The sequence below is a fragment of the Crassostrea angulata genome, chromosome 3 (assembly GCF_025612915.1).
Source record: "Crassostrea angulata isolate pt1a10 chromosome 3, ASM2561291v2, whole genome shotgun sequence".
Taxonomy (NCBI): domain Eukaryota; kingdom Metazoa; phylum Mollusca; class Bivalvia; order Ostreida; family Ostreidae; genus Magallana; species Magallana angulata.
In genome coordinates this window covers 49,538,857-49,683,035 of record NC_069113.1, presented here as the reverse complement: position 1 = coordinate 49,683,035, position 144,179 = coordinate 49,538,857, and the positions used below count along the sequence as shown (strand labels likewise).

General features: G+C 33.7%; 8 protein-coding genes across 18 annotated transcripts; 5 read left to right on the top strand and 3 right to left on the bottom strand.

The window, feature by feature from the left end:
* Positions 1-15,574: 15,574 nt before the first annotated feature.
* LOC128178222 (neural cell adhesion molecule 2-like) lies at positions 15,575-28,990 on the top strand. 3 transcript variants are annotated; one of them, XM_052845281.1, is made up of 8 exons: positions 15,575-16,031; positions 16,115-16,752; positions 22,831-22,970; positions 24,609-24,822; positions 25,083-25,094; positions 26,249-26,539; positions 26,939-26,959; positions 27,902-28,990. In XM_052845281.1, exons 2-8 carry the CDS (start codon positions 16,626-16,628, stop codon positions 28,024-28,026), a joined length of 930 nt encoding a protein of 309 aa, XP_052701241.1. In that variant the 5' UTR covers positions 15,575-16,031; positions 16,115-16,625; the 3' UTR covers positions 28,027-28,990. The 3 variants fall into 3 exon arrangements, with proteins under 3 accessions (XP_052701241.1, XP_052701243.1, XP_052701240.1); XM_052845283.1 differs by having other exon boundaries at positions 15,580-16,031; positions 26,264-26,539; positions 26,936-26,959; XM_052845280.1 differs by having other exon boundaries at positions 15,580-16,031; positions 26,936-26,959.
* A 12,965-nt stretch (positions 28,991-41,955) lies between these two features.
* On the bottom strand, positions 41,956-49,999 carry LOC128178511 (neurotrimin-like). The gene is made up of 7 exons (XM_052845717.1): positions 48,648-49,999; positions 44,997-45,124; positions 43,804-44,017; positions 43,680-43,691; positions 43,174-43,464; positions 42,667-42,690; positions 41,956-42,401 (listed from the first exon to the last, which is right to left on the bottom strand). Exons 1-7 carry the CDS (start codon positions 48,769-48,771, stop codon positions 42,289-42,291), a joined length of 906 nt encoding a protein of 301 aa, XP_052701677.1. The 5' UTR covers positions 48,772-49,999; the 3' UTR covers positions 41,956-42,288.
* Positions 50,000-54,253: 4,254 nt separating this feature from the next.
* On the bottom strand, positions 54,254-80,054 carry LOC128177094 (spatacsin-like). The gene is made up of 44 exons (XM_052843644.1): positions 79,838-80,054; positions 79,234-79,400; positions 77,675-77,872; positions 75,174-75,789; positions 74,098-74,224; positions 73,539-73,689; positions 72,827-73,098; positions 72,365-72,538; positions 72,052-72,246; positions 71,673-71,872; positions 71,321-71,478; positions 70,874-71,060; positions 70,365-70,532; positions 69,849-69,955; positions 69,601-69,752; positions 69,085-69,228; positions 68,899-68,968; positions 68,638-68,809; positions 68,036-68,262; positions 67,831-67,939; positions 67,469-67,628; positions 65,293-65,482; positions 65,121-65,192; positions 64,765-64,913; positions 64,048-64,242; positions 63,844-63,951; positions 63,321-63,498; positions 62,858-63,075; positions 62,587-62,724; positions 62,194-62,358; positions 61,761-61,913; positions 61,209-61,325; positions 60,885-61,023; positions 60,467-60,618; positions 60,090-60,227; positions 59,915-59,978; positions 59,156-59,317; positions 58,854-58,996; positions 57,655-57,762; positions 57,198-57,366; positions 56,922-56,998; positions 56,524-56,673; positions 55,211-55,362; positions 54,254-54,978 (listed from the first exon to the last, which is right to left on the bottom strand). The coding sequence occupies exons 1-44, from the start codon at positions 80,035-80,037 to the stop codon at positions 54,798-54,800; spliced, it is 7,272 nt and encodes a 2,423-aa protein (XP_052699604.1). The 5' UTR covers positions 80,038-80,054; the 3' UTR covers positions 54,254-54,797.
* A 3,129-nt stretch (positions 80,055-83,183) lies between these two features.
* On the top strand, positions 83,184-104,486 carry LOC128177707 (DNA-directed RNA polymerase II subunit GRINL1A-like). 5 transcript variants are annotated; one of them, XM_052844529.1, is made up of 7 exons: positions 97,034-97,122; positions 97,847-97,981; positions 98,456-98,563; positions 98,995-99,657; positions 100,098-100,317; positions 100,659-100,747; positions 104,023-104,486. In XM_052844529.1, exons 3-7 carry the CDS (start codon positions 98,463-98,465, stop codon positions 104,102-104,104), a joined length of 1,155 nt encoding a protein of 384 aa, XP_052700489.1. In that variant the 5' UTR covers positions 97,034-97,122; positions 97,847-97,981; positions 98,456-98,462; the 3' UTR covers positions 104,105-104,486. The 5 variants fall into 5 exon arrangements, with proteins under 5 accessions (XP_052700492.1, XP_052700491.1, XP_052700489.1 ...); XM_052844530.1 differs by lacking the exon at positions 97,034-97,122 and adding an exon at positions 97,171-97,730; XM_052844532.1 differs by lacking the exons at positions 97,034-97,122; positions 97,847-97,981 and adding an exon at positions 83,184-83,201.
* On the top strand, positions 83,506-88,326 carry LOC128177708 (uncharacterized). Its single transcript, XM_052844533.1, has 2 exons — positions 83,506-83,787; positions 84,969-88,326. Exons 1-2 carry the CDS (start codon positions 83,703-83,705, stop codon positions 85,232-85,234), a joined length of 351 nt encoding a protein of 116 aa, XP_052700493.1. The 5' UTR covers positions 83,506-83,702; the 3' UTR covers positions 85,235-88,326.
* A 545-nt stretch (positions 104,487-105,031) lies between the features above and the next one.
* LOC128176296 (major facilitator superfamily domain-containing protein 12-like) lies at positions 105,032-117,214 on the bottom strand. 2 transcript variants are annotated; one of them, XM_052842540.1, is made up of 12 exons: positions 117,106-117,212; positions 114,887-115,309; positions 114,388-114,595; positions 111,974-112,100; positions 110,394-110,597; positions 109,575-109,667; positions 109,154-109,246; positions 108,618-108,791; positions 108,135-108,229; positions 107,670-107,800; positions 106,464-106,612; positions 106,196-106,334 (listed from the first exon to the last, which is right to left on the bottom strand). In XM_052842540.1, exons 2-11 carry the CDS (start codon positions 115,137-115,139, stop codon positions 106,509-106,511), a joined length of 1,482 nt encoding a protein of 493 aa, XP_052698500.1. In that variant the 5' UTR covers positions 115,140-115,309; positions 117,106-117,212; the 3' UTR covers positions 106,196-106,334; positions 106,464-106,508. The 2 variants fall into 2 exon arrangements, with proteins under 2 accessions (XP_052698499.1, XP_052698500.1); XM_052842539.1 differs by lacking the exon at positions 106,464-106,612 and having other exon boundaries at positions 105,032-106,334; positions 117,106-117,214.
* A 148-nt stretch (positions 117,215-117,362) lies between these two features.
* On the top strand, positions 117,363-126,810 carry LOC128176297 (putative oxidoreductase YteT). 2 transcript variants are annotated; one of them, XM_052842542.1, is made up of 13 exons: positions 117,363-117,547; positions 118,902-119,006; positions 119,473-119,557; positions 119,960-120,033; positions 120,165-120,224; positions 120,898-121,062; positions 121,723-121,908; positions 122,474-122,575; positions 122,800-122,931; positions 124,090-124,191; positions 124,280-124,346; positions 124,761-124,855; positions 125,894-126,810. In XM_052842542.1, the coding sequence occupies exons 1-13, from the start codon at positions 117,542-117,544 to the stop codon at positions 126,023-126,025; spliced, it is 1,311 nt and encodes a 436-aa protein (XP_052698502.1). In that variant the 5' UTR covers positions 117,363-117,541; the 3' UTR covers positions 126,026-126,810. The 2 variants fall into 2 exon arrangements, with proteins under 2 accessions (XP_052698502.1, XP_052698501.1); XM_052842541.1 differs by lacking the exon at positions 121,723-121,908 and adding an exon at positions 121,948-122,133 and having other exon boundaries at positions 117,366-117,547.
* Positions 126,811-132,360: 5,550 nt separating this feature from the next.
* On the top strand, positions 132,361-141,040 carry LOC128176294 (putative oxidoreductase YteT). 3 transcript variants are annotated; one of them, XM_052842538.1, is made up of 14 exons: positions 132,414-132,648; positions 132,754-132,870; positions 133,484-133,607; positions 134,136-134,220; positions 134,989-135,062; positions 135,452-135,511; positions 136,411-136,575; positions 137,529-137,714; positions 137,883-137,984; positions 138,140-138,271; positions 138,483-138,584; positions 138,671-138,737; positions 139,402-139,493; positions 140,657-141,040. In XM_052842538.1, the coding sequence occupies exons 2-14, from the start codon at positions 132,860-132,862 to the stop codon at positions 140,786-140,788; spliced, it is 1,332 nt and encodes a 443-aa protein (XP_052698498.1). In that variant the 5' UTR covers positions 132,414-132,648; positions 132,754-132,859; the 3' UTR covers positions 140,789-141,040. The 3 variants fall into 3 exon arrangements, with proteins under 3 accessions (XP_052698497.1, XP_052698496.1, XP_052698498.1); XM_052842537.1 differs by having other exon boundaries at positions 132,361-132,648; positions 137,529-137,984; positions 138,671-138,760; positions 140,657-140,793; XM_052842536.1 differs by having other exon boundaries at positions 132,380-132,648; positions 137,529-137,984.
* Positions 141,041-144,179: the final 3,139 nt, after the last annotated feature.

The window sequence follows — 144,179 nt, the reverse complement described above, 5'->3', positions numbered from 1 at the left end:
CAAATACGTTTTGACAAAGTTTTTATTTTGAAAATTAAGACATGTCAGGACACGAGCATCGGGACTGTTGACATCAAAACGAGAGCGGAATATTCTTGAAGTGCATGGCAATAAACACCACTGCACACTATATTTATGATCTCTGTCTAAACATTTAGTTGCCCCCCCCCCCCCCATTTTTTTGGTAAGGAAGAATTTTTTAGGTACACCCCCCCCCCCACCCACGGATTAGGATTTTCATGATTTTGGGAATCAGGTTTCTGTTTTTTTTAATTTTGAGGATTATTCTAGCCCCCCCCCCCCCCACTTTCAATTCGCTTCCGACGCCAGTGATGTATATAATGTACATGTACTCTTGTAATTTGGAATAAAATCATGACAATATGTTTGACCTTTTATGGTGTGCAAGCAATTTTTCCTCACTGCTGATAGTCACTGATAGCCAAGTGTTATACATATTAGACCTCCACTTCCGGTTTTTATAAAACAAACCATCTAATAAGACATCAACGACTTGCTAACGTCACATGTACGTGCTACATGAATATTGCTTACAACAGTTAACAATTTATGTTTACTTTTCTTTATATCAATTGATAAGTTTTTTTAATTTCCCTCTTCTTCAGCGACTTCCATAATAACATCTATCACCAGACAGAAGTTCCCCCCTTTTATTTTTATTTCATAATTTATGGCAATAAAATCATTGGTTTACACGCCTGTATCAGCATACAGAAGTCTCAGTATACATCCTAGTGGTATATGCATACCCCAGTCACAACAAAGACTATAGTGTGTGACACAGTGAAGACCTTGGGGTCGGCTCATGATTTCTCCATATTGACTTTGTAAAAATTGATGTGAAAGTTTTAACGAATTCTTTTATAAATCATCCAAAGTCAATGATCATTTTTCTTCTAAAAAGGTTCAATACTGGTACATATTAGTATTTTTGAAGAATTTATAATAGTCTAACATTTTTCATGTTAAAATTGTCATTTCAAAATCGTTTCTTTATTTTTCTTGTGGTTTGTTCGTTGTTTAACATCATCTCTAGAACTTGTTAATCGAATAGTTACTTCAATGCTAGATCATTTGTTTGTCCAAGACTTGATCTAATTACTTCGGACCATCGAACGTTGAAATTATCGAACATGAAAATGTCCAAACTCTAACTTTCCTAACTGACTCTACTAAAAATACACAAAAGGACTTGAACACAAAAACATATCATCTCGTCCCTGTTTCCAAAAGAAAGGGTATCTCTGCTTTGAACTTATACCAAAAAAACCCGATGATTCTCATTTAATTTTTGTATTTGGCGATGAGTACTTTTAAAATATTGCATTAATTTTTTTTGTAAAGAATTTTATAGGATAATGTAGAATCTTTATCAACTTGAGGTATTGTACCATACATGATACATATGCTTAAATACGTCATTTCCGGGTTTCCAACACATGTTCTACTCCATGTTGACTTTTACTCGAGTAAAGATAAAACGACCCGACATGCTTTTTATCTACAACTGAATCCATAAAATAGATAGGGTAAATGTCTGGAAACAATCGTATAGAAGTCAAACGAGAAAATGGGAGAACTAAAACAAGACAAGAATGATGATGAAATGTACTGCAACAAACTTATCGACCTTTGAGAACGTTTTTTGATGAGAACTCTTTATTGAATAATATACTTTACTTAATTCGGAAAAAAAATATTGGTCGCATGAAATGCTAATAACTTTTATATTAGTGAGGTTCTCCAAATGACTGGAATATGAGATGAGTTGCTGATTCGATTCCTAATCAGATCGCTGTTCTTTGTAAACTTGTCAGACATACAGCAGGCCAGCGGTAATGGAGATAATAGCAGCGTGGTCCATCATTAGAAGGGCCTCTCACGGTCGTCCTAGCATGAAGAGTGAGAGTCAACTCAATGGTTGCTTCATCCATCGGTAACATGTAGGAAAGCAGCCACTGTCTGCAACCAAGGTGTAAAATCAATCAAGATCAATCAATCGATTGTTCCGTTGGTAGGTGGGTGAATATATGAATGATTCAATCGATTTGATAAGTATAACCGCTTTTTTTTTAAATCTGCCAGAATGAGGGGACCTCTTCACCGAGTTTTTAAACGATTTGATGGCCATTACAATTAGTTAAAAAGCATAATATAATGACTTTTGTAAAGCAGTTAGGATTTTGAACGGAATTAAAGCTTTTCAACAAGTGCCTGCATTAAATTAAAAGCCTGTCGAGCACCAGAAAATGTTACACCCAAGCTCTATTTGCATTCGATTTAAGTAGGTGCTATTTGCTGTTTTTATGACTACCTTTTATTTGCGTTTAAACAAATACATGTATACTTATGACAAATGGATTATCAGGCAGAGTTCTGTTTGATATAGACTTTTTTTCGCAAAATGTTTTCAAAGTAATTGCCACATACCTAATTTTAGAAAACTTTCGATATCTTTTGATTTCAACTTCTAATGTTTTAAAGGTATGCTGTACTTTTATTTCTTAATTATCTAGATACAAATACATGTAACTGGTTTTCAAAATGTAGTTGTGTACACTATCTAAAATTTTGAGAAAACGCCTGTGTTTTACAAGAGAGAGAGAGAGAGAGAGAGAGAGAGAGTGAGAGAGAGAGAGAGAGAGAGAGATTGATTTTATGGGTGAATACTTTATGGTGACTGCTATGTTGCTTTTGCCGATCCTGCATGAGCGCGTATCCGTTCGTGTGGCGGTATCATGGTTAAACAACTCTCTTAAAGACTAACCACCCCGCCTAATATCAGGCCATATTGAAGTTTTAACGATTGTAAGGTTAATATGGAGTAAAAACGGTACATGTGAATTGGAAACAGTGTCTGTATACATGAACTATTTAAACAATAAAATGCTTTCTTTGGTGATTCATTTGGGTTATGAAGGTAGAGACATTGGCGAAAAAATGGCGGGTTATGTAAATTTTTTTTATAAAATGATCGCTACCTTCATCGCCCGCTTGAATCATCAAAGAAAGCTTTTTATTTTTTATGTTATTAACGTCTTTCTTTAAACTGATAGATAAATTGATTATGAAAAGTTAGTAAAATTCACTAAATTACTGTAAATGTACATAAGACTAAGTACGTTAGCTAAAAGAAACAGCCAAATCGTCTCCTGTGAGACTTTGAGTCTGACATCATCATGATTGTTTCGTGCAGTCCGTGATTTCTCTTAGATCGCTGTAGGCTTCGACCAATCGATAAACAGGGCGTGTCCTGTTAGTTTCTTGTCAATTTCAGCCGCTGTAAATTTCGACCAATCGATAAACGGGGCATGTAGATTTCAGTCTGGCTGTTTCTATAAAGCTATGAACTAACTATAAGTTTCCGTAAGAAATAGAGGAACTAATACTTGGTAGATGTAAATATATAGTTTACATCAAAAGAGTTCACCAAGGAAGAAAATATCTGTCCTTTGAGAAAAAACGAACCCTCCACAAAGTATATCAAATGAATAATTATGTGGTTAGCGGCATTCACTATATAGATCCTTGAAAACCAGTGACCTTGAACAGTAAAAGGAATGGAATTCTGAATGTAATAAAACTTTTCCAATGAGGTCATGCTTTGGATATAATTAGTGAGTACTATGAAATAAGATAGGTTCAGACTCCATGGGTCTTATCGTGTCTTTGAAACCCAGTCTTTGCTGTAGGTTGGACGATTATTCGCGTCATTTCCAATGAACGCCATATTGTTCACGCTTTCAAGGTTTCGTATTTTGTTAAGATAACATCACTGAGTGCTTCGATTTTGATACGGATACACGATTCTTTTTTTTCTATCCATTTGAATAATTACGATGTAAAGATTGTGTTAATTTCATAATGATGATGTTTTTCGAATAGCAGATAGGACAGCTAGATAAAGTTTTTATATTAATAATTTAGTGAACTTAAAACATCAATGATGTACCTAAGACGATTTGAATAACTGAAGAAAATTTTTGTGTTTTACATCAAATCAATATAGAATGACTTATATTGTATATCTTTTTATAGGCTCGAGATTTCTAATAACGGAAATAAACCTACGCTGGGTGGACATTTTTAAAATATAAGGTTCCACTTACATGTACATCTACTCTTTAATTTCAAATATATAGTTATAAAATCAATGCACCAAAATTTACACATTCTGACTTGCTTTATCTCTCTCACTCTTTCGTGTAAGATGTTTCAATGCTAATAACCAGACCTCGAACAAGACATATCAATTCTTCAATCGCAACTTCTCGTGTCAGTCTGTTAAAGTCCGAGGAGTTGCGAATGATCGTTTATAATGCAGACTTACTAACAGTAGAATGGAAAAATCTAAAATGTGAAAAATCGTAGATCAGCTGTGTCATAGCTAATGTACCAATATATCCACACATTGTGTCTAGAGCAACATATGGCAATTATTTTGAATTTAACTTCCACCAAATGATACCTGAACTTATAGAAAGGTTTACCGGAGCATCAAATAAAGAATAAACTTATCTCATTTTAATGATGCTATTTGAACATCTGTAATTAATTGCCACACAGAATACAGACACATAAAGTATGTGCATTAGATCAAAGATTTCTTTTTTTCATTTTAAAATACTTCACTGTGACTTATAAGTGAATATCGCACCTGAATTCAACTGTTACCTGAATAAGATATACATCGGATACACATCAAAACTCAGCCGATCGTCACTGTAGATCTTGCTGATTTCCTCCACGATAGACTTGGGGATGTTATTATCGGAAGATACGATGTGATCAAAAAGGGTTGACAAATCCCCGTGTAATTTATGCAAATTTAAAAGTAAAAAGGTTTCAGAGAACGTAAAATTATTTTATATTTTAAAAATTTATTTGTATTTTTACCAGGGTTTGTGAACAACAATTTTTTTCATGGTCTGTGATCTAACAGAATACAGAAAATTCTGTAGATGGCCAATCTTTTTTTGTGTTACTGTAAAAGCCAAACTTTTATTAGAAACATTTACATAACCTACAGAAAGGTTGTACATCAATATTGTGAAATCTGTATGGTAGCCCAATGATTTTTTCTTGGATTTATCATATCACAACAAACATATACGGGTTACAAAATACAGACACAATGTTATGCAATATGTACATAGTTGCTTCAAAAGATATCACCGCGATGTTAATCTAAGAACTCTCTAACCCGCTTAAATTAACCAACTTTCTGATTCTGAAGTTAAGTTAAATTTCAGTATTTATATTGTGATGTAAAATATTGTTCAACTGTTCATAAGTTGCAATTGAACATTTCGATACATGTATTTTGTCTCACAATATTGCATTGATCTATTAAATTGTTACAATGTTTTGTGTTAAAAAAGTAAAGTACTGTCGCTGTCAAATTGGCTTCTCCCATATACTTTGACCTTACTAGAATGCAGATCAAAAATAAACAGATTTATCTGACATTTGTACAACGAAAATTGAGTTCCTTTTGATAAACGGATAAAAGGCAAGTGTTCAGGGGCATTTTTAGGCTGGAAAAGCACTGAATCTGCCAAACAACAATCATTACATTATGTGAGCAATGAACGTGCAATGGATTTTTGTGAATTTAAAAAATCCGATGATTATGTAATGACAGGTAACACATGTTCCTCAGCTGACTCTGAACTTCATTAACCATACTTACTGTTTTTAGAGACATCTCTACTGCCGCCTATACCATTACAAAAAACTCAGGGTCAACTACCTGTTTGCTGTCGATAATTGGCCAAGCTCGCACCTCAAAAGTGTGCTTGCATCGTCATTATCTTTGAAAAACTTATGTTAGAATCCAGAATTATCTGTGTGTTATTAGAGCAGAGTAAAAGACAAACGGACCGTGGAAATGATGAAAAGATGTAACTTCCTTTGGAGAAAAAAGACATTCTTGTGAACACGTGTTCTAGATATAGACTTAAGCTATGCTATAACGGTATTGGTGTTACGACAACTCCCGTCTCAGCTTAAATACAATTTGAATGACCTACCACCCCCCCCCCCCCCCCCGAAAAAGAATTATTATATTAACAAAAAATGGTTAAAACTTTTTTTGAACTGAAAACAGAAACGATAATGGAACAGTTGTATCTTTTCCATTGTATCTTGTTCTATGTATGCCACGCGTCAATTATTTCCACCAAGGTTTGGGTCATTTGTTCATTCTTCTCTTCAAATATTAAGATGTTTTATAAAACACAACACAAAAAATATTTTTTAAATTGTGTCAGAATTTACATATCTCACAACCTATCTTTATTTGAACTGTCCCATTTTATGTTTTCCCCTATTACCCGGAATTGTACTTTCCACAGTAATTTATTCAACAATAATATTGAGGTGTCTAAGGGATGCAGTTAACTTCGCCTGACATTTACAAAATTTTGATACAGTTATTTTGGCAATTATAATAAATCTGAATGCTTTATCACAAATTTGTGAGCCAAACATGTACTATTTGAAAACTTTATTAGAAAAGATTCTAGGTGTGAAATAATTCGTGCATTATTCATTTTGCCAATGATTCGATGAGAGTGGTGTGAGAACAGCTTTCTTGAAAAGCACAATTCAAATAAAGATTTATTTTCTCATCAGAATAAGTATTTCAAAGACATGTGTGGGGCTATATGGCAAGTATTATGTTGAAGAATATTTTTTGTTTATGTTTGATACACAATTATGATAAAAGTGAAAATCATTTTTTTTTTGTAATCATATTCCGCATATTTGATAATTTGCTAAAAAAGGAAAGATTTTGATATCAAACAAAGTTAACAGCAAAAGCAAGTGATTGTCAAAATTGTAATGGAATCAAATAAAGCTAAAAGCTCTTCTTAGTTGTCTTCAATTGGAAATACCTGGTAAGACCAAAAAAGGTGCACTGATGATAGTAAACAAATCAAAAGGTTGTACTTTGAATTTTACGTTAGTGTAGCTTTGACACTGGCAATGATCTAAGGTAATTAGATTGTTTATATCTATAACTGTCACTAATAAACGTGTAAATCAAAACCGAAGTTTATTTTTAAAAGATACTGTCTTTATGCGACGTTACCTGCAAAAGACATGCAATTTTCTGTGCGAACAAATGGCACAACAAACACGTTACCTGCTCTTGTACAGGTCTTCATGACTTCCGGTTCCTGAGGATATTAGACTTCCAGCGAGTCGGCTTTGTTTACTGGATGAAAGCCATTGGAGATCAACGTCTTCATTAGCTAAATGGGCTGTGATCAAGGACTCGGTAATTAAAAAGAAACATTAGATGTTCCGGTGAATTTGACATGCTATGTAGCTACAGAGTTATTGGTAGAAGTTATATATCTCTATACAAAAAAATTGTCCATTTATCAGGCAGTATGATGTTTATGTTAAGGAGAAAGTGTTCGAACTCTTTGCTGTTCACGAAAGTTCTTTTTTTCTGTGTCATTCATAAAAACAATAGCCTAGTACATATGAACTGTAATTTGTTACATTTGCATCGACACTCAATGGTTCGAGTTTACACAATTGAAGATCGGGACCATAATGGTTGTAGTTGATGTTCTTTTCTTTGTGCATTTTTCTTAGGCATATAGCGATATTTTGGACTTTATATTTTAGAGAATTAATGTTTTTATAACTGAAGATTTAAGATTTAATGGCAATGCCATCGATAAATGATAAATAAATTTAACATCGTCGTGGCTGTGCAAAAATATTGAAAAAAAGTTGGAAAATATATTTTAAAGACTTGTAAGTAAAAATAACATTTTAGGAACAATATAATCTCTGTGCAGATATATTGAACTTAATATGACTCATATTATGGTTTTTTATTATTTTGACACTGGTTGATACATTTTCTAATCTTGTGTCGCCTCTTGTCAAGTGATTCATTATTACCTTTTATCATCTTCTAAATACTGGTGAGGAGCCGCCAGGTTAGTCACAAGCGTTCTCCTCGAGTGCCCTCTAGATGATACTATGAATTCAGAGAGGTCCTCGTGGTGACTCAACTTCCGGAACTGATGTAGTTTCTATGGCTCGTTTGATTAAAATTATCTGTTCCATACCCCACTTCCTAATCAATGTAATTGACAAAGGTGCTTGTGAACGATGCTCGACAAAGATACCGGCACTAAAATAGGAATTCTATTTTATGATTTCATTTTATCTCAAAACGAGTCATCGCTGTGTATTCATTTTTTCTGTTTTTATGCGATATGCTTTGTGAGCCCTTCTCATGACAATAAGATGTTCCCGATGGTTTTAAAATAGTCAAACTGGTCTTTTTTTTTTATTCAAAATGCATTTTGTAATCAGGAACAAGAAGGAAAACACAGCAGAACTTAACTTTGAGTGACTCCAATTAATTTGTGACATCAATACAATGTACTTTGTTGTGTCAGATGCTTGTTCGTACCAGAAATGGGTCGACAGGTTTTGTTCTGTCCGTTTTTGAGTCAAACAAAGTTCAACCTCGGCAAATTTCCAAAATGTCTGGCTTTCATTTTCCAATCAACTTTGCAAAGTGGCCTACTGTGTCTTGTAATTATTAGTTTGGTCAATACAGCTCTCTAAAGCTGAATCATCGCCTCGAATTAGATCGTGACTTTTCTCTAATTAAAAGAAAAATGTTCTGTCCGCAGTTCTAGATTCCGTAATACTTTTTGTCCAGTACTTTATCATAAGCAATGTCATTGTATATATCAAAATCATGTACATGTATATAAGATGACATTATACTGTTGTTAAAGTTCAATGTAGGTGGATTAAGTCAAGTTTTATCCCGTTTTAACTCAGAGGCAGTGGTCTCACCAAGGAATTACTATGTCATTTTTATATACGCACTTCATGGAGCTTATAAATTTCGAAGATCGACTCAAAAAATGAAATTATTGAAAAATATGTGTACAACAAATATTGATGAAATCCCAGGATCGTGCTGATAGATGATGAACAAGTGTCATATTAAAAATACTAACGGTCGTTGGGGTCATGAGTATGTCCCAAAACAATACAGACTCAATTTGAAAAAAATCAATCATAAAAATATATTCTTATTGGGGACAAATCTACTTCGGTAGAGAATGGTGAAACTCGTAAATTGCAAACACGGAACGATATGTTGAATCTTGCAATATATCAAGAGAGAAAAATGCACCGTATCCAGTAACATACAATATAGAAGATTTATTACCTCAGCAATAAATCTGTGATGCTGATGAATACTACAGCAATGTAGCTAGTGTTCTAGAATCATGACATTGTGTTTGACAGTTTGACCTCGCCTTTTTGATTTGTAGACAACCGGTCAATGTCGGCGCTATATTAGCTATATTGGCCCTCGTAGTCCAGCACATTAATCAGGCGTGAATTACCGATAGGATGATATACAAATCCCTCCGCCTAGCTCCAATATCGTGCGTAGCCTAATATTAAGATAAACCAGATTTACCAAAGTGGAAAGTTTTCTGTTTTCCTCAGAAGAAGTTTTGAAAAGCTTTAGCGTTTGTAGCGAAATTTCAATGAAAATCAATCAAGATGATGGAATCGCAAGACGGAACAAATTGTGGGAATTAGCGACAAAAACCAGCCTTCGCTAAGAAAAGAACGATGTGGAAGCTTATCTTGAAATCATTGTTGGGGAGGGGATTGAAGGTTGATTGCATGTAAAGAATAAATCAACGTTTCATTATAGGAATAAAAGACTTCCATACTAGCTGCTATAGATGCCTGTTTGGTTTATGTACATATATGCTATTGACTATTTATTTGTGCTTTATTCTACTCTGTCTGCTTAAAATAAGACGGGTTTTATAAACGAACATAAGAAAACAGAATACGTCCTGCAGTTGGTCGTGATCATTTGGTGTTACTTGTCAAGCTTTCGTAGAAAGATCTGGACACTTTAAAGCATTCAGGAACTTGACCCCTTAGATCGATAAGGATTTTATCGCAAAAAATGATGGCAGCAATTATCTCGTACCAAAATGAGTATCTCAAATCAATGCATTGCGCCTCTCTGCATTATACCATATAGAGCCGTTGGGTAGACCATTGGATAGACGAAGAAGGTTCAACAGTAGATTAAGTTTCATTCATTGATCACAAGTAAGCCAATATGTTTGAGAACTCGTAATGAGTGAAGACAAACAACATATCAGTAGTTAATATGAATTCTAGTAGCTGGGGAAAACTTTGTTAATCTTTCATGGAGATGATTTGAATTTCAAATGGCCGAAGGCGGAAGCAACTAGCACGATTTCTTCACCACAGACAACACTTACGGGGTATAGGCGATAACTGCATATAATATTAACAATCTTATATACTAGGAAGCATTCTAACGAAACATTGCATGTAATTAACAATCTTATAAACAAGAAAGTTCTGTTGGCTGCAGAGAAAACAGTTGCTGTCGGCGGACCGTAGGTCTGGGTCTGTGCGTGCAGCAGCCAGAATTGGGGGCAAACAATACGACTCCCTTGTCGCAGCCGGGTCTTGGAACATGCATCATAGTTACTTTAAAGAATTAATTTACAGACCACCAGGGAATAGCTGTTTTCGAGCCTGTTTGATGAAAATCGTACAAACGTCAACATGGTTTGGATCTGAAAACGATACGGGTTACATGTATGTACACTTACAGGAATATGAAATAGGTTGATCCAATTTACGACGAGGATGCTCCTTTTATTAAGAGTACCAATATAGCGCTAGCCATCCCGTGCATGTTTGGCTGTAAAGTGTATACAAACCCACTCTGGCGCTTTAAATAACTTGCATTTTTAGCTTTCATGGCTTTTTGCATGCCAGGAAGTTCTCGTTCCTCGTGTACAATGACAGAGGTCATGGCTTTCTCTGTGACCTTGACAGTAACGCATCATTTGACAATCTGGCAATTCTTCAGGGCAATATCGTCACTATCAGAAAAATCTCATATAAAAAGACTTATTTTTTCTTGTTTTATTGTCAATATATTGCTTTGCAATTAACCAGATTTTTTTTTTTACCTTCGGTTGTGAAATCGTATGCTTTCATATGATTTTGTGAATCCCTTATGATCAGTTGTTTAATTAAATATAATTTGAATTTTCATATTCCCATGTATTATAAAAATGAATGATTTCAAAAGGATCAATACAAACAAAACGAGACTTCCATTATAATCCATGTAGAGTGTCTGTGACCATTGCAGCCATACACAAATGAAAAGACAACCCACACACGTTACGCGTATATGTATAAACAAATACATGATGTGGACGATGAATGACCTTAGAACCAAAGGACACACTACCAGTCGATTACTGTCAAAATATATCAAAGAACATGTAGATATCAGACTTGCTTCACACCGGGGTCGTTCTGGCAGCGTTTTAATGAAGGTAAGCTCGTTCTATCGCCATACGGCCCTCTCTAGGAGAGTTCAGTGTGGAATAATTGATAGAGAATGATGTACAAATACTATCCTCAATTGATGATAATATGTATGTATTATTCAGCCCATTCCTTTCGTTTCTGACAAAACATTGCTGTGAATGAGTTGTGTAGAACCACGGCTTTAACGTTTCTTCTCCGAAGGGAAAACAGTGTAACAGCTAGACACACCAAACTGTAACTTATACGGTCCCATCTCAATACAACATCATGTATAACAAGACTTTGTCTGAAATATTAATGAATATTTCTACTGAGGCTTATCTCTATGTTTTGACAAATCCTACACAAAGTTTCAAGTATAGTACATTGAACGAAGTCAGTATGCAGATGCTTAGTAATATAAATTACAAAACAACCATAATAATCTTGGGATCGGCTAGGATAGATTACCATCATCATACTATATTTATTAATTTGTGCAAATACACCCACATAAACTTTAAATACACTTACAAATCATTTTGTTAGAGCCAAAGCCATAATACTCGACTATTAAAAAAAAGCAGCAAAAATATTATCTGTTTTGATCTGTAAAAAAGTAAGGCGAGGTCCTACTCTATCACTACCAAACCTCTAACTATAAAGACAATCTTGTTAAAATTAATAACGTAATACTTATCTACAAGAATTTTCTATTGCAAACAATGTAGCAAATATTTAATTTCTTCCCTTGAACTATGTTGACATAAAAGATATCGTAAACTAACGATCCCAATTGAGTGGTTGCCATTCAGCAAATGGTCGGCTTACCGGATACTATGTAGCATTTTATGACGTAAATGAATGAGTGCGTGCAGTCTGATACAGAAGAGGGAATCTAAGTCTCATTTCATTCATTAAAATTTGTAGAATTTTGTTCAAACCGTCAATAATCCTGATTTAAGAAAAGATCGAGTTAGTGCGCGCGTTACGTAACAAGGATCCCCAATTATTTGACATAACTGTTTGCAATCTTTTAAAAACAAATTTTCAATCATGCCCCTCACAATATCAGACACTCGTGCAATGTGGTTCGTCCAAGGGAAACCAATGTTGACAAGAGCAGAAAAATGATTTTTAATGTGAAAAGAATAAATAGGAGTTTGTTCTAAAGCTCCTTAAATAGTTATATATTTTTATTTTTTAGTTTAATAACTAAAAATCAAACAATGCAGAAACAGATTTGTAGAAGCTAAATGTTTTTGCATTAAAAAGAGCGCATTGCAACCGATTACTTTCGTTCTTGATTAAAACAAGACATCCTGAAAACCTGGTGATTGCTTCCTGTAACGAAGAGGTTATGCAGTAAATGAAACTGTCGTTCAGTTAAATCAAAGTCTACATCTATCTGATCATACGATTTTAATTAGACTCTTCTCTTCCATTACAAAACACAACCTTCCTGACAACTTGAAAACTGCTTACTACATCTTGAAATATAGGCTATGATCAATTGTACAATACTGGTTTTGTTTGGTTTACAACAGCAAAAATCAACACAGATTTATTTAATAAACCACAAATTAGAACTCTATATGTTATACATCTCAAGATGTTAATTAATCAAGATATAAATAGAACCTAAAGGACCAGAATAACATATAGATAACTAGAACCGAGTATCAGAGAAATACTATCATATCTATACACAGAATCAAGGGATAACATACATAGATGTTATTAAAGTACAAAGCAAACAAAGGTTTATGAAGTCTCTGTTCTAGAGGTCCTCTGTCGAACCTCCGAGTGCAAATGATGTAAAATGCCGGCTAAATATGCTAAATATAATAGGTTGCATAGAGATAGTGATTATTGTATGATGACCAATGATCCATAGCAGGTAATTCAACCTTGTCGGGAGCGCCAGATAGTGGTGCAGTTCTAGGAATGCTTTGATGTAATTACGGGGAATTCCCAGACCCACGTGCCCACCGAGAGAATCAAGGTCCTGTCATTTCATCATTATCGTTTCCAGACCCCCAACAGGTGTGTTGTTCCTTGCCGAATGCATTACTTAAATTTTGCAGAAGCCATACACAACAGTCGTATTCTGCGCTCAGTTATCTAAACGCCCCCGTTAATCAAGACTATTCCTCTTTAATAGCGTTTTATAGAAAGGTTTTGGAAATTCTGTAGAACAATATAACCATTGTAGAGGTAAAAATGAACTTAGTTTGCAATGAACGGTCCTTAAGGTACATAATGAATTTTTGTGGAAAAGGCCAACGTCTCATTTTTCCATTACTCTGTATAAGTAGTTGTAATTTACCACTAGGACAAGATTTGATAGACTCTTCCGTGCCGCCTGCGAGGAATCTATTTGGGTTTTTTCGCACCACTAATCGTCGCTATTTCTTTTTTTTGTTGATTAAAATTTTCTTATTGAGAGCTTAGCAACAATGGGAAAATTGATTTTCCTGTTTTTGAAAAAGTGCAAGGGTATGTAAAGTTAAAACGGGGATGTTTCTAAGACATGTATATCTGCGTTTGCATTTAATTAACATACCGTAATAATCAATGGAAACGTTCTATGCATGGAGTCTTATCATTTGGTACATGGTTAAACATGTTTTTCTGTGGTTTATACATTATTTACCTCCCGGTACTTCAAAAGATTAATTCTTGTACTTTACGGAGCAGCAAGACTATTGTTTACTCTTCAAAACGCCACAGAAAGGTTTTTATTGATTAAAATGGGTAATTATTGCAAATGAAAATAAATATAACTTTTTCAACTGTCTGGACACTATTGAACTCGACCACCTTCAGCAATTTATGATCGTTTGCTTAACTTATTTCTTAGGACTTAAAATGTTTAGAGACTTCGAAACCAACATAACGTTGATAATTTGATTAAGAATTCCGGTCCGATTTACATTTAACATTACTAGTTTTTTCATTGCTGTGTGCAGTGGGAAATCGACAATCTCATCCAATAAAATGCAATATAAACCATGCATATATGTGTTACAATAAAGCTTGCATTTCATCACTTATTCCAGGGAGATGCTAAAATTGCACTCACTGCAGATACTATTTCGTTAAGGAAGAGAAAGAGAGAAAAAAGTTAGCTCCGAGTGCCTGCAATTTTCTGGCTGAGCATGACATTTTAATGGGAACAACTCCTAAAGAACCCAAACATGATAAATATCCGAGTAAATCTTGAGTAATCGACACAAAATCGTTCTAATGTATATTTGATAATTATAAATGTTTCTGGACACAATAGCTCGCGAAGATTAGCTGGAGACGATTTGCATATCTTTTCAGCAAGCATTCTGGTAAGGTCATAGCAACACAGAGGAGAATTAACAATGTCGTTTTTTTTTCAAAGACTGAGATTTCGCTTTATCAAAAGTTTAATTGGTTTTTACATGACAGTTAAAGCAACATATAATCGACCACGCAAATCCTCTTGCTTAACATGTCTTGAAATCTTTTCGTTTTCCCATATAAATTGCATGGTCACTTTGACCGTATAATTTTTAAGTGTGCTAAAATATCTAAGGGATTATTTTCAGGTCAAATATTTATTATTTTCTTCCACTGGCGAAATGTACATTAACAAAAATCTTTTTCCAGATGGCGGAATTTAAAGAGGTAATTACAAGGGTTCTAAGTCAGAACCTGAATGGATATTTTCTCATGCTCTTTACCGGTAGTTCTGTTTGTATAAAGGTGATTAACAATGAAATGTTTGCGGTTTACTTTGAGAAGAAAGTCTATTTTCTTTCCAATAATGTTGTAATCATGTCGTACTATTATAACGGGTGTCAGATGTTGTAATTGAAAGTGTTAATTTCTTACTTTCGAGAACAACCTCATTATATTCTTGATTAGAAAGTGTGTTTCTTGTTACATCATTAACTGACACATGTTTAATTAAAACCTAGTTTGCTGAAGGTAATTTAATATTTAGTTATACAAAACAAATATTTGGAATTAATTCATTAGATTTACCCTGAGAAAAAAGTAATGTATTTGTTTCTACCTTTGTGACACACACACACTAACCTTTTAACAAGACTAAGTGTGATTGTAACACTTGATATCAACAAAATCTTGACACCCCAACGCAGCATTGAAACGCAATCTAAATTTATATTTGGACACAAGTTAAATCATTTTGAACTCGCACGGGTGGCAAAGTGTTGATGGTGTACGGAGATAGCGCTAGGCGGCGGTCCCCTGTGCATGCATAATGTTATCGGGGAAGTAGTAGTTCCCAGTGATGCGGGACTTATATTGAGGCATTGTCCGTCACTTCCCGTCCGCCCCCTGTGATCCGAAGGCTGGCGCTCGACAGAAGGAGTATTCTGAACGCGGTGTTGATAGCCAAGAACACATTCAAAACAGGTCGGCAGGAGCGAGGATTTATTTGCAGTGTCACTAGGATATCTGTAGAACTACTACCTACTGTTCCTCATGTGAATTTGAAAGTTGCGTTAACCCTATATCGAGTTCGGATGACCTAGATCAGTTTTTTGTGATATTAATATTTACCTAAACAGAAATCAGAAACCATTTTGATCAATAGGAGATATATGTTTACCCCAGAACAGGTAGAGTTACTTCATTTTACCCTTTGAAGTCGTTCTGAGAATTGATGAAATTTTTCTTTATTAAATTGTTCGATATTTTTCAGTCTTAAAAGATCGTTTGATTCAGTGGACCTATTGTCGAGCAGTGTTAGTTGCATCAAGGATATACCAACTTATTACAATCCACGGGGCTTAGTGACGGAAACATTAAAGTGATGGAAATTAATTCCCTATAGATAATTCATTAGTGCAAACTGTATTAACCGTATAATTAATTTGTCCTGGTATTTACCGTGCTCACTCGCCAGGACTCGGGACCGCAGCGAGCATCGGGAACCGATATCCTGAAACGAAATGAGCGACGCTCGTATCTTGAGGGACTATACATGATAAGCTTTTTTGGATTAAGACAAATTACGGAATCTTTGATGCTCACTTTGAATGCCCGTTATAAATATGTTACAACGACAACTGCGGGAATGTTAATATTCCAAGTACTGTATTAGCTACTAAAGTATTTTCCAGGGATGTGATTGACGCTGGCAATTAGCAAACTGACATTGAGCGTCTAAGGATGCGATCCACGTGTAGACTCTGTGTTGGAAACTTTGAGTAATGGACAATTACAGATTTTCCCGGACATTCCTCTCGGATTCCGGGTGTGTTTCCTGTCCTCGGAGATGGGGTTTACGACTCTGGGTCACTGTTTTGGCAGTTTCAATGCTGTTTTGCCAAGTAGCAGGTAGGTATTGCTCCCTTGGCACTGTTTGAGTGTTGCTGCCATCTACAATAGGTTGTTTTGTTACTGATGAGCACTTTCACAGTAGATTGTGATAGTATCGGGAAAGCGATACAGGGGCGGATCCTATTTCTCTCAAACAAATGGTGGATAAGATAATTTCAGAGTCAGGTGCTTGTCTTGAACAATCGTTTCGAAAATAAATACGTGTATGTTAAACCATATTTATCTTTTGTATACAGTCGCGTTATAAATTTTGAGCCGCATTTATTAACAGAAGGCAAAATATCGTTGAGAAATTCCGTAAGCCATTTTTTGTACAATTATAAATTTCTGCAATGCCGCTTTCTTTGTGATATGATTTCATCAATTAATAACGTTTTCCCGTGCTGCACTCCTAAATGAATTGCGTAGCCCTACTGGCCGAATAACCAATACTAATGTAGAACCGTCCTACTGATAACAATATGCTCTCGCTGATTAATGAAATTGTAAATTATTCAAACGAGGGAGTAAATAGTTATCTGCGTGGCCCTGTCTCGTAATCGCCATTTCCAGTCGTCAGGTGGCGGGGACAGGAATGCCGAGTCAGCTCGTTAACCCTCATTAATCCCCCACCCCTTTTACTGCAAACTAAGCTCACTGACAAATGCACATCTTTAATTTACTGCGCCTGTTGGTTTCCTTTATCTTTGAAGGAATGTGTATATATGTATAACTGTTCTGCCACATCGAATTAGTTACCCGGTCCTTTTTTTCGCCAAGGACAAGTGTGGAAGGATTTTGTAAGCTATACAATTGCTGTCATTTAGTTTGAAGTAACTCAAATGAAGCAGCAAATAAAACGAAATACCTTTTTATTACCCATTCTTTCTCCCTTCTGTTGATTGAAATATTAAAAATTTATACTTTTTCTTATGAACATGCAAAGAGTTAAAAGCCAGTTTAGGTAATTACATGTATGTCGCATTCATTTAAATGATAATCTCTAGACCAAATTTTCAAAAGATACAGCGATAAAAATGTTTGAAATGATACTAATCAAAAGAAGAAAAATTATAAAAGTCTCTTGGCTTTTTATGTATTTTTATATGTCTGACTTTCAAATTATGCTAACAGGTTCGGTATAAGCAAATAATGGAGAAAAACCTCTTTAATATAAACCAATAACGACAATCATAAGAAAAACACGGCATTATGATCGATAATAAAGAAAGAACATAAAAAGAATGATATACCCTGGTGGATTTACGGCAGCATATTAATATTTTCTATGTAAATGTGTACTGAAAGGACAGTCCGCTCACCAAGGATAACCTATCCAGACCAGTCTCACAGGCCCACAAGTGAGATGTTTCCCTCAAATAAGAGAACGAATCCATAGATTTTAGAGAAGGATTTCCTCGACAAATTGAAAGTTATCGTCCCAAAGGGGATGGTTCCCCCTACGAACAGAATATTAGTGTCGAATAGCAAAGGAAGCCGAGGCAGAAATAGAATTACAACGATCCACCATCATCGTTTGCAATGACTGTGTTTGAGGTCCTATATCAGAAAATGAATAAAGATGTGTGCAAAGATGATGAGCAGATACCCAATGTCCTCGTAAAGTTTCCCATATTACTTGAATTGGAATGCAATCCTTTACTTTTACATAGAGACTCTTTTAACACATCAAGGGGCTTTTATCAACAGTTTATTAAGAGTCAATATTGATTGTGCTAGAGAACTGTTAATTTGTTTATTAAATCTCTCCCAAATTACGACCTATTTGCATACTCGTGGTAATTCCGTTTACGTTTACCGATTTTTTATTTCGAATTGGTGGCAGCTTTCTTGCTAATTGGAAATAAAAAATTCCTTAATCATGACAAAGTTCCAATCGTTCACATTCATTATGAAATATGAATTTTTGAATATATCTTGTAACTATTTTAATCCTCCCGAGATCGGGTTACAAATCAATGAAAATGCCAAAACATTAATGTACTTTAATATGTAAGGAAGCTTTAATAGTGGGGAAATGGCCAACACGAGATCAGGAGGGTATTTTCGGTGCAAGACAGTGTTTTTCAGCATTTAAATTCAACTCATTCGTAAAACAAGATAAAGAGCATATTGGTGTATTAAAAAAAAACCCTAATCTCATCGACGTTTCATAACATCTTGACATTTCAACAAGTGCGATTCATTCATTCAAAAGCATTTAAACGATTTCCAAAGACGATAAATTGACACTTGTACATTTTATCAGCAGTCATCATCGATAAAATGAGCAATTGAAACCCAACCTAGCGAATTGCAATTAAGTCGACTTATTACACCATATTCTTTAATTAGTAGCGGCTCCGAGTGGCCCCTAAGCGTTAGTCGGTACTACTCATTAATAAAGACACGCTATAATTCAGTGGTTGTGTCCTTTAATAATCTATATATTAATAGTCGTTCTATCTTATAGCTGTATCCAAAGTATTGCTGAGGAATAGTTGATATAGTTATATAAGGAGTATGTCTTACAATTCATACTTTAATCATCATCGTCTTCAGCCTTTCCAAAAAGAAATAATAAAAAGATAGTTTTTTTGGGAATTAAAGATAAAAAAAGGAATAAATCATAGTTTACACATTTGTTGATTGAATATTAAAAAGCGTATTTTGCCACTTTCTGTTGCAAATCCGCTAAAAGTGTTCTAGTGTTGAACAATCAATAAAAAGGCTCTTCAGATGCATCTTTTTAATTTCGACTCCATTTCATTAAGCCTGATTGATGAATAGTTCTGATACTGAATTAATGATTCAATGATTCACTTGAAAGGAAATATTTTGGCTCCTTTGGGTGTCATTTTTATTTCTTGTTCGCGTCTTACATTAATTTTCTTTCGTTCAATTTTGTCCGCACATGATGTCGAAAGGAACAGGGCTTTGAAACTGTTATTAAATATTGTATTGATTTTTATCTCTTTTATGACCAATCAATTTTGTCCATTTGGTCTGAAATATAAATGAAATAAAAATTCAGCGAATCGTTAAATAAGCTGTTGTTAAATATTAATTTAGACACGAAGCATCTCTTTAAATGGTTATTCCAGTATGTTGAATGTTCTAAATATTAAGTTCAAAGCCACTGTCGTCAAATTATGTCCGATACATTCCGGATTGACGATAGCATCTTTCAGTTGCCGCAACTCTTGATTGATTGTCTGCTCAAAATGACAACGGACAAACATCAAAGACCACATTGTCCACACACAAAGGAAACTGTTCTATCCTTAATAAGGCATGCGGGTAATAGATGAGACGTGATATTTTAAACTCGTGCCTTATTGACCATTTGATCAAGAGAGGCATTTCTGATGTGGTTTTGCTCTCCGTGAAGAAATATTTTTTATAATGAAACCCGCGAACGTGATTGTTCTCAAGTATCAACGAGGCGGCCTCTATTCCAATTAATTTTTGCAAACCCGGAAAAAGAGGACTGCCATTAAACGAATTGTCTCTTGCTTCTACCATTGCTAAGAAAATAAAGACCAAGTTATTATAGATATATTTTTGCATGGTCAGCAATTAATTGTGTCGTTAATACTTCAACCCAATACGCAAATTAATCTTTAATATTTCATAATGTACAGTCTTCAAGTTACAAGATCATTTAATATTCGGTGGTTATATTTTTATCCGCGATAGAAATTTCATTTTTATCCCTATAGCAATTTTCCACATAACAACTTTCTCTTTAGACCACGATGCAAGAAAAGAAATCTCAAAGAAAGAACTTTTTTAGATATGCAAATGGCGTTATAATTATGTTTTCTTCAGACGATAAAACCTTATATTGAGTAAAGCATTAGTAGTCGAATCGAGAAGTCGAAGGCAAATGAAACCATGGAAAGTGCGAAGACAGTAAACTTTATACACAGTCGCTCTTTGAAACTTCAGCCAATAACACACACGGATATTTTTTCATTAGAAAAATACAATGATGTAAAACATCGATGTCGGTGTTTGTAATAAAAAAGGCCCTAGATCAGCTGTCATAATCGACGGAATATTGCGACCAATGACGCAATTTGTTTGATTTCTTACAGATTGTATTAATACAGTGAAAGTGGAGCGAATGCACTCGCGCGTTAAGGTTTTTCTTTTGCGTACTTAAATTCGTATTTGCGTAGTAAATGTATTGTGAAATATTGTATTTTAACGTTAATATTAATGTTATAGTTTGATGAATTGAAATGTGATTAAAAGTAAAACCACACATCTTGTATAATTCATAAAAAAAGTTTTTTTTAATCAAGGACTAGAAAATAAAAAAGTGAATACGAATTTTTACATCATCTTTAGATTAAGATTTCAGGTTCAAAAAATGGATATAACCATTGCATAAAGGCATTATCAAGATTAAATAACAGAAAACTTCATCAACTAACTAAAATATTTTCTGAAGGATTGTTAATCCTTTGAATGATATGTTCCTTAAACACGCTGTATAGGCTATCAGATGTGAAGTGATTGCATTCCATGTAATGACAGTCGGGTTCGGAGAGTGCTCATCATGATCCAACTGTATCAATCCAAATCTGCTCGCCATGCAGTTCCACCTGTTTATGCTAAAGATACAACTCGCGTAGGAGTATGGCTCAAAAACAACTCTTATCGAGAGGGGGATACCATGGCTTATCTTTTATTTTTTGAAATACCATTCAACTTTGGCCAACTAATGTGCGGGCAATCCAAATTGTAATATTTCATCCTACTCAATTTTTGCTAAATAGGTTTGACATTTTATGAAAGAGAGCAAGAAAGCGTTTTCTCAAGTTACAAAAATGTAATGTCAAAACTTAATAGCTTATAATTCTTATTTTTCAAAAGCTTATTTTTCGAACTATTATCTTTTAAGCTGAAATTCATAAATGATATTAATGCTAACATCGATTTGTAAATCGTGTGCCAAAATAGCTTTTTAAAATCTTTCCAGCTGCACTGCAAGACAGATATCCGCTGTCAAGAGGAAAGGGTTTTTGTGAGTGAATGGATTTCAAATTCAATTGTGTTCATTAAGGGCAATCGATTGACACTACTAAAGGTGCCGTAAAAGTGAAACCTCTTATACGACACTGAATTATCTGAGAGGTCACTCACCCTCTGAAACGTGGACTCTTTGCCAAAAATACGTTGAAACTTATCTACGACTCGATTAAAAATTCATTTAAATTAATTCTACTTTGTTTCATATTTGGACGATCGTGACTATCTTGTTTTGTACATTAACACAGCTTTTTGTACTACAGTGATTTAGATAAACAAATTACAGTTCATGCTACAGCTGGTAAAATTTTATTTACGGTCACCTGGATTTTTTTTTCAAAAATTAATCATAGAACTCTATCAGAGCGGAACAAAACCCCAATCGCTTTGAAAACTTAAAAAGTAGTTTTTTTTTCTGAATCAGAGTTTAATGACATCATTGTGAGCAAAAAACGATCTCAAGAACATATAATACTCGGGCGGAAAATTGAACGTGTTGGGAGGTGTCAAACAGGCCCCATTACAGCCTATGTTAACTTAATAAGTACAAGGGCTTTTCACTAGTCTTCAGCTGTTGATGTCATTTAGTTTCTCCCAAAAGGTCAACACCAACTCTGTTTTGATTGTCCAAGTCCCCAGGTATTTTAAGTGAAGGTGGAATCTTAAGTAGCTGTAATATATAATTGGTATAACTATTGCGTAAGTTTTACACTTTTAAATACTTTGGAATAGTTATTAATCTATAGTGCCGGATTTTGCTTGTTAACGATAGATTGTTTATCCAAAGGCGCCAAATAGAATATAGATTCTATAATATACATGCATACCTGTAAGTTTTAACTTTATTTATTTTACATCCAAACCAAACATATCTGATAAATTGACGTGATTCTAAATATAAGCAGTGTATCAAAAAAGTGGCGATTAGGACACAGTGCATGCCAGTTGCCATGCCTGGCTGTAGTGTCTGGCCTCATTTGTTAGCGCTCTGTTTCTGTCAGAAATGCATAACGGTTGCTAATACCCGGCTCTTAATTATTGATGATGGCTTTGCAGGTTTCCGCCGTCGGATAACAGACAGAACCTACGTGCCCCTGACTCCCATCATACTGAACACAACAGCCTCTAACTATACCTATGTCACTGGAGAAACGGCGATACTGTACTGCGCCGTGGAGAATCTCGGGACCAAAACAGTAAGTCGGAAAGCCAAAGCATCGACACACTATTTTAATTATATAAAATTAACCGATTCCAAGAATACAGTAAATCAGAAGGATTCAAAAACAGTTAGTATGAAGGAGAGGAATGGAACAAAGTAATAATACGTCAGGATCATTAAAGGAAAGAAAAACTGACAAATTGCTAGAAAACATAAAGTACTATAAAAGAAATAACTACAATAGCACCACGTGTTAAAGGAATTGTCTAGAATTAAGACTGGAATGCCTCATTCTATAAAATATTGAAAATACATTCATTTCTCATCCCTGAAAATAGACAACAGAAATGTAATTTTATGCTTAAAAATAAAGTTCCAGCAATTAAAAAAACACTTTTACTATATTATCAACAATGATGTTAATATAAAATAACGTTATTAACCCTAAAAAAATCATATGAAGACAAATTTGCGAAATAGACACTATTATTGTCATAATTAAACATTTAACATAAATGCAAAAGACAGAAATCTTGGGTGAAAATATTGAAAAAGACATACCTAATCTTGTCGTTAATTATACTGTCATAAGATTTTCTGAAAATAAAACATGGCAATACAATACAATACAAGTAATTCTCAGTCATCATATACATAGGTAAAGTACATATCGAAGCAGGATTTGGTATTCTAATGGCCCTGCATAAAATGTTCATTTACAAATATAGTATAGGCTGAGGCAACGTAATGTATTGGAACAAATTAGCATAGGCTAGACAATATGGTCTACATAGCGACAGTTCTATGTCAACTTTGTAAGATATGATGTTGCAAGGCAAGCAGGATGTCAACACTAATTACATGTACTCGTACATAAAAAAAAGAATGAAAAACCAACTCCGTTTTATTAAAAAAAATATGCTAGTAAATAATAATACAGTTGCCTTTCATCAAAAGTAACTTGTCAATAGAATTTGTCAAAATAATTAACAACAAACTAATAAATCTTCAAAGTTTGAAATAAATCTTTAGATATGAATTGATATAATGACAACTGAAAAATAATTTCCACAAAATTAACATTTTGATCAGAATCGATTTGTGTAAGAAAAATATGGAGTCAAATTTTAAGAACGTTTCATTATCGATGAAAACAATTATATTTAGCAATATAATACTAATACATTGTACATGTATTTCGGTTAATGGAAATAAGATAAGGAAAATGTTGGCATCTATTGTGTAACTGGTATTTCTTGTTCGATCATAAGGATTAAAAGAAACGCAAAAACAAAGAAAACACTTGCACATGGCGAACATTTACTTTATCGTACAAAGCATTTGTTTCCCTATATCTATACGTGACTGAATTAGCAATTGGAAGGCACGCAATATCCTCATCATGAAAAGACGTACATGTTGTTGTCTATACACATCTTTCTTCATCAAAATTTAGTATTGAAACTTATTTTTGCTTTTGTAAACACACTAAATAAAAAATTCAGCTGAATTATAATTTTTATTTCAGATGTAAAACTGGTTGGAGCAATAATCAAATTATTGGAAAAATAATGAGATTTTTTTGTAGCGAGATGTCTTTTTTGTCGCGAAATGTCTTTAAGTTGATTATATTTTATTTAAAAGATCTATGTTTTTGTGTGATTTCCTTTAGGTGACCTGGAGACGAGCCAATCCTTCCGTTATTCTGACAGTAGGTCTATACACTTATTTTGGGGATTCCCGCTTCCAAACTCAAAATGTGTTACACAAGGACCAATGGAATTTACACATCCGGAACGTCAGTCTGGATGACCAGGGCCGATACGAGTGCCAAGTCAGCACAAAAGCTCGTGATATTAGGCGGAGCTTTTATTTAAACGTGAAAGGTTTGTGTTGCTGTTGTTGTTGCTATTGTTGTTGTTCTTTTTGTTGTTGTTGTTCTTTTTGTAATGCAAAACGATACTCTATAGTTGTCTATTAACATGCAAATGTTAATGATTTTCAATTTCTTATATATTTTTTTTATAATAAAATTTTATTTGTTGATCATACATATATTCATGAGTCGTTTCTCTTTTCATAATAATGTTTTATTTGTGGAGCTTTTTACATGCATACGATAACGAGTCTTTTCTTACTTTTGTAGAACACACATCAAGTGAGTATAATTATTCAGTTTACCAAAGCTGGAAAAAGAGCATGCCAGAATGGCTTTATTTAATTAAAATAGGCAATAAAGTTATGGTCTATTCTGTGGCATTCCTTTGTACGCATTAAACATTAAAGTGTATGAGCTTTTGATTTTCCAAATCGTTAGCATAGTTAATGATGTGTTATTTTAGATTAGTTCAGAGAATAGAAAAAAAACCCTTTAATTGAGAAAAATACTTGTAAAACACTGCCTAACCCGCAGTTTCTTTCTTTTAAGTTTTGGAGTTTAAAAAAATATCAAGCTTTATAAATATTTATTGACATGAATACCTTCACGAAGTTTTAAAACGTCCGTGTTCTTTGATATTTGTTTTTTTAACGCACAGAAACTCAACGACATCTGAAACATGGCTCCAAAAATTTCCCAAACAAATCGGCGATTACAGATCAAAGCATCAATTCATTAGATAGAAAACAATTTTTGAGTGCAGACTATCATCTCTAAATTATTTTTTTGATAATACGCATGTTTTATCTGTTAAAACATGGATTGTATTTCAAAGGTTAATGCTCAAAAAGTCATCAACGTTTTCAATATCATTTGGTGTTTTAGGAGGGTTTCACTGATACTAGTATGTAATTTTCTGTTCTGTATAAATTGCATTTTAAAAAAGTCGTGATTTCAAGTGGCTTACGACACCTTTAAATAGTATCTCAAATCAGCAGCAAGTTAGTTGATTATGATAGTTAGCATTATTCATCGAAGTATATAAGTCAAATAAGCGCAAAATCAGGCAATTTTGGATTTAAAAAATGATTTTCAAACAATTTATTCAGAAAATATGAACGAAAGCCCCAGGCTGATTCTAACGCGTGATCTGTTTTCTACAAACCGGCTACTTTAACCACTTAGCTATGATAATATTCAACCAAGTGGATTGATACGTCAAATAATATAACAAAACATGTAAATCGCCATCTTTGACGTATAAGTGTCTTATAAATTGTAAGTCTTGATGAAGTGAGCTACCGTCTTGTCAACTCCTTTCTATCTATCACTTTGACATACATCTCTATCACTTTGACATACATCTCTATATTTTACATACATCTATGCGATTAGCATTCCCTTGGTATTACGTATCTCGCTTACTTTTACAGCTATTCACATATCAGGTACTACGTATGTGGAGAAAAATCAAAGACTGGTGCTGAGATGTAACGCCTCCAGCGACTCCTACCCCCAGGACGACCTGGACTGGTTCATGAATGGGCACAAGGTGGAGTCCAGTGACACCGAGGGGATCACCATCACCAAAAGCGTGGCCTACCGGAGTCAGACCATCTGGAGTGAACTCGTTATTGCGCATGCGCGAATGCAGCATGCTGGGACATATATTTGTCGTACGTCCGATAAATTGGTGACGAATATTAAAGTGAACATACTAAATGGTGAGTGGATTTTAGAATTTATGTGAAGAATCTGCTCTCAAAAATTTTTTTTTTCTCCAAAAACACAATTAACATACCATCTTCTTTAGTATTTGATAACAAATATTTCTGATAAAATTTGGCATTTAACGTGTTTATATGGTTTCAATATACTGGTCTGAATTACTGTTTAAACAATACGAGTAACAAATTACAATTAATGAAAATAAATACACGCAAGCATCGTCTGGATTGGCCGACACTTTAAGTCACGATAACGACCAAAATGTCTGTTCATTAGATCAAAAACATTCTCGATGTTTTACATTTTTAAATATGAATCACATTTTGTGATATTTCAAATTTTGATATATCAAATTTCATGAAAATGTTCAAATTATATTTTTATATTTTTAGCAGGAAAAGATAACGTTAAAAGAGGTATGTGTCTTTTTGTTAATATGCTTATCCATTTTTATACAGTATCCAGCTGGGTCTGTAATTTGCATTTCCATTTGTAGCCTGTAACTTGCAAGTTGACCGTACACTATCAATAACAACGAAATTATAATATAATTGCCACAATATAACAATCGACTCTGTCAAAACTCAGTCACAACAGAATATATGGCGAATTTATTATACGTATTATTCCAGCACATGAAACAGAAGAAACCCATATTCGTACTTGATTGACTTCATTGGAAAGCATCGTTAATTGCATATTCATTTCAAGTAAAAGTAGTTGAGTGGAGTAGGTCGTAGATGACGGTTGTTTAATGTGTTACAGAATGCAATCTTTATTTAGCCAAATGGAGTAAAATCACGGATCATTTCAGGAGCTTGAATGGCAAAACCATTCCTTAGCGACTTTAATTGAAGATTTCAATAGATTTCAACCTTTGATGAAAACAGAATTTTGTACAATCAATTACCATACACGGTATATTATCTCAAAAAATCTTAGATGCAGTTTCATATTTAAAACTTTTATAATGTAGCTATAACAACTTTTTCATTACTATAACACCAAGAATACTAGTATTTAGAAAGTATACTAAAATAAGCAGGAAAAAATTCATTGTATTACGTCTATAGTTTTTTTTATATAATTGGAAAGACTCCTTCGCCCTAGGTTTCAGACTCTTGTTGCCTGTTCTATGACTATTAGTAATTTGTCATTTGACGTTTCACAGAGTCGTTGGAATGCAAAACTGTGAACACAGCAATACTTATAATTTCTTTGTACTCTTTACCGACAGAAATACGTATATACTCCCCGTGTTTCTTAACTCTTTATTACAGAATATCTATCCCAATTAAAACTGATGTATATGTGATCATATAAAGATGTATTGAAATACAAAGACTTATCTTTTGTAGGTACTGAAAAATCTGACAAAGGCCTATTATTTGAAGATACGAAGTCTCAAAAGGAGAGTTATTCCAGTCCGTTAACCGGATCATGGACATTAATATTTGGAATAATTTTCTGTGTTCTTTCATGAAATCACTCCAACGATCAGTATTTATTGGAAAGGAATGTCCAATTTCGCAGAGTATTTAAGAACTAGTACATATGGAATGTGATGGACTTGAGAGTAAGTTCATATGTAATGTGAGGGACTTGAGACTTGCAAGTACCTTGCATTTGGTCGTAGGCGTTTGACACTGTCCTAAGGAGCAACATACTGAACTTATCCACGGTAACGAGATTTGGAGTATATAGTGAGTTCCTGTCACAGTGCTTTGTACTGGATGTCGTTGTTTGACACATAGGGCACTTTGTGCAATAACATGTGACTTCTGATGACTTTCAATCAGAATTCTTGTTCCAGCTGTAAACAGTGGTCTTCGTTTATATTAAACACATTTTGTTGGATTTTATTTTTACGGACTTTTAGCTGTATAGAATAGTCATTATGAGTAATTATTATATTCCATTGACCATCGTTCCTCAAAGTCCCTTCACGCAGCGTTCAGAAATCACAAATCTTTGACGATCAAAATACTTCATTATATTCTTAAGATACGCATTTACCACAATTTATTTCTATCTTTTGTTTTTAAGTTCTCAACAATTATAGAGTTTTACAAGGTGTTAGTAATCTTACTATGATTATTCTTGCTATAATTTACATTCAAACTATTTCTGCACAAAGACTTAAACAGATAATTAGTTCATACGTAGCAAATTTATTATGCAGTTATAGAGTTTGACTTGTTTTGCATTAAAGCTTGTCCAGTTGTTAATGTGAACATTTAATTGGAAGTTTTACACTGGTTACATGTTCCTCTTATTACGGGTAATGCTTTGCCTACTTGGATCTTGAATCCATGGTTGAAACATTAGTTCGTATCATCGCTTCTCTTTATCGTTTTCAAAATCTGTTGTTTATCTTATGAATTGTTGGTTATTTCAAAATCAATGCTTAAATAAATTGTTTTGTACAAATTTGTGTTTTGGATGTTTAATAGCAACATTGTTTCAATATGTTAACATTTTAGTTTCATAAAAGACAAAAATAAGCTTTAATTTAAAAGTTAAGGGTCTTTTCCATCGTCGCGAACCACGGTCAGTATGTACGATCCTCTCACTAGGAGAGAACTATGGGGACTCCGGACCGTGACGTAATCCTATGTCTTTTCGTATATTGATAATATGAAGAGAAATATGAATCAAAGTACCGAAGAACTGACGGGAGTTGATTTTGTCGATGTTTATTTATTTAAAAATCAATATGTTATTTTGTATGACAAGTACATGTAGTTTCTAATTTGAATTACACACATTTTTTTAATATGAATTTTTGGACTTTTTCGACAAGAATGTCGAGAAACCCCCAAATGAATCATGTTAAATAATATTTAAAGATAAAATTAATTTAATCAAACTGTGTATCAGTAATAGAAATATTTTTCGAAAATTGTATGGATCCAAGCAATATTGACCCCTAGTCTCGTTCAACCAAATGCTCGGCTGACACCGTAAATCTCCGACAAGGATTTACGGAGACAGCCGAGCGTCGAGTTGAACGAGACTATATTGAACTCTGGCGTAGGAATACATACGTCAAAAAAAATTAAATTGTTCGTATCATTTAAAATCTGACGATTTTCAAGGTATTTATAAATAAGTTCCCTTGAAAAACAATGCTTTAGCATACATTACATCGAATTTATCAATTATTTTCAAGAACTAAGTCTTGTCAGCAGCAATGATTTGTGCTGAGGTCCAAACACTGTTTCACTTTCGGTTTGACTGAGTAACTGCATAGGAGAGTTGATTAAAATCAACTCCCAAAAAGGCATTGTGGCCGCCATGTTGTCGTCTATATCTTTCTCTCCATTTAATTTTCAGCAGTATATAGCAGTGTTCGTAACTGCTTGTAACAAAGACAAAAACTGTGTTGAGAGCTCATATGACACTACAATCCATATCATTTATGATCGTCATAGAGAAAGTTATGAGCTATCTTTTGAAAGAATCACCGCTACTTTATGAAAAAGCGTAGTATAGTTGCCAAAAATAGACAGGATTGCATAAGCCTGCATGTCCTCTCCTAGACCTGTATATGTACAATGACCAAGGCTGAGTAGTCATTTGGGTGAGTAAAACTATCGAGGGAAGAATGGTAATGAAACTTACATAGATCGTCATGTTGGATCTTAATGGCCCAAAAAATTCATTGAATAGAAAATAGAACAATATATTTCACTATCAAAGAAGTTGGTATGATTTACAAGTTCCACAGACTATTCTAAATTTTCGCCAGCCTCTATTTCTTTCTTTTTTACCTTTAAAATCTTCGAACACCCTCCAAGTAACACAGAAATAAGTTTTATTTACCAAAACTGTAAAAGAAAGTCTATTTAAAAAAGATTGCAATCTTCCAATATTTCTTTGAATTCAAAAACAGTATACACATTCTCAAAGTATATAGAGTAATATGGTTATTCATTCAATATCGTTTAAGATGTTGTGAGTTTTAATTTGAAAGAATCACTGTCATTGTTTAACAGAATGATATCTTTCAAACATAAACAGATTTCATGTAGCTTTTAAGATGAGATTAAAGTTTATTATTTATATACGCATCGAAAACTGAATAAAGACTCAATAATCTATATTGTTTAAAATCAGCATAGATAACACCATAGGCGATATTTTTCAACCTTACCTTTCATTTCTTTTGCCGTACATGACCACAGTGATCAGAGCTGAAAAGTCATTTGGTTTAGTAGAACCATCGGGGGAATGATGAGGAAGCTTATATAGACCGCCCTGTTGGATCTTACCGACCCAATATTATTATAAAAAGAGAATAAAAAATATCAAATATTTAACAACCAAGTGATTAATAATTATGCTCATTTATCACTATTTTAGATATTCAGTTCATTATACTTTTTTACCAACAAAATTTGTATGGTTTCATCTTTTCCTCTTCCTTCTCTAGCATCAGAACACACTCAAACGGCATGGTCTCTGTCCCTTTCAAAAGACACAACATGATTCGTGAAAAAGCATTGAACAATAAGATGGATCAGATAAAATTTTATCATATAACCAGAAACCTGAAAGCCAACTTTGTCAAATGAATTTTGGTTACATTTATGCGTACTTATGCTTGCTTCCTTTTCTGTGGCAAAGGCCTCTGACAAATATTTCTCCAGGTACCTCTATCCTGTGCAGTCTTTCCACCTCTTCCATTCTTTTGTTTTCCATCTCTAAATATCTCCGCCTGGTGTTTCTTGGCCTGCCTCTCGTGCGTTTTCCTTGGGGTGTTATCGTGTGGCTTGCGTAGAGTGTGCCCTTCCCACCTCCACCTTCTTTATTTCATCTTCAAAAGGGGCTTGATTTTTTTCTGTTGCAAATCGGTGTTACTAATTTTTTTCAGGCCATCTGGTCTGGAGGATAGGTCTCAGACATGAGTTGGTAAATGTATGGATCCTGTTTGTTCTAGAAATATCCATCCTCCATGTTTCTGAACCATACAGGAGAACTGCCTTCACGTTGTTGTTAAACAGTCTAATTGCAGGAATGCTCCTCTGACCTTTCCTATTCTGGCTTTTATGTCAGCTTTTTTGTCAGCCTCTGTTTATCATTGCTGGTCCACTTTAATACCAATGTAGGTACAAATTTCTACTTCCACAAATTCCTTTCTTTCCATATTTAACATAGCATTAGATGGCGTATTTCCTCTTTGGTAAAAGTATATCTAGTCTTAATTAGTTTCTCATTTCCGGGCTTATTTGTAACTTTGTTCCGTATAATTTTATGTTGGACGTGCAAAATGTACTTGTATATTTTTACAATGCGAGAGAATGAGCTTGATGGATTATATTTAATAGATTTGTGGAAACAATTAATCGTTATAATTAAAATATCAGAAAATACATTTTTAAACGAAATGCAACGGACAGACTACTATTATTTAAATTGAAACGTGCTCGATGTGATAACAGAAATAGAAATAATATAAGAAATATAATTTTACATAAAATGATGCGTAGAAAACTCAATGGAGAGGCTCCCAAAATATTCTTTATTTACGACCAAACGCGACTTGCGTTTTTATGTGTTCTTTTATTTATGTTTACATCAAATTTGACGTGGAACTGGTGTATTTTTAATATACATGTACACATATAAGATAAAGTTTTACAGCAAAAATAACGAGTGACGTCAAAGTCAAAGAACCGTCTAGCCAAATCAAGCTTGTTATAACATATAATTAAAACTGAGCAGACATATCGATTCATGTGCTTATTGTAAAACAAACCTAGCCAGTAATCAAAGACGTCCTTGAGAAAGACGGAAAAATATGTTATGCGATAAACACACAGTTGTAAGACACATAAGTTCCATTAAGGGATTAACAAACAGCACAGATGCAAAGTATGTTAAAATAAAAAATATTTAAAGGTTTGTAAATTTTTAACAGTTTCAAATTGAATTATGTGAAACTTTTAAACTATATTTCACAAGTTTTAAAATATTACTTTGGTAAACAATAGGATTTGATCTTGAATCTTTATAAAAAATATCGGGTATGATAGGTTTCTCTAATAAATTAGCAAGTGAATTGAGTTATTATAGACTATTAGATATCTATACTACTGTATTAAAATAATAGACTCGAATTTTTTAGCTTTATTATTGCCTTTTGTTTTATATATTTTAAACATCATTGGTACTTGAAGAGGAATTATCTATGGGCAGCGGAAAGGACAAAAAATACATTTTTACAAAATCAACGATAAACTAAATTCAGCAATCTAAAATAATATTATCAATGACCATAAGTGCAAAACCAACAGTCTTCTTTGCAATCAAATCAACCAAAGATATCTAAATACAAATCAAACACAAAAAGTAAAACCAACAGACATTAATGTAAAACGAACATACACCAACATGAAACAAACGGACGCACAAATAAACGCCAGGTGGCGTTTTTTGGGAAGCAATATGCGTCATCGATTATTGGAATCCGGGATGGTTCGCGCTTATTCTGTTTCGCCCTGAGATGTTGATATATTTATTATGATTTATTAAAAATTAAAAATAATATCTTAATGACCTGTTTATACTCGTTCATTTCATTGTTATCCATCAGGCACGTAGCATCGTTTTTGAAAGTTGGGGGGGGGGGGGGGCGGCTCATCCAAAAGACAAAAATTCTTGACAAGCAAAAAATAAAGGAGGGGGGGGCAGTGTAAATTAAAATTTTATAAAGTGCATGTATCAGAATACTTCAAGCTTATCGACATGAATACTGTCATGTCTTATATTTTCTTCAAACTACTTGTACAGGCAATGCATAAGAATGTAGAGAAATAAATCAAACTTCGTTATAGAAAACATTGTATGCTTTAATAAATGCATATTTTGATGATAACAATTTATACAAAATGTTTTCTTTAAGAGTTTCCGTTTCCGTCAGGCTAAGGCACATCTGTATAGATGATTATAGCAAACCAAATTTTCACGCCTCTATTCACGTAATGTCAGTCATTTGTTGCATTTCGTATCACTTTAATTTTACTGGGTGGAAGTAATGCAAATTATACAACTTGACATCTTTGTCAAGTTTGTATTTACTGTCATCCGGTAAATTAAAAATTTACAAACAAAAAAAAAAAAAAAAAAATTGGAATAGAAATCAAATTGTTAACGATTAGGTTTGATTTAGTTTGACTTTTGCTTAGAATTTTAATTTTTTGATTAAATCGATTCTTTAATTTTATAAGACTGGTAAAAATCGTAGTTAAATAGTGGATGCAGGGGAGGGGAGGGGGGTGGGGTAATGTATAGTTCAAACAGATAATTTATGAAATTAAATAATGATCCCCAAAATAGAGCTATGCTAACTATATAATATTATACATATGTAATTACATTAACATTCCCCAATTTTTCATAATAAAATACAGGTAATTCTCAAGTGAATGACAGGCTATAATTGTTATCACAACACAATTCACACCTCTTGTTCTAAACGATATAAAACGACATGGCTTCATAAAATTAATAAATAACAAGTGAAAAGCTGTCAATGTGACAGCAAACCGGGTTTTCTTTTATGTAAACTGTATCCATAATCCATGTCAACCCTTATCCAGTGAAATGTAGTACCCTACATGTATATGAAACATTTTGCCAAAAAATGACTAAGTTCAAAAGCTAGTATTTTTTTCATAAATTATCAGAAATCAAAATCCTAGCAATATGCACACCTCTGATATATGTACAATTGATCTGCAAAAGAACAACTTCCTATCTTGAAAACTGTAGGAGGAGTTATCCGTGCAATGAGGGTACCCTTTTGGCAGCCGCCCGCCCGCCATTTTCACCATTTTAATAACCGGATTTTTCCGTTGGAAAACCCGGTTAAAAATCCTAATCAAGCAAGCACGCTGTCTTGGCCGAGCATGCATAAAAGCAAGCACCGTTTCAATGGGTTTTTTAAAAACATATTTCAATTCTTGTATAGGTAATAATTCATTTCATAGGAATAATAATACGAGAAAAGTATCTAAATACAGTAAGATGTTTCGCTCCGAGGCAGGTGCGAAACATCTCAGGGCGAAACAGAATAGGTGCGAACCATCCCGAATTCCAATAATCGATGACGCATATTGCTTCCCAAAAACGCCACCTGGCGTTTATTTATACGTCCGCTTGTTTCATGTTGATGTATGTTCGTTTTTCATTTATGTCTGTTGGTTTTACTTTTTGTGTTTGATTTGTATTTAGATATTTTTGGTTGATTTTATGTACATTTATTTTGCAAAAAAAGACTGTTGGTTTTGCACTTATGGTCATTGATAATATTATTTTAGATTGCTGAATTTAGTTTATCGTTGATTTTGTAAAATTGTATTTTTTGCCCTTTCCGCTGCCCATAATTATCCAACCTTTTAAAAAATTATCTGCCTTGTAATATTAATTTTTTCCTGTTATTTATCAATTCTGATTGATTTTCTATCACAATACAATAAATGCCCAATCACTACTCTCCCTGATTGACACATGCCAAACTCTCCACTGTATACTAAAGGAACACATTGTTTCAGAGTCAAGCCACAGTCGCGAACCCTTCATTTTTCATTCTCTGTAACGGACTACCAGTGTGACACCTAGATGAGTCAATAATACTAATGAATCATTACTCATCGGTTGATGCTCCTGGACGTAGAAACAAAGAGATATAAAACCAAGGCAAACATAAAAATATGATATGAGAATAGCACACCGCGCGCCTATTTCGTCGAATATTTGTGAAAAACTTTGCATAGATCTGGACAGGGATAATATTAGTATAATTTTTGGTTAAATAAATCTGTGCGTGCTTTTATTAACGCAGGCCATTAAATATGCATATGCATAAATTCTCGATTTTCTAATACTGCATAAAACACCCAAATGCAATCATACCATTTCATTGGCACAACAATGAACTAAATGCCAAAGACCAGCAAATATCGAAGTAACAATCAATGTACATGTAATTTAAAATGTCAATAGCATACCGTTATCAGGAAATATATCATAAATGTCTAAAATATTACATTATGAAGAAAAATAGTTGATATAGCCACTTATGTTCTCTAATTAAGTATTGCAGATCCCAGCTTGATTAAAGGGTAACGAACATATTTTCTACATAACTTAGTGCATGCCCCCTCTTTGGAAAACATCAATAAAAATGGGTATGCAGAGATGCACCAGTGCAAGCAAAAACTATTGTTCGGCATTGCAAGTATTGATGCTCATCTGGAAGTTTGCAGGTCATAATTAATTTTGATGTATAGGGATTGGACATGATAGACAGACACATTTTTTGTCGGTTAGAACAGAAGAAATACATCATTTTAATTTGATGATAAGAATACCTCCTATTGAATAATTCATCTTTCTGTGTCCGTTAAGACTCGTCTATATGATTGTTTTAGCCTTGTTATCAGCAGGGGGAAAATTTGCGGTCATGGGCTCGAAATGGAAACCTCTGACCGACTACAGTGCTCGCACCCCCAGACAAGTCGACGTCGGGGTGAGGAAAATTAGTTCTGACCTCATTTCCATTTTCTTTCATCCTACAATTCCCAGTATTGGGATAAATCCAAAGTATGTATTACAACTAACTCCCACTAGTTGGTGCTTTGTATGACAAATTTACCCGCCTCACGTATTCATTACTATAACTGAGAGCCATTTTATGACAAATTAGCTGATAAAGACCTAAACAGCCGAATGTAGAACAATTTCTATGGTAAATTTGACAGTGCATCACAAATATCCAATTACAAAGGTTCCTAAAATGAATAATTTGTTCACTAGGTGCATTTACAAGTTAATAAATACCAATATATTTAGATACATTTGAAATACCCTGTTCTCCGTACAATAAAAATTAAAAAACAACAAAGAACACGTTCCATTTTTGGGAGTTGTTTTCCTACTTGTATTCCTACGCCAGTCAACTCTCTTATGCAGTTACTCTGGCAAACCGAAAGTGAAACAGTGTTTGGACCTAAGCACAAATCATCACCGCTGACAAGACTTAGTTCTTGAAAATAATAGAAAAATTTAAAGTGATGTATGCTGAAGCATTGTTTTTCAAGGAAACTTATCAATAAACACTTTGAAAATAGTCAGATTTTATATAATACGAACAACTAAGATATTTTTATAGTCTCATGTATTCCTACGCCAGAGTTTATAATAGCCTCGTTCAACCAAACGCTCGGGTGTCTTCGTAAATCTCCGACAAGCAGAAAGGCTCTCTTGCTTGTCGGATATTAACGGAGACAGCCGAGCGTCTGGTTGAACGATACTAGAGTTCGATATCAATAGTGCTTGGATCCATAAATTTTTTTAGAATTGCTTCGATTACTTATACATAGTTTGAAATCTATCTTTAAATATTACACAACATGATTCATATGGGGTTTCTCGAAATTCTTGTTGGAAAAGTCGAAAATTCATTTAATAAAAAATTGCGTAATTCAAATACAGACTAGAAACTAATTGCCATGCAAGATAAGTTGATTTTAAAATAAATGATAATCGATAACATCAACTCCCGTCAGTACTTCAGTACTTTGAGTATCTATTTGAGTATCTAAAGAAATGAAGTTCATTTAGAAAAAACGGAACATTTCAATAAAAGAGACTTGTTAACCTACTTTCGGAAAAATTAAGGTTTTAATGCATAAAAAATGAGTAAATAACAAAAAGTTTCAAATTTTTACAAAAAATCAAAACAAAGGTAACCGTTTTAAAACTTCTTCATTGTTATTCCGTTTGCCTTTTATCATATGCTCTTATAATATCTCATTCGCCAAGTTACTTCTATGTTGCGATAAAAGGGTGATTAAGAGTCCTATGATATAAAAAAAATTATTTATACTCATGATAGTAACGAATATTTTTTTTAAAAAAAACATCCATGTCAGATATACAATTATTATAATAACTAAATAATTCGTGAAACTAACTTAGACAGGCCTTCACGGTATCACATAGTTAATTCCTTTTATAATGCCCCCTTCATTCACGATGATGGTATACATGTACAATATATAAATAGTGCCTGTTTGGGAGGGTAACAGTTGAAATTGACACCCCGAGAAAACGATTGTCAACCGAAGCTTCGCGTCGGTTGACAATCGTTTTCTCGGGGTGTCAATTTCGCTTCGGTTGACAATCGTTTTCTCGGGGTGTCAATTTCAACTGTTACCCTCCCAAACAGGCACTATTTATTTTATTATACTGAATGTCAATTTTAAAGAAACTTAACTGTTTTTCTACATGAATGATTTGAATTCCACTGCAAACCGTACGTGCATCATTTACGCGCATGTAACAATTCGTTATGTTACCCGTTGCCAAGTGTGTTGCTAACGCTGAGGGTAATAGAACGGATTATCAACTGCGTCTAAACCAATCAGATTTGAGTATTTAACATGAAAGTATAATAAACGTGTATGTTTGAAGTTATATATGTTAAGAGCAGTCCATTTCGCATTCTGAGAGTTGTACATTATAAGACATGTTGGTAAAATATTGTATTGTGCACCAACGATCAGGCAACTTATTGAGAAATTAATATATTGTGTCACACACTGCTCATTTCTAATTAAATTACTATAAATTAACGGATAATTTCACATCATAAAGAAATCCCAAAACGGAAAGGAAGTTCTGCCAAGAATGCTTAATGTGACAACTTCCGCCTCGGGCGAAACTATTAATCAAAAGCGAGACCGTTCAATGAATTGAAACTAGGAAAATTCCTCTACGGATACAAATCCAGTGAAATATTGTCAGCTACCCTTGACCTTGTAAATCAAGGTCAATGATTATATCCATGGTTAATTATACTGCTGTCGTTTTTTATGGAAGAATGTAATTTGTAACACCCGAAATTGATTATCTGTTGTAATTTTGTCTATGGCTCCCCCTCAGTTATAGTCATTACTTAATTAATGATCGTCATTGAGAAAACGAGAGCGGCAACTGTAGGAAAAAGATTTACTTAAATCTTGAACCGTTTTATCATATACAAATACCTCGATTTGATTAACGGTGATATTTCAGCCTTGAATTGAAACAATAATCTTTCATTTACGAGTTTTACCTGTTGATAATCTAAATGATTTAATGACGTGAATTTATAGTTTTTGTGTATCGATATATATAAATCTTTATGATATGATTAATTTAGCTCACAACACTTTTAACTCAGGGGATGTGTTACGTTTAATCTAAATAAATCATCAGACGAAATAATGCATCCCGGATTAGCAGAGTGTTTACATACGCCTACTACCACACGTGCCGTAATAATAACCAGATATAAACCGATCCAGAATTAAAGTATATGCTATACAGATTGCATTGATGTGAAATGAAAACAAAATCGTATAACGTAAATATTGAAATTAATGACAAACAGATCAAATCGTGATGATAGAAGATGCTAGTCTTGCACGCATTGTTATTAAACCCAAGCCAGGCCTAGAAGCCAGCAACGGAATCCTTTTTTCTAGGAAACTTTTATATAAAAAAATCTTTTGCTCAAACGAATCTTGCAGAAAAAACATTAACTTGGACTCTGCAAATTCATCATTTAGCAGTTATTTTTTGTCATTATTTTATATTAATATATGATACTGTGCAAGGGAGATCAGGTTCCATCATTATCCGACTCTTTGGTAACACAATATTCACATTTGCATCACGATCCCGTCGATAATAAATCAGTTTTAACAGACTGGAAATCGTGATGTGACATTATGGAGACAAATGGTTATAATATTTTTTTAGAGGATAACTAAACAATTTTTCTGTATTCTGAAACGATTATAAATCATTGGAATCGTTCACTTCTACTTTATTTACAATTACATGTAGAAATTAAATGATTGCTTTGATCGATAGCTAATCATTCAGAATTGACTAATGTGAATAATTTGTAGATACATTATTTGTGGGTCTCTGGTGAGACTGTCATCCTTAAAGATAAAACAGAGAAAGCTGGAAAAGCAAGGAAAAAATTTAAGTTACAATAAGTGGCGTGTTGATGAATATCGGTATATAATCTAAAGGTTCGTAATTATTTCGGCTTTAATTTTTATATGAGCCTTTCCTTTCAGTTTGTTTTATGATAAAGAGGAACTATTCTAGAATCATATCTTTTGTTTATGTCTTGTAAAACCAAACGTATTTTTTTCCGACAAAAACACAACATCATTAACAACATATATGTTTGTATCTTGCATTCTTTCCTTAGATTAATGCATGATGGATTTTACTTGCCATTAAATTAGTTGTATATCTTGATAAACTGCATTATGTTTAAAAAAACCGACAACCCTACATTCTGTTTTAAGACTGTGTTTAGTTTTTGACATTCACTGATTGGGGTATCGGAGGAAAATCGACATACTTCAAGATAGAATTGGTGTTGGATCTTACGTATACAACTATTCGTCTTCTTTTACAGCCCTTTTTATGGCTATATACACCAGAAATCCACAGAAAAACAGCATTGCTGAATGAATGAATGGATAATGGTAATAAAACATTCCATTTATTTCTAATCATTCATGATCAAACCACAAATTATGTTTTTCTGACAAAAGCGTTATACACAACGTCTTCTCACCGAGAGTTCTGGTCAGAAGAAGCTCACTGCATAACAATTTCAGCCACTGATTATCAATCAAGTATAAAACTTATTCTTTAGAATTATCACTGTTCTTGGTGGCTCTTACTGTATGGACCCTTTATATTTTTTTTAACTTTGTTTTTCGTATTCTCAGGAGGCACCAGCAACACACAAAATTACGACACCTCTAGCATTAACCGGTAATGTTTTGACTGTCCAAATAAATTCAGATTAGTCTAGTTCCACAGTAAATCTATTTCGATAGATCTCGTCAGCCATGCTTAGAGTACGCAATATATTTCTTGGTTGTCATTGCACAAAGAACTGCATTTGCTATCACTTTGGGAAAACGCGTATTTCCGAAGTTTCTATCAGATGTTTGCCATTTCTGCTGTTAAAAAGACATTTCCTGAAACACATAGCTCCAAGTGCTACAACTTGTTAAATGGGCTAAGACCACAAACAGGCCTAACAAGTCATTAATTTGGCGAAGAAATACAAACTCTTAAAGCACATTCGTTGATCTCAGTTACAGAAATACTTAAAACTCTAGTATAAGAATACCGGTATTAATCTCGAGGTATGTAGATAAATAACAATCGGTTTAACAGTTTGAAGATGTTTCGAGCGGTAAAAAGAAGCAACATATCAATTTTGTATTTGCTAGGCTATGTTAAATCAATATCAATTAATTTTACATTCTAAGGAAATAAACGTTCATTATCCTGTGCAATGACATTTATTTTAACTTTCCTATCAATTCCCTTGCCGTGCGAGAAAATATCAAATTAGGCTAATACTAGTTGCACTTAGTACACTCTGGCATGTTTTAAAGCCTATGTCTGAACAGCATTGCCCGTAATGTGTTTTCCATTGTGTTTTCAGTTCATATAGCCCATCTCGATTCTGGTCTTGTACTATAATCTCGCCTTTTCCCGACTGTCGCTGAGATCTCCCAATTATAAAGAAACGGGATACAATCATTTGGGATAATTCCCAATTTTCTGTCACAGTATCAAATAAGTAACAATTTGCGTGGCCTTATTGCCCGCTAATCTAGATTGATTTTCCCTAAAATTATCCTATTTGGCATTCTAGAATCATTTAGGCGCTTACAAGAAAACATCTATCTGTAAATCTCTAAATCCCTTGTTTCCGGAGGTCGCCGCTAATGAATGAATAGTGGAACTTTATTACACAATTTGATCGTTGGTGCACCAGAATTAATGATAAAAATGTTTTTGGTGGTTATACGCTACTTACGATGTTATAGAAAATAGAATTAAGATATCCCCCATGATACACGCTATTCAGTCAATCGTTTTCTTTTTGCAAACCAATAGTTCCTTGGAGTAAGGAAATTGGAAATATTTTCTAAATGGATTTCATCAAGTATGTCGTTGTTTTTAAACGGACTTTTCAAAGGAAAGGGCACCCCTGTTGAACAGATAACTCCTCCTACAGTTTTCACGATAGGAAGTTGTTGTTTTGCAGATCAACTGGACATATATCAGAGATGAGCATGTTATTTGAATTTTGATTTCTCATAATTTATGAAAAAAAATACCAGCCGTTGAACTTAGTCATTTTCTTGCATAATATTGAATATAGGGTACTCCATTTCTCAGGATAGGGAGTGTTTATCAATTTAGGGTTGACGTGGATTTTGGATACAGTTCACATAAAAGAAAACCCGGTTTGCTGTCACATTGACAGTTTTCACTTGTTTCATATTCATGTAAGAAAATGCAATGACTCTCTGTCATTTTTTATTTATAAAAATAAAACGCTATATTATACAAATGTACATTGTCAAATCTCCATACAGCAAGATCAGTAGTGTACATATTCAGGTCACAATTGGTGTTACATTAAATACACTTTGGTTCACTAACACACGACTGATGATGGAGCGATGTCCCTGGGAGAATCAACATCCAGGACCCACAGTCCTGTATAGGATAAAAGTAGCACCTCGTCCAGTTGCTTTAGGGTTTTAACATCACCAAGAACAATTCGACATCAGTTTTCTTTTGTTGCATAATACTTCAAGTTTTACCCCTTTGTTTATGTTTTACGGGTCGTTTGCTAAACATGCAAAACAAAGGCAACCCACGTGACAAGAACCAAAGACCCAGCAGCACGACTAGACGTACTTCTGCGGCCATCGGGTGAGGATAAAAACTTCCCTGAAAACGTTCCTGAAACCAACCAAGATATTTTTATAGATTTTTAGTTTTTAAACTATATTTTTTGGTTTGTAAAATCTTGACAGTTCCCCTTTAAGTAAATTTTATATGCAAGATAAAATGAAGTTCATATACAGGTGTTTTATATATTAAAAACGACATTTGTTCATTTCTATTAAACTATCATAATTATCATTAAAGTGATGTATCTTAGTGAAACATAAAATCCTGTAGTGTATTGAATCCAATGAATTAAAAAACCCTTGAACGTACTAACCTCTTTTAACATTCATTCTGCCGTCTGAAATAATAAAAAATAAAATAAAATAAATAATTAAGAAAAACGAGGAACATTTCGTAGCTGATGTCATTAGATATTGTATTTTAACATCAACTCAAATGTTGTGTATCACTAGGACTGGATAGTCGTTGCTATTGTCAGACCATATTGATCTCCTTGGGGAAAAGAGCTCTGTATAATGATATTTTAAACCTAAAAATTTTCTTCACTATATAATAGTTTATGATTAACATATTCATATCTGAAATTACAGGCAGATCTGATGGGCACTTTCTGACCATCTAGCCTCATTATATCAATATTTTAACTGAGTGCAGTTTTACTGCCATTTGAGATAACTAAAGTGGTTAAGTTTCACAAAGTTGTAGATGGTTGTATCGGACAAAAACATTTTTGCTTACAACTCAGCCTCGATAATATATTTATTTTCAGTATTATAAAGTAGTTCAATCAAAGCATTTTAGGTGTGACCAGACATCTTACCACTTAGAACGTTGACTTTAATATTGGTCACTAGCTCGTCTGACGTACGACAGATGTATGTTCCGCCGTGGTGCATTTGCGCATGCTCAATCACCAGCTCGCTCCAAATGGTTCTACTTCTAAGAGACACTGAGTTAGTGATCCTGATTCCTTCATCCAGGTCTGTGACGACTTTGAGGCCGTTCATGAACCAGTCCAGCTCATCAGGGGGGTAGGAGTCGCTGGATGCGTTACACAGGAGGACCAGCCTATCGTACTTGTTGACGTAACTGTCGCCCGTAATATGAATAGCTGAAACAAATCGACATCCAGATACATTACTGGAGAGAAAAATAACTTATATTTCAGTCTTCGAAATGCTCTATACGTAATGAAATATAACAAAAATCAATAGGAAATGTTTAATTATTATGTTTTTAATACAATTTAACTATCTGCAAATAGGTTTTCCTATATTTCAACATTGTCAAAAATGATATTTTAAGCGTACAAATATAAATACTTACATGATTTTTGTTCTGAAAAAGAAAAACATGCAATATTTTGTATTATTTCAAAAAATATAATACGAGCAAAGTATAATTGATTATTGATATTTGAACCATATTGTGATAAGTATCAAATGCTGACCTTTGACCGTGAGGAAGAAAGGCCTCCTAATGTCACGTGTCTGTGTGCTGACTTGACATTCATACGCCCCTGAGTCAAGGACACTGACGTTTCTGATATGGAGATTCCATTGCCTCTTGTGTATGACGTGATGGGTCTGAAACCGTGGGTCTCCGTAGTAAGTGTATAGACCCACCGTCAGGGGCACCGAGGGGATGGCTTTTCTCCACGTGACCTAAAGATTAAAGAAAGGGTACCAATATAACTTTTGAAAAGTGTTTAAATTGTTTAAATTTATCATTACTTATATTTATTTAAAATTCATTATTTTATTTATTTTGGCTTCGTTGACATAAGAGTTTGTTTAGTGAGTCAGGGAGACCGAAAGAATGATCTTCCTCTACGTGACCAAGATATTACAGAACGGAGTCCATAAAACATCACTGATTCAAAAAGTATTAATTTGTTTAAAATCAAAACGATGCTTAAAGAATTTGCAATGATATGTCGGTTTTTTAATATTCATACATGATTTTAAGATTTTGTTTTTTTTTAATAGATTAAAATGTTGTGTTCGTTCGATCGTTCATGACTTTATAACTGTCTGTCTAATCACAGTAATTCCGTTTTTCGTCGTTTTCTTTTTGTGTTATGTCTTCTTTGAAAAGCTTTTCTTAACGTTTAAAGCCAATTACATGTATATGTAGATATACCTCGAGATATCCGTGGTATTCGAGATATCGGTGTTCGAGATACCGAAGTTACTATCAAACTTTTTTTTTTAAATAAATTGTAGAGTTATTATCAATTTGATGATAATAGATCTATATCATCAGTGTTTCATTGAAAGATTCATAACACCTGTTACATAAATTTAACCTTATATAGATGAACAACTACAAATTGCACGAGTTTAAAGAACAACAGATTGTTTTATTATAAACAGAAATAAGTTAGTTAATTAAGGTTAAAAATATCAATCAAATATTGCGCACTGTTCTCATTGTTGTTATTTGAAATAAGACACCATCAAAAGTTACTGAGAAGGGGGCTAGATCATGATGTATTACTGTCTCATTTTGTCCATTTTAGTCTTATTTCATTTAAAGAGACAATAATAATTCAACGGTATGTATTTGTTATTATTGAAAATATGACACCATGGATAGTTAATGAGGAAGGAGGGAGGGGGGAGCTTTATAATGTTGCCTTACTGTTTTGGTTCCCAGGTTGTCTACAGCGCAGTACAGCACGGCTGTCTCCCCAGCAATGGCGGTGTAGTTCGTGCTGGTCGTATTCAGAATAATAGGCTCATGTACATTTGGAATTCGTCGACGATATCCTGAAAGTATCAAAGCAACAGCAGAATGAAAGCATTGAACATTAATCTTTAATTCTAAAAGGCTGATATTTTTATTACATTTCATTTTTCAAAAATCCCGATCAATGTTTAAGTTTTATAAAACAATTCCCCCTATGGGATTTTTTTTTACCTTGAGCTCGCTCGTTAATGGATGCTGCGATGTTTCATCATCGTCAGTTTACACGTAGAGCGTTGAGAATTGAATGTGTAACAGAGGTTTAACGTCAGTTTTCAAGTAGTTTTTCAGACATCATTTTCTATATAATCTTATCAATAATTCATATTTCTATTAACGGAAAACTAATATATATGCGCCGTTGAAATGGCATGAGTTTACTTAAAGCTACATGTAGACTGTTCGGAATCAAACATATAATTAATTTGCTTCTGATTATTGTCAAAACTTAATACTAATGATCCAATTTTTTCAAACGTTTTAAGGATTGAACAGGTATTTGGGGGGGGGGGGGTCAAAATAATTCGACGTCTTCGTAAGATTTTAGGCTTTAAAACCTATGTTGACAAGATCTCTCTGTGGTCAATCCTTGGTGCTTCGGGTAATCCTTGGTGGTTTCGAGGGATGCAATGTAAAATGCCATATCTATTATTCTGAAAGCATTTTACCATTTTTGTCACTTAGAACGTGTTTTAAGATTATTAGGAATAAAGTAATTGCAATGTCGCGATGGCTTTAGCATGTGCAGCGATAGGCAGAATATCTAGAAAAAAGTGTTACCCAAATAGACAATATAATTTTCAGCTTAAGTGTTAAGTGGGGGATATTTATACCTTGATTTAACACAAGTAAAAACCTTCCAAAATAAAAGTAAAAATAAGATAATCCGGAGATTCATAACCTGCTTTCTTTTTTTCTCCACTGAATAATTGATACATGTCAAAAGTTGATGGACAAAATTAAACCATCCGAGTTTTAAAAAAAGATAAACTTTTGTCTAAATAAGGAATTTTAAACATAGCTAGCTGATCATTTTCCCCTTGTAGTATGAAATATAAACCTATAGAAAACGTTCGGTGATAAAAAGACGAGACACACCCATCCTTGAAACTTGATGAAGATTATAAACAATTACATTAAAAGAAACCAATTTCAGAATTCTTCTTCCCTATACCACAGACACCCCCGCAAGCAAAAGTAGTCATATTGCTGAGTTCAAGACGTCACATTCACGCCCCAAACAAGAACGAAATCAGAAACTGTATCGATCCGAAACGTTTTCTGGGGACTGTGACTATTGTTTCTGTCATAATTGGTAACAAAAAATACACCAGGTCTTCAGATGATTCGAATAATTGCTTTTAACGCTTCATCAAAAGTGTTGTAAGCCTGTACCAGCTATTGTTAATTGGACTTAATCCACTTTGAATATTTTATTGGAAGGAGGATTCAGTCTACTAAGAAGGTTGTCATAGGCGTGACCGTGACATGGAAATTTCATAAAATCCGATTGATAAACTAATTAGCACAAAATGAAAGAGATACAAAAAGCCGAAACTAAAATCCTTGCATTGAAAGAAAGCCATGTGCAGGTTCTTTATACAGATGGTACCATTCAATAGAATGAACATTAATTCAACATGGTATTCTTATTCATAAAACAAATTTTAGGCTTAAGACCCTTGCCCAAGATCTGAACACAAAAGACGCAGTGTCTCTCCAGTATAAGAGTCCGACTAACAACAGAGAAAGATGTTCCGTGAGATAGAAACAAAACCTTGTCTGGCCTTCTTATCAATCAAGATTAATGATTCACCATTATAATTAAAAATGTACGAGTGTCACTTGCCCTATCGATCGTCCATGTGTCGTCATATCACCATCAACGAAGATGCGATTCGTCATCATCGGTATGACTAATCGGGTACAAGACAATGAAAAACCCAAATATGGATGATCCGCTGTCTGTCGTGCAAATCGTAATATCATGTTATTATTAAAATGCATCTTATTAAATTATTACAAAATTGGGGGTGGGGGTTGTTTATTTGCATTTCGAAAAAGTAATTGCTTAGAATTTATTGATTAATGTCTGTTCTATTCTCCGCAATTATGATCAAGAGCATGTTCAGTTTTTATGCAAATTAAAGCAGCTGATAGGACGGACAAAGACTTGTGTAATTATCTTGGAAGAGAACTGCTATCATTCTCATTTAAATTAAAACATTTGAAGGTTTCAGTGTCTTTATCATGGGCAGGTGCTTTCAAATTCATGTACTTGAAAACGCCGACGAAACTTCAATATATTGGATATGCACTTATTTGTGTATAATTATTCAAAGTGACTGACTGAATAGCTTCGGGGGGAAATTGACCCAAAAGAGTGTAGATTTTAATGCCGTTTAATTTTGAAAGTTTTAATGATAAGCTTTAAACCTTGTTTATCAAGAAAAAAAGATGGGTATATATTGAAAACATAACTTTTATTTTGCATTGATTATATAATTGGTTGATTTGATATGCTAATTAACAAATAAATGTTGTTTGAAAAAAGAGAATGTATGAATACAATTATTTTGATCTTAACGCGAAAGAGTTAAAAAGGTCATTGAGTACTGGCAGCTATTGACACTTATAAAAGATTCGGTAAAATACCGCCACGAAAGAACTTTAACATTCTGTGGACATAAAACATTATCCATCCAAAGTAATTCTAAAATAAGTCAATAAAATAGTTCGAAACAACGTACTTTCTGGCTTTTATTCACGTATTGTCAACATAACAGGCTCATTTTTCTAAAGAAAGAAGGGGCAAGAGTTATATATATAAAGGTTAGACAACTTGAACTTATGACACCTACTAAATACACTGCAAACAAATTTATAAAGCATGCCTTCTGTTAATTTGAAACCAAGATCTGGTTTTCTTTCGACTCCGTGAAGCAGGACCAATAATAATCGCATCAAAGGCCATGCACAAAGCTGTTGTTGGGGGGTAATAAAAGATCTGCGATTAGTGATGGGAGGTTGAACGATGCCTACTAACTGTCATGAAAACCAATAAATAAGAGTAAGCATGTATTTCACTGCAAATTATTTCGGTCCAGACGTTTTATCCTTTCGACATTCATATGGGACTATTAAATATGAAAAACCATATTAAAGGACGCCAGTTATCAGACGATTATCAATAAAATAACTGAAATATTATCATTCTATGTAAAATTGCCTCCATTTGTATTGCAGCTTTCACCGTACATTGACTTCTACTTATTTATACTTAGTGCCAACACCATTGATTTTTCACCAAATGATGCAAGTGCGTCCAATATTTTTTTATACTGCTCTATCAGGATACAGTAGGTGCATGGACCAACGGTTTGATCGTGAACAAAGTCAATAACAGCCGCTAATCATAAATCAAATGATCCCAAAATGCCTCTTCGCCAGCCGAAATCATTTTTTGAGATATGCCTCTTTCTTGTATTAGCCTTATTGGAGATGACAGTACTGTAAACACTTTTCTGTGTTTACACAAACACTTACCTTGTATTTGGCAAAACAACAGCGAAAGGACCACCGTACACACACAGCACCACCGGCCCCACCCAGCAAAGAACCACGATCCTCGCGCCCCACCAAAAACCACAAAGCTGGCGTATTCACACATTCTACTGTTTATCACTTTTTCTTTGAACTATCGTCTTGTACTATAATTTAATTATAATTTAACTATAAGTCACAGGAATCAGTTATGAATATCTTAATTAGCAGAACCTTCACATTAAGTTAGTGGAAAGATGGAAAAACCAAACAACTTGATTCCAGGAATGTCTGCGGAGCGATTGTTTTCACATTGGTACTGTCATAACTGCCGGCTCCTCTTGTTGCAAGTCTGTTTAGTGGTCAAGTACAGCTCCTTAATTACTCTTAATAAGCTATTACTGACATCTCCGCGGCAGACAAGGTAATGAACTCACCAGCAGTCCGCTGTACCATGCGTGTGTCCTTAGCTTCAGCTCCTTGATCAGAACTAGAACTTAATGAAATAGATCGGGTGTCCTTGTCCAACAAATGACAATGGTTTGCAATTCGGTTCTTAATGAAATCTTCAAAGAATCTGCTTTAATGTCCACTGTTTGATCTTTACAAAAAAGGATTAGTCACAATTCGTCATGCGATCTGCCAGAGAACGCATCTCAATTATGACAAGTCAATCTGAGTTATTAGTAACGCACTTTCATTTTTTTTTAAATCACATTCATACCTGTATTTTAATTTAACTTCCTAAAATTCCCTTTGAATATAATTATGCAGTTCCATTATAAAACAGTCTCAGTGTAACGAACTTTTTTAAAAAATCCACTTTCGATTATGAAAACAGATGTTGTGCGCACTGTTCAACTTGAAACGTGAGGGACTTAAAAAAAAGAACAGTCCCCGTTTAGAAATAAAAACGCCGACAGACTGTAGCCGGGACCTTCTGTAACCGTGGTTTTTTCCCATCCAATCACCGCCGGCCAGAGTAGGAACGATCCGTCTAGTAGGCTGTGCTCTCCCTCCCTCCACGTACTCCGTATCCCCAGGCTGCTGAATCCTGCACGAGAGTGGCTCTCCAATCGCGCACTGATAGCAATTAATACAAAACAATACCCAGCCCGCTTATGATCATTTCCGATAGTCGATCTCCTTCCAATAATGTGGAACAGGCAAGGGTATTATTTTTTTATTACGAGAAATATTTATCTAATCCCGTAATATAGACTGTCGGTTTCCTCGCATCAAATGAAAAATGACTGTAAATAAACCCGCATTTGTACAATTAAATAAAATAGAGAGTTTTAACTTTGGATTTGGCGACAGAGCTTTTTATGGCATCGTTTTGTAATGGGCTACTTCAGTATTTTATGGCGGATTTGCAGCTTGTCAAGAAAAATATACGACTCTTCTAAAGGGCGTTAAATTGTGTTGATTCAAAATATTTGTCCGGTAGCGAATGGTTGTTTGTTTTTCAAAGGTGTTTGCTGAAAGGCGAGTAAATAGCTTCGAGTTCATTACTGCTACTCTGGCTGAAAATATGTCAACATACTAACTATTTAGTGGGTAGCTCTGAAATAGAAACCTTCTAATTGCAAAGTATGTACTTCAACGTCGCTATGCACTCTATAAAAAGCGATTATCTTGCCTCCTAAATAAATTGACATGGTATGAAAGGTTTGCAAGAAAAGGAAAGAAAGTGCATTCTCTTAATCAAAAGAAAAAAGTGTGAACAAGTATCTACTTCTTTAGATACACTAAATGGCCACACATAAACGCTTCCTTAGATGTCCTGTCGGTTACAAAGGGTTGGTATATCACAACAAGAGGTCTTAAAAAAGAGCTTAGATACTAAAGTACAGTTGTTCGGGGACAGACATTGTTCAACCCCCGTGCCTTGAGATGCTTAAACTGACAGTGGCCCGGCCTTACCCACAGTACTCCATTGTATCCTGGCTCTTTATCGTCTTACCCATGCATCTGAAAGTTCATCCTAATCCGACTGAAGTCTTTGTAAGGAAAATACCTTTCTTTCAAATTTTAAATGAGAGAAATAAACAGAGTGAAAGAGGGTTGCAGTGCATGTGATCTTTAGTAAATATCAAATAAATATTCAAAGTGGGTCCCTACTCGCTGTTTATTGGTTTACGAAAAATATAAAAATATAACTGATAATTTCAAAATTGGACATTTCTTAACATATTTTCTTAATTCAAAATATTAGATTTATGTTCCACCTAAAAATATTTTTTTTTAAATTCAGAGTAATTTAGGCCTACGTGTATTTTTCTTTCTTTCATTATTTTTTAGTATATAAGAATCAATCACCTTGAAAAAACTGTAATTAAAACATTTCTTTAGAAATTTAGCTGCGGCATTATGTTTCCTAACTGCATAACTCTTTATTTTTGAAAAAAATATAGAACATGTATTTCATAATTTATTTCATAATTTATTTATGAACAGTACATGTGAATACTAATACATATACATGTATAAAACGGACTTTTTTCGGCATTGCCTGCTTTACAAATTAGTCATGTTTTTCATGATAAAATATTTATATTTTAATATACTAAGAAGTACTTAAAAATGCAGAGGTGGAGATCATGACAATGTTTTTTTCTTCAGTGCTTATTACATTATCTCTACAATCCGTATAAACCAGAAATCAATTTGTTTTTTAAATAAGTGGACAAATCTTAGCACATTAACTCTTGATGACAAATTAAAAATCCCAAACTAAACAGATGGTTTCTTCTCCAGAGGAACGAAATACGTTATTTTCATTGTGATCCCTATCTTATAATTCCCCATTCATTCCAAACCATACAATGGATGACATTAATAACTTTTCTTCTGTCGCTCCGACCAAATAATGTCCAGGATACCCCTTTGTCCTCACAATTTTTTCTTGTAGATTGTCTACTTATTGACATATACACACTGAATTTGCTTAACACGATTGACAGATATTATCATAAGGAAAAAATCACAAACTTTGACATTTATATACCAACACAAAGCTGTGTGAACCTCATGGTCATTCTTTTTAAACGAATTTGTGTAAATATTTTGACCTCACCATTTTTAATCCAATTCATTCATGTGGGCTATAGACTGTTTTAATAAACACACAGATTACGTTGTAAATTACATGATCTCTCCTCATTCAAAGAATATGGCAATGCAAAAAAAAATCCTGTTTTAAATTGATTTTTATCTAACTCTTAAAACCATGATTATAGAAAAATATCAACAGTTTTTTTTTCTTTGTTGAGACTCAATACCTTTAAGCCCCCCCCCCCCCCCCCCGCAAAGTTATTGAATTTAGTAGTATATAAACTATTAAGAAATAGACATTGAACCTTCTACATGTGTATATAGATGTAAATAGACGAAAATTCTCTGTTATTCTTTAAGTATTTTTATGTTGGAAAGCTTTTGGACTCCGCAAAAAGAAAATGTTAAGGGCGAGGATGAACCATCACTCGGAAACAATCCCGAACTCGCGTCTGTTGCTATTGATAACGCAATCCAGAGGTCATATGAATAATTCAGAATTGTTTCAACGATAGTTTTGGTTTTTCTTTTGGGGGGGGGGGGGGGTTTATCGGATTTAATAATTGTTTTAACTGTGATTACAATACTACAAAACGTCCATGTGTCTAGATAAATGCTTTATGCCGAGAAAACAGTTACAGGGACTACTGGTATGAAATTGTCTTGCATGCTAGAACCTTTACATAAAATATTCTTTTGTCTGTCATTTGAATTTTTGTTGACTGTATGCCAACGTGGTGATGCCAATTTTGGACACACACTTTGTCAAAAAATAACAAGACAGTTATAAAATTAATATGTGGTAAATTATTTTGAAAGGTTTAGATATTTAAGGCATATTCTCTTGATCTGGACTTTCTCTGTTGATTGATAAGTGCGCCGATCTGTAGACCGTTTTGAATACGCACAATTCTCATTTAATTCTTCGAGACATCTAGTGCCAGTTCATAAGTCCAGCTTTTCGAGATCGGTTATGCCAGCATCAATCTGGGAACTCCTATCAGACAGTCTGAGATCTCCCTGGACAATAGCTGAACGCCAGCAATCCCACCACACGGCGGGACCCTAACCCCCGTCTTGTCTGTACGGTCCACGGCTATCCGAGTCAATGTACGGAATAAAGCTTCTCACGGGGGACCTCATTCTATATAAGTCTGGTATTTTTTTGGAATATTGTGGGGTAGTTGCAAAACTGCTTATTAAGTTTGCAAACGGGATAGAAAGTAGAAAGTTTCAAGAAAATGGCATACAAATGATTCGCCGAGTATGAAATTCAAGCAGCGTCATGTATTTCGTTTGACTATATTTATATTTGTTTTAGGATTTTATTCTACACTTGCAGTACCAGAACTATCTTATCATTAATGGGTTATGAATGCGGAGACTAATTGTCCGATGAAGCCATACAATATCGTCCCATGTGAGAAACTAACTTAAAAAACCATTTGTTATCAGACACGCTACCAGTCTTGTTTATCATTTTCTCGTTCACATCGATTTCGTATTTTTCTGAAATGGTCCTGCTCTGATGATGAGTTTACTCGACTCCTTCGAAAGCATGAGAAATCTATCAAAAACAATACTTCTGCTGATCCCCCTAAATCCGAACCTTCCGAGGGATCCCATTCACAGCAATCACGGGATTTGGTTCACGTACCGGAGTAACTCCAAGCAAATTGAATTACGGTCTAATTCTTCCCCAGCACCAAGACTAAAGTTGGACCGAGTTCAACATGATCTGAAATTTTATTATAAAACGTCAGAAATTGGATGCTCGAGACAGAGATAAATTTAAGCAATATCTTTTATGGACAACTCAGTCGATTTGTGTGACCTTCTGACAACGAATTATCCTTTGACTGAAAAGTGACTGCTTTCTGTATCTTCTGTATCTGTGATCGGAGAAATCAGCTGTAATTTCTATCAAAATTTCAAATTACACGAGCTCTCTCCCCTTTTCATACTTTATTTTTTTTTTGTCCTGATGAGGTACTAGTAAATAAAGTCATAAAGAGTCAGCTTTCCCTATTATACAAGGCCAGGAGTGGGTACGTCTTCGAGTTGTTTATATGTCTTCAAGTTCGCCTCATTCCATAAAATGCTAATATCTTAACTACTGCATGAATGATAACAAAGCGAACGTCGATGACTCTTTCGCCCAAACAGTCTAATCACTCAGTAATTGAACGAAGAAAAAATCTGGGTCATTAATTTGATAAATATTGACTGCAATATTACATAAATAATGCAGTCCTCCCTGGAAGTAATTGGCGTGCCGATTCCTATCTAACTAGGCATAAAATCACAGACAAGCTCCTTTGGCTGAGTCACTGATGTCACGTGACGCCATCAATCACGTGATGTGCGCGCTCGGGTAGAACTCCAGTCCCTGGCGAGGGTAGCTGACCACGTTAATGATTCATGGGTCATCATTTTTCATTGCATTCACGGCATTTCACAGCAATAACCATACTTAGAACTCATTCATCATATCCTTTTTTTCTGACACTCGACCTAAGGCCATCCAGCCGGTAAATGAATGACTAAGAACCTTTCCAATATTAAAAAGTATTTATTGTGAATGAAAAATTAATTCGTCAGTCTATGGCATCCTTAATGAAAATATACATTATTAATCTGTATATTGCACACCTGACAACTGTATCTCAATGCCCATCACTAACAAAGTGTATTGCCAGTCGTTCTGTATCTCTCTAAGAGGTATCTTTTGTACATATATAAAAGATAACTATGTAAATCAAATCTTTAAATCATCAGTCGATGAACACTTCCATAATTGTAGCACTGACTGCATTGTCAACAGTAAAAAACATTACATTTTACTTGCATTTGGCAAGTGTTAAATTTATGTCCTGAGTTGTAACTATATATCAAAGTCATCTTTCTACCTTATTTAAATCTGTTATCTTTATAAGATTGACAGATATATAACAAGAACAAAATAATATGCTTGATATATAATATATCTATCAAGTAACGAAAATCTTCATGAAATATGAAGGGAAGACATCTAAAACAATGTGGTTCAACTTTTGAATCAGGCTATAACAGGAATTAAAGCCTTCAGTGTACACATCAGGAGCTGGCCATGATGTCCTGTACATAGCTGGAACAGTCGCGCCTCTGTAGCTCCGACACAAAGCCGCGCAGATCCAGGTCCGAGGCCAGCTGGATCTTGAGTTTTAGATCTGTGCAGTGTCCGATAAACTTCTCAAGGATCTTTGGATTTACACTGCGATTTGGATCCTCCATAAAGCTATGGAATAAGAAAAATATTTATGGTGAATTCCTTCTGATAATCATGTAACAGGTTTACCTTCTGCATGGTTATAAGAATTTCAATCAATGTTTTACATCTTCTTTCTTTGAAAATTTATTTTTTAATCATAGTGTAAGAGATAAAAAGTTTAGCTTTTACTCATACCAGTCTGTAATATACATGTATATCAATAAAAGGATTAATGAGCACTGTCTAAGAAAAGCCTTACATTTTAACAACTTCTTGTATGAGGGAGTTTGTCAACTTGACGTATCTCTTTAATTCCTGAAGGTAGCGGAAATCTCCATTAACCAGCACGTTGTGACACAGAGCATGCCCCCAGCAGCTCTTCCTGTTGTAGCTCTCACTGACAATCAATGCCTGTAAGAATTGAACCATCCAACGGGAATATCATTTCTTCACTCCTCACACATTAGACTCTAATTATTTTGGAGTAAACCCACAGAGGGATATATCCCTATTTAACTCTATCCATACAACAATGCGCAAATTGGATAAGACTTCAATTATTTATATTTGTGTAAATAATGAATATTCATGATATAGGGAGGCAGATGGCCGTCTGTTGACTTCAGTCAGAAATCTGAGGATGCCATATGACAAAATTAAAACCATCTTTATACAAATTTTTGTGACTAACAAATTTCCGAGGTATCATTATTGGCAAAGTGTTTGTCATGCATAAAAATCTTTCCTGGAAAAATGATTATTTCATAAAGTATTCTAATATGAAGTGAAATAGTATTTCAAATTAAAAACTTTCCCTTTTTTAAAATCAAAGTATTAGTATTAGTTATCGAAACAATTCTAAAAATTGTATGGATCCAAGCGCTATTGATATCGAACTCTAGTCTCGTTTAACTAGACGCTCCGCTGTCTCCGTTAATATCCCACAAGCAAGCTTGTCGCAGATTTACGGAGACAGCCAAGCGTCTGGTTGAACGAGACTATATTAACTCTGGGTAGGAATACATGAGACTACAAAAATATCTAAATTGTTCGTAGTATATAAAATTTGACTATTTTCAAAGTGTTTATAGATAAGTTTCCTTGAAAAACAATGCTTCGGCATAAATAACATCGAATTTTTTTCTATTATTTACAAGAATTTAGTCTTGTCAGCGGTGATGATTTGTGCTAGGGTCCAAACACTGTTTCACTTTTGGTTTGCCAGAGTAACTGCATAGGAGAGTTGATTAAAATCAACTCCCAAAAAATAGGTTCCTAATGAGCAAAATTCAAAATATTTGTACCTCAGTATCCATCCGAAAATATTTCAAACTTCATTTTATGTCCCACATTGATTTTATTATTTCACTCAAAGATTATTTTTCTTTAAATATACAAATACTGACATCATATGGTGTTCTTTTGAAGAATAGCTTTGCAAAATCTTCACTATTGGCACAAGTAAATATACAGTCTGTATCTCATATACTTGTATTTTAACCAATCACGAAAAGTAAAAAACTACATGCTTGATATGATGTAAAGAACATTTATCATGAAATGTGTGCTTACCTCAGAAAAACGGGGATGAGATTTGATGAACTGATCAGCTCCCTCATCTGACATATGAATGACCTTGACCCCCGCACTTATAAAATGCAACTGTAAGGCCACCAGTCTAGCCTGCTTCATGCATGACTGGGCGTTCCTCATACAGCCCTCCTAAAAACAGGTCAATCAAGAAATTTTAAAAAAGACTCAATCTTATTGCAGTTTCATCAATATTCAAAGACATCAATTAATTAAAGAGGAGTTCGAAAAAAATCACACTTTCAAGGGTACATAAATTCATGGACAATGATCCTACTATAATGTTAAAAAATATTTTGCACTTTAATGATAATCTAATACATGTATTGTGGATCATCTTAACTAAGAAATCCCATGGCTGACATATAAATAATAAGCACCTTGCAGTAGCTCTCTGCAGCATCCATGTAGAACTGTACGACTGACTGCAAGTTTGTTTGTGTTTCAGGAGAGGAATCTACAGAAAATCATTGTGAAATAAACATGATACCACGACAATCGCTCAAAATTTTACAGATTTTTTTCATCAGTACAACAGATGTCCAAGTCTACCAATCAAGGGTACTGTCTGTTTGTCCATTCAGTCGTTTGTCCATTCAGTCGTTTGACCATTCAGTCGTTTGATCATTCAGTCGACTGATTTTGATGTTCCCTACCTATGTTCATTTCCCTGAAAGTCTCCAGAATCTGCTGTGCTCTGCTCTGCAGCAAATGAGCGATCTCGCGGTGCATCATGAAGTTATGAGCCACCATGTCAAAGGTCTCATTGTCCTGTGGGTGGTACCGCTTCAAGTAATCTATAATGGCCATCTTCAGACTCTTTTCCTACCATTAAGATATCACTTTGATTAGAGTGGAATATTTAAGAGATTCAGTGCAGCAAATTAATGTATCCGAGTTAATTGAAAAATAACCAACATAATGATTAATGTTTAATTATCATGAAAAGCTATCTTAAATCACACCTAAAGTACATTGCATTGAGAACATATGTTTGTTTTACAATTGATAACCCTTGACCTCTTTAAAAGAAATATCTTACAGCATTTAATTCATAAACATTTTTTTTTATAAAATCCTTTTTTTTCAAACACATTTTAAGATTAATATTACCTTCTCAATTCCTTTCCTCAGTAGGAGTTCGAACTGCTCATTTTGCTTTAGCGAGTCGAATATGTAGATCATCTCGTTGAAGCGCCCGATCCCTGTCAGAAGCCTCACCTATGACAGAACAATTGATGCTGTCCCTTACAGGTGTGAATGTACAGGTATAAATTACAATACGTTTTGTATGTATACCAGATCAAATTAATGTTCAAGAAAATTTTTTATTTATAATGACTTTTTAAAAAATAAATTCTAATAATCAATTGTTAGATAGACATCAATTTTTTTAAGTAACTGTATATAGTTCTAATCAAAAAATTCAAAAATCTTTGCATGTTATGCTTCAATGGTTATATAGGGTAGTCATAAGAAGGAAAACACTTTAATTGCAAATTCCCTATATATATTTCATTAATTTATTCATCTGTTATAATGAGCAAAGTAAATCAGATGTAACTAGATGTTAGTATAACCAAGTTTCACTGTATCTAACTTTTTTGATTCTATCACTATTTTAATTCCCTAGCTCTCAGCATTAATTATTTGTCAAATATCCCCTTGCCTGAACTTCTAACATTGATATTGATTGACTGAATCTATTTTCAGACAAACAGATGTTGTTTTTACACCCACTAGCACTCATAAACAACGAACAATGTAGGCCAAAAGGGATATAACAAGGAATAAAAATAACCCATTATGCTGTATTACATTTTATCTAATATTTGTACTCTACCTAAGAATACTAGTACATTAAAATAGGTCAGGTCTCAGAGGTATGTACAGCGTAGGTACAATGAGTTATAGTCTGAATCTGAACTGACCATGTTGATAAACTCCGTAACAATTACCCTGGTAAGTAAGGTCAAAGTAGTGTGTAGGTATGCTGTTGTCACTATTGGTTGCCTGTGTACTGACCATAAGTAACGCATAATAATTCAGTTAGAATTTAAGTAGTGTGTTGGTATATATCTATCAGTGCAACAAAGGGGTGGATCATGTTGAGTTGCCAGGTGTGGATCATCAGATTAAATGAGACAAGAAACCTTTCAGGCTTTATGGGATTTGATGATGTGACCAACATATTTTCATATCCCCGTATACAAAAACAAATGATACCCTTATGCCTTATTTCCTCAGTGTGTTTTTATACGACTGTGTGGGTTGTGTAGGTACAATGTGGTCATTATTGTGTGTATACTGACCATGTTAGAGAACTCTCCCTCCTTCTCCATCCACACGGTCATCACCCGGGCGGCCCTCAGCACATTGGAGATCCCCTCCATGTTACACACCCCGGAGTAACACAGGTGTGCCAGGATCAGTAACTCTGTCTGGATATCCAGGACTGGAAGCAGGAAATGAACATATCATATTTACAACATCAATCATAATCTTAATTCTGAAGAACATTCTATTAACCCCCTAGTCAGCCTTAATGTCAAGAACATTCTATTAACCCCCTAGTCAGCCTTAATGTCAAGAACATTCTATTAACTCTCCTTACTGTGTTTGGGGATGTCTTGGTCGTCCCCGGATAGTGAGGTCAGGGCCTCCAGTAGCTTGTCCCCCAGGGTGCTGGGCACGGGACACAGCTTGACAAAGCTGACCGCCTCCTCACTCCTCTCTGAGGGGTTAAAGAAGGAGGCCTGGTCCTTTTTGATGCCAGCTGAAAAAATCCAAGTAGGTTTCTCAACCTTTTTTTTGGGTGTACTTTGTTGCAAAGAATCGATTTACATACCGTATATGTAACAGAAACCTATTGGCAGATGCATAGATAGAAAAAGAACTTCTAATATATACTCTTCATGTCCATCATTGAAATACTATCAGAACTATACTCTGTCCCGAGTTCTTGCTTCCATCACCGCTTCATGTTTCAATACACATCCCAAAATAGAAAGTCTACGGGGATTTTGCATTGCATCCGCCATTAATAAGCCAGGACGATAACATTGAAAAATTGCGCGAGGTGTCCGATGGCCCTGAGTACTTCCGAATGGAGAAAAGCTGTAAACATTTCCCATTACAAATCTCCGTAAGAAATTTGTATACCTTCCTGTAGACTTTTATGAGTGAAAAAGGATAATTTATCAATGAAGATATCTTGGATATTTTCCATTTCATCGATTTCAACTGTACTTCTTTCACAGGTATGTGACATATTTTTTTTTTTTATTAAAAATCACCAAAAGTGATGGAAGCAATAACTTTGGACAAACTATAGTATGTATTTACTCTGACATTCTGTATTGAAAAATCTTACCTGAGCTGTTTGCATACATGACTTTATAAATTTCAACAATGGAATCACAGATGAAACTTGCTATCTGAAATATGATGAAATAAACAGTAAATAAGTTTGTTATCAACTAAAGCTTCATATTTCAATGAATAACTTATGTACTGTGTTACCACTGTAAGAGGACCTCGTTGTTTACCTGCAGTGACTGTAGATTGGAGGTACCCAGATAGTCGGCAGCCAGTCGGAACTTCTGCTCGGACTGGGACCTCAGTAACTGCTTCAGTATCTCAAACTCATGACAGGGCACTATATCCTCGTACGTCTTCTCTAGAATCTATTCAAAATCCAACATACATCATACTTATTGCAAACTTCATACACTTTAAAACTTAACTTCTCAAAGCGGTATATAACATATGAAAATTCTACATGTACATGATTATGCACAATGAATCCATAAAAATCAGTGTAAAAACTGATTTAGGTTAAAGTAACATGAAAAAGATCAGTTTTTATCAGGGTCTACTGTTTTCATTTATCTTAGCCATGATTATTTTAATCTATTCAACCTACACAGGCCATTAGGAAACAGGTTACAATCCTTTTACAACACTTCTTCCCATGGTTGATCTCATTCTCCAGAGTTTCCATAGTAACAATTATTTGTTCCTTGTCCGGAGGCAGGAAGTCTGTTCTCATCCCTCCCAAAGATCCAATGTTCACAGCTGAAAATATCAACAGTTATCATAATTTATCTTAAAAAGCAGCCTCTGGACTGTCTCTTACCAAGCCCAAAATCTCTGACCCACATGTATTTCTGACTACATAATGATTTATGCATGAATCCATAGGATTTGATATAATAGGTTAATCTATTTTCTTTTATTATCAACTGAAAGATGTTAGTGCAGATGCAAAAAGTTATCTGCCCTTTATAAGGAATTATAGAAACTTACGTTATTCAATATCTTTTTTAATATTAAAAATTTACCACTGGATATAGAGGGTATAGAGACCGGTGAGGCTATGGACTGCCTGTGTTGTCTGGAGGGAGACCCAGTCAGGATAGATTTGATGTTGGGAGGTAGGCTGTTCACATCGGCCACCCCTCGCGCCAGTCGAATACAGGTCTGAGAAAGAAGAATAAGGGTGAATTGTAATTTTTAAAATCATTTTGCAATAATTATCTGAAAACAACACTTCATTGAAGTATAGTACACTTCTTTGAAGTATAGTACCCAGTCTATCAGTAAAGAATGGTTGTCGTTTAACAACAGGAGACAAGTGAGGTTGATCTTGCTATATAAATACATACCACTACAATGGCAAGATTTTTGTTGTAAACACCGAACTCTGCGGCCAGTCGACAGCAGTGGGAGGTGTAGCCCCTGTCTAATAACTGGTTAATGATCTCTTGAAGAGCCTCTATTTCCTATATTAAAAAAAAACCCAAACAATATCATCTATCTGTTGAATAAATTGTATGGATGATTGCTACATGGCATGATACATGTAATAACAAATAACAGACCCGTGTTTGTAATATGAAAAAAAACATTCATTACACAATGCACATACACGCTCAAATGATGCAATCTCAAGTTAAATACATGAGCAAGTAAATGAAATCATTGAAAATTTATTTTGAAATTCTGGGAACTTTTAAATCTCTCCTAAATCAGTTGATAAATTTGAGCAGTTATCTGCTCATACAAAGAAAACCCCTTCATTTCAATCACATCTAAAAACTGATTTATCATCAACATATCTTGAATGAGTACCGGTAACCCATTTTTCTGCTCGTAATTTCATTTAAATGGTAAAGGTGGCTTATCATTATGTCTTGCACGAATAACCAATCATCTACCTGCTCTGCTAGGTCAATAGGGCAGCTGTCCACGCTGGGGATTTTGCCCAGAGATAAGAGTTCAGTGGGCAATGGGCTGCCCACTACAGTGTCCAGTTCCAGCAGAGTGAACAGGTCCTCAGGGACATCCACTGAGCCCGACAGGTGCCCAGTCTACATAAACACAACAAATTTCTAATTTCAAATGAGGATACTATTTACAGGATACTACATAAATATAAGCTTAGACATTGAAGAGATGCAAAACATTTCAAACTTAGGTTCACAATATTGTGATTACTTTATGAAAGAAAAACTAATAAAAAGAGAATGTGACATATTTACATTAATATTACTCTGACTCTTAAAACAAAGGCATTCTTTTTGAGCAATTTGTTAGGATATTTATAAAAAAATTAATTTGGAAGAGAGTGGTCTCTCTTGATGAAGCCACCTGAATAATGTTGACAGCATTCTCAATACGAGCCCTCCACATCTTGTTGTATAGCTGGTCCCCGAACTCCTGGTTACAACTGGTCTCCGTCCCCTCGATCCACTGATGCCCCAGCTGGTACAGGTACGCCTTCTCACTCAGGTCACTTGTCTGCTCTGCTTCACTCTGATGATAAAGATATCATCAAAACCATAATGTACATGTTATGAATTACACTTAAATAAAGTGCAGCACTTTTTAAATTATAAAAACTGACTTTATTTTAAAACTACCGTACTTATAAATACATATACATATATTATGCTCATTTTGTCACTTATCAAAGACAAGCCATACAGTTGATGAAGTCGTACAGTTGATGAAGTATGCCGTCAATTAAGGCCCTGCATGTACCTGGAAGTATTGAGCCACGGTGAGTGGCGCCACCTTGTGGTGTGTACAGCGGTCCTCACAGGCCGTCCATAACTTCCTGCGGGTCACTGGATCCTCCCACAGAGAGGTCACCGACAACTTCTGCTTCTCCCATTTGTTCTGAAAAAATTGATTATGAAGTATTTACAAGAGAAGTTTTGAATTAAATATAAAATCATTTTCCATCTTTCCTACATCTCTCAAAGTCAAACCACCGAACATTTGGTAAAATGAACATGGAGGAGTTTCTGACCTCAGCAATAGTGACATCATCCATACTGATCCCACTCTCCCGAGCAATCAGCCTGGCCTCTTTAAACATGCACTTGTTTATCAGGTAATCCATGACCTTTCTGCACTCCTGCTGGAATACTTCCTCTTTGCCTGACACCAGATTTTTGAAATTGACATCTAGTATATGGGCATTGACAATGATGTTTAACAGCCTTGACAGTTGACCAAAGTCAACCACTGTGAAAGCAAAAGATACAGTACATTTAAAAAAAACATTACACAGTTACAGTGCTTGTAAATTCAGTTTTATTCCCCGTTCTTAAAAAATTAAATATCAATATTACTGGAGATAAAAAATGATGCTCATTATGAATGAAAATTGCTCATCTCTGGTGCTTTGCTTTTACCATGTTTCACTGTATTTCATTATTTAGATTCTAAGATTAGTTTGCGGTGACTTTTTTATGCTAGGAGTGTCTTACCATCAAACTTGAAAACAAGGATGATGCTCTGGCTGTCTAGGAGCCTGAGGAGGTGGTGCAGGGAGTGGAGGGTGGTGGCATGGTGAAAATGGTGCTGGATGATGTGGTAGGTCTTCTGCTGGAGCCAGTCGGTGGTGGCATACAATGGCTGATCAGTAGCCACTTCTGACCCACTGACCTATTGTAATAGAATAAGAGGAATGATCCAAGTTGGCTTGAACTCAGAACCCTTCAGTATAAAAACCAATGCTCCTCTGACTAAGATAAAGGGATAACCCACAAGCTAGTGCTATTTGGAGCACTGCAGAAACAGAGCCTGTTACATATCATTACCGTACATAACATTTGCCAGAGTTTAAATAAAATCATCAAGTTGAATAATTAAAAAAACAGTTTTACACCAAGACGAGCAAAGGCATGAAGAAACAATATATTAGAAAAATTCAGAGAATGATTTTCTCAATTTTGCATGCTAGAAAATATTTGATTTAAAAAAAAAAAAAAGAGTATTCGAGTTCCTAACCTGTTGCATGGCTTCTTTAAACTGTTCCAAGCAAGCTTTACACTCTTTATAATCATTTCTTTCATTCAGGGCAGCAGAGAATTTACAGAAAGGAAGCAATGGAGACTCCTACAATGACAAAATAAGTGTACAAAACTATATCCATTGATAAAATCATAAAACTGGAATATACACAATGGGCTCAGTAATAAGATAAAAACTTACTGGAAGAAAAATATTTAATCCTGTTGCAAATGTGGATATCCAGTTTTGGTCCAGATAGATATTCAGGATTTTGTCAAAGTGTTTAGATCCCCAGGTCCAGACTGATTTCCCATGATTCTCAATAAATTGATCATGTGACCCAGTGTCCATCATGGCTACCATCCAGCCACAGAGACAGGGGAAGACATCAGATTCCTGTAAATGAAGGTCACAGAGCTGTGCATGTTTGTGTGGAATGGTAAACATGATACATGAACATGTTCATGTATCAAACTACATACAAGAACATGCATAAGATTCTAATGAGCTACTTGTACATTAAAGTACGTTAGTGCAATTCTATCTTAAAAAGAGTTTTAACATTTAATAAGAAAATGTAGTTAACAATGTTCATCACTGCTTTACTTTTATTGACTATGAAGAAACTTAAAACAAGGTTTCCATTTCATTTTCATTCCATTTGCCGTAAATTATGAAACACCACAAATTAACTCTCTCTTCCACAACTTATTTAGGGCAAATTAAAATAGGGACATATTTTACAACAGATTACTGTGCTTGGGCAAGAATAACCCTGCATACAGTATCTACATAGGTAGTCACTTCATTAGATGTGGCAGCTCATGGGTGAAATCTTTATCTACCATAACAAGGCAGAAATAACACCAGGTAAAAATAACCTTTGATAAAGTCGTTAAACTTAGTAGTGGTATTCACCTCATCACAGGCGGCCAGCACAGAGAGGACTGGGTTGTGCAGCAGTATGGAGTAAACCAACAGGGCCTGCCAGGGGGAGGGGGTGGCCCGGGCAATGAAGATCACCTGGAACAGGTCGTCTGGGATAGACTCCGTGTCCACGTTCATCACTGAGAGAAAAACACAGGTGATAAAGACAATAGAACTTGGAGTATCAGGGAGTTATACACTGGGACTTGTTACATTTAGTGCTTACAGTGTGTATTATTTTAATGCTACATCTATAAGTTTAATTTCTGTAATGTTTTATTATAACCTTTTAGATCTAATGTACTTATACATAAATGCAGCAGACTTAAAAATAAAGATTAATTTACAATGCTGAAGCCAGCTGTCCCTGTCGGTCACATTTTCTTTGGCTTCCTCTTCTTCACTGCTGCTTCCTTCATCTGCACACACAAAACAGAAAACAGAGATGTAAACTGTACCATGTATGTGGTTTGATGAAAAAAGTGATTAAAATAATCAGTCACTGCATTAGAACTGTACTGTGGTCTCTGTCCTTAGTGAGCCCAATCCGGGCGTACAGGGAGGATCGGATGTCCTTGGTGGGGTGCTGTTTCCCCTGACTTGAGGGAGAGGGAGTTCCCACCGACATCTTGGACTCGGCGTTCTCTATGACGTAGTGTAGATGTTGCTGTAGGTGGCGACATCTGAACTTGTAAAGCAGGGGCTGCAACTGTGTAAAAACAAGAATAGAATTCCTGGGTCCCCCGCCGGTCAAGCTGTCTAGTATCGAGTCCATCGACCAAGGCTGATTAGGAACTTGACCAAGGTATTAGTGGTATAAACATTTAGTATAAATTTAATGAAAATCCGTCAAAATTTGTAGGCATGAGAGCGCTTACAAGGCCAATTTTCGGATAAACTAGAGTCATTATTGCGGTCAAAGTCCCATAACTCCAACAAAAAGGATCGACCAATGCTGATTTTCGAACTTGACCAAAGTATTATTGATATAAACATTTGGTATAAATCTAATGAAAATCTGTCAAAATTTGTAGGCATGAGAGCGCTTACAAGGCCAATTTTTGGATAAAACGGAGTCATTATTGCGGTCAAAGTCCCATAACTCCAACAAAAAGTATCGACCAATGCTGATTTTCGAACTTGACCAAAGTATTAGTGGTATAAACATTTGGTATAAATTTAATGAAAATCTGTCAAAATTTGTAGGCATGAGAGCGCTTACAAGGTCAATTTTTGGATAAAACAGAGTCATTATTGCGGTCAAAGTCCCATAACTCCAACAAAAAGTATCAATCAATGCTGATTTTCGAACTTGACCAAGGTAATAGTAGTATAAACATTTGGTATAAATTTAATGAAAATCCATCAAAATTTGTAGGCATGAGAGCGCTTACAAGGTCAATTTTTGGATAAAACAGAGTCATTATTGCGGTCAAAGTCCCATAACTCCAACAAAAAGTATTGACCAATGCTGATTTTCGAACTTGACCAAAGTATTAGTGGTATAAACATTTGGTATAAATTTAATGAAAATCTGTCAAAATTTGTAGGCATGAGAGCGCTTACAAGGTCAATTTTTGGATAAAATAGAGTCATTATTGCGGTCAAAGTCCCATAACTCCAACAAAAAGTATCAATCAATGCTGATTTTCGAACTTGACCAAGGTAATAGTAGTATAAACATTTGGTATAAATTCAATGAAAATCCGTCAAAAGTAGGCATGAGAGCGCTTACAAGGTCAATTTTTGGATAAAACAGAGACATTATTGCAGTCAAAGTCTCATAACTCCAACAAAAAGTATCAACTAATGCTGATTTTGGAACTTGACCAAGGTAAATGTGGTATATACATTTGGTATAAATTTAATGAAAATCCGTCAAAATTTGTAGGCATGAGAGCGCTTACAAGGTCAATTTTTGGATAAAACGGAGTCATTATTGCGGCCAAAGTCCCATTACTCCAACAAAACGTATCGACCAATGCTGATTTTCGAACTTGACCAAGGTAATAGTAGTATAAACATTTGGTATAAATTCAATGAAAATCCGTCAAAATTTGTAGGCATGAGAGCGCTTACAAGGTCAATTTTTGGATAAAACAGAGTCATTATTGTGGTCAAAGTCTCATAACTCCAACAAAAAGTATCAACCAATGCTGATTTTCGAACTTGACCAAGGTAATAGTGGTATATACATTTGGTATAAATTTAATGAAAATCCGTCAAAATTTGTAGGCATGAGAGCGCTTACAAAAAAGTGTGACGGACGGACACACGGACGCACGGACGGACGCCCGGCATTTCTATGTCCCCGCACCGCGTTGCGGCGGGGGACAATAAAACTTACGGTAAGAGTAACGCACTGTTTTTTTATGATTAAAAGCACTGCTCCATCTTAAAGCCTTTTCTATCAATTTTTATCAATAGTTTTCTGAGAGAGAGGATAATAAAATCAATTTTTTTCTGATTAATTCAAAGCTATACCCTCATGCTAATTTTTAGAAGAATATTGTACCAGTGCTTTGATTTTTTTTTTTAATATAAAAATATATATAAAGGTTATTAATTATATTAACATGAGCATTTTCATATGATTAAATATGATTAAACCAAATATTCGTAATCTTTTAAATGTGTAATATCTCATCAAGTTCTTTTCTTAAGCTTCCTGACAACACAGATGTAGCCACATTACTTGTTGTTTGGAGTACTGGTGGAGCTGGGAGAACCACAGGAAGGCCAGCCATTTGTCGGACTTGGCACAGGTCTCCAGGAAGGTGGTGCTCCAGGGGATGGACATCAGCTGACAGAACACCACCGCTATTGTCCACTTCTGGCCTGCTTCAAAACTGGTGCTGTAAAGTCAAAAAATGGCCAGTGAATATCACACCATGGTTTTGATCCATTACAATGTTCATCAAAGCTGACAAACTGATATTTCAAGTCTAGATCAAAACATTATGCATTTTTCATGAAGTAAAGATGAAATACATGCAAATGTAAGTGTAGAAGTATGAACAATCAAGTTATTTTTCAGGTACAGTCCAGAGCATTTACCTGGGAATATTGTCCTTTTTTAATGAACCACTAATTGCGTCCTCCAACTGCTGAAGCAAGGTCACAGCATGCTGACCCTTGTAGACCAAGCAGGCACACAGCCAGGACACTGAAAAGTCAAGTACCATGTATTACAAATCAGACATCATTACCCCAAATGTCATTCTTCTTTAACTTCATGAGACTTGATAAAAATCTACAGTACCTATGAGTTCATCGTTTTTCTTGGCCTGCTCCCGCCTTTGATCCCCTGCTGTCGTCAGGTTCCCGTTCAGATGGAAGAGTACTTCCTGTCCGGCCTGTAACAGGGTACGTAGGACCAGGGAATCCTGACCCAGCATCTCAATAAAAGCCACACAGGAACACGCCACCTGGGAGTTGTGGTAGTTACGCAGACCGATCCAAGCGGCGGTGTTACCAGCCTCCGTCAACCTAGCAAGGATGGAAAATACATCAAAGATATCTATACACCTGTGACAGTGTGTCTCACAGTGAATACCAAACATAGTAGTCTAAAATTCTCCTCTGTATCTCTAAATGAAATCTCTTACATACTTCCCTTACAAGATAAATATTAACTTAAAGTAAAACATGGTTATAGCAAACATGCTTACAATGGACTGATGCTTACAGAGAAGTGATTTTCATTCTGTGACTATAAAACATGTTGTAAATTTGATAAATATAATGAATTATGCTTATAAGAAAGCAAAATTGCTTGTCCCTGGCACTTCATTATGTGCGTGTTTCACTGTATTTGTTTAATTTTTAAAAAAGATTGTTTTCTTTCATCTAACAATGACGCACCTTTGAGGACACACCTCCGCGGACACAGAGTCTATCTCCTCTGACAGGAAAGACAAGAAGGCAAAGGCTGGCCTCCCCTGCTTGAGGTAGTAGGTGTATCGAATTCTCTCTGTGTATCCAAATCGAGTCACCCAGTCAGGCTGTGAAAAACTAGGCAGATGTTTCATACTCTCTGAAAGATAGGGCTCCAAATTAGAAACTCACTTTTCTTTTAAAATAGGAAGGACTGATAAAAGTACTAAGAATCAGTATTATTTGTACCTTCACCGCTGTATAGGGTATTGAGCGCTTGCCAACCAAATAATCTACTTGGATCAAATGCAGCGTTATTCTGTGTAATATAAAAGGACTACAATAATTTTCAAAATGCTTTCAATCTAATTATACACATAAAAACTGATTGAATGCCTGACAAGCCTAGGAATTTTACAGAGATTCCTCTTGTACCTTGAGTAGTTGGTAGATTGTGATGTCATTGGTCGGGATTTCTCGGGAAGACACGGAGAAGAATGTCCCGTGAAGTTTGGGATATTCCAACAACTTCTCCTCTATTTCCTTCAGCTCACCCTCTGCCAAGCTTCCTGACACAATCTGAAAGTCAAGATACAATATCAATTTATAATATCAACCAACTTATCAAATCCCAATTAAAGGGGGATTTATTACATGTATTACATACAAGAGTCTCCTGTTCTTGGAATAATTTTTGAATAATTCATGGAGGTCAATTTTTGTGGATTGACAATTGTTTAAAGGTTCTAGGAATGTAATTTTGAGGAATTGCTTGTACATTAATGAATTAAAACTCTGTTTCATAAGTCCTTGGAAAAAAAAATTTTTTCCTCCACAATTTTTTCCTCTGCAAATTCGAACAAATTCACAGTAATATATAATTTCAGGTATATGTGTTTCCTGTATAATTGTTATATTTCACATTTAGCTTCTAATGTTGCTTGGTATTACCTGTTGTAGGGTAACAGGTGAGTACATCAAAGTAGCTACAGCTGTAATTGTCTGCCCTTGATTCAACAGTTTGACTATAGAGGGAGCCTCTATACTATAGCTCCATGCTGCATTTGACAGGCTTAGATTATACACATCCATAGCTTCGCACTCTGCAATACAGAAAAAGATGTGCATGACATGCATTCATTGCCAAGCTGTATATTATTAACTTTGTACATGCAGTAAAGCTTGACTCTTGGTCTTACCAGTGGTTTTTCTTTGAGCGAGATCATAAAAGCTGACAAACATGTCCATCCAGTCTGCCTTACATCCCTGAGTGATCACAGATTCCTGCAGCATATCTACTGCAATACTGAAATAAACAAATTCATACCAAAGGACTTCAATATCAAACAACTGTATGCTTAAAAAAGATTTCATAACTATAATTGTCAAAAGATCAAAAGGTTCAAGTTTTTTTTAACTTTTTGGGTGTTTTTTTGCATGGCAATTTGCAAAAATGAAGCAAATGTGTAACCTTTAACTAGCTTTAGTCATTTCATGCAACTTTAAAAGATTTTTACAGTACCAGTACATCTTTCCTTATTTAATTTCTGTGCTAATTATTTTTTATTGCAAAAAAGCGAGGAAGAGAATTCATGGTAAAAAATACCTTATTTATGGTACTATGATGTTTGTTATGGATAAAGCCATATTCTCATCACACAAACCACTGAATACAGCTCAGCATAATTTTAGGGTTTTCTTTGAAATAGTCTTACTTGTGATCTGTACAGTAATGCCACAGAACGTCTGGTAGATTCTCTCTGATACAGAAGGAGATGAATGAAGCATGGAATCCTGGGATATCCCGAACTAAAGGTCCGCCAACAGACCTCAAGTTCTGTAGAAAGGCTGTGGTGTCGGTTATCTCTCCATAAATCCCAAGTCTTGTAGAAAAAAAAACACAGTGCTGATTAAGCACAAACATCAAATGAAATTCATTCCAATCATGATGAAAATATAAAATGAACTTCATTCTCAGTGCTTCAATATTTCATTAGTTCTGCTGCAGCAGAACTGTCGAAAATAGATATTACATATCTAATTTTACCGAAAAGGAATTGAAACACATTTATACTAAAGCAAACATCCTTATAATCATGCATATATTCCTGTCTTCTATACTTCAAATCACTTCTTGTTCACCTTTATTACTTCCTGACAACAACCTGTCTCTAATACAAGTAACTTGAGGAAGTACTCTGTAAAACTCCTAGCACATACTTACCTAAATAGTTCTGTGATCATCAGTTGCCTTGTGAGCTGTGTACAGAGGCTGTCACTGCCCCCCAGGAGCCTGTGTAGGACCTCCCCGTGCTCTGAGCCCCGGGTCCTGATCCACTGTACCAGTCTCTCTCTACTGTTATTCCTCAGCAAATACTCCAGGTACAGCTCTGCCTCTACATCCTTCTCATCTACAGACATGATCAAGTATCAGAAAGAAGTTCTACTGACTCGATTCATTTTCAACATCTATATGGTTCAATCAGATATTTCAAATTTAGGCAAATTATTTATATGTATATCAATTAAACATCTGGAAGAAAACTAATCTTGAAAATTCTGACATTCAATATTTTTATAGAAGCACCACAAAGCAGAGTGTCCACTTGCAAATGAAGAGTTGCACTCTCTAAAGTATTAAGTTTTTCATACACACTAGATAACATCTGACCTTTGGCTCCAGCCTCCAACAGAATAAGCTCCCTTGAGTCCTGGCCCCAGTGCTGCACCCAGTCCAGAAGAACACTCGGGGAGCTAACTTCTGTCGACAGAGGCCATTTTGCATTCTTCCCTTCTTGTATGATGGACTCCATTTCTTGCTGTTGCACACTGCAAAGATCGTGAGAAATGAACTAGGGTACAAGATCAGTGAACATAATCCTTCCTGTTTATAAGTGCTTAACGTTATTCCACATATTTAAGAAATTTAATTTCAAAGTCATTTATGATCAACACTTGTCTCCCATGAGGTCTCCTTATTGGCCAATAAATTGTAATGAATTAAATATATAGAATTAAGATACCTCAAATTCTTCTCTGGTGTTGATTTCATGCTTTGGTGTTTCTCTATCGTGGCCTTCTCCAGTTGTTTTAGGAAGTTGACATCACTTGCCTGTTGAGATGTTAAGGAATAGCTTAGACATTCCTCAAGGATAAACTGTCTGATATCAGGATCAAGGGTCAAGGATGCTATTTCCCACAATTGTTTGTCCACATCAAGTCCCTGTAAAAAGAAATGCAAAGAGATAAAGATTAAACATCATTTTTTTTTTCAGCAATGAATAAACTTGTGTCTTAGATCCAAAATTTCTTCAACACTTTGATAGTAATTTACAAACTATAGATGTACAATATTTGTGGTTAAAATGTATGAAGTTCATAGAAATTATTACAAATTGTTACCAGATTGGCCAGTATAACAACTGCAGGCTGGGCCTCTCTCTTACAGAGACACCAGTGAGCCTGCCTCATCCCCAGTTGATAGATCCTGTCCATGGCCGCCATGCTGGACATTCCTGCAGCACACAGTTTGGTCTGAAGCTCTGGGACAGTGTTGCTCAACAGTGCACTCAACATATCCTCCTTCTCCGTATGCTCCTTCAGAAAAAACAATACTAATACAATTGCAAGTAGTTTAAAACTACAACAACTTGATGATTTAACTTAGTGTAAGAAAGTATCTTTCAATCTATAAAGTTCCTTATTAATCACCCACCTTTGCTTCTGGTTCCTCCTTTGAAATTTGTCGTGCAGTTCCTTTCCTTTCTATAAGACTCTCTGCTCTCTTGGTACTGAAGTCTTGGCCTCCCGCCTGCCTGACAGACTTCCTTGCCTCTGATATAAAGGACAGCAGAGTGTCTGTCACAGCCTCCAGGTCAGCTAGCTCCCCCTACACAACATATAACTCACAGTCAGCAATGTCAAGTAACTGTTCATACTTAAACAGAACAGACTCAAACTTCTATAAACATGTTAATCTATATTTCCAAATCTTTCAAAGAAACTATCACATCCTATACACATGTACATCAAATGAATGTATTAAAATGAAACCCTCTTCAATCATAATACATGTAATCCAATACCAATGCTAAAACCTTTCCATCAAAATTGAAAGTTAGTTGTTAAAACTACAGAATTTTATGAATGACTTAAATTCTCCTTAATAAATACTTACATCTTTATTTTCCTTGACTTTGGCTGTTTCGGTCAAATGTACGACATCTTTCAGCAGGCAGTACAAGAAGTTGAGAGTCAGGTCGGCCAGTTTCTGTGCGAAGCTGACAGACTGTCTGTCAGTGGCACTGTCTGCCATTGTCTGTATCAGCAGGGTCAAGGCCGGCTCCAGCTGCATCAGGTTGTCATGGTGACTGCCTGTAGTGGTCCAGGAGGGAGGGGTGGTGTTTCGGGGTGGGGAACTTGGGTCATCTGAATCTTCTTGGGAAAACACTTGAAATAAAAGATTTAAATTTTTGAAATACCACATTTTTTTTTAATGTCTCTTTATTTAGCATTTAAAATGTTACTTTTTACATTGTAACTCTAAATTATACATTATTCAAGTAACAATATTAAGTAAAACTGCTGTTCACATGATGTCATTCAAACATTATCACTTATAACCCTGTCTATAACCTAAACAAAAAAAAATACACGTATGATGACTATCCACTAAACCATTTTTATTAGTAAGGAAGCTGGTTTGATTAAAAATGTTTAAATAAAAAAATACAAATTATTCATTGTACAAGGCATAAACATAATATACACATTTTATAATTATATATACATTATATACACATTTTATTATGTGTAAGTTTTAGTTTCTGCTTGTTTTTATAAATTTGCTTTTCATTTATAAGTGTAGGTGTTTGTAAATCCTTCCTTACTGTTTTCTTTGCTCTTCAGGAAGAAAGAGACGGTGTCGAGCTGTCTGTGTTTGAGTCCAATGTCCAGCGTGTTGATGGGGACCGAGCACCTCCCCCAGTGGTTGATGTGACACAGAGAGTCAGCAATACTGGCCCCGGCATACATCATTGTCTGTATAAATACATGTACGGAATAGCATAGAACATAGAATGTCCTGGCCCCATAAAACATAGGGAGTAAGTAAAATCGACCCTCACAGAACATTGTAAATATGAGCAGGTAGTCTGCTACACTGGACACTGCATTCATCATCGTGTGTAGATATAGATGTAGATAGTGATGAAATGTCACATAAATTGCAAGAACATTAGCCCCCCCCCCCAAACTTTGGCCCTACTTATACCATAATCTATCTAACTAGTAAAAACTTGATGCATTTTAAAACATTCATAATTACAAACAAGTTGATTTTAACAATTCCATAAACTCTAAAAATAAAACATCAAATCAAAAAATGAAAAACAGTAGAATCAGCAATGACTTAGAGATTTCCCACATGGTCAGCCAATCAGACCTCACCTTACTGACCACATCCTCCTGCTGTAGGGAACCGTCCACCACCACACAGGTGAGATGGGTGGGGGTCAGGACAAGGTGGGGGTTGTCCGGCTCCATGGACAGGACCAGGTGCTCTGAGGGTGAGAGCCTGTGAATGAACATAAAAAGTGATCTGTAATAAACTTTATCTGTTGGTATTTGATATCAAAATTAATATTTTAGTAAGTTTTCCTGCATCTGGAAGGAAAAGTACTGGTTATCAGTTTACTTTTCCAATGACTTGATATGATAAGCCCTCAATAATCAACACATACTTAAGTGATTCAGGTATGTTACATTGTTTTGTAATTTAGAAGGTGTTTTTTAAATTTTCCATGCAACTGGCAGTAAACGAAGTCTAAATTAAAGGACTATGCGGTATATGTTTGGAATCCAATCAAAGTAACTATCTGTGAGGAGAAAACAAGAATTATTTTTATACTTCTTTGATGTAAATAAATGCCTTTTTTGTAATTTCTATTTTATTGTTTGTATGTGTTTTCAGGAATTTCACAATTTTATAAAAAAAAAAATTAAAAAAAATAATAGTAAAATCGTAATGAAAAGGTTATTTATAAAAAAATGATACAAAGATGTACTTGGAGATTTAAGATTCAATGTGGATGAGAGTTCATCAAATACATAAATAATAGTTTTGAAATTTTCAAATTGTACAATTTTTAACCACGAAATGAATTTTATTAAAATTTCTTAAAGACAAAAAATAATCAACCAATAATGTATAGATCAAATTGTTTAACTTAAACCAAATGCTTTTGGCTTTTAGACAACAAAATTGCCTGTGGAAGATTTACATAAATTTTTCCATATCAAGTGTGTCACAAACTGGTAATATAATTATATACAACCAATTTAAATCAAAATCTTGAATAACTGTGTATTAGTGAAAAGTAAAATTATGAACAGGATGAAGTTCATTTCAAGGAGCCTTTTGATACTTTAGCTTATCATATTTAATGCTTAAGTTCTTTTGTCCTATCAAAATGGAAATTAAAACCAACAGAAGACTTAATTTGAGTTAAGGTAATAATACTGACCTCTCTTGCAGGATGGCTCCAGATTTATAATTACAGATCATCAACAACACTTGATCCCTCATCTTCCACCTAATGGACACTACAGAATGGTAGAACATCAAGTCGGTCACATGACAGGAAGTGGTGTCTAGAGCTGGTAGTACCACCTTACTCTCTATGTAACTATCCTCTGGGTCTGCTCCCTCTTTCTCCTTCTGAAAACCTGAAACTCTGTGTTTTTTGGATTTGTGTTTCGTTGCTGTAGTAATTGAAATTTTGGTTGCCATTTTTTGCGGTGTGTGCCATTGGTTAGAGCATCTTCCTTGGTGGTATTTGTTGAACAGGAACTTGAGTTTTTCCCTCCATGCCTCATCTCCCATCTTACTGGCTGAGTAACTGACAAATTCTCCATCCCCCTGTAACTTGTCCACACTCTCATGTTCTACTTTCACTGTGTTTTCTTTCACAGAAGTGTACTCATTCACATTTAAAACCCAAAGAACTCGATCCGTATCCAAGACGACCAACCTTTCCAGGTCATCCGAGAACTTCCAGAACAGTGGCTGTTTATGTTGGAGAAAAAACTGACTGAGATCAAGTCTCAGAACGAGCACTCCAGACTTCAGATCATGAAATGCTAATTTCTGGTTAAGGATTATACAGCAATAAATCCTGTAGTGTTCAATATTACAATTCATCATTTGTATAATTCACTAGGCCTGCATCATACTTAGAGAGCAGACCTAGCTGTTCTCAACATTGAGCCTTTATCTTTGATAATACTGTGGAATCATTTGAATGTGGGTTTTTTGCTTATTCATCGGGATGTAATTTGTTGGATGCGTTGATTTACAGTAATTTTCCACAAAGATTCAATATACTCTCATTTCTAAATAGCAAGTCAGATACTGGTTGAGTTTATCATTTTAAATGAAGCAACATTAAATTGATTTATTAAACCTCCATGTCTATGAAAAGATTCTGGAAAGCAAACTGCTCCATTCTTTACATCATACTGACATCACCCTAACAAGGACCTGACACATCCAGCTAATGATCCATATAAAACAGCATCTCTAAGGAATTGTCAGAAAAAAATCTATCATGATTAATCAGAAGATTCTTCCCAAGATTTCTATTAATCGCAAAAAGTATGCTACAAGGTGACGGACGTTTCTAATTAAATGTGGATAAATAACAGAGTGCAAACACCTTTATCATAAGTCTACATATTAATATTTATAGCTCAATTACTTGACGAAAATTCAATATCGCAATCAATTTTTGATTATATGATTTGAATACAGAGACGTAACTGCCAAACAATCCAAATAGATTGAATTTTCTATCTTAAAAGCATCCTATTCCAGCTGAATCAGTGTGTTCAACAGATACCAGGTACAAAGAGTTGAACTGCATTGAAGCTTGACTATTTCAGAATCATTAGGACTAGAACTCCATTTCACAGAAATGTCTTGATGCATTTTAAAACTGTTAATCTTGAAACATTTGATTGTAAGGATATTGATTAACCTCATTCAATGACCAAGAAACATGGACAAAAAGAACATGATCAGGGCAAGTGAGGGCAGTGCAACATAGATAATATTCGTGTACCTGCAATATTACTGGTGCTTGCCTTTAAAAAAAATTCAAAAGCACTCAACACAACAGCAATCAAAAATTATATCCAAGCACCTCAGCATGACCACAAAATAAAGTACAAGTAACAAATCTAACCATGATCATATTTGACCTTCAATTTGATGTACAGTCCAAACTTTTTAATTAATAACTAATTGCTCCTGGATTTTGAAAAGGCAGAAAGACATCTGAAACAGACCTCTTAGGATGTAGTACATGTATCACTTAGGTACAAGAAAATTATATGAAAGTCAAAGGTCAAGGCCATTTCATTGTTGTATATTAACTTATTACCCTAGGTATATACCTTATAGCTTTTACTGATTTACATGAACAGAATTAAAAATTTTGTTGTCCCTTTATTTTTGTGTTATAGGTGTCCAAATATATGAAAACAAGAAATCTAGAGCATTAATCTAGGTCAAAGATTAAGGACAAAATTAATTTGAAAAAACTTACTTTTTTAATTCATTGCAAAGTTTTAAAAGTTAAATGTTACTTTGAATACAGCAAAATAAAAGGTTTAAGGTTTACTGTACAAAGGGTATTTTCTGCAGCTTGAAATTTTCGCAGTTTAGACCCTTAAAGGTATCAAAATATATTCTGCATTTCTAGTCTCTACAATTACAATAGACTGCAAAAAATAATTTGAAACATAGTATGTACTTTAGATTGCATCTCATGACATTCCCAAATGAATTTCATACAAGTGCTTGAAATACATCATCGGCACATGCAGAATGATTTGCTGAATTTTGGCACTAAGATATCATCAAATAACAGGAAAAAAAAAAAAAATTCTAGAAACATGAATCTTATAAAAAATTAAACAACCTTTTTAGATTTAGAACCCGTACCTTAAAAGGTAACAAGGATACAAAACTCAAGTTGTTTAGTGTTGAATTTAATCAGAATGTCTGAGCAGATCTGATACAGGGAATCGTAAGGAATCTTGTAGATGACCTTCACCTCACTCAAGGTCAGGGACAGACCTGCTATTAATCCTTCTGTTTCCAAAACAACATGCTGCTGTGACAAGTCTAACAGTTTCAGAGATTGGTTCTCTTTTAATAAACCTAGAACAAAAAAGACACAAGGATTAGTCATTTTAATTCAAAAGTTATCAAATTAAGAAAAGAAATTTAAGCACATATTAAATCTGCCTGTAGTGTTAAATTACCATACTTGAGCTGTCCTTTAGAACCCTGAATCATACTTGTTATCTTCCTATGTTAAAGGGACTTAAGATCAAAATTTTATTTTTTATGTACGAAATAATAAAATTTGAATGTTAGATGTCAAGTAACAAGCAAGATACAGAAGAATTCACTGTTATGTAAACAAAGCTTGAACCTCATATTTGTTTACAAATAATAGGAATTACCATTTTTTTGACAAAATGACTCGTGCCAAACAAGATAAACTAATTCAATGTGTTCATAAATAATGGGTAGGAGAAAATTAAACGAAATTTTATTGTTATTTTGAAAAATAGAATTAGCAGCTAGCTAATTTAACAATACAGCCCAGCTGATTTGAGATCACATAAAAAGACAAATGTAAGGAAAATGATAATTCTACTAATTTAAAGCTACTTGGAATGGTAAAAACTACAATATTGAGTGTCCACTCTTTTACAAATGATCCAAACCCATCGATAGTAAAATAACTATCATATTACAAAATGATTTTTAGATATAGAACAGTTCCCTAATTTAAAGCTGCTTGGACCGATTTTATATCAAATTTTGTGCACGTTTTTAAACAATGGTTATGCTAAGAATATGCATAATAATAGACATTGCAGTAGTTTTTCTTGTCAATTAAGCCAAATTTCAATGAAAAAATTATGTACAAAATTTGTTAACAAAACAAACAATGTAAATAGGGTATCGCGTTATTTCGCCTCATGTCAAAATTCACCCCTGACGTCAAGATGGGTATGGTTGTATTACGACTTTGACATCACTATAAAAAAGGTCGTAATGTTCAGACAAATTACAAATAAACCTGTGTACCGGTACGTTTTGTTCGATAATATTTCTGAATTTTGCTTTGTTTACAATCGATGTATAGCATGTGGGTTGAATGACCCTAATCATTCGGGGGACAAAACCAAACAGTTTCCTTTTCTAAACATCCCATGATGCATTTTGATTTGTTTTTTCATTTGCCCAAAGAGAAATTATTTTTATTTACTTTGAATATTTCTAACTTTGAAAGAAGACTGATTCTGCTGGTGTAAATAGAAGAAAGTTCATAACTTTCTAAGATAAATGGTTTGTATGTATAATTATTTCATACTGTAATAACAAAAAATCGAACCAAGCAGCTTAAGACCCATAAAACTTTACTGAATGACATACATTTTACAATGTTCAAATTGCAAATTCCATTTTGGAAATCTAAATGTGAGTAAGAATCTAAGAAGTAGTACCTGCTCCTATCAATGCCTCTGTCAGGTTGTAGGAATCTCTAGGATCAGCCTTCAGTGGGTCCCCAGTAATCCTATAAGATACCAGAGTGTTGTTCCCTGTGATAACTGCAAACTGGAGTCCATCTCTTACAGTACTGTCAACTGCCTTTAGTTTCCTCCATGTGAAGCTGAAGAGCATATTGCAGAATTCATATTGCATGAATGTAATGACTACGGGTAATCAATCTTTTTTTCTATCTAATCATATATATATATTTGATGAAATTGGAAGTAAAATTGATTGCAACAATAATTTATGATATGGTACTACTACTAAATTTCAAAATCAAAAATTTTAATTTTTTGCACTTTAAATTTATATCCCATTTGGGCTATCATATCCCAAACGGGCTATTATATCCCATTTGGGAGATTGATCCCAACCTGTATACTTTTAGTATAAGTCGACCCTGGCCGGTCGGAGAACATCAAACAAATCAATTTTTAATTTTGGCCGTGTTTCTGTTTGGAATCTAGATATTGTTGATAAAATCAAAACCCGGTACAAGACACCACAAATTAGCTAGTTTAAGTATATTGAATACATAACTGCTCTAACACCAACCTTTTGATATTTTGGAGGGAGGGAACCCCGGTGTTTATTTTTGGGTCCAAATGCACTAACTGTAGAGTGCAGTCATTGTGCACCAATGCCAACAGCCTACATCTTACACATGGATATGTTTCACTCACAGAACTGAGATCGACATGTTGTTTGAATTTGTAAATGAAGCATTTTAAAATTCCACTCTTCTCTTCATCCATCGTCTTGTGACATTTTGGTTTTGTTTTTTGAGGAATGTCGATCCCGATATCATTTTAAATCTGCGAGTTCATTGAATTTTGTAAGACGGGAAAAAATATTTTAAATGTATGACACAATTATATTTTTAATAGAGAGTAATCGTATATCTCCAAAAAATAGTCAGAGATCAACTCTTTTATCCATAGAAAAAATATGAGCACTCAAAACAGTAAATGTACATTACTCGCCATGTACATGTACTAAGTACTAGCATTCTGATTGCATATGGCACGTAATAATATTTAATCATTATTTTCAATTCCTCCAAAAGTAAAGATTTTTTCATATTCCTCTTAATTTTCGGTTAGACCTACTTGTGTGGTGATATTTTTCATCAGTTTGGAAATATTAGCTGGACACCTTGCAGCGCGGATCTAGAGGTGGCATTCACCCCCCCCCCCCCCCCCCCTTCCTTGGAAAATCAAACGAGTTAAATTTATGTAGTAAATTACCAAAAGTAGTCCTCGGAAACGCCACCCCTCCCCCATTCCAATTTTTTTTTTAGATCCACGCATGCCAAGTGTAATTCAAAAGCCACAAAAGTCCATGTCTTAGCTAGTTTGTGTGTCTCCACAATGTGTAACAATACCCCAGAGCCTTTTTTCATTTTTTTTTCAGGCTATTTTCATTTTTTGGCAGTTTTGGATAAACTGTTCAAGTAAAACAAATTTTAAAGATTATTTTTAAATTAAAAATTTATCATAAAATTTGAAATATTTTGGTATTGCTGGTTATTGGCAAATCATTCCCCTATAAAATGTTAAATTTATATATGTTGCACCTAGAAAGCTGGTTAACATGCTTATTTTCTTTCAACAATTTTAAGAATATGTAGACCCCCGTCCATTTCGCGTCAATTTGACCTTGGGAAAACGCCACTCTAAAATAAATTTTCTTTCGAAACTTTCTGTGCAAATTAGTTTGTAAATTTGTTTTTTGAAAAGAAGTTAAAGTTTTTATTTTTTCAGGAGATAGCCCCACCGTAAAAATAGGATTTTCATAAAAATTGTGTGACCCTTTGATACACTACAATGCATGTTTATAATAAATATAATATTTTGAAGCGTATATTAGTTCACGACCAAAACCTTCTAAATACGCAGAGAATTACACATTGGTCAAAGATTGGTGCAATTTTAATGCTACAAGGTTTATACAATAATTCAACAATATTAATTACATATTCTTAATATAGTGTATACAGATATATCAATGATGACGTCACCAATGTATAGGGACCCAACTTTTAAAGGTATCCCAGTCGTCAATCTCGTCACGCTGAAATTTCCTTGTACTTGTAAGTGCAAAAAAGTAAATAACGCAGAGGAATCAACACTGCCCCCTTTCCTTTTTTTTAAAGTATGTTTTGTCTACAGATTTCAATGATATACTTCTCAAGAAATTCTTGACACAAAATATCGAGGAATGAGATACATTACATCTCACTATGATTATCAATTTTAAAAGACAGTTTTATTTTGTAAAAATACAGGTATATTTGTATGCATAAGTGACCGTATGCATTAGTGTATCCATTTCGGTTGTATGGAAATATTTCCTTCGGTTATGGTACCCACCCACGCTACCACACACAAAGACACACGCACTTCGAAATGTAGCATGCCTTAAACAATAAAAATATAGTCATAGTTACTATATACTTTTTAAAGTAGTATGTTATCATATTACAATGTAATCGCTATAATTAAGGTATGAACTAAAAGGTCGTATTAAAACTACTATCTACAGTACATAGTACATGCCTCTGCCGATAATCAGAGTTTAAAATGATCAGAAAGCAAAGTGAAAAAAAAAACGCACGTAGGACGAAGCGATGGTGACATTTTATAAATGTGTTTTACCGTATAGTCTGGAGACCCTGGGGAATGTGCCCTTTACAGCTCATGTTTACCCACTCAGTTTTTGGAATTTTTATCGAATGTTCATTCTTAACAATTTGCATTTAATTCAATAAAATTACTTATTTTCTGTCATTTGAATAAAAACTCACAATTTTAATAAAATAATTTCATCTTGATTAGGCGGCGCGTGGATTCTCGGTGTTACATATGTATACAGTCTTGATTCAGGCTGAATTTCCTATTAAATGGATGAGTATTTAGCAAACTAAAAAAATCCAAGAAAAAATATTTTATTTCTAATAGGCCCTACGTTATAATGCAGAGTTAGTCTTCTAAGAATTAGAATCTACGAACAGCTTGCATGTACTGAAACTTCCAAGGAACCGCGTCTACATCTGTATTTCTAGGATTGGCCTCTCTGTAATGACAGTATACACTCTGGAGACACCGTGTGTGTATTGACTTCGTACTTCAAACAATTTAAGGACCCTTATCTTGTTAAATTAGTACTGAGCGTAAAGATATCATTTAAAAAACACGTCGTTGTAAAAAAAAAACAAAACAAAAAGGATGAGTTGACATAAAAAAATCATAATTCACAAAAAAGGATGCCGCAATCCGATATGACAATCTCGGGAAAAAACAGCTCGGCCATACTGCCAAGCCTGTTCGATCAATCGGCTATTTTGGTTCAGATTTTCAATAAATTAGCTTTATAAGTGTTCTTCAGGATATGGATGGCTTTTAGTTTGCCAGCTAATTTATCATTTTTTTTATATGAGGATCGGAGAAATAGAATAGAGTACCGGAAACGCTGTGAATCACTAATGCGCATGTCTATTAATGACTTGTTTGTCTCAATTTCGAAAATGGTTTTGACATTTTCATGAAAACGATTTAAAGACGCGTTGCAGTAATTTTGAGCTCATCTCATAACCAGAATTTTATCATCACTCCCTTATATTAAAAATTTAGAAAATGAGCAAAGTTTTTGGAAATATTGCGCTTGCAATGACAGGTTTTTATGATCTAAAGTTTCCATTAGGCTTCATTGTTAGAAGCACTCGTGGGGAAAATTCCTAGTACAGTTAGTGATTAAAGATATTAAATTAATAAGTCGCCATCACTATAAAGGATATTGAAGTTGGAGACTTGGATAAAGCTCTATTGATCGGGCCATCTAATATACGCTGGTCTACCTTGACAGTGGTGGAACACCTCATGTACAGTTGATCTATATCAGACTTATGCAACAAGTAAAGGTAATATTTCTCTCGTGCAGTTCCCATGGTGACTTATACAAGCCCTGCAAATGACAACAAATCATTTTTTAACAATCTTATGGACAAAAACAAATTAATGTCATGAAAAATCTTTTTCAAAAAGAAAAAAAAGCTTTTGATGAACGCATCACCATAGGTTTTTTTTTTCATTTATTTTGTTAGCTTAATGAATAATTAGACGTGTTTTATGAGATTTGTAATCGCTGCCTAAAACATAGAACGTTAATTTTCTTTCTCAATCCGTATAACAAACTCGTTATTGATTATATATCATGTTAAGGAGAAGGAACCCTCTCGATCCACACACAGTTCCTCGGCGCCACGGACCAGTGTCGTCGTTCGTTATCATATACCTGCTGATGATGTCTCGTTAATTATAAGGGACCTGCCTAATTAGCCGAGCGTCGCCGACCGTAGATCAAATTAGTACCGACGGATTCGGAGGAGGAAAAAACCACTAAAAGATGCACAAATACAACAATGAGATTTGATCTTGATTTGTTGAAGTTTTTTATCTTCGTGTTGGCGGTTCCGGAGTGCGCAACCAAATCAGGTACAAAATCAGGTAAGTGAGATTATCTATTCAAGTAGTTGAGATTATCTACATGTATATTTAGGCAGGAAAAACTATCGAAATGGTGGTCAGGAAACCTTGCATATTTTGGTCGGTTGGCTATTTTTATGGAACGCACTGCAGAAAAAGAACAACATATTTTTATTCTATTTAGTAGTTAAATTGAAAGGAGGTTGATTTAGATATTTCACATTTAGATCATTCTACACAATCCTTTACAAGCTAACTGAAATATAATATATGATCAATTTACGTTACAAAATACAAAAGTTTGAAATAATTTTTCTTCACTGAATTTGTTTAAATCTGACGAGAATATTCCAAACTTGCAGAAATAGTATATTGTAACCGGTGGTTTTAATTTGTAATGGCATATAGAAATAATTCTTCATGAAATCTAAAAATTATTCAATTATTCCGAATTCATACGTGAATAAACACAAGAATTATTCATTGGAGGCAAACCTCTGATGAAAAGAGAACGGGGCAATGAAGTGTAGAGACATTAAACAGGGTACCATGTTTTGAAGGACTGTTTGAAAACTGAAATACTCTCTCTCTCTCTCTCTCTCTCTCTCTCTCTCTCTCTCGTGATAACATTTACAACCTGTAGAAATGTTATTTATTATCGCCAAACTGTGCTAAGTATTTACATCAATATTTCTGTGTGATCAAATTTATTCGGAATTTTTAAAGACTTATGAAATTAATTACAGTGTAAGTGACACAGTCAGCGAGATATATATTTAATGAATATTTTTAATGCTGCAAGATTTCTTGGTCTGCATTCTCATTTTAGAAAAATCCAATGATAGCACACTGCACATCAAAATAGTTAAAGTTCTCGAGGTTATTTAGCTGCGTAGAATAGTGAAACAAAGAGGTAGCTGAGGAAACAAATGTTAGCGAGAGGACAAGTGGACATTCCAAGAAATCTAAGCAAAATATGGCTTTGTTTTAGATCAATATGACTTAATGACTTAACCTAGAAGAAAACGACAACGCAAATAAAAATGGAATGCAGTGCTACTTAATAATATCCCAGTGTCATAAATCCGAAAAAAGGCAATGTTGAAAAACAAGATATGCGGAAATAGAAAAAATGTGATTCTAGGCAAAAAGAGTAGCAAATTGGTTGTGACACATTAACTTCAACTTTATGTTTGTTGTAGATGACAGAAGCTGCTCAGCATTGGAATCAAAATCGATATATATGAATGAAGACATTCTGGAGTTGATGTACACTACTGATCCCTTATCAGGGGTGAAACATAGTCGGAAAAATGACCAATGTCAAAAAAGTCACGTGACAGGGAAAACGAAAGATTATTCCTCTGACAAAAAGAAGCAGCAAAGAAGACTGAAAGGGTCCAAGAGGATGAGGAAAAACCAAAAGAAGAAGCAGCGATGGAAGAGACACAAGCAGAAGATGCGGTGACCAATCAAGCTGCCCCCTGTCCATTTCATGACACCCGATCTAATCTGGATTTCCAATCACGTGACATGATTGCAGATGGAAATCATCTATTGAGCGCGGAATTAGGTGAAAGGAGAGACCAAAAGCCTTCTTCCCGTTACACGAGCATGCAGATGAAACCTCGAGGCGGCGTGATTGATGCTTTAGAATCGATTTTCCATCTACTATAATTCGATCTATGTAAGGCTTATTACACATCATGAAGCCGGTTTGTTATAACTTGAGCATTAGAGCACAAGAAATTGTTTAATGAGACATGTTAGGCATACAGGAGAAGGTTTTCAAGATGATGAATAAAATTCTTGATTGCAATTCATTTCGAAGCCCCGACACGCGTCTATCGCGATGATTGAGTATGGTAAGCGTGTTTGGATAATTTTCTTGTTAGCTGTTCTTTGCGTTCAACGTCTGCTGTCTAATGCTTTAAATCTTGCATTTGTATTTCATAGATTGTACTGGTAAAACCAGAACTGAGCTGAAATTTTTGTAGAACGATTTCTATGTACATATGTATAAATCACTTCGCAGAAACGGTAACATTGATGCAAGAAACCATTTGAAAAATGGAAAATTATGACATAATGGCTTTTGGCATTCCGGTTGTATCTAAATCTATCTAGTGCTGCATGTTTAGCCAGACAATGCATTTATGAACTGAAGGTCAACAAGTCATGGTAAATTGATGTCTGATCAACTGATAGAAAACTGAATGCGACCCGATGTTTTTATTTTTTGTAGATATACCGATATAGTGCGAGTATTTGAATATATTGTAGACATTCTGCATTATTTGGGGTTAGGACAGTTTTGTTGGAAAATCTCTAGATATTTGTGGCGGGTTTCTTTTGCCCAATTGTTAATACATATTTGATACAGAGCATATATTTATAAATGTATATCTTTGCAATCTTGTTGCATGTGCATTCATTAATTAATAACTCTATACTTAGTATTTAATTTTGCAATGGTAAATGGATCTTAAAACTTTAGATAAAGACAGTTCTGGAACCATTTAATTGTTGGTAAAGGCACTGTGTTAAAGCCATTGCCTAGTGCATGGCAGCTTCTGTTACCAAATCATGAATGCTGTAAAATTATGTGAAAAAGCGCACAAATGACTATCATGTGATATAAATCATCACAAAATTATCAAAGCCAAACACAGAATTTTTATAAGGAATGATAAAAAGAAAAATATCATATCATCAACCTCGTTGACACTTTCTGATCGACGGTCGAATTAAAGAAACCCATCCTTCTCTTTTTCAGGTGGGTGTTTAAAAAATTTCTGAGGCAAGCAAATTGACAAGTTCTGTAATAAAATGTCAGCTATAGCTGAGTTTTTTTTGTATCAAAAAAAACTAATGAGCAATTAGAATGGCTTGAAATTATATACAATGCTCATGCAGTTACATTCTCATAAAGAAGATGGGTGGATAAGGCGTGTAAAATGCCCATACACGGTCGGACAAGCTACTGAAAAAATAAACTATCAATAAATCTGATATTGTTTTAAAAAATCATTTAAAACAATAATGTTTAACATATCATTGATTTTTAACCTATAAATATGTTCAATACTTGGAATATGCTGACTCAAACAGGCATATAGGTATCAAAACCTGCAAATACTGTCATTTTTTAGAACTTCAAGGCATTTTCTTTTACAAAGTGGGTCTGTGCTCCATTTTTTTCTCATAGTCTAAATAAGGTCTAATGAAAAACAAGCCAATGTCAACAACAACAAAGTAGAGAGATGACCCACTATGCATCAAAAATATCATTTTGTATCCCAACAATTGAACGTTTTGATAAAATAATACAAGTCCGTAAATTCGTGGCCAAAGACACACATAACATTTAAACAGCCTACTTTGTTGTGTCTGAAATTGCTCAGTGGTACCTGACATAAGCTAACCTTATATCTAAGGTTTTTATGTTATGGGTTCGATACCACCAAAATTTCTGTCAATATTTGTTTTTTTTAAATCTTTTTTTTTTAAATAATAAAAACTGAATATAATTAGAAATTGTGCTTTTGCAAACTTGTGTTATGATATATTTGAATAGATTTAATTGGGAAAAAATAAATTCAAAATTGTACTTTACGACTAAACTGAATGGGCAGTTGCGCCATCTTATTCCCCCATCTTCTTTTATTCAACGTAATTAACATGTACAATATGCTTTATAAAGCGGGTGTCCGGTTTGTCATTGGACCGATTTATTGTGCATCGCGGGAAACTGATTGGACATTACCTGCAACAAACCCGTCAGTCTTACGCTTGTTCATTATCCTTCATCCATGATTTAAAGTATATAATGGTACAATGTATATGGAAAACTTATGTATGTCGGGTAGCAATAAAATTGATATTGAGTATGTACTTAAAATCAGAGGGAATTTCAATAGAATACTTGTAATTTGATACACATAATATACAGAAAACATTAGTAAAATTTATTCCGGATCCGTAACATCAAACTGAACATGCATATTAAAATTGATCAATACATTATAGATGAGATTCGTATTCCCAGTATATGTATAAATGTTACACGAGGTTTTTTTCGGCCATGTGACAAAAATTTAGATAAGAATCAATATATCTCCGATACCACTTCCCGATCAATTATACTTCCAGTATAAGAATTGCTTATTTCAAGAATCAAAACAAAGATAGGGTTGTATAAAAAAGGCAACATATATATTTTCCAATTTTTCAAACCAAAAGATGGCCAATATCTGATCCGTACTATTTTCATAGTTTATGACAGGTATCCCATCAGGCTATGCGAAAAGACCCCCGGTACTTATTAAATGAATATTTTTTTTCAGTACCGCTTGCTGCTGTGTCATTTGACATTTAGGAAAATCTAAAATATCTTTAAGATTCATAATAAGACCAGATTGCGTTGCCGCTAACCGTTAGCGTCTTTGTAGGCTGTCGTCTGTACGCCTCTGCGTCTGAGTGATGTATGAGTGTAGTGATCAAGTTTATTATTTGCTGTCGTAGGTGTATAATTTACATATTTACAAAAAATGAATAAACATGGAGTCCCCCCCCCCCCCTGAATTTATGGGGCTATGTAAAAAATTGAATCGAATAAATATTTTTTGTTTGAGTCCTCCCTTTCGCGATTCAAAAACGATGCTACGTGCCTTAATGATGACATTCTATCCTTCAACGATAAAATGCTTTATATCGTCGGTGGTTCATGTGGGTATGACGGTAGCATTCTGAAAACCGATATCCCTTCATATCCCATATCAACCACCAAACACTAAAACATTTCTCTATCAATCTATCTCTTTAGTTCATTTGGGTATGACAGTAGCGAGCATTGCCGAAAAAAAAATACCTTCATATTCTGTATGAAGAACAATGCACTACGCATTTGACTCCATGTTCAAAACACTTCTCTATAAGAATCGATCATTACCTTCACATATAAAGTACATATAAAGTGAGTAAAAGTACATAATATTTTAATTGTTGTCATTCTATGGTACGCCATAGCTGCCTTATGTGGATATTTTATATGTAGATGGTGCATTATTATATTATGCTGTGGTTATTTCATGTGTAGATGGTGCTTTATTATATGAAGATGGTGCTTTATTATATGAAGATGGTGCCTTATTATATGAAGGTGGTGCTTTATTATATGAAGGTGGTGCTTTTTTATGTGAAGATGGTGCTTTATAATATGAAGATGGTGCTTTATTATATGAAGGTGGTGCCTTATTATATGAAGATGGTGCTTTTTTATGTGATGATGGTGCTTTATTATATGAAGATGGTGCTTTATTATATGAAGATGGTGCTTTTTTATGTGATGTTGCTTTTTAATGTGAAGATGGTCACTCGGAACTTTATTTTTGAAGACTGAGTTAAACATTTATTATCTCGAAATTTTGAAACTAGAACAAAATTGATACAGTTAAAATCCATTTAATACACAATTGCTAGTTTCTCTTTTTTAGCATATTAAGTATTTATGTTACGAGATGAACTGTACGACTTAATCTCAACTGAATTGACGAATGTGATTAATTGAATAATACAATATTTTGTAAGTATTTCTTGACATTTTACTTTTGCCTTTACCACTTATAAAAGGACCTTCTTTGAGCTATTTTATAGTATAGTAGACCTTTCCCTGTGACTTTCCCTTACTTTATCTTCAAGTCAAATCCTATCACCTAGAGCATCAGTCTGTTTAAAATCAGATCCTCAATCCGTTCCTTTATTTGTTTTTTTTTTTAATAATATTTTGTTTTGAAACACTCAGAATGTGAGCTCTTCCTCCAGCTCACCACTTAGGTTAAAGAGGAACGGTCATCAATGACGAAGACCGACTGGGCGATGACAATAACAAAATCAAAGTACTGAGGAACTGACGAGAGTTTGTCGATGGTTATTTATTCTAAAATCAATGATATGTTATTTTGCATGACAAGTACATGTAGTTTCTAATTTGTATTTGAATTACGCACTTTTTTATAATATGAATTTTTGTACTTTTTCGACAAGAATGTCGAGAAACCCCCCCCATATGAATCATCTTAAATAATATTTAAAAATAATATTAATTCAATCAAACTATGTTTCAGTAATAGAAATATTTATCGAAAATTGTATGGATCCAAGCAATATTGAACTCTATAGTCTCGTTCAACCAAACGCTCGGCTGACACCGTAAATCTCCGACAAGAAAGGGAGACTCTCTGCTTGTAGGAGATTTACGGAGACAGCCGAGCGTTGAGTTGAACGAGACTATATTGAACTCTGGCGTAGGAATACATACGACTACAAAAAATATCTAAATTGTTCGTACCATTTAAAATCTGACTATTTTCAAGCTATTTATAAATAAGTTTCCTTGAAAAACAATGCTTTAGCATACATTACATCGAATTTATCAATTATGTTCAAGAACTATAAGTCTTGTCAGCAGCGATGATTTGTGATGAGGTCCAAACACTGTTTCACTTTCGGTTTGTCTGAGTAACTGCATAGGAGAGTTGATTAAAATCAACTCCCAATTAAGAGCGGATCAAAGATCTTATTTTAATCAGATTGCTAGGGCATAACCTTCGCTTAAACACAAATAATTATTAAATTCAATTTTCTGCTTTTCAGGATAACGTTACTAGGCTTTAATTCTTGTAATATTCCGTCATTATATAAATGTCACTTAATAGATGTATGTTCGGTTGGGGTAAAGTCGTAAACAGCTAGATCTTCTCGATAGCTTATATACTAATTGTGCTAGAAAAAAGAGGAACTAGCAATAGTGTATCAAATGGATTTTGATCGCATCAGTTTTTTGTTTTACTTTCAATATTTCGAGATAATACATAAATGGTTAATCCAGTATTCAAAAATAAGAGGAGTTCCGAGTGACCACCTTCACATTAAAAAGCACCATCATATAAAAAAGCACCATCATATAATAAAGCACCATCTTCACATAAAAAAGCACCTTCACATAAAAAAGCATCATCACATAAAAAAGCACTATCTTCATATAATAAAGCACCATCTTCATATAATAAAGCACCATCTTCATATAATAAAGCACCACCTTCATATAATAAAGCACCATCTTCATATAAAAAAGCACAATCTTCATATAATAAAGCACCATCTTCATATAATAAAGCACCACCTTCATATAATAAAGCACCATCTTCACATGAAATAACCACAGCATAATATAATAAAGCACCATCTTCACATGAAATAGGCACATAAGGCAGCTATGGCGTTCCATATCATTCGGTACGATGTATGGAAGGAACAGCAATTCGTCCAAATCTACATGACGTCAGTCCGCGCAATCCACGCAGGCTGTGCTCTCAGTCTATTATATTATAGCGAGCGCAGCTCGCCGGCGCGCAGCGCTGGCGAACGAAGCGAGCTCTAAGAACCAATGTGCGCGGGAAAAAGAACGAGCTAAACCTACAGTTCATCAAACAAAATTTTTTGTCTACGTCCCATAATGCTCTCTAATGTTTTCACCCGTGGTGCTATGCCAAAAATGGCCGACTTTTAACTCGTAATTTACAGTGACTTAAAGTTTGAAGACACGTTTTGAGTACTGCAAATACTTTGGCGAGACTCAAAAGATTTGTTACATGCTTCCATACCTTCGTATTGAGTCGAGAAACGTAAACAAAGACGAACAAAGTCATGGATGACGTCACAGTGCACTCGCGCTACATTTCCCGCGATAAATTTAGAGGTGGATCAAACATCTGTAATGCGTGTACTAGCTATTTCAGTATAGACTGCGATACCTGCCTCATTGACATATGATTTGTTTTTAATTTTTTTTAATATAGAGATTTTATGTATATATATTAGCAAGAGCCATACTTTACTGTCATATCGATCCATTTTAAGCTACATGTAATTGTGCATGAGTAGGGAGGAAATAAACAATAGGACATTTTGAACTAAATAAAAAGGAATAAAATGAAAAAATAAACAGTTATAAAAATTATGTAGATATTGCATATAGTCAGACCATTAAATATTACACACCTACAAACAGGTACCGGGCTCTCTCTCTCTCTCTCTCTCTCTCTCTCTCTCTCTCTCTCTCTCTCTCTCTCTCTCTCTCTCTCTCTCTCTCTCTCTCTCCAAGAAGGGGGTTGCGCTGTATGTATCATAACCATTAAAATTAGCACCTTTGGCATACTTATTGTAGAGCAACACTCTCTCAAAAATTCTTTGACGTTCGTTGATACCCAAATAAAACTAAGTTGACAATGATGCAAGGTATGTGAAATTCTTGCTGCGCTCGCCAGAACGGTAGCACCGTAAAACATATTATCCTTACTTTGATCAAGAAGTAACAAAATGATTCATGTATAGAAAACCTCCTTACAGAATAAATACTGTTTGACAATGTACATATCATTTATACATGAAGGTATCGGAGAAGCTATATTATTATAATACTTTCATGTTAAATACTGAAATCTGACTGGTGTAGACCCTGCTGATAATCCGTTCTATTACCCTCAGCAACACACTTAGCAAAGGGTAACACAACGAATTGTTACATGCGCATAATTTATGCGCGTACGGTTCTCCGTGGAATTCACGTCATTTTTGTATAAAATCAGTAAAAAAAATCTCTAAAATTAAGACATTCAGTATAATAAAATAAATAGTGTCTGTTTGGGAGGATAACAATTGAAATTGACACCCCTCGAAAACCATTGTCAAACTCCGCTTCGCGTCGGTTGACAATGGTTTCCTCGGGGGTGTCAATTTCAACTGTTACCCTCCCAAACAGGCACTATTTATATAATGTTAACCGAACGTTACCAATTAATTAAAGTCAGATTAAAGTTTATAAAGGACTGAAATTTTCTGTACCCAGAAAAAACATATCTAAATTGGTTATGTAGATAGTGACATAATAACATAACTGAAAAAGTCATAATTAATCATTAAAAATTGATAAAGAGAATATTAAATTTAGATTTTTAAATAAAATAGATGATGATATATTTAAATTTTTGTCAATAACTGTACATGTACATATTATCTAATATATTTTGATAAGGCAAGATTTGTGATTTTATAATTATATGATATAAGTTTGAAAGCTGTGATTATGTCTCAATATCTACATGTATTAACAGCTAAGCATGCCAAGAGACTCCAGAAATATTTGTATGCAATCAGAAGACACACTAGATTATGCATAAGATTAATTAAATTGTCAACAATTGTATATCGGAGAGGATTAATATAGGCAATGCCTGCTAATCCATCCGTTTGTGTGATATATTGCATAATAGATTGTCAACAAGATTAAAAACACTGTGAATATATTTGATATGTGTTTATGTATGTATATATACTTAAAATAAAATAATAAGTTTAAGGACCAAGGCCGGAGAGCCGCCAAAGAGGAATTTCGTTCAAAAAAATGCTACAATAAATTATTACCAATAATGAATTTTGAGGCCGTTTTGCACACATTTGAAAATTAGGTATCGAAAAAATGTGTGCGAAACGGGAATTTGACCAGGTGAGATAATTGCTTAATTGCTATAGTCTATATCACAGTTCCTGTAAGGGCAATTGACAATGAAATAAATAAAACATATCTACTCGCAATTGATATTTACATTTATTTTATGTTACAATATAACTTGCATAGAAGCACATTTACATAATAATTGACATCCATGTTCTGAAATTTAATTTTAAACATCGATTTGGTCATCAACAATTTCATTAATTTCTTTAAACAAAAAAGATTATTGCAAAAATGTTGTGTATGTAGTGCTTTTGTTTAACTTCCTGCCTTTAGGAAGTACATTTACACGCTACACGTTTGAAGAGAAAATATCATAAATTAGTATTTATTTATTGCTTTTGCTTACATAAATGGAGGAAATGTGTCTAGTGAAAACGCTGCTAATTATTTTTCATTTATGCTGTGGCTTGAATAATCGAAGAGTAAACTATTAGACAAATTAATATATGACGATATGATGATAAATAGGCAATTTTATATGCTTCAAAAACTGAAAATATTTTTTTCACAAAACCTATTAAATGTAGACCTAATTCATACATTTTCAACCTTCTTCAGTTTGAGGTATATCGAATCAATATTTAAATTATTATTTTTGTCGGAATTTATTGAGCTGCTGATTTGAAACTCCAGAAAAGTGACCCGCAATATACTAAAGCGGTGATGTCGATCATAAGATCTACTGTCAATTAAGGCTGCTACTCCGAAGATTGAAATATTTTGTGATAAAGGTCTCTTTCTTTTCATAATAATCTTTCTGTTGATACCTAACAACCAATTATAAACATGCGATTTACATATTTTGCATCTACAATATAAGTTGTAAAAAAGAGACACGGACTACCCCATATGACTGTCCGTGTAGTTTTCCCCTTTATCATATAATTATCCACTGAATCAGCTTCCAATTGGCCCGGGACCAGCAATTTTTCCTCAATTCATCGAGTTTTATATTTAAAGTAAATGGGCAAAAATGTAAAAGTCAAATCATCTAATCCTTATTTTTCTTATCAGTGAGCGGAAATTTAAGACTAAAAATATTAATTTGATCTTTATTTTATCAAATGAAAAAAAAATTGTGATAGTTATTAGTTATAAGACTAAAACACAACAAAATATCTATAGTCTTCTTGTTTCATGGCGCTGATGAATGAATGATAAAACACAAGTAAAAATCCAGGTAAAATCTTTGACTGAAAGCAGACTATAATTGCTATCACAACACAATTCACACCTATTGTTCTATACCCAATTATCAAATGTGTGCAAAACGGGAACACACCCATCAGGTGCTACACCTGTACTGGGCCTTACACCATAAATTTTTAAGGAAGTACTATTTTGCGACGTGTGTATGGGCGCTGCCCACCACATCAGTGAATAAAAAAGTTCATTACCATACTGTAAAAACAAAGTTATTTTGAAGGATAGGGATATAAAATATCATACTCTGATTTAAAGATGGGGATCGATCAAGTGCCAAGACATTTTACCGATTAATCTTGTGTCGCACGTGACTATACATCAAAAAGTTCCGCCTGTTTTGTTTAAACTGATTTGCTCGTCGCTATAAACGTGAAACCCCCCCCCCCCCCCTCCCCACCCCGCCTCTTCCTTTGAAATAGAGTAGCTGCTCAGCCACGAAATAGTGGTTTTTATAAAAACAGTCTGGTTCATTTCAACCGTGCAGTGTTGTACAGTATGAATTCAATGTTTGCACATAGAATGACCCCCCCCCCCCACCCCCATTCCATTCTAAATAGGTAAAAATTTAGTATAGATATATACATGTATCTCTGTAAGTTTGATATTTCGATTACTTCGGTCTGTATTTTTAATCAAAGTACTGAAGAACTGACGGGAGTTGATTTTGTCGACGTTTGTTTATTTTAAAATCAATAATATGTTATTTTGCATGACAAAATACATAGTTTCTAATTTGTATTTGAATTACGCACATTTTTATAATATGAATTTTTGGACTTTTTCGACAAGAATGTCGAGAAACCCCATGCATATAAATCATGATAAATAATATTTAAAGATAATATTAATTCAATCAAACTATGTATCAGTAATAGAAATATTTCTCGAAAATTGTCTGGATCCAAGCAATATTGAACTCTAGTCTCGTTCAACCAAACGCTCGGCTGACACCGTAAATCTCCGACAAGCAAGAGAGACTCTCTGCTTTTCGGGAATTTACGGAGACAGCCGAGCGTCGAGTTGAACGAGACTATATTGAACTCTGGCGTAGGAATACATACGAGTACAAAAAATATCTAAATTGTTCGTACCATTTAAAATCTGACTATTTTCAAGGTAATTATAAATAAGTTTCCTTGAAAAACAATTTAATGCTTTAGCATACATTACACCGAATATATCAATTATTTTCAAGAACTAAGTCTTGTCAGCAGCGATGATTTGTGCTGAGGTCCAAACACTGTTTCACTTTCGATTTGTCTGAGTAACTGCATAGGAGAGTTGATTAAAATCAACTCCCAAAAATGGAAAGTACTTTTAGACAAATAGTATAGTCACATGTGTCGCAATATATAATTTTCGAAATGGGTATCAATTTAAAGCAATATGAGCTGCAATTTTCAAGTTGAATTTGTTTTTCACGAAAATGTTATTTTCTACTAAAATGATAAAAAATATCATGTTTTTAAAATTTCTATAGCCATATTTTTGTGGAAAAAGCATTTAAGAAGCCTTAATTGGAGCAAAAATGAATTATTGTCGTCCTGTACAAAAATTGATTTGCTATATATTCCTTAGAAGAGAAATCTTTCTTTTGATAAAAATTAATGATGTTTTCAAATCTTATTTATCATAAAAGTTTAAGTTACATGCAGACTTATTGTACTAGCAGGTTTTTTCAGCAAAATAAAATTCTAAAAATTACAGCTCATATTGCTTTCACAATGTTATCTGTAACAAATTATTTGTCATAAATTTCGGAAACCAGCAATCTTATTAAAATCAGATAGTCATGCTCCCGTATTTGATATGTCGCAGCGACATATACGAGAGCGTAAAGGGTAGAATTTTAATTAGATTGGGAAACCAGCATCGAGAAATGAATATAGATATAAAAACCATGTTTGCATAGTCAATTTAATAGAAATCACTTCCAGAAAACGCAATGCATCTGGGTCACACTGATTGAAATAATACGAAGACCAATTCAAATCAAGGAGATTTCAGTGTAAAAGCGTATCAAATTACGCATAGAACATAAAATTGAGCGGATTTCATTGGACTTTATTTAAATTGGTTTTTAAGTATACTCGAAAAGATATATATTTTTTTAAAAATACACCCTCGATTCATTTACTTATCAAATTTTCATATTCCCCTCACAAAATCTAAATATTTCGGCTCTTTTGGCCAGGTTATCGTACAGAATACTTTCTTCGGAGATATTTGGCCTAAGTAATAAGTTGTATTTAAAAATATTATATATTTCATTTTCTGGTTGTTATATGAAGGATCGAGATATGCGGTACGTCAGACAGTAATATCACCCTTTTCGCATATTTACATATAAAATAAAAATAAATAAATTAAAAAAAAAACATAGATAAATGACACAGTGAATATTTTTCGCTCCAGAACCCTTCTCCGGATATTTCGAATCTTTTCAATGGACTTCATATTTAGCGTCATAAGCAATTATTCCGGTAAAAATAAACACAACAAAAACAAAACATATTATTGCGTTGTTGTAAGTTGTATTATTTCGTTCGCAAAAAGGTTGTAATATCATAAATGTAAGTACATGTAACATTCATATCATTGAATTATTTTTTATCATATTCTATCCAGAAGTGACATGTGATGACTTTTGTTCTTTGAGGTTCTGTCCGTTCGTTTTCTGCACTAGATTAACCAAATTGTAATTTGACTAAATTATATTATTACTCAGCTGTTACTGTCTGTAACCAGTTTGTAATTGGACGACTAATGAAATCATATTTAAGCAGTACTATAGAGCACAACATTTCTAGCAAACAAAAAAATGTTCTGCTGATAAAATTGCTTTCGTTTTGCCAGTCCACTTCTCTGAAGAGAATAGCCACCATTGTTTATACTCTGTCCCGAGTTTTTGCTTCCACCACTTTTTGCTTGATATTTAAATAATAGTTAATACCTTTGTGCTCAAACTACATTCATCCACTAATATGAAAAATGTCCAGATTATCTGTTATCTCTACCGCGTCAGGTTTCAATACACATCCCAAAATTGAATGTCTACGGAGATTTTGCATTGCATCAGCCATTAATAAGCCCGGATGATAACGTTAAAAAATTGTGTGAGGTATCCTGAGTACTTCTCCCAATGGAGAAAAGATGTAAACATTTCCCATTATAAATCTCTGTAAGAAAATTGTTTTCGTTCCTGTGAAATTTTATGAGTGAAAAGGGTTAATTGTTCAATTGAAGATATCTTGGATATATTCCCTTTCATCTATATCAATTTTTTTTCTTTCACAGGTATGTGTACTTTTATTAAAAATCATCAAAAACTGATTGAGGCAGTAACTTGGAACAGACTTTAGTGAATTATTTTCAAATTTTACTAAGTAGACTGAAAGGTCTTCGGTTTAGGTGCTGTTCAAAGACAAATGGGTAAGGAAAATTTACTGGGTACATGAAGCTTATGATATGCCAGTTGTAAAATTGCGGTTGATAGCATCACAGCATACTGATACAACTAATATAAAGGAATCACCCAGACTGTCAATCCATCAAGTCAAGAAGTTTAAAAACCTCCAGTCTTTTGGTCTATGGTATTGACAGGCTCACGCCTTATAACAGATTGTTAAAATGAAATTATGCTCATATTGAAATACATGACTGCTAATGCATTGAATTTCATTAAACTTTGTCTTGTTTCATGGAATAATTTGATTGTATAACATACTGAAATAATAAGGACTTAAATATCAACAAAACAGCATATAAATACTCAGGGAACTTTTGTTTCAGAATATACCTGGCACCACTTGCAGTTTTAAAAAAGAGTTATTGGTATGTCAGAACTATAACAATTACATATTCACAAAACAAATGATATTAAAACTTGGTTACTCTCTACAACAGCAGCAGTATGGCTTCTGAAAAACAAGGCTATTTAGGAAATCTTGAAGAAAAATCTATCCAAGAGCTTAAGGAATTGTTGACCAGGGAAGAGAACATCCTAAGAAAGAAGTAAGTAACTCATTGTTTAAGAACATATATAATCTAAGACAGAGAGATTTAGGCATGACAGATTTTGCATGAACATTATACATGTAATTACAGTCAAACTTCGTTATCTCAAAGTAGATGAGACTGTTTAAAAACTTCGAGATATCAGACTTTTCAAGATATTGAGCGTAATTACTTTAAAAGTAAGGGATGGGACTTAAAAATCACTTTGTCATATCCATTGTATTCGAGATATCAGTGTTCAAGATATCGAGGTTCAACTGTACTCCTTTAACATAATACTGTTCCATGTACATTTTTACTGGCAAGTGGCTAGACATGCATGTTTTTGTAAACATGGAGTTTATAGGTCTTGTATGAGCTTTAAAACTTGACATATATATTTGTTTCACATTGAGATATCTCTTATTGTATACATTTTTTTTTTGTAGAAAATTTGTTTCAAGTCTTCCAGACAAAGGCAAAAAAATAATTGAGTTCAGACAGAAACTGTTAAATTTAATCAGCAAAAAGCAGGATCTGTATCATGAGACAGCTTTACCCCAGACTTTGATCTCCAGCGGTGAAGAGAAAATAAAACAGCATCTAAATCCACTTATAAAACCAAAATCTAGGTTTTCAGAGGAAGAAAAGGTTTTTAAATCAATGGAAAATGACAGTGTAGAAATGACTAAGAAGGATGTGGCCCGTGACATTGTTTCCATGGAGAGTCAGCCCAGAGGGCCAGAGGAAGAAGCCGTGATAATGCATGACAACAAATCACCAATGCAAACAACACAGGACAATGCAAACACTTTACCATCACCATTGCAAACTGCTCAAATCACGACAGATGGTGCAAGTGAATTTGCAAAGTTGAGAGATAAGAGTCACCAAGGTGACCAAAAAACTACTCAAGTTGTTACAAATCTATCTTGTGGTGTAAATAAAACTCCCAAAACGGCACAGAGTCAAGACACTGATGTAAATATGTTAGAAAATGCCATGGAAAGAATGGAGTTTGGTCCCGGTGTTCCTAGCATAGAATCTGAGGAACTGAGGGATAAAATACTAGAGAACTCTGCAAAAGTTTCTTCACAATTTAAAACCAACAGGTATGATAAAAGGCACTGCTACATACTCAAACAAAATGAAGCCATTTAATTTCATTGTCACAGTGATTCCTTTGAATAGAAGGAGTACATTTAGAGTACCGTATGTTGTCCACCCGAGTGAATTTGCTTGTAACAAAAAAGGTTGACCTTGCTACAGGGTAGCATGCTTCCTATACAAACTGTCAAATAGAGAACATGAACATGAATGCGGAATTTATGCTCTGCTGATTGATGTTTAAACTTCACTGTAATCATGAATTTTTTAATATTTTGAAATGTAAGATTAATTGCCTTTCCATTATAAATTGCAGTATTGATTTAAAATTCCAACAGAAGTAGACATTGGCAAGTTACATTTCATTTAAATTATAAAAAAGATGCTTGCTTGAATGAGTTATTTAAGGTGAGTTTTAACTTAATGTTTATTATTTTTTATTAAGTTTCTTGAAAATACATCATGTAGAGGACCTCCCTGACAAATACAAGTGGAAGTCTCGACAGAATCATCCAATCTTAGGGCCTGATTCATCAGCTCCACATCACATGACTGTCAGGGAAGATTCAGCTGCCACACCCCCTGACTATAAATACAAAGAGGCCAGACTCATTCCCTTAGACGAGTCCATGCAATTACAGCAAGCACAACAAAAGCACCAGGAGGCAAGTTTTAAATATACATGTACTAGTATATAACATGTTCATTGCGGAAACAAAATGAAGAAAAATTAACTTAACAACCAGTTACCTCCTTCCCATAAAAAAGAAAGATAACATCAAAAAAGGGTTTGAAATAAGAATAAGTTTAACATGTATATAACATTTTTTGGGCCAGTTCCTTTGATTTAGAGTCATAGATAATACATGTATATGTTTATAAATAATTCACGCTTACAACGAATTTAGCTTCATTTCCTCTATCATAGAATTGTAATATGAACTTACTGAATATAACAAAGTACGTCAGTTCATCTGTTAACACAAACTTTACATGTATTCTGCAGGAGCTACAAGCACAAGCCGCAGCAGAGAGACTAGCCAGGTCGCTAAAAATCAAGATGGAACCTTACAACCCAGAGGGAAGAAATATGTTGTATCCTCATCAGTTTTCTAACAATTTTTATATTGCAACATGCTTCATTCTACCTGTATGTCATTCTCCAAATACAAATTATTTTGTAAACATATGAGTTTGTACACAAGAGACAATATTTGTAAGGACTGACCGTCCATTTTTAGCTCACCGAGACGAAGTCAGGGGGAGCTTATGCTATACCCTCGGCGTCGGCGTCGGCGTCGGCGTCCGTACCTGGTTAAAGTTTTTGTTGCAGGTCCTGTATCTAAGCTATTACTTGTCCTATCTTCACCAAACTTGCATGGATGATGCATCTGGACCTACTTATGGACTTGAAAGACTTGGATGCTGAATCTGAGTCCTAAATTTCAGATGCTGGAGGAGGTTAAGGTTGTTGGACCAGGTTAAAGTTTTTGTTGCAGGTGCCCTTTAATAGCAATATCTAAGTTACTGCAGGTCCGTACTTCACCAAACTTGCATGGATGGTGTGTCTTATGATACTGATGCACCAGACAGGCTTGATTGCTGAATCTGAGCTATAGGTTTCGGATGCTGGAGGAGGTTAAGGTTTTTGGAGCTGGTTAAAGTTTTTGTTGCAGGTGCCCTTTGATAGCAATATCTAAGTTACTGCAGGTCTGTACTTCACCAAACTTGCATGGATGGTGTGTCTTATAATACTGATGCACCAGACAGGCTTGGGTGCTGAATCTGAGCTATATGTTTTGGATGCTGGAGGAGGTTAAGGTTTTAAGAGCTGGTTAAAGTTTTTGTTGCAGGTGCCCTCTGATGATTATATCTTAGTAACTACTTGTCCTATCTTCACCAGACTTCCATGGATGGTGCGTCTTATGATACTGATGCACCAGACAGGCTTGAATGCTGAATCTGAGCCATACATTTCGGATGCTGAAGGAGGTTAAGGTTTTTAGAGCTGGTTAAAGTTTTTGAAACAGGTGCCCTCTGATGATTATATCTTAGTTATTACTTGTCCTAACTTCACCAGACTTCCATGGATGGTGCGTCTTATGATACTGATGCACCTGACAGGCTTGAATGCTGAGTCTGAGCCATAGGTTTCAGATACCCGATATTGTTAAGTTTTTTGGAACAAGTCACATGTTTAATAGATAATAGTACTTTTTCAAACTTGCATAGTTGATTAAACTGTAGTATGAATGAATCACAGAGGAAGCTTCAGTTGCAGAGCTTGATCTCCATTATCAAGGATGCTAATTAAAAAATATATTTTAGTTATTACAGGTCCTAACTTCACCAAACTTGAATGGATGGTGTGTCTTATGATACAGATGCACCTGACAGGCATGGATGTTGAATCTGAGCCATAGGTTGCGGATGCTGGAGCAGTTTTAGGTTTAAATTGCTAGTGCCATCTGATGATGATATCTTCATTATTACTGGTCTGAACTTCACCAACCTTGCATGGAGATGCGTCTTATGTATACTAATGCACCTGACAGGCTTGAATGCTGAATCTGAGCCATAGGTTTCGGATGATGGATAAGGTTTAGTTTTTTTGGAACAGGTCACATGTTTTATAGATGATAGCTTGCATAGTTGATTTAACTGTATTATAAATGAAATGCAGAGGTTGCTTCAGATGCAGAGCCTGATCTCCATTATCAAGGATGCTAAAGAAATCTCCTACCTCATTCAAACCTGCTCGATAGATAGATGTGTTTGTTAATAAATGATATAACATGATTCTGTTTATATAGTATTGTATAGTATGAAACAATATTGTTTAATATGATACAATATAATATCATATGTAATAATATAAAAAGTTATATGATACGATATGATATTGTATAATTTTTAAAAATATTTTAATTATGATATTGTATCATGATATCGTTATGTATAGTATTGTATATTATGATACAATATTGTATAATATTATATTGTATTATTAATTTATTATTTAATCACATGATACTATTACATAAGATATTGCAAAATATTATATTGTATCCTATGATACTATATTGTATATTCTATAATATTGTATCATATGTTTTTGTATAATATGATATTAGTTTCTGTAATATAGAATTATATCATATGAAATTGTATAATATGATACTGTTATATTACATAAATAGTGCCTGTTTGGGAGGGTAACAGTTGAAATTGACACCCCGAGAAAACCATTGTCAACCGACGCGAAGCGGAGGTTGACAATGGTTTTCGAGGGGTGTCAATTTCAACTGTTATCCTCCCAAACAGGCACTATTTATTTTGTTATACTGAATGTCTTTTTTAAAATTTTTAGGAAAATTTTACTGCTTTTATATAGGAATAACGTGAATTATACAGTGAACTGTACGCGCATAATTTTCGCGCATGTAACATTTTTTAATGTTACCCGTTGCCAAGTGCGTTGCTAACGCTGAGGGTAATAGTAAATATTATTAACTGCGTCTTAACCAATCAGATTTCAGTATTTAACATGAAAGTATAACAATGTAAAATATATTATTGTATCATATGATACAATATGTAAAATATTATATTGTATTATATAATATTTTACTTTATCACAGAATATTGTATCATTTGATATGTTACAATGTTGTTTCAAATAATATTGTATCATATGATACAATATCATATTATGTATCAAAAATGATACAGTATCATACAATATCATACTATATTATACAATATAATATCATATATTTCAATGTTATGATGTTTTATGTAATATGATATTGTAATATAATACTATATTGTTTTATATATTATGATATTGTATTTTTTGATCAAATACAATAGCGTATAACACAATACAATGTCATATCATAAGCTACAATATCATATCTCATCATTATTGTTTATTATGGTAACCTTTTGTATTATATGATAGATGTTGTAAATATGATAGGATGCAATATTTAATTTTACATTATTGTATTGATTAACATATGAACATATGATTATCATACAATTTTTTAACAGATGATATACGATATTGTGTCAAAACAGAATCCATGAAAATCCAAGATCATAAAGTATGATTTTCATTTAATATGATAAAGGTGGTCTCAAAAAGGTGAAGTCTCATAATGGTGATGTCTCGTCTCGGTGAGCTTTGTAATCTGTGATTACTTATGTTTCCTTATATTTTTGTATTGTTCACCATTATAAGTGCTATAAGACATATGTCTTTTGAAATAAAGAAATTGAAATTGAATACTTTACTTGAAATGATAGGGATGAGATTTAATGTTGCAATATCAAATATGCTATAATTTCCTTAACGTTACAAATAGATATCGAACTCGGGAAGACCCCATGGATACCGACAGCGATGATGAGCCGGAAGTCGAGTTTTATCCTGATGATGTGGATTGACATATCAGGAGGTAGAGTTTTAATGAATGAATTTAACAAGAGATGGAGTTTATAATGAATGATTATAACAAGTGGCAGAGTTTATAATGAATGATTATAACAAGTGGCAGAGTATATAATGAATTGTTGTAACAAGTGACAGAGTTTATAATGAATGATTATAACAAGTGGCAGAGTTTATAATGAATTGTTATAACAAGTGGCAGAGTTTATAATGAATGATTATAACAAGTGGCAGAGTTTATAATGAATTGTTATATCAGATGGCTGAGTTAATCAGGATTTGTTATGGCTGGAGACAGCTAGAGCTGATAATGTCCAATGATTATGTCAAGAGGTTACAATGTTTATTGATAGAAATATCATTATATCAGGAGATATGATGTTGATGTGATTGACAGCAATTTTATTTGTATGGAAATATAAGTTATTTTAATGGAAAATGATGTCAATTAACATTCATTGGATATTGCAGGAAAAATATCAATAATTAAAGAATGGATTAAAAAATTCGCAATTCAGTGGACTTGTTGTGTTTTATAAATTTTATGTTTATAAAATTTAATGTTTATGAATTATTCAAGATGGTCAAATTCAATTGCCACTGTATTGAAAAATTCATAAAGATTTAATATATAACTTAAACATTGACCTTCAAAGATATGTCTCTAAAGTCATTGTATTTTATCTACAAAACTGTTAATTGCCTCACATTTTGACCTGAATGACCTTTGAATAAAAGTTTATTTGAAGGGTAAAACATCATTTGTTACTTGTGTACATACTGACCATGGGTAGAATTGCAAATTTCTTGGTTTTACGACTTTATAGTCTACTAGTACCAATGATAATTAACTGCAACAGTAAAACCATGGTTTTCAAGATTCTGGCACTAATCACCAATGACAGATTCAGAAACGCAGGAAACATGTAGTTAATGTTTTTATTAAAACATATATATCTCTGCATTCTTGTATCACAGCATATCAAATTATATAAACAGATGAAAGACAATGGACTCGTATAAATTGAGGACTTGTCTAATTCAATTTAAAAATGCATCTTTCGATATAAGAGAAATGAACTAGTAAGGAAATGACAATAATAACTTTACTCTAAACATTTTCAGTTTTTATGTTTCGTTGTACATTTTGATTTTAAGGAGGGATGCTGGTAATCTATTAACAATTCATTAGACTATTAACATTAGAAATTTCCAACATATATCCAAGAAATATCACAGTACAGGTAGAAGCATTGACCTTGGCAATCCACCCCCACCCACTTCCAAATTATTTTCTTGTGTAAAATATATCAGCAGACGGATGCAATATGAGTATATAATGCTACATCAACAGACAGAATGCAATATGAGTATATAACACTAATTCAACAGACAGAATGCTATTTGAGTTTTATATAACACTCAATTTAGACATTACAATGGTAAGACATGAATCAATCGCCAACAATGACTAGACGCTGGAAGAACATCACAATACATATTCATTATGCCATGTATACATCGTAATGCATATTCATCATAATTATGATTGCCTACAATATAATATTATCAACAGTCTTTAATGGAAATAAATAAATATTTAACAATACAACTATAGTAAATGAAAATGTTTGGCATACATAATAAAAGTTTATAAAATTTGTCTACATCTTAAAAATGTTTTTAAAAAGTGCATGCTCATAAAAAGAGTCCTTTTTCACATTTATTTATTACGGGAATTAAATGAATAAAAATATATGTATAACATTACACGTTGTACCAATTAAATGAAAATATGAACATGAAAGAAAAATAAATTGTTCAATAATTGCAAACAGTATGATGAACTATAATAAAATAATTGTATAGTGTCCAAAACCACAATATCAATTTATTATCCTGAAATTGAGATCTGATTGGTTTGAACAGAATCTTTTTTTAATTATAAATCGTGTACATTGTATTCAAATATAGAATATTTACCCATCAAGTTAAAATTTGAATTTCATGCCTATGAATGTACTTGGATATTAAAATAATGTACACTGTATGTTCTTTACATAATACAAATGAGACAATTACTGAAACATTGTTCTTATCAATCTAACACTCAAGTCTGTATTGTAGCACTTTGTGGTCTATGTTCCCCAAGGAGAGGACTGGTTTCGTCAGCAGGGCAAGAGTTGTCTGCCTTTATTCTATCAACTACAGTTTTCAATGCATTGCCTACAAATCCAAAAATAGCATTTGATACTTAAAAATTAATAATTAAAGTAAACACAATATAGACAGGAAATACAGAACACCCAGAAAATAAAATTATAATGATTTCATGCCAATGTGTCACCCAATTACCCTTGCAGAATAGACTGAGCCAGATTATTTGCATGCAGCATGCTACTAAGAGGGTCTGTTATGAAGAAGAGGCTGTCTTTCATCATCATCATCGGTCATTGCTTCTTCCTTTCTAAAGTTATTACTGACCAGGCTTTTCAGTGGCTTAACTACAACCGAAAAGAAAAATATTGCTTGCAAGCTAAAAGTTATATTAGTATTACCGGTAAGTTTTTGTGGCCATTTAGAAATTTAATGCAATTTACAGAAAATTCATGCAAACCATGCAAGCCAAATTTCAAGCTGTATATGTGTTGATGAAAATGCTCCGTTGTCATATACCATATATATATATATTTGCATTTCCATTGTTCTTTCCCACTGTAAGCCCATACGGAGGAGCTGCAATTATTTCTCTATAATCGCAATTGCTCTATCAGTATACTATGACGTCATAAAGGTGTAACGTTATATATACTTTTCCATGACGTTGTAGATTTAAACCACTATACGATACATCATGCGTTTTTCTCCAACTCCATTAAAATTGACGTATTTACATGTAATATTAAAACATGTTTTAGATAACATTTTAAAGGAATTACTGTTATAACATATCATTGATTCTGTTAACAAATCTATGTGAATTAAAAAGATACATTACAGTCTGAATGTTTACTTTTGATGTAATAGCTAAATGTCAAGGTCCAGGCTAATACAGGGTATTTGCGAGTAGTAAAATGCAAATATAAGTAATAAACAACGATTATTTAGTGAACATGGCGTTATGAATAGCAACTGCTCTGCTGGCATATTTTCCATGATGCGCTAGCGCGCATCATGGAATATGCCAACAGAGCAATTGCTATTCATAACGCCATGTTCACTAAATAACGTTGTTTATTTCTTAAATACACATGATTATATATATGATTATATATATGACCTTCTGATTATGAATATATCATGCTTATCAGGCATATTTATTAACCTAAAGTTCACTGAGGAAGAAAAATATTAAAAAGACGTTTCATGCATACTGAAAATAAACCAGTCAAACATGTATAAAGAGATTAATGAGGTTTTATTGAGTCTAGCATTCTGAGAAATCAATGACACCCTATCAATACATCCAATGTATTTATAACTTGTGTATGTATAGGTAATCAGTATACATGCCATGTTAGTTCATACCAAATTACTTTTTCTGCCAACTTGAATTTATACCTGTGTTAGGTCGCAGTCCTATTTTGTATGGAAGTAGAGATAAAAGAGCAATGAACGCTACAACTGCCACGCCCCCTGGGACAAAGGTCAGGACCTGACGGTAATAATCTTTACAGCTTGGACAACATGCTCTAGTAGGAAAAAGTCAAAGATTAAACATCTCTAAAATTTCTTTCAGTTTAATCATACAGAACTTAAAGCTCACATGAATTTATAAAAGCATTTGGTCGCCATATTAATTTTGATTGCTCCTCAACTGCAACAGGGTTTTATATACCGTTTCGAGAGTATTGCTCATTCTTATACATATATATATTGGAATATGAAAGAAAATATAACCTTAACATAGTAAAATAATCAAGAGAGGGTGAATTTTATGTTCTAATCACTTGATAAGCGTTTAATTCTTATTCTAGCATTGATTTTGTTGTTGGAACTCTCTATCTGTGGAATGCAGATACTTACACACAAGGATGCAGGTGTTGTATTAACACAACTGCGACCCCATTAGAGAGTTTGTCAGTAAAACTCATGGCACCATAAACAAATGCTCCTGATTCCTACAAAAACAATAGTATTTATCAACTTTTTTGAGATTTAATATTAGATGTATATATTTATTATCAAACAAATAAGATTGGAAGGTTCATTATTATATATATGCAAATGATAATGGAAGGTTCATTATTATGCAAATGAGATTTGAACGTTCATTATAATACATGTATATATGCAAATGATAATTGAAGGTTCATTATTATGCAAATGAGATTGGATGGTTCATTATTTTGCAAATGATATTTGAAGGTTCATTATTTTGAATAAAGAAAGAATTTACAGACTGCAATGAAAATGGCAATCAAGTAACAATTTTTATTAATTGACAGAACGCAATCTAGTCCAAGGCAAAAGAAGAAAAATCTTGGTACCAAAGTAGATTTAACCTACCACATTGCAGGCAATAAGGTCAGAGGTCATGGCTAAAGAGGTCACCAACATGGTAGATCCCCCCAGACCAAGCAGAATGACCGCCCCATACACTTGCTTGGCATTGTCGTGATTCAAAAAGTAAATCCAGGCACAAGCCCCGATACCAAGCGCCAGCCCCAGGGCATATGTGGCCTGAAATCATAAGAAAAAAACACCATTGTGAGTTTTATTGTCATTTCATCTTAAATATAACTCTTTTTTTGTAATACAGTACTGTTTAATTATGGTATTACACGTATTATGAATTTCATACAAATTCATACAAAAACTTTATAAAAATTTGTACATGTATTCATATAGCGGTGGTAGATTCCTAAACAAAATAATAATTAAGAAACAAAATTGAAAATCTCATATAAATTGATGCTGTGTATATAATAAAGGTACATGAACATACATGTACGTATGTAATACAAATATTCCTTATATCTACAAAATTATTTTAATGTTTCCAAAAATTACCCCCTCCCCCCACCCACACACACCAAACTTGCCTTTCGTCCCAGTCGAGAGTTGACCAGTCTCATTGCAATTGAGGCCACAAAGCCGGAAACATACACAACCAATGGAAAAATGGCAACAGAGTCCTACAGAGAGATAAATCCACAAACTACAAATCACTTCAAAATAATTAACAGGATTCATATTAACTTATTAAGGCCAAAAATAATTCTGTCTAAGAGTCAGGACTGTAGATTCCTAACTAATTATGAATTAATACATGTATCTGCATAAAATTATGAGAAGCACATATCACTTATTTTAATATTTTTTGGACTGATGTAAAATAAGTGAAATTATGATAAACATTTGGCCCTCACAGTTTTATATTCCATGCAAAACAGTTGAATCACGGAATTACGTTCTCGCGCGAATTAAGGAATCTACATTTATTGAATGCAATGCTGTACTTACCTTGGGCAGTTCCAGGGTTTCCGTTACATACAACGGGAGGTAGATCTGAGATACATTTACAAACAACCGAGTAGACATATATACTACTGCAATCTACAAATACATGTACATAAAAAATCAATTAAGTAAAAGGTACGTAATTCAATTTTAACATATGAAAGAAGAATGAACTCAAGTTAATGAAATGACATTTTCTAATGATGAGAGTAATGGAGTTCACAATTCAATATTAAAATAATAAAGAAGTATTCATAGAACATTGGGAAAGTGGGGAAGGAAAATTGTGGTTTTTGTGATTTCTTAATTTGAATGGGTGCTGGTTTTTTAATGGAATGAATGATATATGTGTAATTGTACCTAATTCATACACTCCTCAGTTTAGAACCCCTATACTTCACATTTGTATCAGCTAGTCAGAGTTTATCTTTAATATGTTTTTTCCCCATGTGATGTTATTTGGAAAGATATACCAGTAATCACATATTATGTAATAATAATCTCTGTGTATCATTGTACATAAGTGTTGAGATCAAAATAAAGGAGTACATGTATGGTTACATGTACATAGTAATATATGTACCTGATAAAACTGCATTGTAATTATACCTTCATAGTTACATGTACATAGTCATATATGTACCTGAAAAAACTGCATTGTAATTATACCTTCATAGTTACAAGTACATAGTCATATATGTACTTGATAAGATTGCATTGTAATTATACCTTCATAGTTACAAGTACATAGTCATAATGTACCTGATAAAACTGCATTGTAATTATACCTTCATAGTTACATGTACATAGTCATATATGTACCTGATAAAACTGCTTTGTTTTTAACCAACATTTCCATGTCATTCTGGTTCGAAGAACTGTAGATTTTTCTATCGTTGTGGAGAAACCGTCTGAGATGGCGTTTTCTGCAGTGCTTACATCGTCATGCTGTACTGGTTCGCGAACGATTAAATGGAAGGCTATACTGAAGACAATGCCCATACCAACAATGATGAACACCAGGTTCTGAAAAAAGGAACAAAATCATTAAACCATACATACAAATGACTCCCTGACAATATGATTTTAATTAATACTTTTCTCAGTGTATATAAATGTAGATTATGAAGTTCATACAATAAAGAAATATGGAGTTACCCGTGTACAAAAAACTTACCAGGGAAATTCAATATAGAATTTACCGGTATCACAACTATATATTCAAAAATGAAAATAAACGCTAAGCATACATGAATATCTGACACGTGAAAAGAGCAGAGTTGGTTCAAAACAAGATATGGGAGCTAACTGTAGAAACTAGGGATGGTCAATTGCAGAATTACTAATCGGTTAATTGCATTTCATTGCAACCAATTAACCAGTTACTTGCATCAAAATGAGCCCATTTTTTACATATTATTTTTAATGACTGTTATAAATAACAAAGCAAACACGGCATGGATATTCAGTTTTTATGCAAAATCAAAATATAATATGAAAATTATATCCCAAGATTATAATTCAAATAGAAATTGTAAACAATGAGCAAACAGTCATGAAATAGTTTCACTGATAACATGTTGCAATTTCAAAATCAGTTTGACTTCTCAAAACAAAGTCTGCTTAAAGACAAGCTATCAAATCCATCTCCGTTTGAAATGATTATCATTTTGGAATTTGGATGGTAGTAACATGTATGTGCCCGCTTCAGACAATTGCATTTTCTATGTAATAAAATGATGTCAGGTAAAAAAAAAAAAAAGGAAAATAATCACATTGAATGTAAGTGCAGTAATGATAATTGTAATGGTACTCTACAGTGATATTAGCACCATTTATTAATGATTAATAATGAGCTAATCAGACAAGGCAGCTGTGACATTTTGTTTTAAATGGTCATTATAATTAAACACCAACTGACCAATTTCCTCAGAGCTCAGCCCATGGTCTTAATTTAATTTGATTACAGATAATAGTCTCAAACGACAAAAACTAAAATTTATTTTGAAATTGCATTAAAATACAGAATCATTTTAACAAGGTCTTGGACTTTCAGTAGGACGTAACTATCTATTTCTTGCATCGATCAAAACAAGTTAAAAATGACGCTGGTTTCATGTGGAATATACACGGATTACGTAGTCTTTGCTCAAAAGCCAGACAAATCTTGTTGATTTCAAAGAGCAATGGCCTTCAATAAAATAGACAGGCCTACGTCACATTGCTGTTTGCTGCAACTACCAAAAGTCCAAGTTCTTGTTAAAATGGTTCTACATTATTTTTATTATAAACGACTAACTGATTACTGACTAAATAACTGATTACCATTGTTCTGACAAAATACCTGGTAATCAGTTTACTGGTTAGAGATTGCCATCCAAAATAGAAACACAGGTACACACCCTGAACTTGAGAGCATCCACAGAGGTCAGCTGGCTCTCCATGTTGTCGCTATGGTCACCGTGGAGGAGAAACAACAACCAGAAGATTCCAAACACCACCAGATTGGACAGGACGGTGAAGGCATACCTAAAATATAGCAATATACATTGCAATCATTATAATGTCTTTATATCGTATACTTACAGAAAATATACCCTTTTCTGCCCTGTGCGATATACACTGAAAAGTCACCTATTACCCGTGTAATATAAACCCTAGGGGTGTGATATAAGATTTATATCACATCCCTCTCTGTCAATCTTTGGTTGTTATATCACACCCGGCCCTTTCCGTAATTGGCTATTATGACGTAGAGTATGGTATGCCTTGTTCAACTTTGATCTTCGAGTATGACGTCAAATAGTTATGTCGACGTCAACTTGATATACAAACAGATGGCGCAGAAATTTCAGGGAAGTTTATTAAAGATAAAATATCTAGACACGGAGCGATTTTTTAACAATAATCATTCATCATATGATGTTTTTGTTGATTCTTTAATATTTTCTATAAGAATATGATATAAAAATCATAACATGGCAATTTTTAAAATCGCATCCTATAAAAGCTCTCGGTTACTGTATATCAGCCATAGAACCTGAAGGCTATTGGGCTGATATATACCAATCGCCGGCTAATATAGGATGCAATATAAATATTGCCATATCATGATTTTTATATCTATATATATATTCTGGTACACCTAAAATACAGGTGTCATATGTCATTACAATGCTAAGTATACTACAATATTACAGTTCACTGTAATAGATTAGGCATAATACCTGAAATATAGCAATATGTCATTATATTAATGTCAAGAATACTATAATATTACAGTACTGATAACCGGTACTTTGAAATAACCATGTACATTATGTATTTACCACTGAACATGTATAGTGTTTTCCTTTGTTATAAATTTAACATATTCTTCAGAAAGCAAACTCAAGACATATGTTTTTTTCACGCAAGTTGATGGGTTGTGAACAATTAATACATGTACTATCACATACCGGTACATCAATGATTTAGGAAAAGAGATATGTTCATGATTAAGAAAAATTTATTTATATAATGCTATATACCACTTGATATATTTAATTAATGTAAATGCGCCTAAAATGAAATCATGTCTTTATCTTAAACCACTTTTAGATTCTTCAAATTATGCAAACTGTAGACTCCTTGGCTGGGGAGAACTTAATGAATGTCAAGGCTGGCCCTCATAACAAAGTGAAAAACAGGAAACAGTTAGATGTACTTGGGTTTTCAGGGCTGAGACATCTCAACAAGGTACTTGATTCTACTTGTACAGGTATCCGCCAAGTACCCTGTTCCTTACAACAAGCCGTTAAAGCGCTGTTACCAGTAATCTCTGCATATGAATTAAGAGCCTCACCTGTCCTATCACAGCCAAGCTTATAAAACCATGTTATGAAAGCATTTAAAATCAACATTTTATCTTAATTTTTATCTCTGATAGTGTGTGTTCCCATGAGTCATGCAGATGGATATGTAGAAATTCAAGACTAACAGATTACACATTAATTATCACCCATTACGCATATCAAATTATATTTATATACATCTACCGTATATGATTTCCTTTATTACTAACAGAAATAGAGGAAATCATATACGGAAACTTATAGTTAATTCATAGCTCTATAGAACATCTGTGGAAACTCACAGCAAGGAGGAAATCTACACACCCCGTTTACTGATTGGTCGAAACCTGTAGCGACCAAAAAAAAAAATTGCGGACTGCACGAAATAATCATGAATCAGATGATGTCAGACTCAAATTCCAATAGGAGATGATTTGGATGTTTCTTTTAGCTAACAAAGTGATGTACATTAACAGTAATTTAGTGAAATATACTTACTTTTAACAATCAATTCATTAATTTGTTAAAAGAAAGATAAGATGTAAATATCTTAGATGATTCAGAAGGAATCATTAGGAAGCAGATTAAGAAGGTTGCGATCATAGAGAAAAAATTTACATAACCCGCTTACGCTGATTGTTTCAAATGATGCAAAGGTTTCTCTTTTGTTTGGATACCACAATAAAACTAAGTTGTGTGACTATTGTATTGATTGGTAATAATAGAAATAAAGCATGAAAAAAAAAAAAGTTATGTGACTGCAAGATGTTCAGGAGTGTGGAGAATTTTTTTCCTTCAATATCATAATTCAATATGTTCCTCTTCAGGGTTTGGCTCTCTTTCTTATATACATGTAAGAGCCACATATCAAATTTGGTCAAGTTAAAGGGAACAAAGAAGTTGAATGGACACTGATAGCAATTGGTCACCTGAGTAACCTCAGGTGATCGACCTAATAAAGTTGCTGGTAAACTATTTCCTACCTGATTCCATTGAGCTCTACTCTCTCGTTATCATCAGAGGTGAGATCAGGTATAAGTGACAAGTGAGAAATCTGGGTGGCTGCCCAGCCAAACTGGAAAATGACCACAAATGGAGCAAAGTAGATGAATTTGGACCAATCAGGGGCGTTTGGATAACCTATGCAGTCATTGAAGAGGAAAGGGTAACTGCAAGCCACGGATATTGTGCCTGATTTAAAAACAAATAATCAAACAGAGATTTAATTACTAAAAATTTCAGTTATAAATCAGTAATTTTATTTGCATTTAGTAAAAATTACATTGATTGCACGTATGTTTATGAATGTATTTCAAAACTCATAATTTTTTATTGCGATAAAATAAATCTACATAAATGAACACATTGAATATCAGCTAGACTATATGTAATAAAATATAAGCACAAGAAATAATTGTAAGTACCAGCAATGCTTATAAGAGTATAGATTCTCTATATCTGTTTACAATTGTATGTACCTACCTACAAGATGCCATGCTTTTCTCCTTCCTAGACCACAGAATCCCCTAGTTCTGTCCGACTCATACCCGATAAATGGTGTAAACATCGCATCACTCACTTGCCCTATCAGCATCAAATATCCCGCCAAATTGTTATTAAAGTTCATCACTTGATGGAAATACACAATGAGATAACTGAACCATACTGAGGCTGTCAGGTCATTCAGGACATGGCCTATACTGTACCCAAGTCTCTGGGTCAAAGGTAGTCCCATTCTCCAAATAATTTCTTTTAATTTTTCTGGTTTGAATAACAACACTAATATTCCAAGAAGGAGCAGAACTTCAATTTGGTGTCAGCTAGGCTTCGTATATTTTAAGTTAATTTTGTTACATTTTCTTGATTCAATGAATGAGTATATATACCGGTACCTAATTAAAATACCTGTGGAAAGAAAACCAAAATTTGTTATAAAAAATTATTTTACTGTGAGTTAATCTTCTTCTATATACTATCAAACATGAATATTTATGTTTAATATCATGATTCAAACACCTTTCACCACAGTTTTATTCTTAAATTTCGTAAAAATATGATGTATACTACAGTACTGATCAGACCCAACCCAACACCAGAGCAGCCCCAACTAAACCCCAGTTTACTTTCGTTTTTTTGTGGGGATTTACTCCGGGTCTACTTTTTGAAAATTTGGGTCCACTGGGGGTTTACTTTGGGTTTACTCAGGGTTTGCTTTTGGGGTCCACTGTATATGCACTGAGGTGTATGGTGGCATATCTCTGCCCCTTGTGTGCAAGTTATTTTTCTATCAAATATGTCTGTAATTCCTGCATGCCCCTTGTATAATCCAAATACACATGTAACATCTGCTTTCAGCAGCTAGGGTATACCTCTGATCAGGGTTTACTCTCTGTGCTCACTCTGGGTTTCCATGTACTTGGGGTTTACTCTGGGTCCACTCTAGAATCTAGTAAACCTAGTATACCCAGAGTAAACCCCAAAAGTAAACACAGGGTTTAGTTTGGTTTAACTTTGTTTTAGATTGGGTCTGATTGTCATGGTCCATTATTTGAAAACTCATCATGCCTAATATCAGATTTTTTCACGTTTCAGAGTTTACTTTAAAAAAATCCGTAAATGAAAACTGAGAACGCAATAGGGTAAACATTGATAAACGAAAAAATACAAAAAAGGATAAATCTGAGAAGAGTCACACACGATACGATAGGACTGATACCGTATGATATGTTATGATAGAATTGTAAAAACTAATGTTGCAGGTACTGTTAACTGATTAAAGGGACGTATATAGTATACTAACGGGATAGGCAACTTCTACATTCGCCATGTTTACTTCAGAAATAAAGTACGAGTTTTCGTGAATGTTGCAGAATAACCTCCGAGGTCGAGAAATGTTGTTTTGAAATATAAAAGCCGAGGCGTTAGCCGAGGCTTTTATATTTCAAACAACATTTCGAGACCGAGGAGGTTATCCTGCAACATTCACGATAACAAGAACTTTATTTCTATTCTACTAACAGCCCAGTATTTCTACAGATCGTTTCTCCTATAGAGAGACGATCTAGGTCATTTTGACGGCTGTTCCGTGTAACCCCAATGGTTTTGTTTGTAATGTTTAGGCCTACATGTGTATAGATCAAAGGAATCACATGCAGACGACAGACTTTTTCTTTGAATTTTTACTTAATACTCTTTACTTATTTATAAAATATCTTTAAATCATGTTCCTAAAATTTTAAGGGCAATTTAATACGATTATTTCTACTACACGTTAAATATTTTATGTAAAAACACGCAGTGAAAATGTGCTAGGGAGGTGCTAGAAACAGCCGCATTGATCTCTTAAAAATAAACATTTGAGGCAATACACATCGTTTTGACTGGAACTAACACGTGAAATTGACATAGTTTTAAAACTTTTTACGGTTTGAAGTTGTACTTTCATGGTCAGTGCGAAACAAATAGGTATTTCTGATCTGATAATTTACTGATGACGTTCGTGGTATATTGGAGAATAATGTCCGCGGCATCTCTTTGATCTCGGCAATAACTGTAGTAGAATTCCCACTATACTAGTTATTATATAGTATATACAATATAACAAAATAATCCAAACTCCTTTACTTTATTTATTGTAAAAACGTACTGAATTGAAATAATTTGTTTAATAATGCATCTGAAACACGTCATATTTGCCTTACCTGTTAAGATATTGTGTTCATATCAGTCCTGTCACGTTATTCAAACTTCATCATGAGTTCATGGCATATTGGGTTTGTAACGCCGCCATGTTGTTGTCATGTGATTTTTCACGTGGGTTATGTACGTGTATGTAAACATGTGACAGAATACGTTTTTGATCAAATGCACATGTATATGTACTTCAGGTCTAAAAAAGATTGAATTTGCAAGCTACAGAGAAGATAAGGGTATTAGCATGATTAGACCTTCTTATTTACATGTTTAATCTTTTATTTCAACTTCCTTGCTTCTAAAAATAGAAATTACTTGTCATGCAACGTGTTTGTAAACAAACTATGAACAGTGATAAAACACCGAGTTTTACAACCGTCAAATTATTTCATTGCGAGTTAGAAGCAAGTACTTAAAAACAAGTGCCAGGGATCAGCATATCCAATGATTGTGAGTTGGGTTATTGTGATTTTTCTTAATTTGCACTTAAATTTTTCATTAAATTAAATATCATACAATGAAATATAATGGGATGGGAGAAATAATGACAGATCAGACAGCTGGGATCCGAACCTGGGCCCCCTGAATCTCTAGTCAGGTGATCTACCAACTGAGCTATATGGCACCGCGGTCTGACCATCACATTCCTTCCCCTTTAATTGATCTTTAAATTAAGATCACCCCAGCTAGGTTCTTCCCTAGAAAGAATGTTACCGTGACCAGGTTAAACCGGGTCTGTAGGACATCTGTCATTTTAACGATATAATATTCTATCTAGCTCTTCCCCTGTCATGAGTTAACCTAGCTGTCAGTTCCAGCTAGGGGTTGGTCACAGACCAATGTAATAGGATGGGGGAAATAATGACACACCAGACCAGGATTCAACCTGGCCTCCCTGAATCTGTACCAGAGTCTGGTGCTCAACCGAGCTATCTGGTGCAGGTATTTGAACTGGTCTGACCATCACGATATATTGACAATATTTCTATAATTTAATTTCGATAGCCGAAGACTTGTTCAGCAGACTATAGCTGGGTGCTTGTGAAAGCTTGCGGGATTTATTTAATCTCTTTTGATTTATCAATTTCATGAGATGGTCCAGCTTATCAATATTGTTATTTCAATTTATCCTCTAAGTGCTGCAGATATGTTAGCTGCAGGTCTGTAGCTCCCGGTCTGAAAAATTCACCGGGAGCTACAGACCTGCAGCTACAGATATGTATACATGTAATTATATATAACTCTATGGGAAAATTCAGGATGAGTTGACATAGCCTACATCAATCCAAGTTTTCTCGTAGAGCAACAGGCCTACAGATTTTTACCCTAGCAATGGCACTGGATGAATTAAAACCATATATGGTATTGCCTTTGGATGAGCCTTGATCAGCATGATCCTGTGACATACTAGTTCAGCACTCTACATATTAAGTTAATAGGTGAACCCACTGGTCAGATTTATAAACTGTCAAGAACAACCACATTGTCCACATACTTCATACACTTATAGATAGCTAGTACTTGATCAGTTTAATGCTTGCATGGCCATATGTCATGATCATGGCTCATGTAGTTGAATTTAAGCTACTATGTGTAACTATACTCTGAAACATCCAAGTTTAGTGCTGGGGTCCAGGTTAAATTGTATCTTACTAATAATCTGCAATGGTCCTTCGATCAATACGATTGGAATTCCCAACTGTACGTGTCCAACATGTAATCCTATATATGCACGATCCTTTGTTTTTGAAACATTTCTGTACTTGTATAGTTAATAAACAATTTAAAAATGATTGAACTGTAGATGTCTGACAGTGAGGGGAAATTAACGACGGCTATTGTGATAGGAGCTGGCCAGAGGGGAATTGGTTATGCTCATTACCAGGAGGTAAAACCCGAGGAGTTCCGGGTAAGTGCATGGTGAGGACAGTTTGATTTAGTATAAGGGGTTACAGGCTTTTGATATACCTTCTAAAGAAACAAAACTCCTAAGTTTCATGATATTAAGATGGTGATAAAGTAATATTTTAATAAAGGTTAAAGATGCTGGGTTCTTCTGGGAAGCAACATGTACATATATATGCTCTTATTGTATTGGTGAAGTAGGTAAGACAGGTGGAATATTAAATCAGATTAGTAAATAATGTATTTTGTGTATTTAAGAGGACTTGTGTCAAGACCTGGAATCAAACCATGCATGATCCAATACTGTATGCTCTCTTTGGTATATTTACTGTATTTTTGTGCATTGAACATATAGTAAACATATTCCATTCAGTGCAACACACAGACAAAATTGTGTGTTACACAATATAATTATTGTAAAGTTTCAAAGGTATGGAACTGTTTTCAATTTATTCTGCTGTGATTTACAGGTCATTGCAGTGGCAGACCCCAAAAAGTACCAGAGAGAGAGATTGCAGACTCTGTGTAACATAGCTGATGACATGGTGTTTCAAGGTACTGTATTACTTAAAATGCTTCATCACCGAAAACCCAATGTCAGTCTTGCTTATGCTTACTGACCTTGGGCTAGGTCATTGAACTTTTCTTGTTCTCGTGAATAATTCATGCTTTATTTTGATTGGTTTCTTTACACTTTTGTGGAGGAAATTTCACCAATCCTGTTAATGTGTATGCATTCATCTATCAACAACAGCATGTTTTAAGAACATGAATGTCATTATCACATCTTTAAAAACTAATGAATTTCCCTTTCTCTTTGATGAATTGAGAATTCAATATTGAATATTTATGGCAAACAAAAATACTTGTATTGTGTAAAACAGAACCTATAAATGAGAATTAGGTGTTGATGAGAGTTTATCTGGAATCTGATGGGTAAGTCTTTGTTTCTTTCAGATTGGAGGGAGGTAGCAGAGCGGGAGAGGTTTGCTGACTGTGTGATGATTTGTACCCAGGACCAGCAGCATAAGGTACAGTGTACTCGATGCATCTTGAAAATGTTGACACACTATTGAATTTTTTATTCCTAATTTGGAAACAGACTATTTTTTATGTACAAAACAGTTCTAAGTAATGAAGTTACATTTTGTAATCAATATAGGAACCAGCAGTTGTATTTGCCAAAAAAGGATATCATATATTACTGGAAAAACCAATGGCAGTAAGTTATTATTCAAGTCTTGTAATTTAAAAAAAAATGTATTTATAATTCATGCGTTTATTGTAAACAAGTATTGTGTATTGTAAGCCTGTTTTCCTGTTAAGTACATAAATATATAATAATATTGTGTGTATAATCAAGCAAATTTAATTTCAGTAATTTGTTAGTAGGAACCAGCTAATCAATATATTTATTAAGTTCTCTAGAACTATGGAAATGGATTTCTTGCACCTAATTGAATTTAACTTCTGTATAATGAAAGTTACATGTAGAATGTAATAACTAAATTCATTGTCAAGAGGAAAGTAGATTTTCAAAGATCCATTCTAGCTGGTACAGTGTTTAATATAAACCTCTGTAACATTGATCACCGTTAGCCAAGTTAATTATTCCAATGACTTAATTTACTTAGATTTGCAAATTACATGTCTAAGTGGTTTGCATGCAGTGACTTCTTTTTGCTAAACAAAATTTCAATATAAAAGATATACATGTATGAATAAGACTTGTTAATGACCATCAATAGTCTGAAAATGAAAGTTTTAACAAAACTCCCAAAATTTTCTCGCAAATTAATAAAAGTTGATCTAAAGTAACCTAATCAACAGACAAATGTAATGGTGACATTGTACATAATGAATTAATAATGAATTAATAATATCTGTGTTTACAGACCACAGAGGAGGACTGTCGGGAGATTGTCCGAGTCTGCAAAGAGAACAACATCTTCTTGACGGTCTGCCATGTTCTCCGGTACACGCCCTGGGTCAGGAAGATCAAGGAACTGATTGACAGCGGGGCCATTGGAGACGTGGTCAATATTCAACATCTAGAACCTGTAAGTCATAAATAAACACAATCGTAATTACCTGATATATGTATACTGAGTGATTACATGCACAGGTTATTGTTCCTGCCTTACTTTTTAATATCCATCATCTATAGAACCTGTTTTAGAAGTGATGAGGCATGTGATGTTGTTCACTTTTAATACTGTCAAGAAACTGTACATGTAAGTCAAGTGACAGTTAATGCATGCATCAATCAATACATGTACATGTACTAATTCATACCTTTATTACTATGCATAGTTCAGGGAAATTTTATACACAATTGAGTGATAGTAACTATTGCTTTGGGAGATTTTAAATGTAGCATTCTAAATTTATGACTTATTAATGTGTGCCCCCATCTAGACCCTGCCACCTACTAGGCATGGGTCTTTAACATTATGGTTTTTTTTTTATATATTAAGGCTATTGGTTTTAATTATATTTTTTTACGTAGGAAAATTCACTGTTACACGCATTCACATGTACATGAAATATATATAGAATAAGATAAATGTTTAAGAACAATTCTCAAAAAGAATAAGAAGACATCAACTTGTATAGTTTGTACAAAGTAAATGAATTAAATGAATTAAAGGTGTACTGGTGTTTCAGAATGCAGGAACCAGGCTTGGATGAAGAGCATCTAAATTCCTGTTTTCTTTTAGGTTGGTTATTGGCATTTTGCCCATTCTTTTGTCAGAGGCAACTGGCACAAGGAATCAGAGAGTGCATTTTCTCTCCTGGCTAAGTGTTGCCATGACGTTGACCTTATTTGTCACTGGATGGGACCACAGAAGTGTCAGTCTGTCTCCTCATTCGGACATCTCAGTCATTTCTCTCAGTCTAACAAAGTAAGTTGATATCTAAATTGCATGTTGTTATTGTTATAGGTAGGATACTGGCATTTTGCCCATTCCTACGTGAGAGGAAATTGGCACAAAGAGAGCGAGAGTTCTCCATCCTTACTGGCCAAATGTTGCCATGACGTCGACCTCGTGTGTCATTGGATGGGAGAAAAGAAGTGTCAGAAAGTGTCCTCTTTTGGGCATCTGAGTCATTTTAACAAGGAAAATAAAGTACGTTATAATTATAACAATACATTATCTCCCCCCTACTCTAACAGTACATAAGTTATAATACTAACTTATACATAGTAAAATCCGCTTAAAATCGTGAGAAGCACATCTTGCGAATTTTAAAATTTCTCTTTTATTTTATGGACATATGTAAATTACATGAAACTAAGATTAAAATTCGGCAATTGCAATTTTAGGTTCTTGCACTTTAGTGGAAAACTGGTGAATCGCGGAATAAAGTACTCACGTGAAATAAGGAATCTATAGTATTTTGTAAAATCAATGTTAACTATTAGTGATCTCTCAAAAGAATGACATTTTTAAAAATTGTTTTCATCAGCCAAAGAAGGCGGCCAACAGGTGCTTGGACTGCCCTAAGGAAGTGGAGTCCAAATGTCCCTACTCAGCTGTGGAAATTTACATCAACAATGGCATCAAATCAGTGAGTCAGTCAGCCTGTATTTGTACAGTGTTTGAATACTGAATTTTCAATTATGGATTGAAAGTAAAATCTGTTTGAGGTCAGCGAACACAATGATTGACAAATAAATCTGATTAAATTTAAACCTGCACATCGATATTCACTTTACCTGATATACATTTATAATGAACTGTTTGAAAACAGTTTGACCTTGATTGATATATCTTTGATATTTTCTTTTTAAGTTCAACAAAGGTTGGCCCGTGTCTGTGTTAACGTCAGGACCCCCTGACATAGAAAACGTGACAGAAGCCCTGCGGACTGGGCCTTATGGACGATGTGTCTTTGACATGGATAATGACGTCATGTCACAACAGGTAATCCAAATTGTCCTAATTTTCTTAATAATTATGTTAGTAGTAGGTTATGTATCTATGAGTTTTGTTTAGTTGAACATCTATTCAGCCATTACTATAAACCAACTATTATTTGCGACAACTTTATTTCACGCTTGATTTGAGATAAACTGGTTCGCAGCAACTAATTTTTGCAACCAAGCCTTATCCTCACCTGTTTTTATTATTACAACTACAAGGCAAACACTGGTCTGTGGCAAGAAATATTCATGTCAATGAGGCTCTCTGGTACCTCGCAAAAATGTCTTTCACACGAATATAAGTTGGTTTACACTTTTCATAGCCTTCATATTGATAGAGTGCATGTGTATAGATGTACCAGTAAACTAAAGTACAACCTAAAGCTTTTAGAAAATTACATGTGTCCTTTCTCAAGAGTTATACCGGTATAATAGAATGGTAGCAGATTTAGCAAGCTTTATAGATAATTATGCATAATAAAGACTGAGCAGATGCTGTAAAGTCGTCTTTAAAACTTGATGACGGTATCCCAAGATTCCTAATGCTATCCCAGACTTCTCTATCCAACATAAAGGAATGAAATAGGTTCTTTATAAGTATTTTATAAAATTTCATAATTATTTAAAAAAAAAAAACCAGAGAGCTCTTTGATACCCACTTTTTTTGTTGCTGTTGAAAAATATAAAAAAAGTTAAGGGAAGTGATACCACTATTTAAGTGCTTCATGTATTCCTCATATTAAAATGAATACACTTTCTTATATTGGCAGGAACTATACCAAACAATCTTAATTGATGTCAAAATTTAAAGAAAAATGTTACCAAAATCCATTAGAGCTCTATATGATCATGAATATATTCCATACTCCAAACTTGCCTGGGCTTGCCCTTTAAGTAGCACTATAAAACATTTATTTCAATAATAGTTTTCATACACTTAGCCTACTACCGTTATACGTGGTTATAAGGGAGTGCCGGGACAGGTGATTTTAGCTTTGCTATAAATGTATTTTTTTTATATATATATCCATTAGCACAATTTGTCAACAGGGAATAAAAATCACTAATCCACCATAAGCATCAATTCATTGTAAGCATGTTTGCTTTAAGCGTGTTAAACTGTATATAATGTATTATAGATCATATGATATCATTGAAGGTGGTTAACATGCAATTCACTGGTGGGGCTACAGCTTCATTGTCAATGATAGGATTCACAGAATCAATTTGTGCAAGGGAGGTCAATGTGTTTGGAACAAAGGTAAGAGTTTGCTCCCTTACTCAACAAATTCATTTTCTTGGAAATCAGTCTACAAATATTCAAGGAGTTGAAATTGATTTTTTAATAGGGTGAGATCAGATATAAAGATGGGAATGGGAGTGTTTTGCAAGTCGACTTTACAACAGGGCAAAGATGCAAGTATCTGTTACATGTGTTAAGGTTATAGATAAACTGTAGATTATTTGGGTCAGACTTATATATCTTACTTATAATTACACAACACATTCTTTATATGTTTAAAGCTTTGAACACAGAAAAGTTCAAATATATATTTATATCTATATCCCACTCATGGATTTACGTGTGTGTTATATTGCATATTTCCTCAGCATAGCTTAAAATTTAAACAAATGAATATCTTTAATGTACAAATGTAGTACATAATGTAGAAATTCTCGTCTCTCTTTTTCTCTCTCTCTCTCCCTTTCCTCTCTCTCTCTCTCTCTCCACACACACACACACACACACACACACACATACACACACATAAGATTGCAGAAACTAGGAATGGTTTATATAGCTAATGAATGTTATTACTGTAACAACAGACCACCATAAACTGGAGTCGAGGAACCGTGGTCCACTCTCAGGGCATGGAGGAGCAGACTATTGCTTGATGGAGAACTTTGAGAGCGCCCTCTATGTAAGTGTTGTACATGTCTGAAAGAAAACATTTGTGAGATTGCCTTTAAATATTCGGTGATGGGCCTCTTACACTTTATCTAATAGAGAACTCTGAGAATACTCTCTATGTACATGTACTTAGTGATGGGGCTCTAGGACTTCATGCACTCTCACTACACTACATGTATATAAATGGGCCGTTGGCCATTAAAATTAGAAAAATATGGCTGTTTTAAAAACAAGGGAGTACATGTATCCATATGGGTACATGCATAGTTTCTTTTTATTATAACTCAGATCTAAAAATATGTATGAAATATTTGTCAATGACTCAAAGACCAACATGATTAGAACTGCTCCAATTATATACCAAATCTAGTTACCAAAGTTTGAATGCCTCAAATGTCAAACTATTTCTACAGTGTATTTGTCAATTATTTTGAAAACTTTGAAAAATACCAGTAGAAAATAAACAAGAATTTCTCTAACAATCATCATACTGTGCATCTCTACTTAAAAATTTTTGCAGTAAGTAGTTATGTGATGAAGACTTATTTGTAGCAATTGATTTATAACAATTACAATAATTTAATTACAATTCATAACAGGATACTCAATAACATACTCAATGATAAATGATTCATCTACTGGAAGCTTTTACTTACAATATCAAGAGGGCTGTGTAAATATTAGGAAAATGCTAAAATATTTAGAATTTTCATTTACTAACTGATAGTTCATGGCTTAAAAATCAGACGTGTCATTTGTTAATCACTCAGCCTCCTAAACTATACTAGTATATCAGACTAGTTTTGATGTTTCTTTTATTTTAGATTTTTAATAAACCACTTTCCAATATATCCTTGATAAATATTCTGGGGGAATGCAATAGCTCCCATGTAATGCTCTATGTGTGGAATTAGCTTTTTTCTTCTTTAAACTTATAATATTTAAAAAATATACATAGTCACAATCTTTTAGACGAATTAGAATTTTTTTTTTATTTTTAACAAAATGTTGCAAGTAGTATTTATTTTTACTGTATTTCCCATAAAAGCACAAAGACTTCTCCAAAATCCACACGGGAGCAGACGAGACACTAGCCAGCCATCTTGTCGTGTTCGCTGCAGAAAAAGCCCGCAAAGAAAACCGTGTTGTCACCATTAATGAGGACATGTCGTTTGCTTGATTAAAACCAAGTCAAAGCCGGCAGATATGATTGTAAGAATGACATTCCATAAAGAAGAGACTAGTTGTGAATACTTTATATGAATTCGGTTAATCATCATTACTTTACACAAGTTTTTGAGGTTTTGTTTGGTACTGGCACAAACGAGACAGACCAGCCAGATTAGTGATAACCAACGTATCATTCACCGAGTTTTGAAATTAATTTCATATAAAAATAATAGGACTACCAATGAATTTCAGCCTCTGGAATGTGGCTTTTTTTGCTTAAAGTCCCAGTCTTAAAGAATGGCTTTTTTATTTGATTATAAAAAATATTGTGCGGAAAATTTGAATTCTCTTAAACAGTAAAAGCACCATTTATAGCTAAATGTACATTTGTTCTGCCGAAGGAATACTTGCCAATAAGTAATAAGATCTGGATAGTTATCATCAAAGAGAATCTGTATACATCATAGTTTAAAAACATTTCTTAAAATGGTGAATTGGGTGAGCATTGGGTGAGCATTATCTCTTTGACGGTTACTTTAGTCACTTGTTTTACTCATGTATTTTATAGATCACGAAAAAACTGTTGTACTAACTACACGTTTTTCAAGAAGTCTATTTATCCAAGACATTGACCATTGCAAATTTAAACTTACATCACATATAAAGTTGTTAGATATACCATTTCTAATGGAACACGTTCATCGGTTATTTTTGATATATACATTTACTGATTATTTCATTATGAATTGTAAAGAGAATATCGAAATGTTTTTGAATAAAGGGAATGATTTATTTCTCATGTGTTTATTCTTGGAATCCGATCCTCCTATTGTTCTGGATCAAAGGGAGGAAGGACTGGGCTGGATGTGTTCAAGATCGTAGCAGCTAACCCAGCCGCTAGGTTGTAGATACCAATGTCTATTGGACGGGCCGCCAGGTCTCAGATTTGAAGTTGGAAGTATTCATCTAAAGACTAATTACATCGACATGATTTGTTAGTTTCAAGCGGAAATATACACGTTAAAATTCATTATAACTTAAAGGATGAACAAAATATCACTAAGTAAATAGATTTCTTGTTTCTTACAAAGTGGTATCTATCTTGAATTTGATGCTTAGCATAAAGGCTACGAATATCTACGTAGCGGCTAGGCTAGCTTATCGTTCAACTACGTAGCCCTACGTAGCAGCTACGATCTTGAACGCAGCCCAGATGTTGCCTACGTCCCCGAGTGCCAGATTAAACACACAAGTACAGTATATTATATCATTATGCATGCGTATTTTGCGATTATTTGCAAAATGATCTAAGTTTATTGATGACTTCAATCAAGTCTAGATTCCAGATGTAAGGCATTAAAAAAATCAAATGATGAAAAATTCAAATATTCCAAGAACATGAGGGAATAAGCCGAAGCATATGCCAACAAGTGGCCACAACCCATCACTTAAATATGTTTTAAATGATAATCATGCACGCATTTAGTACAATACGTGTATTAAATTCAAATGTTTTTATTCCTGTGCTTACATATCTCCAGAGAATTAATTATGTCCGTGTACAAGAAAATAAAGAATTCCATTCTTTTGTCTTAAAGTCCATAACTTGACGTACCCCCTCAGCAAAAAAACATGTTTTTTTTAAAAAAAATAATGAAGATAATTCATGTGGCAGTTAACTAAAAATCTATAAAATGATTAAGTGTATGTGTTTAGTTCATAATAACGCAATTTTTACTTTCCCTAGTCAAATGAATTTTTCGAATATAAACAAAGTAAACAAAGATATTAAAAAAAATCACAACACGAGTCTTTGAATCGAACACATACTTCAGCATACTTAAGTTGCTAAACACTACACCATGGAATCACATGTTTGAATACATATAGAAAACAAAATCAGTTTATTATTACACAAACATACTAAGTAACTCGGTCATGGCCATTTGATGATCATCTTGAAAATCGAAGGAAGAAAACTTGCTTTTTACCATAGAGTGGGTCTAGGTTCCATTTTTTTAATATTGGAAAAGATAGGGATTTGCACGTTTTATCAATATACGTTCTTAAAAGAATGGTATGATGATCCTTTCTGTAAAAACTTATGGTCTAAACACCCGATTTCATTAACATTTTGTTGCTCAATTAGCATTTACATATTTTGACGTCATAATAATAAATTAAATTTGAAGTCAATTTTTGAAGGATTTTGCAATTCTGAATGCAAATGATGACATATCTAATAAATGTAACAAAACTTGAAAAGTGATATTTGTAAGGGAAAGTTGTTGGTTTTTCAAATGGACTCAAATGGTTTTATGCGTCGGCTTATTTCCCTACTTTTTCTGTATTTAAAGTGTCTTATCATGAATTGGATTTTGACTCATGACTTTTGAATCAAAATAGACCTGCATGATTTGAAAATATTTTATTATAAAATTAATTGTTTGTACATGTAGCCGTGAAGTCTAGCGTCCAAGAAGTGTACACAAGCTTTTTATTTCATCTGTTGTATATGTGATATTTAGCTCACTTAATGAGGTTGGCACCTGAAATACTAGTAATGTCAATCATCCAAAGACATCTTGGATATAAAGATGGGGACCTAAGATATTTATTTATTTTAATTTTGACCTCTGATACATGCCATGTTTTGGAAATAATGGGGTTCCAAACAGAAATGAAAATTTTCCTGAAATTATTACTTTAATTTGGCATGAAAATTGATTATTTGAAGAAATCAAGCAAATATTTATAGTTTGAACTATTATTTAGTTATGATTTCAATAGAGTATGAAGTTGAACACATGTATATAATGACTATAAAAGTTATATCCAAGTCAAAGATTAACAAATCTTGCTTTACTGAAGGCTTCAAATGCCTTTACATAATGAATACAATAGCAATGTAAAGATTGTTACAAAATTTTGGAGTAATCAAATTATAACGCAAATGAAAAAATAAAAGCAATGCCAACTTTTCAAAACTTTGCATACAAATAGACATACATTTAATGTCACATATAAAAGTAAAAAAGAAGGGTCACATCTCAAACAATTGAGATATGACATTAATTAAATAAGTGAATTTTAGGCAAAATTTGGAGTTAATTTTTTCAGGACTTCTATGAAATATATAAGGTAAATTTGCCAAAATATATCGATAGATATATCAAAATATTGTTCGACAATGTTTTTTAGAACACCGTGAATATATCATTACACACAAACTATCTGGAAGTTTAGTTTGCGGTGAAGATTAGAAGGCTGAAGTAACAGTACTATATAGTTATGAAAACTGTTCGTTTTGTTCTTGAAAACCTTCCGCCACAAAATAAAGTCCCTTACTCAATTCTGTAAATAAATAATTTTCTTTTAAAATTTCATTCAATATGGCTTATTTGGCATTGTTAAATATAAATATACAAATAGAATCAATATATCCTGTAAAATTTTTAGGTAAGAGGCGAGATAAAATAGTTACCCCAAAAGAGAGGAGCGAACCTCTTTAACATATTATACGAAACGTTAAAACCGACATTATCACAATTGAGCTAGGGTAAACGAAAACTATTCAGGAAAAAAAGTCATGAAAAGTTTTAAACAATTAAATTGATTATTTGACACAAATTGAGATCTTTATACTTTTAATGAATTCTGTACTAAATGATATTACTGCTTCTACTGGGGTTTATAGCCAAATTAACATCGCATAAATGTTAAACCCAGTATAAATGATGCTGACTTTGTCCCTTTTTTCTATTACAGTGTATATATAGTGTAGATTCTAAGTTATTAAAATTGTATAACGTTTTACAAATAAATTTTGAAAATTTTCTGATGAGGCACTACAATGCTTGCAATTTGTAAAATTTCTATGCAAGCATCATCTTACAGTGTTGATTCTAAATCGATCAAGCCTATCCAGGATCCACACACCAACACTAAGACCACAATTTTATTTTTCCATTTTGTAATCATCTTGATATAACGTAGATTCTAATTTGTATAAAGTATAACTTGTACATGAAGTGTTCACGATACTCGATCTATTATCACTTCTTTTAAGTCTACCAATATATGTACTATGCTTATTACTTTTTTCCCTCTATCTTTATGTTTTATTTGTTTTGTATGAGTTTTTTAAAGTTTTAATATACATTATTTGTATCTTTTTAAAACTGTTACATCAGTCATGTCATACATATTGTTTAGTAATGGCATTCTGTCTTGAGTGCCCAGACATATGATCTGGCTGAAGTGAGAAAGCCAAAATATGTGAAGTGTCGAGGGAAAGACAGATATCACCCCGATTTCATGCATGTTTGTTGTTGAGCAAAACGGTCTCTGTTAAACAATTTGAAAACGTAATACTTACCATGACCCCTCGACCAATACTGAGACTGCAAACAGGGTTCAAATTCGAATATAGGGTTAAATATAAGGTAAAATCACAGTAAAAAAGGCTTCAGAAAATGACAAAATTAATACTCTGATATAATTTTAATTCAAATTTGTTGAAACCATGCTTTCTGGATTAATAATATCCCAGGAGGGGTGCAGATTCAACAGCTAGGAATGTCCATCCTTGAGTCTCTTTTTAAATGCGTTTTTGCAATAGAGCGTTTTCTCTTAATTATTTCATGTGTATGGTGGTTAACCTTGCATATATGTATATAACTTGTCTTCGTATTGAAATAAAAGTTTTAAATATGAAAATAGAAATTTTTTTGTATAACGGTATTTTTTCTTCTATTTAATGGTATACAATTCTAAATTTCATGAATATTTTGCAAACAACTTGATATATACACATTAATATTGTTGATTATTTTTCAAGCATTGTACATAACCCTTTTTCGTGTGTTCCGAGTTTTGTATGAAATTTTCAAAAAGGAATACAAGACAGTACTTAGTAATTATAAAAGTTTAAGATGTTGATATATATGGCGTGTAAAACATGCTTTTTTTAAAAAGAAGATACATCACAAGGTTATAGAATATGCACCCCAAGATATAGAATATACATCATAAGATTATCGAACATACACCACAAGATTATCGAACATTGATCACAAGATGATAGAAAAAATACATCACAACATTATAGAATACACATCACAAGGTTTTGAACATGAATCACAAGATTTATAATATACAACACAAGATATAATAAATCAATAACAAGATTATAGAAAAGATGCTGAACATACATCGTAAGATTATAAAATATACAACACTTGATAAAAAATATTTTAAAACAATACAAAATATTGACCATATATGACAACTTAATCAACTAGATACATCACAAGATTTTGAACATGCAATACAAGATAATAGAATATACATCACAAGATTTGAATTTACATTTTAGATACATCACAAAGTTTGAAAATAGATTAACAGATTTTGAAAATAAATCACAAGATTTATAAAATATAAATCACAGGATATTTGACAAGATATATAATATATACATCACAAGATACAGAACATACATTGCAAGATTTTGAACATACATCACAAAATTTGGAATATACATCACAAGATAGTGAACATACATCACACGGTTTTGAGTCTACGTGTAATATACATCACAAATTTTTGAACATGCATCACAAGCGTACAAGATTAATATTCATCACAAGACTTTAAAAATACATCACAAGATTATAGAATATACAAACCAAGATATCTATCACAAAAAAAGAAAAAGAATATACATGTAAATTACAAGATATTGAACATACATCACAAGATTTCGAATTAAAATCGAATAGACATCACAAGATTTGATTATACATCACATATTTTCGAACATACATCACAAAATTTTGAACATACATCTAATACATGTCAAAGATTTTGAATATACATGTACATCACACGATTTTGAAAATAAATCACAAGATATCAAATATACATCAGAAGATTTTGAACATACATCACAATATTATTGAATATACATCAGAGGATTTTGAACATACATCACAAGATTTTGAATAAATTTTAATTCACCAGATTTTCAAATAAAGCAACTTTTAACACACCATAGATATATGCTTTGTCATACAAGTATACACTGGGCAAATGTCTAATAAACTTATTCAAGCATTTACTGTTTTTACCATTTTAAAAGTTTGTTTGATTCTTAATTTTTTTTAAGGGAATCTGAATCAAACGTTTGTTCCGTACAGTATGATAATTATTATGTCTACTTAATGTATAACAGCATACACAGATTTAAAACAACCCCAATTTAATTTATCCTTTACTTATTTAAATTATCATGGAACATTATTAATTATTACATAGACATATACAAATGAACCCATTATACGAAGGATACACAATTATCAGTTATCAAAATATTTTGCAGTGCATTGCAATGAAATTAAATTCTTTTCTGAGAAAAGCAATTGAACTATGTATTGTACTTTACACTTGCCATAATCATGATACATGTTATTTTGTTCATATCAGTTAAATGCCATTCAAGCACAGTGTCAATCTCGTATGTGTTATCTTTTATCGCCGCCATTTTAACACGTTACATATAGTTTTTATCCTATCGAATTGGTGTGAACCAGTTTCTTAGGTTTTGAGTTTAATAGACATTTTACATTCTAGGTTTGTAACTGTATTGTGATCCTTGATTTTTCTTGTTATTTTTCAATGACAATTAGTATTTTTTAAATTGAAATTTTAGGAATCATGTGTCATAATTATTTTTAGCAAACTGATAAGGATGATAAAAATGCTGTAAAAACCTGACAACAGAGCAGTGTAAGTTTAACTGGATCAGGCGGAAGGGAAGGTAGACTGCCTGTTTTGCAGTTCTATGGATAAACTGTAAGTTGTTACAAATATAATACGAACTTGTACCCATGAATTTCGTTGTTTTGATTTTATCAATTTTTGAATATTTTCCTGGTGCTATCAATTGCACAACTACATGTATACTTGTTCCTCCATGGTATAGCATTGACGTCTGAAGTGTTAACGTTTAAGTAGAGGCACTCATATGTTCTCCGATTATTTCAACATGTATTACTTTATTGATAAGAAAACCCACAGTCTCTTATATTATGTAAAAATTTCCCTGATAGATTTTTTTCACATACATTTCGTATAAAGACTACTAAGCTTGTGACATGTACCCCTTCTTACTAAGTCTTAAATTATACATGATAGCAAAATGTATAAAGCAATGACATATCTTTCGGATTTTCCACAATTCATTGAGATTTTTTTAACCAATGTCAGTTATTTGTTTCTTAAAATGATTATAAATTCCTTGTAAATTGTGACCTAAACACAATTGTACGGAGAAAAATAAAATTTCTTCGCAAACCAGGTGAAAGTTATTTCATCAGATGTCTTTGAACTACCTCGGTATTGGATTAAATTTATTACTTTATAAATATTTTGATTTCAATTTATAGTTAACTTTACTTTTAAATAGATTGCAGAAACTTTCTAAAATGTTCGGCAACAAGAAAAACAAAACAACAGCCATTGTGATCGGTGCTGGCATGAGGGGATATGGTTATTCTTATTACCAAAGGATAAAACCAGACAGGTTCCGGGTACATTTAATTTGTGAACTTAACGAATGTTAATTATTCAAAACGTACTTTATTCTACTGTATTACCAAGGTATAAATGAAAGCAGTAATAACCAAATATAACAAATGAAAGGACATTTTGTTATTGGGTCTTGAAAAAAAGCCCAAATTTCAGGTATCATGCTCAAGTTGGTGCTTCATTCTATAAGAACATTAGTATTACTTGTACAGTGAACTCAATTTAATTAAACTTTCGTGTGGGATACTACAAAACATGTTATAATTATATACGTGAATACATGATAGTGTTGAACTTGGCGTTGCATGTACTATGTCTGAATCTTTTCACAGGTTTGATTTACATGTACATGAGATGTACGTCAAAGTGATTGTTGCAAACTATTATTAATTATTTTAATCGTGTTGTGAAAGATTTATTCTTTATTTTTTTGGACACCGAAATAGAAAATAAAACAAATAACATGAATCGTTTATATAAAACTATATATTATGTACAATTGGCCTACATTATTCTGGTGGGATCCACAGGTCATTGCAGTAGCAGACCCCAAAAAATACCAAAGAGAGAAGCTGCAGACTCTCTGTGGCATTTCCGACGACATGGCGTTTAAAGGTATTATTTTTTCCAGCGACTGATTAAAGAATCTATTTATGATTTATACATTCACTCAAAAAAATTATTTAAATTTGAAGGAGTAAATGGTGTGCATTATGTTTTGTTATATAAAAAGTGCGCTTTAATTCAACGCATCAATTTACTTTTTAGTATGCGAGTTTTATAATAAATGAAATATCGAAAGGACACTCTTAATTAAAGGGGCGTGGTCACGATTTGGGTCGAAAATGATTTTTTTTAATTTTTATGTTTACAATGCTTTAGTTAGGCATCTTTAATAAGCAACCAAAATTTGAGTGTCATTCGCTGAGTTATAAGCGAGTTACTTTGCAATGTAAACAAAACTTTTTTTTTACATTTTGAATGTTGGAGTGAAAATTCAAGTTTTATACTTAAAATGAATGTGTTAAACGTTAGAACCTATTTATTTATGCTTAAAATGAATAAGGAGATAGACTTATCAGCTTAAAAAAAGATTTATTACTGGTATATTGAACCTAGGAAAAATAAACAAGGGCACGAGCCTTGTTTACATGACAGAAAATTGTGAGCGTTGTATATCGCTTAAAACTCTACAACGGGCTCTCAAATTTAATTTAATTATTAGAAATGCATTTCTAAAGAATTTGACCACAATCGTGACCATGTCCTTTTAATATTTTGTACATAATGCTTACAAGTGCAAACTGCCAGTCTGCGGGCAGTTTTTTCTCCATCGAAATGCCTCTTGATCATCTGTGTAATTTTGTGCTTTGCGGCCATCAGATTGGAGGGAAGTGGTAGAGAGGGAGAAGTTTGCTGAATGTGTGATAATCTGTACCCAAGACAAGCTACACAAGGTACCTAGTACACTGTGTGAAAGCTAGTATGACGCAGCCTACCTCGGTCAAAGAGTAATGATAGGCCTTTTGTCGGTGTAATAAGTCTTAAATGCATAAAGACATGTTCGAACACCTTGTAAATGGACATATTATTGAACGATTTAGCTATGTAATACGATATAACATATCTTTGGACATTTTAAGATATAGATAATCAAATAAGTCAATAAAATCAGAAACTATATATATATATATTTATATGCTTGCACCTCTTGAATTTCTTTGCAATTGACTGAATTTCGAGTTTTCATTCATTCATATCAGTTGCAATGCTTCTTTGCTTGGAGACGGGATGGCTTAATTTGTCGTTTGAAGCAATCTAACTTTACATTTTGTAATCAATATAGGAACCAACAGTGGCGTTTGCCAAGAAAGGGTACCACATATTATTGGAAAAACCAATGGCGGTTAGTTATACCTTAAAAAATATAATTAATTTTCTTCTTGTATATCAAACAGAGTACACGGATAACTATGCAACTCACTGTTGTCACTTTTTTTTAAGGATTCAGTATAAAAATGTCAATGCTATGCTGCACTCTAGTAGTAACGTACCTAGTACTCTCAACTAATTGATGTACTAACATGTTAATGTATATTAAAAGAGTAATGATTAAATTTGATGCATTAATTGTTATTAAGTTTTATATGGTAAGCGATTGATTCTCTTTATACAGCTAACTCCCGACGCTGAAAAAAACATTTGATATATTTTCTGTCACCATGTTTATGATATATGCAAATCTCCAACAATCAAAAGCAAGCTTAACCTCTTGGTTAAAAGGATATCGATGATGAACATGTATGTGCAGTCCAATTAAAACCACGCCCTACTCCTCACACTCGTCTGACGAGTTTTCAAAAGAAGGCGTGGTTTTAATCAGACTGATGTATGTGCTAAGTTTGCAAATACTTCTCTATACCTATTTAAAAAAAAAACCCAGAAAAATCAGGATACATTAAAAGTTATATAATTTCTTTATAACTAACAGTAATGTATTAACCAAAAACTCAATTCTGTTGTAATATAATAAAAATGCCGGATGATCGTAACCAATATACGGCTATATTTACCTCTTTTGAAAAATATAATATTATAAATATAATCATAGAGAGATGCTTGAATTTTAGAGCTAAAATATTGGTATTTATTCTTTACTTACTGTTTGTTAATAGCCAGAAGTATACAATGTTAAAGGTTAGACAAATCTGTTAGGTCATTTGTTGATTACCTTTCTTCCTTAACACGCTAAAATTATAGAACTTACAGAAGAAACTCTGTTATTAATAATATCTGTGTTTACAGACTACAGAGGAGGACTGTCGGGAGATTGTCCGAGTCTGCAAAGAAAACAATGTCTTCTTGACGGTCTGCCATGTTCTCCGATACACGCCCTGGGTCAGGAAAATCAAGGAACTGATAGACAGCGGGGCCATTGGAGACGTGGTCAATATTCAACATCTAGAACCTGTAAGTCCTATACGTATTTATTGTAAGTAATTACCTGTAATTGTTTACGCCTCATTGTCAATATCCAGATTCTAGACCATTTATTTTAAGTATCAGAACATGGGGTCTTTCTTGCATTATCATATTTGTTCACTTTGCTGACGTATAATTCAGATAATAAGCAAATAGGTGAATTCTGTTTATATTATAATACAAACCTAATACCAATTGAGTAACCAATCTTTCTATGATAATATCAATACATTCTATGGCAATTGCGATTTCTGTATTCAAAATACCAAATTTATAACGAATTATGAATGAAATTATGAAATCATGAAAATACACCTGTAAGTTTATGAATTCAAAAGGAGATACTTTACATTAATCATCTTATTTAACATACAGTACTAATGTCTACTTAATTTAATCAAATTATCTCTGTAACCGTGAATGAACAATTGTTTATTATTTAAAATGAGGAACGTACTTGTACTCAACTCACAACTGCCGGGTGTCTGTTTGAATAGTGCATTTTTTTAAGATATATATTTTAATGAAATCGATATGATTTATACAGTTAGTAACTGTACTCCAGGTTATTATCGCATCATGCTTTTATGCCCGATTAAACTTGTATAAGATTTGCTTATTTTAAACTTGTCTTGAAATTGCTGAGTGAAGATGATTATCTACCGTTTTTATTAATTGTTCAAATTCTTAACAAATGCGAAACTGTTACAATTTTCAGATAGAAAATGCTACTGGTCGTGTTTATTAAACATCAAGCACAAGAAGACTCGAGAATGTTCTTCTATCAATTTTGAATTAGTTTAAACATTTGCCTTTTTATATCAAAGACAAAGAGTGTATTTACTATTCTGGCTTATACTGCAGTAACGCTGACTTGATGCGATCGAATAATTATTATATTCAGGGTAGCACTATTAAAGATTCATTTTTTTCTGTTATAGGTAGGATACTGGCATTTTGCCCATTCCTACGTGAGAGGAAATTGGCACAATGAAAGCGAGAGTTCTCCATCCTTACTGGCTAAATGTTGCCATGACGTCGACCTCGTGTGTCATTGGATGGGAGAAAGGAAGTGCCAGAGAGTGTCCTCTTTTGGACATCTGAGTCATTTTAACAAGGAAAATAAAGTACGTAACAACACAGCGATAAATTTCACAAAATTAACATATGGCACGGATACAGTCAAAACAGTTTGGCGAATGCATAAAATCATACATGATTCATGTATAGATGTAAGAATCATCTGTATAATGTTAAATTTTTATTATGTTTGTTGCTACATTGTATGTTTTCAGCCAAAGAAGGCAGCCAACAGGTGCTTGGAATGTCCAAAGGAATTGGAGTCCAAGTGTCCCTACTCAGCAAAGAAAATTTACATTGAAGATGGCATTAAAGCTGTAAGTCTGCATGTCGTTGGACAGTGTTTGAATACAGAGTGTTAACGATTGGAAGTAAAATCTGTTTAAGGTCAACTTTCATCTAACATTTGACATAAATTATAATTTAAACACCTATTTGATAATGGATTTTACAAACTTTTTATTGCTACTAGTCAAACACGGGTTGGCCTGTATTTGTACTAACAGCAGGACCCCCTGACATAGAAAACGTGACGGAAGCCCTACGGACTGGGCCGTATGGACGATGTGTTTATGACATGGATAATGACGTCATGTCACAACAGGTAGACCAAATGATTTCAAATTTAGTTATGATGAAATTAATTAATTCAAGGTAAATGATAAAGTGGTGCATGTTTGTTGTTATTTTTCTTAATTAAAAAAAATAGCATATCCATCTTTGCAGCCAGTAATAATGTAGATACATCGAGGTGCACGTTTTATGTAAATGTTCAAATATGATATAAATATATTTATCACTATGAATCATTGAAGGTAGTTAACATGCAGTTCACTGTTGGGGCCACAGCTTCATTGTCAATGATAGGGTTCACAGGATCAGTGTGTACAAGGGAAGTCAATGTGTTTGGAACAAAGGTAAGAGTTTGCTCCCAGTCCTATTTGATTCAGTTTATTTAAAGCTTTTTGTTCAATGTATGTACAATAAAATTTTCATTTTTTAGGGTGAGATCAGATATAAAGATGGGGATGAGAGTGTTTCGCAAGTTGACTTTACAACAAGACGAAGGTGTACGTATCTTTTTACAGTCTTGGTAAATTGCAAATCTTTGAGACAATTACATACATGTATTTCATTCTTATACAATATACTTCTAATATAGCATTTAGATTTTTCAAAAATGATAACACACAAATGCATTGGTACCTCAAAGATAAAGGTATCCAACAAGTCAGTGGGAGAGTCCATGGTTACCAGGGACCAGGAAGTCAGTGTCTCCACAATATTTATAGGTGTGGATATTTGCTATCACAAAACAACCCGATTTATTTCGTATTTCAGAAAACATTAATATATACTTAGTCTCAAAATTTTACTCTTTGCTATCTAATCAAGGCTTTATGTAGAAAAGTTTAAGAAAACTTATATTGATCCACAGGTATAAAATGTTTCATCGTGAGTTATACGATTTGAAACATATCTTATCAAATTCACATCAGACGAAAATGATCAAAGCTTTTTAGGGTCTTACATGTATAGTTATTTCTAATGTGGTTTATAAAGGTATAAAAGATATAGATAGAGAGGAAATGAGGAAATTTGAATTAGACGTAATGAATATCTCGGAAGAGAGAGAGAGAGAGAGAGAGAGAGAGAGAGAGAGAGAGAGAGAGAGAGAGAGCATGATTTCTATACGAAGTTGATTAAAGCTAATGCATGTTTATTTGTCAACAGACAAACATAAACTTGAGAGCAAAAGTGGACCACTCTCAGGGCATGGGGGTGGAGACCAGGTTCTGATAGAGAGCTTTGTGAGTGCCATCTATGTAAGTTGTGCTTCTGTTATACTTATATCAAATTTAGAATATTTAGAATATTCTGAGTGCAGTTTATACAACCGCTGTATCTATGATACGTGGGCTGTTTGCATTCTCCAGTGGAGAACGTTTACGATTCCATATATTTAATGATGGTTCTTTTACTATCATCTCTTTAGGAAAACTCTTAGACTGCATGCCACTAATCTAGCGGCGTGTCTATTAAACTTTTGTTTAATTACGGTCCTCTGTGTATTTAACTAGTAGTTCAGTTGATTGATTCCTTGTGTCAAAACACGTTAAAAATGACGCGGTTTCAAGCGAAATATGCACCGACTGCGTAGTATTAGCTCATAAGCCAGTCAAATCTTGTTGATTTCAAAGAAGAATGGCTAGCAGTGAAATGGACAGGCTTACGTCACATTGCAGTTTGACACAACTACCCAAAGTCCAAGCTCCTTGTTAAAATGGTTCTAATTCTATTCACCACTAAGATAAGAGTCTGGTTTCGGTTTTAGGTAATTGTAACTGTATACATTTTGTCTTCCTACTATATGTCTTCTCGTTTTTTCAAAGTCTGTAAATCGAACTTTCCACTGTTGTTTGATTGTCAGGAAAGATCGATTGATTTAAAAAGCATTTCTCGATTTCAAACTCAACGGCATCAATTCTAAGTACCAAGGTTACCGTTGTTAAGTATTATGGTGTTGGTTGGATCAACGTATATTCCTTTAAGTTGCACAATTGTATGTGGAGTTGCGCAATTGTATGTGGAGATGATTGTTGCCTGAGAATTTCGAGGAATTGTAACTTTGATATTAGTTTTCGAAAATGCTTTAGAATACTGGCTTTTTGTCATCAACCTTTTATGGTTTATAAATGTTTAGGCATTTGAAAAGAAGGTATGTCATGTATTCAGATCTATAGCAGATTGAGAGGCAGTGTTCTTGACTTTTCGAGACTTCTTTGCTGCAAGTAATCTTGAAAGATATTTAGAAAACACTTGAAAGTATAAAATAAGATATGTTCTCAATATTAAATACTTGCAATCAATTTGTGTTTAAATGAATTAAAATGATATTTTTAAATTACTAGTATATATGGCATTTCATAAATTTCGTTTTTATTACAAAACAATATTTGTTTACTTTTACTATAATCTTTTTTTGAAGCATAAAGACTTCTCCAAAATCGACACGGGAGCAGACGAGACACTGGCCAGCCATCTTGTTGTGTTTGCTGCAGAGAAAGCCCGCAAAGAAAATCGTGTTGTAACCATCAATGAAGACATGTCGTTCGAATGACGTCATTATTAATAGTGCCCTATAAATTGTTAAGAAAACACATGTACATAATGAAAATTATTTAAAGAATGGTTATAACTTTTGTAGACATTATACTGCATTCGAAGTAGTGCAGAGTTTATATGACTGTCTAAAAATGTCTTCGAGTTTATTTTATAGGGACTTTTACAAGTTAACTAAGTATTGTATACATAACCAGGAAAAAACAAGCACTAAAATATGAATTTTTAATAAAACAAAACAATAAATATATCTACAGTTGTTTTGTTTTTCATACAAGTTTTGTTATTGCAGTCAATGAAAGTCAGGTATTATTGACCATAATGAATTACAACAGAGCATTCGTATCATACAACTCCTTATCAAACGTTGACACCGGACTAATGATATAATTAACAACTAAATTTATCATCGCTTTACATATATAACATGTCCTTCTTCAATTAGATTGTACATATGTAGATGTCACTTATAGGTGGAGTAGGTGCTTAAGTACCGGTAGCTGTTGTTTGCTCAATGTCGCTAGTCGCTATACAAGTTTGAATATTCATGATATCTCTGCGAGTGCTTTGCCAAATTTAAAGAAAAAAGTGTAAAAGTTGCATGAAAAACAAATTCGTCTTCGTTCTTATGAAACCATTTCAGTAGAAAGTTGTAAAAGTTAATACCGTGCTTAGTTATCCCAAGCAAGGAGGACCATACTAAAGATGTTTGATATCCAAATATAATTGGTTTTCGTGTTTATTGATGGTTGTTTTTAATATAAAGTTAAAGACACTAAAATATTTTTTTGTTGATCCATGCATGGTTGTAGTGGGCGAGAATGCACCTACCAACTTGTGACATTTATCACCTATTTCGGTTAGGGGTTCTGTCTATTTTGATACTAAGCATGCATTGATTTGTTCGTTGCCAATGCAAATATAAAACGCCGAATATCTTTGTGTTGCCAACCGGAACTTAACGTTATGGATTCAGGACTCGAGAGACATTATTAAATGAGTGATATAGTCGATAAAAACGTGATGTAAAAATTCGATTGTTTTTTTTTTAACAATCTAGTTCTGCCCTGCTACGAATCTTTTTTTTCGTACACGGCATGCATGTATTTTTCATCTTTCTTAAGAATACACTCATTCTCGACAATAGTTAAGGGTGAGTGCAGGTTATGTGTTATCCCAACCAACTACCGTCTTTACCTTTGCAAAATCCGTCACAACAGGATTCTTTTGTCGTGTCTCATTTAATGAATATTCGATATTAATGACAGCATCGCCAAATCTGCCGAAGATAATAAGACAATATTCTTGCATATTTTTTTTCTAGGAGACTTTAATCATTACATTATATTGTGATATTATATCAAATAATACGTTGATCATGAGACATTTTTCTCATTCATGCTTTTAAGGAGAATAACTTTTTATCTTGTGAATACTAGAGGTGTTTATCATTTTCATATTTGACAAAATAGTGTTTAAATAGTTACTGTATTTTACAGACCTATTTTACTTATTTTGCAAAATTGTCAATTTTATATAACTTTTATTTGATTATATTGATTAAAAACCCCGCTTACTGAAGCGGCGTAACAATAATCGTAAACGTTAGAGTATGGCTTTGACATCACTTATGTACAAGTGTATGTTGCATGTGAATATATCATCAATTTTAGAGGAACTAGCTCCTCTAAAGCTAATAAAATACATCAGCTAGATAAAAAAAATACATAAAATATCTAAGATGCGATAAATCTTAGCTTCAGAGACGCCTTACTTTTATATCATTGTTCGATCATCAGGTTTTGGATAGCCATTTTGGGTCACCTGTAGTCTAAAAAATTTTTACAATGCCAAATAAACTTTTTTAAATAAAATTGTTTTTAAAAATTACATTTCTACAGAGTTTAGTTAGAAACTGTATTTTTGGCGGAAGGTTTTCAAGAAGAAACTGAGCAATTTTTATAACACAATAGTTTTAGAGTACTGTAAATTAGCTTCATAATTTTCAGTACAGACCAAACTTCTAGATAGTTTGTGTTGTACGATATATTCATGATGCTTTAAAAAACATATTTGAACAATATTTTGATATTTCTCTCGATATATTTTGTCATATTTAGCATATATTTAATAGAAGTTAAGAAAAAAATAATTCAAATTTTGCCTAAAATAGGCTATTTCATGCAATATCTCAATTTTTGTTTTAGATGTGACTCTTACTATTTTTACTTTGTTACATGGGTCACAATCAAAAGAAATTATTATATTAGGTCCACATCTTTACATCCAAAGGTTTTGGATGATTGACATTACTAGTGTTTCAGGTGCCATCCTCCTTAAACTCTTTGAATGGTATTACTTTTCTTCAACACTTTACCGATCAGCTAGTATATTTCGTTATAAGAATGTCCAATTTACTTAAAGGAACTAGATACTTAAGCAGTTATGTACCGGTAACCTTCTCCTAGTAATAGAAAATATTTTAGTTTCTCTTACTATATAAAAAGCACCTACTCTTGGTGGTTGTATTTGAGAAAATTACACCAAGACATTTATAACCTATTTGAGTCAAGGGTTCTGGTCTATTTTGATCAGCTGGGGAATATGCATGAATATGCGTTGGTTCGGTACATGAACAAATCTTCTTCCCCGTTGCTTTAGGTATGAACTAGGCAAACTTAATGCATGGGTAAGACGAACAAGGACGCCAATATATGACAATTTATCGCACTTCCACGTCTTAATTTAGATGTCTTTTAATTTTAGTGATACACAAAATTTATGCACACGTGATAAGTTATGCATTTCTTTACACGGTTTGATTCGAAGACCAACTCCTCTACATTTTTACTTGATTATCTAATACTTGTCTCGACTCCCACCTCCTAACAATCTTTGTGTGTAACGAGTCGTGAAAGCTGGTCTGGTTTGAATGCCCTGATCATTTTTTAAATTCAAGGTCAACCTTTAAATTAAGTTCTATGGCAGAATGTCCTAAAAAAAATTCAAAAAATGTAAAGGATTAAAGAAGGCATTGGGGCTTCAGTTGGTTGGTCACGTATTCAAATCACCTTGGTTGAAGGGCTTCAAAACACTTTTGAACATTGATATTTATTTCCTACATTTATGTTTTTCTTCAACTTTTTAACTGATAACATCTTGTAAAGTATAAAATAGGTCAAGATGAAAGCATAGTTACATGTAAAACCCTTTCCCCTTAGAAGTTCATGAAGTTTGTAAAGTTTTTATAAGCAATCTTTGCAAATATGAAAAACATCATCTATGACATTAACTTCGTCCTCTTTTTTTTGAAAAACGTTTATTGAATACATCAACTTTCGTCCATGGTATAATTTAGCTGCATATCCAAAATCTGATGGTAAAACATT

Bases quoted from the DNA above. Each gene is read 5' to 3' on its own strand.
- LOC128178222 (XM_052845280.1), top strand. From the start codon at position 16,626: ATGGACAATTACAGATTTTCCCGGACATTCCTCTCGGATTCCGGGTGT. The intron at 16,753-22,830 runs GTAGGTATTGCT...ATGGCTTTGCAG, and splicing joins GCTGTTTTGCCAAGTAGCAG to GTTTCCGCCGTCGGATAACA. The intron at 26,960-27,901 runs GTATGTGTCTTT...TATCTTTTGTAG, and splicing joins AAAAGATAACGTTAAAAGAG to GTACTGAAAAATCTGACAAA.
- LOC128178511 (XM_052845717.1), bottom strand. From the start codon at position 48,771: ATGTGTGAATACGCCAGCTTTGTGGTTTTTGGTGGGGCGCGAGGATCG. The intron at 45,125-48,647 runs GTAAGTGTTTGT...TGATACTTTCAG, and splicing joins GTTGTTTTGCCAAATACAAG to GATATCGTCGACGAATTCCA. The intron at 42,402-42,666 runs GTTAGTACGTTC...GGTTGGTTTCAG, and splicing joins CAGAATGAATGTTAAAAGAG to GAACGTTTTCAGGGAAGTTT.
- LOC128177094 (XM_052843644.1), bottom strand. From the start codon at position 80,037: ATGGATGAAGAGAAGAGTGGAATTTTAAAATGCTTCATTTACAAATTC. The intron at 68,810-68,898 runs GTACAAATAATA...CCTATCTTTCAG, and splicing joins TACCCTATACAGCGGTGAAG to AGAGTATGAAACATCTGCCT. The intron at 63,952-64,047 runs GTAAGTTTTTAT...TTGTCATTGTAG, and splicing joins GATTAAATATTTTTCTTCCA to GAGTCTCCATTGCTTCCTTT.
- LOC128177708 (XM_052844533.1), top strand. From the start codon at position 83,703: ATGAGATTTGATCTTGATTTGTTGAAGTTTTTTATCTTCGTGTTGGCG. The intron at 83,788-84,968 runs GTAAGTGAGATT...TGTTTGTTGTAG, and splicing joins CAAATCAGGTACAAAATCAG to ATGACAGAAGCTGCTCAGCA.
- LOC128177707 (XM_052844532.1), top strand. From the start codon at position 98,463: ATGGCTTCTGAAAAACAAGGCTATTTAGGAAATCTTGAAGAAAAATCT. The intron at 100,318-100,658 runs GCAAGTTTTAAA...TGTATTCTGCAG, and splicing joins CACAACAAAAGCACCAGGAG to GAGCTACAAGCACAAGCCGC. The intron at 100,748-104,022 runs GTATCCTCATCA...CGTTACAAATAG, and splicing joins CCAGAGGGAAGAAATATGTT to ATATCGAACTCGGGAAGACC.
- LOC128176296 (XM_052842539.1), bottom strand. From the start codon at position 115,139: ATGGGACTACCTTTGACCCAGAGACTTGGGTACAGTATAGGCCATGTC. The intron at 114,596-114,886 runs GTAGGTACATAC...TTTTTAAATCAG, and splicing joins AAAAGCATGGCATCTTGTAG to GCACAATATCCGTGGCTTGC. The intron at 109,668-110,393 runs GTACATATATGA...ATGTATTTGTAG, and splicing joins AAACAAAGCAGTTTTATCAG to ATTGCAGTAGTATATATGTC.
- LOC128176297 (XM_052842542.1), top strand. The intron at 120,034-120,164 runs GTACAGTGTACT...TAATCAATATAG, and splicing joins CCCAGGACCAGCAGCATAAG to GAACCAGCAGTTGTATTTGC. The intron at 122,576-122,799 runs GTGAGTCAGTCA...TTTCTTTTTAAG, and splicing joins TCAACAATGGCATCAAATCA to TTCAACAAAGGTTGGCCCGT.
- LOC128176294 (XM_052842536.1), top strand. The intron at 137,985-138,139 runs GTAAGTCTGCAT...TATTGCTACTAG, and splicing joins TTGAAGATGGCATTAAAGCT to TCAAACACGGGTTGGCCTGT. The intron at 139,494-140,656 runs GTAAGTTGTGCT...CTTTTTTTGAAG, and splicing joins GCTTTGTGAGTGCCATCTAT to CATAAAGACTTCTCCAAAAT.